Source organism: Mauremys mutica, chromosome 4, assembly GCF_020497125.1.
Source record: "Mauremys mutica isolate MM-2020 ecotype Southern chromosome 4, ASM2049712v1, whole genome shotgun sequence".
NCBI lineage: Eukaryota > Metazoa > Chordata > Testudines > Geoemydidae > Mauremys > Mauremys mutica.
Genome location: NC_059075.1, coordinates 157131531 through 157264815, shown reverse-complemented (window position 1 = coordinate 157264815; position 133285 = coordinate 157131531). Strand labels below are relative to the sequence as shown.

The following is a 133285-nucleotide window of genomic DNA, read 5'->3' as shown; positions in this document are numbered from 1 at the left end:
TCACCTGCCCCTGCTCCCCAGGCTGGACCTGCTGCAGGAGATCATCGAGGAGCTGAAGGGCACGGGAGACGCCGGGGCCAGGTGGCCGGCGGGCAGGGAGCAGAGCAGGTAGGGACGCTGCCCCCCTCCCCCAGCCCCTGGGGCCTCCCCCAGCCCTGCCCCCCTCCCCCAGCCCCCGGGGCCTCCCCCCAGCCCTGCCCCCCTCCCCCAGCCCCCGGGGCTGCCCCCAGCCCTGCTACCCTCCACTAACCCCAGCTCCCTCCCCAGGGCAGCACCCCAGAAGAGGACAGCTCGGCCCCACACCGCAGCCGAGAGGGGCACCGGGCCCCTGCGCCAGGACAGCTGGGGTGCGGGAGGGAGGGGGGCTTGGGCCTCCCTCTGAGAGCCCCGTCCCAACAGCTGCCACCGGGCCGAGATCTGCTACCCCCTCGGTGACTAATAAATGGCCTGGCCAGAGCTGGGGGCTGTGTGCAGTGAGGGCCCCCCCCCCGTTATCTAACCGGAGCCCCCTGCTCCGGGCTCCCAGCCAGAGACATTTCCCCCCCCCCCCCGGCATCTAACCGGAGCCCCCTGCTCCGGGCTCCCAGGCAGAGACATTCCCCCCCCCCCGGCATCTAACCGGAGCCCCCTGCTCCGGGCTCCCAGGCAGAGACATTCCCCCCCCCGGCATCTAACCGGAGCCCCCTGCTCCGGGCTCCCAGGCAGTGACTTTCCCCCCCCCCGGAATCTAACCGGAGCCCCCTGCTCCGGGCTCCCAGGCAGAGCCATTCCCCCCCCCCCGGCATCTAACCGGAGCCCCCTGCTCCGGGCTCCCAGGCAGAGAGACAGACATTCTCCTCCCCCCCGCCCCAGGACCCCCAGGCAGAGACCCACACAGCTGGATGCTGGGTGCCAGCCCTAGCCCAGGGCTCCAGCTTCTTCCGTTTATTGTAAAACCCAGGAGGACGCAGGACACTGCAGCTGGGGTGCCCCCCCCCAGTCAGTGACAGGAGAGCTGCAGAGAGGGTCTCCTCCTCCCCGCCCCAGGACCCCCAGGCAGAGACCCACACAGCTGGATGCTGGGTGCCAGCCCTAGCCCAGGGCTCCAGCTTCTTCCGTTTATTGTAAAACCCAGGAGGACGCAGGACACTGCAGCTGGGGTGCCCCCCCCCCAGTCAGTGACAGGAGAGCTGCAGAGAGGGTCTCCTACCCCCCGCCCCCCACAGGTTCCAATCACCCCCCCACCTCCTCATCCCCACGGCTGGGAACCTCAGGCCGACTCCTCCCCTCCCCAGCCCCTGGGGCTGCCGGGAGACTCAGGCCAGCCCCTGCTTTCACCCCTCAGCGCCAGCCCCCTCCCCCTGACAGAGCCCCCCGGCCCCCCGGCGCCCGCCCCACCAGCTGCAGCAGGCGCTGGGTGAGATAGAGGCTGGCAGGGCGGCGCGACAGCAGCTGCAGGAGGGGGTCCGGGCCCAGCGAGACCGACAGCACCTGCAGAGGGGGCGGGGAAGGAGAGAGGGGCCGTCAGGGGTGCAGGGCTGGAGCTGCCAGGGCTCTCACCCCCCCCCCGGACCCCCATCCCAGCCCCCCCCGGGCAGGCCGCCCCCCGGCTGACCTTGCCGCTGCGGCACACCCCCACGAGGCCGTGGCGGGGCGGGTCGGGCACCGTGGCGAAGACGATGTCCCAGGCCAGCTGGACGCGGTGCAGGGGCTGGGCGGTCTCCACGTCGGCCAGGAAGAGCAGGGCGTGCTTGGTGAGCACCAGGGCCAGGCCCAGCCGGGGGGCGAACTGCGGGGAGGGGAGGAGAGGGGCTGGGGTCACGAGCCCCCCGCTGCTGCCGGGCGCCCCCCCACCCCCTGCTCCCGGCTCACCTGCACGGCGCTGGGGAAGTCCCCGGGCTGGGGTCACGAGCCCCCCGCTGCTGCCAGGTGCCCCCCACCCCCTGCTCCCGGCTCACCTGCACAGCGCTGGGGAAGTCCCCGGGCGGGGTCACGAGCCCCCCGCTGCTGCCAGGCGCCCCCCGCCCACCCCCTGCTCCCGGCTCACCTGCACGGCGCTGGGGAGGTCACGAGCCCCCCGCTGCTGCCAGGCGCCCCCCCCCCCGCTCCCGGCTCACCTGCACGGCGCTGGGGAAGTCCCCGGGCGGGGTCATCGCCCCCCGCTGCTGCCAGGCTCCCCCCCCCCACCCCCTGCTCCCGGCTCACCTGCACGGCGCTGGGGAAGTCCCCGGGCTGGGGTCACGAGCCCCCCGCTGCTGCCAGGCGCCCCCCCCACCCCCTGCTCCCGGCTCACCTGCACGGCGCTGGGGAAGTCCCCGGGCGGGGTCACGAGCCCCCCGCTGCTGCCAGGCGCCCCCCCACCCCTGCTCCCGGCTCACCTGCACGGCGCTGGGGAAGTCCCCGGGCGGGGTCACGAGCCCCCCGCTGCTGCCAGGCGCCCCCCCACCCCCTGCTCCCGGCTCACCTGCACGGCGCTGGGGAAGTCCCCGGGCTGGGGTCACGAGCCCCCCGCTGCTGCCAGGCGCCCCCCCTCCCCTGCTCCCGGCTCACCTGCACAGCGCTGGGGAAGTCCCCGGGCGGGGTCACGAGCCCCCCGCTGCTGCCAGGCGCCCCCCCACCCCCTGCTCCCGGCTCACCTGCACGGCGCTGGGGAAGTCCCCGGGCGGGGTCATCGCCCCCCGCTGCTGCCCGGCGCCCCCCCCCCCCCTGCTCCCGGCTCACCTGCACGGCGCTGGGGAAGTCCCCGGGCGGGGTCACGAGCCCCCCGCTGCTGCCAGGCGCCCCCCCACCCCCTGCTCCCGGCTCACCTGCACGGCGCTGGGGAAGTCCCCGGGCTGGGGTCACGAGCCCCCCGCTGCTGCCAGGCGCCCCCCCTCCCCTGCTCCCGGCTCACCTGCACAGCGCTGGGGAAGTCCCCGGGCGGGGTCACGAGCCCCCCGCTGCTGCCAGGCGCCCCCCCCACCCCCTGCTCCCGGCACGGCGCTGGGGAAGTCCCCGGGCGGGGTCATCGCCCCCCGCTGCTGCCAGGCGCCCCCCCACCCCCTGCTCCCGGCTCACCTGCACGGCGCTGGGGAAGTCCCCGGGCGGGGTCACGAGCCCCCCGCTGCTGCCAGGCGCCCCCCTGCTCCCGGCTCACCTGCACGGCGCTGGGTAAGTCCCCGGACGGGGTCACGAGCCCCCCGCTGCTGCCGGGCGCCCCCCCCCACCCCCTGCTCCCGGCTCACCTGCACGGCGCTGGAGAAGTCCCCGGGCGGGGTCACGAGCCCCCCGCTGCTGCCAGGCGCCCCCCCACCCCCTGCTCCCGGCTCACCTGCACGGCGCTGGGGAAGTCCCCGGGCTGGGGTCACGAGCCCCCCGCTGCTGCCAGGCGCCCCCCCTCCCCTGCTCCCGGCTCACCTGCACAGCGCTGGGGAAGTCCCCGGGCGGGGTCACGAGCCCCCCGCTGCTGCCAGGCGCCCCCCCCACCCCCTGCTCCCGGCTCACCTGCACGGCGCTGGGGAAGTCCCCGGGCGGGGTCACGAGCCCCCCGCTGCTGCCAGGTGCCCCCCCCACCCCCTGCTCCCGGCTCACCTGCACGGCGCTGGGGAAGTCCCCGGGCCGGGCCCCCCTGAAGGCCAGGCTGGCGCGGGCACTGAGCAGGGCAGCGTTGCCTGGCTGGTGCGGGCCCAGCTCCACCACGTGGAACTGAGAGAGAGAGGGGGGGTCAGATGGGTGCAGCCCCCGTCTCCTCCCTGCCTGCCCCCCGCCCTGGCACTGCCCCCTCCCACCTCCACTCCCGCCCACCCCGGCACTACCCACAACCCTCCGGGAGCCACCTGCCCCGCCCTTCCACTCCCGCCCACCCCGGCACTACCCACAACCCTCCGGGAGCCACCTGCCCCGCCCTTCCACTCCCGCCCACCCCGGCACTACCCACAACCCTCCGGGAGCCACCTGCCCGGCCCTTCCACTCCCGCCCACCCGGCACTACCCTCACCCCTCCGTGAGCCACCGGCCGCGCCCTTCCACTCCCGCCCACCCCGGCACTACCCACACCCCTCCGGGAGCCCCCTGCCCCGCCCTTCCACTCCCGCCCACCCCGGCACTACCCACAACCCTCCGGGAGCCACCTGCCCCGCCCTTCCCCGCCCCCCCACCCCGGCACTACCCACAACCCTCCGGGAGCCAGCCCCCCTCCACTCCCGCCCACCCCGGCACTACCCACAACCCTCGGGGAGCCAGCCCCCCTCCACTCCCGCCCACCCCGGCACCACCCACAACCCTCCGGGAGCCACCTGCCCTGCCCTTCCACTCCCGCCCACCCCGGCACTACTCACAACCCTCTGGGAGCCACCTGCCCCGCCCTTCCACTCCCGCCCACCCCGGCACTACTCACAACCCTCTGGGAGCCACCTGCCCGGCCCTTCCACTCCCGCCCACCCCGGCACTACCCACAACCCTCCGGGAGCCACCTGCCCCGCCCTTCCACTCCCGCCCACCCGGCACTACCCACAACCCTCCGGGAGCCCCCTGCCCGGCCCTTCCACTCCCGCCCTCCCCGGCACTACCCACAACCCTCCGGGAGCCACCTGCCCCGCCCTTCCACTCCCGCCCACCCCGGCACTACCCACAACCCTCCGGGAGCCCCCTGCCCCGCCCTTCCACTCCCGCCCACCCCGGCACTACCCACAACCCTCCGGGAGCCACCTGCCCCGCCCTTCCACTCCCGCCCCCGGCACTACCCACAACCCTCCGGGAGCCACCTGCCCCGCCCTTCCACTCCCGCCCACCCCGGCACTACCCACAACCCTCCGGGAGCCACCTGCCCCGCCCTTCCACTCCCGCCCACCCCGGCACTACCCACAACCCTCCGGGAGCCACCTGCCCCGCCCTTCCACTCCCGCCCACCCCGGCACTACGAACTACCCTCAGGGTGCCACCTGCCCCGCCCTTCCACTCCCGCCCACCCCGGCACTACCCACAACCCTCCGGGAGCCACCTGCCCCGCCCTTCCACTCCCGCCCACCCCGGCACTACTCACAACCCTCCGGGAGCCACCTGCCCCACCCTTCCACTCCCGCCCACCCCGGCACTACCCACAACATTCCGGGAGCCCCCTGCCCCGCCCTTCCACTCCCGCCCACCCCGGCACTACCCACAACCCTCCGGGAGCCACCTGCCCCGCCCTTCCACTCCCGCCCACCCCGGCACTACACACAACCCTCCGGGAGCCAGCCCCCCTTCACTCCCGCCCACCCCGGCACTACCCACAACCCTCCGGGAGCCACCTGCCCCGCCCTTCCACTCCCGCCCACCCCGGCACTACCCACAACCCTCCGGGAGCCACCTGCCCCGCCCTTCCACTCCCGCCCACCCCGGCACTACCCACAACCCTCCGGGAGCCACCTGCCCCGCCCTTCCACTCCCGCCCACCCCGGCACTACCCACAACCCTCCGGGAGCCACCTGCCCCACCCTTCCACTCCCGCCCACCCGGCACTACCCACAACATTCCGGGAGCCCCCTGCCCCGCCCTCCCCCGCCCGCCCACCCCGGCACTACCCACAACCCTCCGGGAGCCACCTGCCCCGCCCTTCCACTCCCGCCCACCCCGGCACTACCCACCACCCTCCGGGAGCCAGCCCCCGTCCACTCCCGCCCACCCCGGCACTACCCACAGCCCTCCGGGAGCCACCTGCCCCACCCTTCCACTCCCGCCCACCCCGGCACTACCCACAACCCTCCGGGAGCCAGCCCCCGTCCACTCCCGCCCACCCCGGCACTACCCACAACCCACCCGGAGCCAGCCCCCCTCCACTCCCGCCCACCCCGGCACTACCCACAACCCTCCGGGAGCCACCTGCCCCACCCTTCCACTCCCGCCCACCCCGGCACTACCCACAACCCTCCGGGAGCCACCTGCCCCGCCCTTCCGCTCCCGCCCACCCCGGCACTACCCACAACCCTCCGGGAGCCCCCTGCCCCGCCACGCACCTGCCCGTTGCGCTCTGCCCCGTGCCGGACGGCGGCCAGCAGGGCGGAGGAGGGGTGAGGGTTCCTGGAGAAGCTGTGCTGGGGCAGCGCCACCGCCTGGGCCTCTATGACCTGGGAGAGCCGCCCCCCCCGCCAGTGCAGCTGGGTCAGCCCCACCACCTGGCCCTTCTGGGGAGAGACACGGGGTCAGCCGGGCACAGGGGCCACTGGGATCCTGGGGGCAGCTGGCGGGGCGGGGGGCTTACCTGGTCCAGGCCCAGCGTGGACAGCGCCAGCCAGAGCCCGCTGGCGTCCCGCTGGTATCCCACCACCTCCGTGCGCCACAGCCGCTCATGGCGCCAGAACTGACGCCGCGGCTTCGGGCCTGCCGGGGGGAGGTGAGAACTAGAGTTAGGGGCTTAGAGAGCCCTCTGCCCCCCCCCACGGCACCCCTGCCCGTCCCCCCACGCCGACCAGCCCCCTCCCCATGGCACCCCTGCCCATCCCCGCACGCCGACCAGCCCGCCTCCCCACAGCATCCCCTGCCTGACCCCCCCCACGCCGACCAGTCCTGCTCCCCTGCCTGGCCCCCCATTGACCAGCCCACCCTCCTCCCCGGCGGGGTGCCCTGCGGCTGCTCACGGCTGAGGGCCCAGTGGAACACCTCCTCCTCCGTCACCAGCGCCAGCGTGTTGGGCTCCAGCCAGGCCCAGAACTCCAGGGGGTGGGCAAAGGTCCACTGCCAGCGCAGGCAGCGCTGCGCCACGTCGAACACCTGTGCCACACAGCCCGCTGCGGGCAGAGACGGGTCAGCGCCCCGGGGCCCGGCCCCCCGGCCCGCCGCGGGCAGAGACGGGTCAGCGCCCCGGGGCCCGGCCCCCCGGCCCGCCGCGGGCAGAGACGGGTCAGCGCCCCGGGGCCCGGCCCCCCGGCCCGCCGCGGGCAGAGACGGGTCAGGGGCCCGGGGCCCGGCCCCACGGGGGCACAGGCGGGTCAGGGGGCCCGGGGCCCGGCCCCACGGGGGCACAGGCGGGTCAGGGGGCCCGGGGGCCCGGCCCCACGGGGGCACAGGCGGGTCAGGGGGCCCGGCCCCACGGGGGCACAGGCGGGTCAGGGGGCCCGGCCCCACGGGGGCACAGGCGGGTCAGGGGGCACAGGCGGGTCAGGGGGCCCGGGGGCCCGGCCCCACGGCCCGCCACGGGCACAGGCAGGTCACCTGATCCATGGAGGAGGTGAGGCGAGGCCCCCATTGGGGTGCAGTGAGGCCATGGGGCTGAGGGTCAGGCCAGGGCCTCCATGGGGAGTCGATGCCATTACCAGTCAGCCCGGGACACCCCCACCCTGTTCCCTGGCCTGGGGGTCTGGCCCGTGCTGCCCCGGCCCCCCGTACCTCGTAGGGCCAGCAGGGGCTGGCTGGGGTGGGCCAGCGCGCCCTGGGCCTGGTGCAGGGGCCAGCTGGGGGTGGCTGCGCCGTGGGGCTCCCGCAGGTCGAGCAGGGTGACCCGGGCCCCGGCGGGGGGGCCGTGCCGCACGCAGAGCCGCCAGGGCGCGGAGAGGGTGACGCGAGGGTAGGTGATCTGCTCCGGGGGGATGCCGTGGTGCTGCAGCTGGGGGGAGAGAGGGGTTACAGGGGCACCCCCCACCGTCCAGAGCCTTGCTGCCCCCGCCCCAGCTGTGCGACCCCGGGGGTCCCCCACCTTCCCCAACACAGCCCTCCTCCCCTCCCCCTTACCTGGGTCAGCACCTCCCCCCCCCCACCATGACACCCCCAGAGCCCCTCCCCCTTACCTGGGTCAGCACCTCCCCCCCACCATCCAGAGCCTTGCTGCCCCCGCCCCAGCTGTGCAACCCCAGGGGTCCCCCACCTTCCCTAACACAGCCCTCCTCCCCCCCCTTACCTGGGTCAGCACCTCCCCCCCCCACCGTTACACGCCCTTAGCGCCTCCCCCTTACCTGGGTCAGCACCTCCCCCCCACCATCCAGAGCCTTGCTGCCCCCGCCCCAGCTGTGCAACCCCGGGGGTCCCCCACCTTCCCCAACACAGCCCTCCACCCCCACCCTCTCCCCCTTACCTGGGTCAGCACCTCACCCCCACCATCCAGAGCCTTGCTGCCCCCGCCCCAGCTGTGCGACCCCGGGGGTCCCCCACCTTCCCCAACACAGCCCTCCACCCCTCCCCCTTACCTGGGTCAGCACCTCCCCCCCCCACCGTGTCACCCCAGAGCCCCTCCCCCTTACCTGGGTCAGCACCTCCCCCCCCACTGTGACACCCCCAGAGCCCCCTCCCCCTTTCCTGGGTCAGCACCTCCCCCCCCACCATCCAGAGCCCCTCCCCCTTACCTGGGTCAGCACCTCCCCCCCCCCTGTGACACCCCCAGAGCCCCACCCCCTTACCTGGGTCAGCACATCCCCCCCCCCCCGTGTCACCCCAGAGCCCCTCCCCCTTACCTGGGTCAGCACCTCCCCCCCCACCGTGACACCCCCAGAGCCCCTCCCCCTTACCTGGGTCAGCACCTCCCCCCTCACTGTGACACCCCAGAGCCCCCTCCCCCTTTCCTGGGTCAGCACCTCCCCCCCCACCATCCAGAGCCCCTCCCCCTTACCTGGGTCAGCACCTCCACCCGCACGGGGGACTCGCCCATGGCTGGGGGGGCAGGGAGCTCACCCCTGGGGGGCCCCAGGCACCCAGCCCAGCCGTGCAAGACCCACTGCCCCCCAAGGCGCTGCCCCAGGGAAACCCCCTCCCCCTGCTCACTAGCTCCCTGCTGGGCTCCACAGGGGTCTGATATAGCCCCTCCCCCGGCACTGCCCAGCCACACCCTGCTGCAATCAGCGCTAACGAAGGGGTGGAGCCCACTCTGACAACATCACAGAGAGCAGCTTGGGACCCAGGAGTCCTGGCTCTAACCCACCAGCCCCTGCTCCCCACCCACAGCCGGGGAGAGAACCCAGGAGTCCTAGCTCCCAGCCCCCCCCCCGCTCTAACCCACCAGCCCCACTCCCCTCCCCGAGCCAGGAGAGAACCCAGGAGTCCTGGCTCCCAGCCCCCCCGCTCTAACCCACCAGCCCCCACTCCCCTCCCAGAGCCAGGGAGAACCCAGGAGTCCTGGCTCCCAGCCCCCCCGCTCTAACCACCAGCCCCACTCCCCTCTCAGAGGTGGTGAGAGAACCCAGGAGTCCTGGCTCCCAGCCCCCCCCGCTCTAACCTACCGGCCCCACTCCCCTCCCAGCGCCGGGAGAGAACCCAGGAGTCCTGGGTCACAGACTATGACTCCCCTTCCCCTGCACTGGGGTTCCCAGCCCTTCTCTCCAGGACTCTCAGTGGGGCACACACAGTGTATGGGGCCAGCCTCCGCGGCCTGCGCCAGGGAACAGGGCCAGCAGGTGTGAGAGCTCCAGGGATCGGGGCCTGAATGGGAGCCGGCAGCCCGGCCGGGGCCCAGCTGTGAACTGACCCCTCAGCCCAAGGGCCTTAACTCCACTGCAGGGCACTGGATCCCACCGCTCACACCAGCAGGGCTGGAGCGAGACTGGGGGGCTGGGTGTGGCGCAGAGCCGCGGGGAGCGAGATCGGGGGCCGGGCACGGGGCGGAGCCGGGGGGGAGCGAGATCGGGGGCCGGGCGCGGGGCGGAGCCGGGGGGGAGCGAGATGGGGGGCCGGGCGTGGGGCGGAGCCGGGGGGAGCGAGATCGGGGCCCCTGTTGTGTGGGGCGCAGGGCGGCCCAGATGGAGGGGCAAGTGGGGCAGTTGGCCCCGGGCCCCCCGGGGGCCCCCACGAGAATACAGGATTCTATAGTATTGCAATTTTTTTTATGGAAGGGGCCCCCGAAATTGCTTTGCCCCAAGCCCCCTGAATCCTCTGGGCGGCCCTGGTGGGGCGCAGGGTCTCAGCCCCTCCCGCGAGAGCAGGATGTGTCTGTTCCCCCGAGCGCGGGGTGTGGCGCCAGGGAGCAGGAACTGAATGGAAGGGGAGTGAGTGCTAGAGAGCTGGGCACGGGCCCAGGGCTGGCAGGGGCTGCGGGTCGGGAGTGAGGGGCACCGGCAGGGCTGCGCTGGCAGGGGGCTGCGGGTCGGGAGTGAGGGGCACCGGCAGAGCGGGGGGGGCAGGGGCTGCGGGTCGGGAGTGAGGGGCACCGGCAGAGCGGGGGGGGGGCAGGGGCTGCGGGTCGGGAGTGAGGGGCACCGGCAGGGCTGAGCTGGCAGGGGCTGCGGGTCGGGAGTGAGGGGCACCGGCAGGGCTGGGCTGGCAGGGGGCTGCGGGTACGTCCATCTCCCTGCAGTGCCACAGACGTACGGACCCCCCCACGTCCCCGATCTCAGCCTTCCAGCCCCCTCAGCCCCAGGACACCCAGGTGCTGGAGCAATCCCAGGGTGCCGGGGGGATTATCCGGCTCGGCTGCTCGTTTCATTTAACGATATTTCCGGATTAAAAACTCTCAGGATTGGAGCTGAAGCCGCAATTTAATCTGAGCCCCTAATGACAGACAGCTGTGCCTGGGGAGGACTGGGGGACGGGCTGCCAGAACCCCCATGTTGGTGCCCCTCACTCCCGAGCCGCAGCCCCTGCCAGCCCTGGGCCCCCCCCAGCTCTGCCGGTGCCCCTCACTTCCGACCCACAGCCCTTGCCAGCCCAGCCCAGCCCCCCCCCCAGCCCCCCATGCTAAGCCGGTTATTCCCATCCATATGTTGTCCCCGCGGGCTGTGATTATCGTCTCTAAGCCCCGTGCTCTGCATTCGGCTCTGCCTCCCAAGGCCCCGCTGCCGGGTTGTAACCATGATCCCCTGGCCAAGAAAGCCTCCCTCGGACGTCTGGGTTCAGCACACGGCTTTTATTGCACACAAGGGCTGCGTGTCTGCAGCGGAGGGGCCTGGGGAGGAGAGCTGGGGGGACAGCGGGATCCAGAGAGCCATGGGGAAGGGAAGGGCTGTGGGGAGTGGAGGGGGAGGTGTGTGAGCGCTGGGGGGCTGGAGGTCTGGGGGACAGGGTGTGGGGGAGGCCGGGGAAGGCTCTGGGGGCTCTGGGGGTAGCAGGCCGGGAGGTGGTGGGGGCTGGAGGTCTGGGGGACAGGGTGTGGGGGAGGCCGGGGAAGGATCTGGAGGGGCTCTGGGGGTAGCAGGCAGGGAGGTGAGGGGAGCTGGAGGCCTGGGGGACAGGGTGTGGGGGAGGCTGTGGGAGGGGCCTGGGGGCTCTGGGGGTAGCTGGCAGGGAGGTGGTGGGGGCTGGAGGTCTGGGGGACAGGGTGTGGGGGAGTCTGTGGGAGGGGCCTGGGGGCTCTGGGGGTAGCTGTCAGGGAGGTGGTGGGGGCTGGAGGTCTGGGGGACAGGCTGTGGGGGAGGCTGTGGGAGGGGTCTGGGGGCTCTGGGGGTAGCAGGCAGGGAGGTGAGGGGAGCTGGAGGTCTGGGGGACAGGGTGTGGGGGAGGCTGTGGGAGGGGTCTGGGGGCGAGGAGGCCGGGGAAGGCTCTGGGGGCTCGGGGGGGAGCTGGCAGGGAGGTGGTGAGGGCTGGAGGTCTGGGGGACAGGGTGTGGGGGAGGCTGTGGGAGGGGTCTGGGGGCTCTGGGGGTAGCAGGCCGGGAGGTGGTGGGGGCTGGAGGTCTGGGGACAGGCTGTGGGAGGGGTCTGGGGGCCGGGGAAGGCTCTGGGGGTAGTTGGCAGGGAGGTGGTGGGGGCTGGAGGTCTGGGGACAGGCTGTGGGAGGGGTCTGGGGGCCAGGGAAGGCTCTGGGGGTAGCTGGCAGGGAGGTGGTGGGGGCTGGAGGTCTGGGGGACAGGGTGTGGGAGGGGTCTGGGGGCCGGGGAAGGCTCTGGGGGTAGTTGGCAGGGAGGTGGTGGGGGCTGGAGGTCTGGGGGCCAGGGAAGGCTCTGGGGGTAGCTGGCAGGGAGGTGGTGGGGGCTGGAGGTCTGGGGGACAGGGTGTGGGGGAGGCCGGGGAAGGCTCTGGGGGCTCTGGGGGTAGCAGGCAGGGAGGTGGTGGGGGCTGGAGGTCTGGGGGACAGGCTGTGGGGGAGGCCGGGGAAGGATCTCGTGGGGCTCTGGGGGTAGCTGGGAGGGAGGTGGTGGGGGCTGGAGGTCTGGGGGACAGGGTGTGGGGGAGGCCGGGGACGGCTCTGGGGGCTCTGGGGGTAGCAGGCAGGGAGGAGGTGGGGGCTGGAGGTCTGGGGGACAGGCTGTGGGGGAGGCCGGGGAAGGATCTGGAGGGGCTCTGGGGGTAGCAGGCAGGGAGGTGGTGGGGGCTGGAGGTCTGGGGGACAGGCTGTGGGGGAGGCCGGGGAAGGCTCTGGGGGTAGCTGGCAGGGAGGTGGTGGGGGCTGGAGGTCTGGGGGACAGGCTGTGGGGGAGGCCGGGGAAGGCTCTGGGGGCTCTGGGGGTAGCTGGCAGGGAGGTGGTGGGGGCTGGAGGTCTGGGGGACAGGCTGTGGGGGAGGCCGGGGAAGGCTCTGGGGGCTCTGGGGGTAGCAGGCAGGGAGGTGAGGGGAGCTGGAGGCTGCGATTTGGGGGTTAATCTTGGTGGTGTCTTGACAGCGTCGGGCTCAACCCCCTGTCCAAGGTCAGTCTTTGATCTCGGGGGGGCTCAGCCCCCCTCAGCGTGACATCATCTTCACAAACTCTGCAGGGCAAAGGCCCCCATTAGAACCGATGCCTGGGGGCGGGGGAATCCCAGCCCCATGGAGCCGCCCCACCAGGGGATCCCTTGGCCACTCACGCCAAGCCTGCCTTACCCACAATCCTCTCTGAGAGCTGGCAGGCCATGGCCCTGCCACACCAGCCCACAACCCCTTGCCAGGGCCAGGGGGCCTGACCCGTGTGGGCGCTGGCCGAGCGGCGCGTTACCCACAATCCCTTGCCAGGGCCAGGGGGCCTGACCCGTGTGGGCGCTGGCCGAGCGGCGCGTTACCCACAATCCCCCAGGGCCAGGGGGCCCGACCCGTGTGGGCGCTGGCCGAGCGGCGCGTTACCCACAATCCCTTGCCAGGGCCAGGGGGCCTGACCCGTGTGGGCGCTGGCCGAGCGGCGCGTTACCCACAATCCCCCAGGGCCAGGGGGCCCGACCCGTGTGGGCGCTGGCCGAGCGGCGCGTTACCCACAATCCCCCAGGGCCGGGGGCCCGACCCGTGTGGGCGCTGGCCGAGCGGCGCGTTACCCACAATCCCCCAGGGCCAGGGGGCCTGACCCGTGTGGGCGCTGGCCGAGCGGCGCGTTACCCACAATCCCCCAGGGCCAGGGGGCCTGACCCGTGTGGGCGCTGGCCGAGCGGCGCGTTACCCACAATCCCCCAGGGCCGGGGGCCCGACCCGTGTGGGCGCTGGCCGAGCGGCGCGTTACCCACAATCCCCCAGGGCCGGGGGCCCGACCCGTGTGGGCGCTGGCCGAGCGGCGCGTTACCCACAACCCCTGGCCAGGGCCGGGGGCCCGACCCGTGTGGGCGCTGGCCGAGCGGCGCGTTACCCACAATCCCCCAGGGCCGGGGGCCCGACCCGTGTGGGCGCTGGCCGAGCGGCGCGTTACCCACAATCCCCCAGGGCCAGGGGGCCTGACCCGTGTGGGCGCTGGCTGAGCGGCGCGTTACCCACAATCCCCCAGGGCCGGGGGGTCCGACCCGTGTGGGCGCTGGCCGAGCGGCGCGTTACCCACAATCCCCCAGGGCCGGGGGGTCCGACCCGTGTGGGCGCTGGCCGAGCGGCGCGTTACCCACAATCCCCCAGGGCCGGGGGGCCCGACCCGTGTGGGCGCTGGCCGAGCGGCGCGTTACCCACAATCCCCCAGGGCCGGGGGGCCCGACCCGTGTGGGCGCTGGCCGAGCGGCGCGTTACCCACAATCCCTTGCCAGGGCCAGGGGGCCTGACCCGTGTGGGCTCTGGCCGAGCGGCGCGTTACCCACAATCCCTTGCCAGGGCCGGGGGGCCCGACCCGTGTGGGCGCTGGCCGAGCGGCGCGTTACCCACAATCCCCCAGGGCCAGGGGGCCTGACCCGTGTGGGCGCTGGCCGAGCGGCGCGTTACCCACAATCCCTTGCCAGGGCCATGGGGCCTGACCTGTGTGGGCGCTGGCCGAGCGGCGCGTTACCCACAATCCCTTGCCAGGGCCAGGGGGCCTGACCCGTGTGGGCGCTGGCCGAGCGGCGCGTTACCCACAATCCCGAGCCAGGGCCGGGGGGTCCGACCCGTGTGGGCGCTGGCCGAGCGGCGCGTTACCCACAATCCCCCAGGGCCGGGGGGCCCGACCCGTGTGGGCGCTGGCCGAGCGGCGCGTTACCCACAATCCCCCAGGGCCGGGGGGCCCGACCCGTGTGGGCGCTGGCCGAGCGGCGCGATACCCCCACTCCCTTGCCAGGGCCAGGGGGCCTGACCCGTGTGGGCTCTGGCCGAGCGGCGCGTTACCCACAATCCCTTGCCAGGGCCGGGGGGCCCGACCCGTGTGGGCGCTGGCCGAGCGGCGCGTTACCCACAATCCCCCAGGGCCAGGGGGCCTGACCCGTGTGGGCGCTGGGCCGAGCGGCGCGTGACCCACAATCCCTTGCCAGGGCCATGGGGCCTGACCTGTGTGGGCGCTGGCCGAGCGGCGCGTTACCCACAATCCCTTGCCAGGGCCAGGGGGCCTGACCCGTGTGGGCGCTGGCTGAGCGGCGCGTTACCCACAATCCCCCAGGGCCGGGGGGTCCGACCCGTGTGGGCGCTGGCCGAGCGGCGCGTTACCCACAATCCCCCAGGGCCGGGGGGTCCGACCCGTGTGGGCGCTGGCCGAGCGGCGCGTTACCCACAATCCCCCAGGGCCAGGGGGCCCGACCCGTGTGGGCGCTGGCCGAGCGGCGCGTTACCCACAATCCCTTGCCAGGGCCGGGGGGCCTGACCCGTGCGGGCTGTGGCCGAGCGGCGCGTTACCCACAATCCCCCAGGGCCAGGGGGCCCGACCCGTGTGGGCGCTGGCCGAGCGGCGCGTTACCCACAATGCGCCAGGGCCGGGGGGCCCGACCCGTGTGGGCACTGGCCGAGCGGCGCGTTACCCACAATCCCCCAGGGCCGGGGGGCCCGACCCGTGTGGGCACTGGCCGAGCGGCGCGTTACCCACAATCCCTTGCCAGGGCCGGGGGGCCTGACCCGTGTGGGCGCTGGCCGAGCGGCGCGTTACCCACAATCCCCCAGGGCCAGGGGGCCCGACCCGTGTGGGCGCTGGCCGAGCGGCGCGTTACCCACAATCCCTTGCCAGGGCCGGGGGGCCTGACCCGTGTGGGCGCTGGCCGAGCGGCGCGTTACCCACAATCCCCCAGGGCCAGGGGGCCCGACCCGTGTGGGCGCTGGCCGAGCGGCGCGTTACCCACAATCCCTTGCCAGGGCCAGGGGGCCCGACCCGTGTGGGCGCTGGCCGAGCGGCGCGTTACCCACAATCCCTTGCCAGGGCCGGGGGGCCCGACCCGTGTGGGCGCTGGCCGAGCGGCGCGTTACCCACAATCCCCCAGGGCCAGGGGGCCTGACCCGTGTGGGCGCTGGCCGAGCGGCGCGTTACCCACAATCCCCCAGGGCGCCCCACGCACCCTCGAAGTCGACGGTCCCGTCCCCGTTGATGTCGGCCTCCTTGACCACGTCGCTGATCTCGCGGGGGGTGAGTCGCTCGCCCATGAGGCGCTGCATGGCCAGCTGCAGCTCCTCCAGCGTGATCTCCCCGTCCCCGTTGGTGTCAAACTGCGGGGGGAGGGGGGCGGGGGGGCGTCAGGACTCCTGGGTTCGCTCCCAGCCCTGGGAGGGGGGTTAGAGCCAGGGGCTGGGAGCCTGGACGCCTGGGTTCTCGCCTGGTTCTGGGAGGGGGGTTAGAGCCAGGGGCTGGGAGCCTGGACGCCTGGGTTCTCTCCCTGGCGAGGGGAGGGGAGTGGGTGCTGGTGGGTGAGAGCAGGGGGTGCTGGGAGCCTGGACGCCTGGGTTCTCTCCCTGGTGAGGGGAGGGGAGTGGGGGCTGGTGGGTGAGAGCAGGGGGTGCTGGGAGCCAGGACTCCTGGGTTCTCTCCCTGGTGAGGGGAGGGGAGTGGGGGCTGGTGGGTGAGAGCAGGGGGTGCTGGAAGCCAGGACTCCTGGGTTCTCTCTCCCTCACCTCCTTGAAGGCGTCCCTCATCTCCTGCAGCCCGATCATCCCGGCCGTCTCGGCCAGCAGCTTGGGTGTCATCAGCTCCACGAAGTCTTCAAAATCCACCCGGCCCCCCACTGCAACAGGGGGTGGGTGTCAGCCGGGGGGTCCCTGCCAGGAGCCCCGCCCCCTCCCGGGCACCCCCACTGCCAGGGGCCCTGACTCCTCCCAGGCACCCCCCTGCTAGGAGCCCCACCCCCTCCCAGGCACCCCCCTTGCTAGGAGCCCCGCCCACTCCCGGGCACACCCCTGCCAGGAGCCCCACCCACTCCCGGGCACCCTCACTGCCAGGGGCCCTGACCCCTTCCGGGCACTGCCCTGCTGGGAGCCCCACCCACTCCCGGGCACCCCCCTGCCAGGAGCCCCGCCCACTCCCGGGCACCCCCCTGCCAGGGGCCCTGACCCCTCCCGGGCACCCCCCTGCCGGGAGCCCCGCCCCCTCCCGGGCACCCCCTTGGCAGCCCCGCCCCCCGGCTCACGGTTCATGTGGATCTGCTGCGAGAGCTCGAGCAGCTCCATCTCGGTCGGCATGTAGCCCATGGTGCGCATCAGCTGGCCCAGCTCCTTGCAGCCGATCAGCCCGTCCCCGTCCCTGTCGAACTCCGCGAAGGCCTCACGCAGCTCTGCCGGGGGGGCCGGCCGGGCTGAGCCCCCTGTGCTGGGCCGAGCCCCGCCCCGCTGGGCTGAGCCCCCCTCCCCCGCTGGGCTGAGCCCCCCCCCGCTGGGCCGAGCCCCCCCCTCTGGGCTGAGCCCCCCCCCGCTGGGCCGAGCCCCCCCCCGACCCAGCTGAGCCCCCCCCCCGCTGGGCTGAGCCCCCCCGACCCGGCTGAGCCCCCCCCCGCTGGGCCGAGCCCCCCCCGACCCTGCTGAGCCCCCCCGCTGGGCTGAGCCCCCCGTGCTGAGCCGAGCCCCCCCCCCGACCGGCTGAGCCCCCCCCCGCTGGGCCGAGCCCTTACCACAGCCCAGGACCCGGGAGCGCTGGGACCCCTCCCCGAGCCGGGGGCAGAACCCAGGAGTCCTGGGGTGCCAGCAACACCCGTGTTCCCCCACAGCCCTCCTGGGGGTGGGGCTAGTACTGGGGGCTCCTGCGCACCAACCTGCGAGGCCCCTCTCCCCTTTGGGCTGCAGCGAGAACCCAGGCGTCCGGGCTCCCAGCCCCACCCCCCCTTCCCTGCTTCAATCCCCAGATCCCACTCCCCTCCCACGGGCTTCTCACCTTCGATTTCATCCGCTCCCAGCTCCCGGTGCTGGAATAAAGAGACACACTCATGGACCCAGTGCGGTCCTGCAGGGGAGAGAACCCAGGTGTCCGGCCCCTCAGCCCCCTGCCCTGCTCTAACCCACCAGCCCCCATCCCCTCCCAGAGCTGGGGAGAGAACCCAGGAGTCCTGGCTCCCAGCCCCCCCTGTTCTAACCCACCAGGCCCCACTCCCCTCCCAGAGCCGGGGAGAGAACCCAGGGGTCCTGGATCCCAGCCCCTCCTCGCTCTAACCACCAGCCCCCCTCCCGTACCACAGCCGGGGAGAGAACCCAGGCGTCCTGGCGCCCAGCCCCCGCTCCCCTGGCAGAACTGGGCGTCTCACCCCATGCTTCTCGGCGATGCCCTTGCGCAGGAAGATGCAGGCGGGCCCCAGGGCGTTCTGCATGGTGCCAGCTGCTGCCCCGGAGCCAGAGCTGTGGCTGGAGGAGGAGGCGGCTGTGCCAGGCTGGGTGGGGGGTTTATAGTCGCTCCCACGCCAGGGGATTATCCTCACCCCCGTGACCTATCGCCATCCCAAACAGGGCAGCTGCTGCATAAATCCGCCCGGCCAACATCTGCTGGCTGGCACAGGGGCTGGGAGCCCGGACGCCTGGGTTCGCTCCTGGCTCGGGGAGGGGAGTGGGGGCTGGTGGTTAGAGCAGCGGGGGGCTGGGAGCCTGGACTCCTGGGTTCTATCCCCGGCTCTGGGAGGGGAGTGGGGGCTGGTGGTTAGAGCAGCGGGGGCTGGGAGCCAGGACTCCTGGGTTCTATCCCCGGCTCTGGGAGGGGAGTGGGGGCTGGTGGTTAGAGCAGCGGGGGGCTGGGAGCCCGGATGCCTGGGTTCAGATGCAGAGGGCTCAGTGCCAAGTCTCTGATTAGGGTCCTGGGTTCACATCCCACTGGTGACCCCCAGGGGGTGCTCCCTGCAACTCAGCCCCTCCGCAGAGGTGGGGCAGGGGGTTTCTTGGGGTGTCCCTGTGACGAAGTGGGACTGTTTGCACTGGGGGCTGGGTACAGAAACTAAGTTCCAGCAGCCAAATGCCTGACACTCTGTCTCCTAGCAACGGATGGCCGGGCCCCTCCCTGCAAAGGTGCGGGCTAGAGGTGCTGGAGACAAAGGGGTCCGGTGACCTCCTGTCCCGGGAAAGAGGCAGAGCAGGGAGGAGGGGCCAGAGGGGGGCTGGGGAGATTGGAGTTGGCTGGAGAACAGAGGGGAGGCAGGGAGACTGGGCTCTGATCCCCGAGGGGGGCTGGGAGGCCCCCAAGATGGACCTAACTGGGGGGATCCTGTTGTCTGTGCCTGCAAGACCTGTGTTGGACTGTGTTCCTGTCGGCTAAATAAACCTTCTGCTTTCCTGGCTGGCTGAGAGTCCTGGTGAATCGCAGGGCGCCCGGGGGTGCAGGGCTCTGACTCCCCCACACTCTGTGACAACTGGTGGTAGCGGTGGGATGACTGCACCCCGTGGACGGTGCTTCCTGCAGTAAGTGACTGGGGAGCAGTAAAACAAAGGGGCGATTAACCCCTGGGGCAGTGTGGCCAGAGAGAAGGACTTTGCAGTAACAGGGTCCCCCGGGGGATCACAGCGAACGGTCCCCGGGGCGGAGGAGTCTGCAGCTCGACCCTGGCAGAGAGGTGGTGACCTCAAGGACTGGCACACTAGGGGTCCCCCTGGAACCCGTGGGGAGCGGCGAGCACCCCGGCCTGCGAGCGGCCAGCAGGAAGATGTATGCCAAGCAGCGCAAGTGTGAGCTGGTGGAGCTGTGCAAGCAGAGGGGGCTGCGCAGTGGGAAGCTCACCAAGGCCCAGCTGATTGCCCGGCTGGAGGAGAGAGACCGCGTCAATGAACCGGTCCCTGTCTCTGCGGGAAGCAGCTGGGCAGATGCAGCGCAGGCACCAGTGTCTGTCCCTGCTGGGAGTGGTCAGCCGGCCGCTGAGGGCTCCCTGAGACCCCCCACCCCTAGGCCTAGGGGGAGGGGGAGGAGGAGCCCAGCTACGGGGGGCACCGTGACCCCCCCGGCCAGCAGGGGATCGGCCCGGCGACGCTCGGCCTCCGTGGAACTCAGGCGGCTGGACTTGGAGAGAGAGATCAAACTGATGGAGATGGAGATGGAGGACCGGCAGAAGCAGCGTGAATTCGAGGAGAGGGAGAAGGAGCAACAACGTAAACAGGGAGGACCCCCACCAAAGGGAAACATCTGGCGTCAGGTCCAGCCGTCCCACTCGAGGGGACCCACGAGACATGGGCTGCTATCAATGTGGCCAACCGGGCCACATACGGGCCCAGTGCCCCAAGCTCCGGGACAAACTGAGCAGACCAACCCCCCACCGGGTTAACTGGGTAGAGACCCAGCCAGATGAGGGGCAGTGTTCGCAGGAAAGGGGGGCTGGCCGCGTACCCCCTGCGAAGGAGGGAGGGGGGCCCCGGGTCGGCCCCTCCGAGGGGCTGGATGCTCCCAGCCCTGAGTTTTGGGTTTACAGGGTGGGCACGGGACTACCCCTCCGGAGTGAGTGCCTTGTTCCCCTGGAGGTAGACGGGAAGGAGGCCACTGGGTACTGGGACACGGGCGCAGAGGTGACGCTGGCCCGGCCGGAGGTGGTGGGCTCAGATCGGATGGTGCCCAACACCTACCTGACCCTGAGGGGTGTGATCGGGACCCCATTCAGGGTGCCTGTGGCGAGGGTACACCTAAAGTGGGGGGACAAGGAGGGCCCCAAGGACGTGGGGGTGCACCCGCATTTGCCCACAGAGGTATTAATGGGGGGGGATCTCGAGGACTGGCCCAGGAACACACGGGGTGCCCCGGCCGTGAACCGTAGTCAGAGTCAACGCAGGGCTCTGCACCCTGACACCGGGGAAGGTACTCTGCCCGGGGCACCGGACCCTGACCTGGTGGGGAGGGAACGCCCAGGGACAGGGCTCAGAGAGGCTGTGGCCCCAGACCCAGCCGGTGAGAGAGAGCAGATCCCCGTCCCTGCCCCAGCGGCTGAGTACCAGGCCGCGGTGCGGGAAGACCCCTCCTTGCGGAGGATAGGGGACCTGGCCAACCTCGGGGGGGGACAGACCATGGGACGAGGTGGCCGGAAAAGGTTCCTGTGGGAGAAGGGGCTCCTGTACCGAGAATGGGCTCCCCCAGGGAAGATGGAGTCAGGGGGGATCAGGAGGCAGCTGGTGGTACCCCAGGAGTATCGCCACCAGCTGCTGTGCCGGGCCCATGACATTCCCCCCTCAGGGCACCAGGGAGCCTGGCGTACCCAGCAGCGGCTGCTGCAGAACTATTACTGGCCTGGGGTCTTTGCCCATGTCCGGCAGCACTGCCGCTCCTGTGACCCCCGCCAGAGGGGGAGGAAGGCCCGGGACAGGGGGAAGATGGGTGTAAGACCCTCGCCCCGCCCCGAGGAGCCTGTCCAGAGGGGGGCCAGGGTCAGAAGGGGGGCTCTGAACCGAGACAGCCCGAATCCCAGCCCCCCAGACTGGAACGTGGGGAGAAGGCCCCAGCCCCGCGTGCACCCCAGGGGTATTGGGATGGGGAAAGGGCGCGGGCGGCATAAGGCTTCCCAGCTGCAACCTGCCAGTGCCCTCGAGCCCCACCGAGCTACAGGGGGGCAGGAAACTGGAATGACCTGGGGTAACTCTCCCCCCAGAACGGGGGGGACCCTGGGGCCTCTGTGGGAATGTAGGTGGGTTCGAACTTCCCCAGGTCACTGGCTGGAGTGACCCCGCTCAGTTCGGGCTCGAAGGGGGGAGGGGTGTGACGAAGTGGGACTGGTCGCACTGGGGGCTGGGGACAGATCCTAAGTTTCTAGCAGCAAAAATGCCTGACACTCTGTCTCCTAGCAACTGATGGCCGGGCCTCCTGCAAAGGTGCCTCTAAAGGTGTTGGAGACAAAGGGGTCAGGTGACCTCCTAGCCCGGGAAAGAAGCTGAGCAGAGAGGAGGGGCCGGAGGGGTTGGGCAGACTGGAGTTGGCTGGGGAACAGAGGGGAGGCAGAGAGAGAGGGCTCTGACCCCCCAAGGGGGGTTATGGGGCCCCAAGATGGACCTAACCGGGGGGGATCCTGTTATCTGTGCCGGCATGGCCTGTCCTGGACTGTGCTCCTGTCGTCTAAATAAACCTTCTGCTTTACTGGCTGGCTGAGAGTCCTGGTGAATCGGCAGGGAGGCCGGGGGTGCAGGGCCTGACTCCCCCACACTCCATGACAGTCCCCTCCAAAGCTTTTAAGGTGGAAATTTGGGGCGCAGGAACCTTGGTTCCCAGAACCCCATTGTGGGGGGAGGACTAACCCCCCCTCTCTGGGGCACCGAGCATATGGGGCTGGGGGTATTATGGGATGGCAAACTTTGCAGGGGGAATTGTGGGGTGTAGGCCCCCATTCTGGGGTTCAATCCCAACATGGGGGCTGGGCCTGGGGTCTCATGGGCTATCACTGGCGTCCATTACAGGCGATTCCCCCCATGTAGGGCAGGGCCCCTCTCTGCTGGGTGATATGGGACGGCCCCCCCCCCTTTTACAGTGAGACCCCCGAGACCCCAGACAACCCAGCTCAGCTCCTCCTCCATTGGGGGCTTCAGTCGGGGTTGGGGGCAGAATCCCTCTGCTTGCCCAGAGTTCCCCGAGATAGGGGGGCCTCCCTTACCCCCCCCACTATTCTACCCTGTGGGACCCTGCTTTGGCAATTCCACGTTAAGAAAACTCCCCCCCCCCCCCGCAAGGCTCCCACCGCCTGATCCCGTCCCTCCAGTACAGCGAAGTGCTGCTAGTGTGAATGCAGCTCACCCAGTGCAGCTTTTAATGCTGTTAGTCAGTCCAGCTTCCACCCCCCCACACTCACAGAGCTGAGCTGGCTGCAGGGTGCAGTGGAGGTGGGGCCTTTTGGGGGCAGTTTGTCAGCGTGGAGAGTCAGTGGGGTAGCCAGCCTAGAGCAAGGGGGTGAGGGAAGCCCTTTGCCGCAGGGAGCAGCCTGCTTTGTCTCTCCCTGCCGCAGGGAGCAGCCTGCTTTGTCTCTCTCTGCCGCAGGGAGCAGCCTGCTTTGTCTCTCCCGGCTGCAGAGAGCAGCCTGCTTTGTCTCTCTCTGCCGCAGGGAGCAGCCTGCTTTGTCTCTCTCTGCCGCAGGGAGCAGCCTGCTTTGTCTCTCCCTGCCGCAGGGAGCAGCCTGCTTTGTCTCTCCCTGCCGCAAGGAGCAGCCTGCTTTGTCTCTCCCTGCCACGGGGAGCAGCCTGCTTTGTCTCTCCCTGCCGTGGGGAGCAGCCTGCTTTGTGTCTCCCTGCCGCAGGGAGCAGCCTGCTTTGTCTCTCTCTGCCGCGGGGAGCAGCCTGCTTTGTCTCTCCCTGCCGCAGGGAGCAGCCTGCTTTGTCTCTCCCTGCCGCAGGGAGCAGCCTGCTTCTTCTCTCCTTGATTTGGGTTCTTGTGTGGTATCATTCTGGATTCTCACTGCGCCTCTCAGCAGGAGTCTTGCTCTGGTTATCACACAGGGTGGGGGGTACGAACGGGACAGGCTCAGCCCCGTGGCCCCAGTTTGTCCTTTGGGGTGGTGCCCAGGCTCTCTTCACACCACCCTGGTGGGACGGCCCGGTGCAGAGGTGGCTGGTCCCGAGGGAGAGCCCACTCCTCAGCTCTTAGGCTAATGGGTTTTCTGCCCATCTCCACGGCAGGTGGCTTCCCCCAGGTTGCAAGTGGGCAATGGGGCAGGAGGACAAGGCGAGGAACCCAGGTGTCCGGTCCAGCTGACTGCCCAGACGGGGGCTCAGAGTGGGGGAGGTTGGAGGGGCACGCTGGGGATTTTGGGATGTGTGACTAGTGAGTGTGAGATCTGATCTCGCTGGAAGGGGCCAGGGCCAGGGCGAGTTAATGCCCCCAGCTGAGAGCACTGCACTCTCCAGAGGTGGGGGGCAGGACTCCCCTTGGGGGCGCACGCTGGAAGGGGCCAGGGCCAGGACGAGTTAATGTCCCCAGCCTGCCCTGCCCTGCCCCGGGGGGAACCTTCAGGGCTGGCTAGGAAGGTCTGGGGATGAGCCGAGCTGGGCCATGCAGCCGCGCTGGCAGCGGGAGCAGGGCAGGGGGTGGCTCAGGGCTTGGGATGGCAGCAAACAAGGCCTGTCTAGCGCTAGAGCTTTGAGTCAAGGAGCAAACCAGGAGGGTGAACATTTCGCAGGACACTGGAGCGCAGGAGTGTGACTGTCGGGGTGGCCCTTTGCCGGCTGTGCTGCCCTGGAGCTGAGCTGCTCCTGGATCAACCCCCTGGGCGAATGGCCAGGCCGGCTGGGAGCAGGAGAGTGAGGCCGATTGTTTCCTCAGGCCCAAAGGCGGCTGGAAATGTATCAAACCCTGGGCCACGATCCTGCTTCAGCTCCGAGCTGCTCTGGGTTCCGCGAGGGGGAAACCTTCAGCCACAAGGACTGAGACCCCCAGGCACTGGCTGGAGCCCCCTGAACACGGACACGGGGCTGGAGCCTCGGGAGTGTTTCTAAAAGGACTTGGGGTAACTACAAGCTCCGCTCTGCTGTGCCAGAGCCTCAGGAACCGAATTCACGTCTGTCTGTAGATTGAGCTTTGAACCAGCTCGCGCCCTTTTCTCTGCTGATACATTGTAGCTGAGTTAATAGGAACTGGCTGTAGCGGGTATTTGGGGTCAGTTATCACTGGAGCTGGGGGGGCGGCTGATCCTCGGGGGCTGGAAGAACCTTCTCTTTCTATGGTGAGAAGATTTCAGGACCCAGCAGCATCTCTGCCGTGTGCGTCTGGCCGGAGGCCTGGGCCGGGCACGGGACGGAGCTGCGGGGTTTGGATTCGGAGGAACCAGGGAGGTAACAGAGGCTGTTTGGGGCTGGCTGGTAAATCTCCGTGTTGGAAGATCCACCAGCGTCTGGGGTTTGTCTGGCCTGGTCTGTGTGCAGCTCACCCTGACTGCGTGACCCCAGCTGGCTCGCAGAGGCCAGTGACCAGGGCTGGGAGCAGCTGGGGGCAGAACGAGCGGGTGCGACAGGAGCCGGTTAATGGCTGACGGGGCCCAGCCGGGTGGGCTGAGCAGAAAGCTGGGGGCCAGTAATAGGTTTGGGGGCACAGCCCTTGCAGCAGGGGGGCTGATCCCCCCCCAGGGGATTGTGGGGCAGGGCCAGGAGGGGACAGCGCAGCAGGCAGCCGGCGTGGGGGGTCCCGGGGGGCCCTTCCCTGGCAGTCAGTGCTGGGATCAGTGGGGTGCTGGGGTGCAGCACTGCAGGGAGCAGGATACCTGGGTTCTGGCCACTCCTCCCCTGCAGCCCGGCCTCGCCCATCCCCCGGGGATGCCTGCTTCTTGGCATGGGCCCTGGGCCCCCCCGAAATGACCCCCGCTGGCACGGGAAGGCAGGAGACGGGTTTATTGAGCAGCCCGACGCTGACCCGGGAGACCCCTGGAGACAGGAGCCTGGTGTCCTGGGTGCAGCAGTAGGAGGTGCTAGTGGGTGGGGGCCTGTGGCTCATGGGGGGGCAGGAGGGTGCACTGGGGGGGGCTGGGAATTTTCTGCCCTCCCCCATGTGTCTGGGGAATGGGGGACCCCCCAAATCCAGCCCTGGCCTGCAGTGGGGTTGGCTGTTGAGTGCAGGGTGGGAGGCCAGGGGGGCGGGGTTAAGAAGGAACCCAGGTGTCCGGGCAGTGCCGGGGCAGTGGGGTGCTCATGGGGCGCTCTCCCCCCAGGCCAGGGCGTGGATCCGGTCGGCGGCTGCCTCCATGCGGTGCCGGTACTCCAGGTGTCGGTGATTCCCCGCGGGGACCCCGGCCAGCCCGTGGGCCAGCCCCCAGCAGCACCCCGCAATGACGCCCGTCGAGTCGCTGTCTCCTGCGGGGAGATGGGCACAGGTGAGACGTGGCCCCTCTGCGGCGGGGGCGGGGCACCCGGGGATCCTGCCATGGGGTGTTTGCCCCACACAAGCCCTGAGTGGGTCATTGTGGGTCAGACGGGACCAATTAACCTGCCCCACTGCAGCTGGGGAGGTTGGGGGGCTGGGCAGGGCTTGTGGCAGCTGGAGCCAAGCTGGGGGGGGGGGTCTTGGGGCCGCAGCCCCTGGAGGGGACAGGGAGGTTGGCCGGGGGGGGGGGGGTGAGATTGGGGGGTGCCCTGGGCCCAGCCCTGGCTGGGAGAGTCAAGGGGAGCGGAGGAGTCTCTGGGGCCACGAGCTGTGTGTACTGGCACCGGGATGCGGCTGGCTCTGGGGTGAGACGCCGGGGGCTGTGTATACTGCAGCTGGGATGCGGCTGGCTCTGGGGTGAGACGCCGGGGGCTGTGTATACTGCAGCTGGGATGCGGCTGGCTCTGGGGTGAGACGCCGGGGGCTGTGTATACTGCGGCTGGGATGCGGCTGGCTCTGGGTTGAGATGCCGGGGGCTGTGTATACTGCAGTTGGGATGCAGCTGGCTCTGGGGTGAGACGCCGGGGGCTGTGTATACTGCAGCCGGGATGCAGCTGGCTCTGGGGCGGGGCGCCGGGGGCTGTGTATCCTGGCATGAGGGCTGGGATGCAGCTGGCTCTGGGACGGGGCGCCGGGGGCTGTGTATCCTGGCGTGAGGGCCGGGATGCAGCTGGCTCTGGGGCGGGGCGCCGGGGGCTGTGTATCCTGGCATGAGGGCTGGGATGCGGCTGGCTCTGGGGCGGGGCACTGGGGGCTGTGTATCCTGGCATGAGGGCTGGGATGCGGCTGGCTCTGGGGCGGGGCGCCGGGGGCTGTGTATCCTGGCATGAGGGCTGGGATGCAGCTGGCTCTGGGGCAGGGAGCCGGGGGCTGTGTATCCTGGCGTGAGGGCTGGGATGCGGCTGGCTCTGGGGCGGGGCGCCGGGGGCTGTGTATCCTGGCATGAGGGCTGGGATGCAGCTGGCTCTGGGACGGGGCGCCGGGAGCTGTGTATCCTGGCATGAGGGCTGGGATGCGGCTGGCTCTGGGGCGGGGCACTGGGGGCTGTGTATCCTGGCATGAGGGCTGGGATGCAGCTGGCTCTGGGACGGGGCGCCGGGGGCTGTGTATCCTGGCATGAGGGCTGGGATGCGGCTGGCTCTGGGGCGGGGCACTGGGGCCTGTGTATCCTGGCGTGAGGGCTGGGATGCGGCTGGCTCTGGGGCGGGGCACTGGGGGCTGTGTATCCTGGCGTGAGGGCTGGGATGCGGCTGGCTCTGGGGCGGGGCACTGGGGCCTGTGTATCCTGGCGTGAGGGCTGGGATGCGGCTGGCTCTGGGGCGGGGCACTGGGGGCTGTGTATCCTGGCGTGAGGGCTGGGATGCGGCTGGCTCTGGGGCGGGGCACTGGGGGCTGTGTATCCTGGCATGAGGGCTGGGATGCGGCTGGCTCTGGGGCGGGGCACTGGGGCCTGTGTATCCTGGCGTGAGGGCTGGGATGCGGCTGGCTCTGGGGCAGCCGGACTCACCCCCATGGAACATGGCCCGGCTGCAGAGCTCGTCCCAGCGGTCGCCAGCGCCCAGCAGCGCGTCGTAGGCGATCATGGGGGCGTCGTGCCCGCTGCGCCCCGCCCAGCCCTCCAGGCTGAAGGTCTGGTAGATCCCGTCCCGCTCCGCCGGGCCGTAGGGGGAGGGGAACCGTGGGGGGCCGTGTCCTTCCGCCAGGCCCCGCTCAGCCAGGTACCTGCGGGGTCAGGGATGAGACCAGGCCGCTGACCCCCCCGGCATCACCCGCCTTTCCCATCCCCCGCCCTGCGTCTGGCACCCCTGATCTGCCCCCCGGGGGGTCTGCGCCCCCTTTCCCATCCCCCGCCCTGCCCCTGGCACCCCTGATCTGCCCCCCGGGGGTCTGAGCCCCCTTTCCCATCCCCCGCCCTGCCCCTGGCACCCCTGATCTGCCCCCCGGGGGTCTGCGCCCCCTTTCCCATCCCCCGCCCTGCCCCTGGCACCCCTTCTCTGCCCCCCGGGGGGTCTGCGCCCCCTTTCCCATCCCCCGCCCTGCCCCGTCATCCCTGCCCTGCCCCCCGGGGGGTCTGAGCCCCCCTCCTTTCCCACATACCACCCTGTGCCTGGCACCCCCAGCCTCGCCTGGGGCTCTGTCCCCCCTTCTGCCCCCCACACTCACCAGGCCCATTTCTGGGGGAAGTAGCCCCAGGCGTCCAGGTTGGGCTGGGTGTCGACACCCGCGTCCTGCACATAGGTTTGGGCCAGGGGCAGCGTCTGCAGCAGGCCGGCCCCCCACTGCGCCAGGGGGAGCCCCCGCACCGCGTAGGCCGTGAACAGGGCCGAGGCCAGGGCCCCCAGGTACCCTGCAGCGGGGCAAGGGTCCGTCAGGGGCCCCGCACGGAGACCCCCTCCCCCCCCCAGGCCTGGGGCAGAGCCACCGCTCAGACCGGGGCCTCCCCGGGTACCCTGCAGCAGGCCCAGCGTGGGGGGCTGGGTCCTCCCATAAAGCCCTGTGACTAGTGAGCGTGAGATACGATCTCGCTGGAAGGGGCCAGGGCCAGGGCGAGTTAATGCCCCCAGCTGAGAGCACGGCACTCTCCAGAGGTGGGGGGCAGGACTCCCCTTGGGGGCGCACGCTGGAAGGGGCCAGGGCCAGGGCGAGTTAATGCCCCCAGCTGAGAGCACGGCACTCTCCAGAGGTGGGGGGCAGGACTCCCCTTGGGGGCGCACGCTGGAAGGGGCCAGGGCCAGGACGAGTTAATGCCTCCAGCTGAGAGCACTCACTCTCCAGAGGTGGGGGGCAGGACTCCCCTTGGGGGCGCACGCTGGAAGGGGCCAGGGCCAGGGCGAGTTAATGCCCCCAGCCTGCCCTGCCCTGCCCCGGGGGGAACCTTCAGGGCTGGCTAGGAAGGTCTGTGAATGGGCCGAGCTGGGCCATGCAGCCGCGCTGGCAGCGGGAGCAGGGCAGGGGGTGGCTCAGGGCTTGGGATGGCAGCAAACAAGGCCTGTCTAGCGCTAGAGCTTTGAGTCAAGGAGCAAACCAGGAGGCTGAACATTTCGCAGGACACTGGAGCGCAGGAGTGTGACTGTCGGGGTGGCCCTTTGCCGGCTGTGCTGCCCTGGGGCTGAGCTGCTCCTGGATCAATCCCCTGGGCGAATGGCCAGGCCGGCTGGGAGCAGGAGAGTGAGGCCGATTGTTTCCTCAGCCCCAAAGGCGGCTGGAAATGTATCAAACCCTGGGCCACGATCCGGCTTCAGCTCCGAGCTGCTCTGGGTTCCGCGAGGGGGAAACCTTCAGCCACAAGGACTGAGACCCCCAGGCACTGGCTGGAGCCCCCTGAACACGGACACGGGGCTGGAGCCTCGGGAGTGTTTCTAAAAGGACTTGGGGTAACTACAAGCTCCGCTCTGCTGTGCCAGAGCCTCAGGAACCGAATTCACGTCTGTCTGTAGATTGAGCTTTGAACCAGCTCGCGCCCTTTTCTCTGCTGATACATTGTAGCTGAGTTAACAGGAACTGGCTGTAGCGGGTATTTGGGGTCAGTTATCACTGGAGCTGGGGGGGCGGCTGATCCTCGGGGGCTGGACGAACCTTCTCTTTCTATGGTGAGAAGATTTCAGGACCCAGCAGCATCTCTGCCGTGTGCGTCTGGCCGGAGGCCTGGGGCCGGGCACGGGACGGAGCTGCGGGGTTTGGGTTCGGAGGAACCAGGGAGGTAACAGAGGCTGTTTGGGGCTGGCTGGTAAATCTCCGTGTTGGAAGATCCACCAGCGTCTGGGGTTTGTCTGGCCTGGTCTGTGTGCAGCTCACCCTGACTGCGTGACCCCAGCTGGCTCCCCCGGGCAGCACCGTCACAGCCCCCAATGGGAGATCGGGGGGCTGGACCCCCACACGGCCCCCCAGTCCCCTGCAAGGGGGGGGATGCCGGGGTGGGAGTGTGGGACCGTTTTCCCCTCCAGCCCCCGGTGCCCCCTACCTGTGGGGTGATGGTGCGTCATGCGCCCGCTCTCCACGCTGAGCCGGATCAGGGTTGGCAGCTCCGTGGGGCGCGGGTACCTGCGGGGGGAGGGGGCGGGCACACGGGCAGTGCAGGGTCATGCCCCCCAGCCAGGTGCCCCCCAACACCAGAAACCCCCAGTACCCCCCTGGGATGCACCCGCCAGCCCCCCGTGACCCAGAGCTGCCGTCCTCCTGATGCCCTCCACCTCTGCCCCCCTTCCCCGGGGTGCCCCATAGCCCCTGGGGTCCCACCCCCCCACCTCTGCCCCCCTTCCCCAGGGTGCCCCATAGCCCCTGGGGTCCCACCCCCACCTCTGCCCCCCTTCCCCAGGGTGCCCCATAGCCCCTGGGGTCCCACTCCCCCACCTCTGCCCCCCTTCTCCGGGGTGCCCCATAGCCCTGGGGTCCCTGCCCCCACCTCTGACCCCCTTCCCCAGGGTGCCCCATAGCCCCTGGGGTCCCACCCCCACCTCTGCCCCCCTTCCCTGAGGTGCCCCATAGCCCCTGGGGTCCTGCCCCCACCTCTGCCCCCCTTCCCTGAGGTGCCCCATAGCCCTGGGGTCCCACCCCCACCTCTGCCCCCCTTCCCCAGGGTGCCCCATAGCCCCTGGGGTCCTGCCCCCACCTCTGCCCCCCTTCCCTGAGGTGCCCCATAGCCCCTGGGGTCCCGCCCCCACCTCTGTCCCCCTTCCCTGAGGTGCCCCAGAGCGCCCGGGGTCCCACCCCCCCACCTCTGCCCCCCTTCCCCAGGGTGCCCCATAGCCCCTGGGGTCCCGCCCCCACCTCTGCCCCCCTTCCCCAGGGTGCCCCATAGCCCCTGGGGTCCCACCCCCACCTCTGCCCCCTTTCCCCAGGGTGCCCCATAGCCCCTGGGGAGCCCCATAGTCCCTGCCCCCACCTGAGCCCGATGGCCATGGAGCGCATGGCGGCCCCGCAGCCGGTGGCGCTGGGGTTGAAGGGGATCCGGTACCCGGCCGGCTCGCCCGGGCGCAGCTGGGACGTCCCTGGGGGGGGCAGGGTGGGGGTCACATGGGCGCCCTGCAGGGTCCCCAAAATAGCACCCCCGTCCCGGCCCTGCCCCCCCACGCCTGGCCCAGGTATGCACAGCCCACCCCCCCCACGTGTCCGGGGACCCCCCATACTCCTCCCCATGTCACAGGTGTGGGGGCTGCGGGGGGCGTGTGGGGCAGCCAGGCGGGGCAGTGGAGGGGGCCCCAGAAGCCAGCTGGGGGTTGGTGGGCATGGGGGGTCCCCAGTGGCCAGGGGGTGCCAGGCATGGGGGGGCCCAGTGGCCAGGGGGTGCCGGGCATGGGGGGGCCCAGTGGCCAGGGGGTGCCGGGCATGGGGGTCCCCAGTGCCCAGGGGGTGCCGGGCATGGGAGGGCCCAGTGGCCAGGGGGTGCCGGGCATGGGGGGGGCAGTGGCCGGGGGTGCCGGGCATGGGGGGGGGCAGTGGCCGGGGGGGGCCGGGCATGGGGGGGCCCAGTGGTCAGGGGGTGCCGGGCATGGGGGGGCCCAGTGGCCAGGGGATGCTAGGCATGTGGGGTGTGCCAGTGCCCAGGGGGTGCTGGGCATGGGGGGGTCCCAGTGGCCAGGGGGTGCCGGGCATGGGGGGGTCCCAGTGGCCAGGGGGTGCCGGGCATGGGGGTCCCAGTGCCCGGGGGGGGTGGGCATGGGGGGGGGTGCACTCCTACCGTACCCAGGATGCTGGTGGGGCCGGGTTTCCTGCCCTCCATGTCGCCCATCGCTGCCACGTAGCCTCGTGCCAGCTCCTGCAGCAACGGCTCCCCCTCCAGTCCTGGGGGGCAGAGAGAGGGGTCAGTCTGGGGCCCCCCAGCCACCACAGGGACCCCCAGCCAGTCCCCGTCCTCCCCCGACACCCCAACTGCCTCAGCTGGCTCCCACGGGTAGCATCGTGACGGCCCCTTTTCTCTCCCCCCGCCAGGGTCTGTGCCCCCCATTCCCACCCCAGATCTGTGCCCCCTTTTCCTCTCCAGATCTGTGCCCCCCGGATCTGTGCCCCCCCATTCCCTCTCCCAGATCTGTGCCCCCCATTCCCACCCCCTAGATCTCAGCTCCCCATTCCCACCCCGGATCTGTGCCCCCCCGGATCTGTGCCCCCCATTCCCTCCCCGAGATCTGTGTCACCCGGATCTGTGCCCCCCATTCCCTCTCCCGGATCTGTGCCCCCCATTTCTCCCCCCCGATCTGTGCCCCCCTCACCGGTGGCCAGGGCCTCGGCCGTTGCCAGGTGCAGGACGGTGTCGTCGCTGACGGGCCAGTCGGGGGGCGCGGCCTGGATGCCCCCCAGCCCCCCCAGCTGGGCCAGCTCGGCGTGGATCTGGGGGCCCGAGGGGCAGTACTCCCAGCGCTGGTTCCGGTAGCCCAGCGCGTCGCCCGCCCCGCTCAGCACCATGGCCGCCCGGTACGCCGCCCGGGGGGGGGCCCTGGGGGAGATGGGGGTCAGGGCTCCGGCCCCCCGAGTACCAACCCTCCCCGCTGCTCCCCCCCATCTCAGCACCATGGCCGCCCGGTACGCCGCCCGTGGGGGGGCCCTGGGGGAGATGGGGGTCAGGGCTCCGGCCCCCTGAGTACCAACCCCCCCGCTGCTCCCCCCCACATCTCAGCACCATGGCCGCCCGGTACGCTGCCCGGGGGGGGGCCCTGGGGGAGATGGGGGTCAGGGCTCCAGCCCCCTGAGTACCAACCCCCCCGCTGCTCCCCCCCACATCTCAGTGCCATGGCCGCCCGATACGCTGCCCGAGGGGGAGATGGGGGTCAGGGCTCCGGCCCCCTGAGTACCAACCCCCCGCTGCTCTCCCCCCATCTCAGCACCATGGCTGCCCGGTACGCCGCCCAGGGGGGGCCCTGGGGGAGATGGGGGGGGTCAGGGCTCCGGCCCCCCGAGTACCAACCCCCCCGCTGCTCCCCCCCACATCTCAGTGCCATGGCCGCCCGGTACGCCGCCCAGGGGGGGCCCTGGGGGAGATGGGGGTCAGGGCTCCAGCCCCCTGAGTACCAACCCCCCCGCCGCTCCCCCCCCCATCTCAGCGCCATGGCTGCCCGGTACGCTGCCCGGGGGGGGCCCTGGGGGAGATGGGGGGGGGTCAGAGCTCCGGCCCCCCGAGTACCAACCCCCCCGCTGCTCCCCCCCACATCTCAGCACCATGGCCGCCCGGTACGCTGCCCGGGGGGGGCCCTGGGGGAGATGGGGGGGGTCAGGGCTCCGGCCCCCCGAGTACCAACCCCCCCGCTGCTCCCCCCCACATCTCAGCACCATGGCCGCCCGGTACGCTGCCCGGGGGGGGCCCTGGGGGAGATGGGGGGGGTCAGGGCTCCGGCCCCCCGAGTACCAACCCCCCCGCTGCTCCCCCCCACATCTCAGCACCATGGCCGCCCGGTACGCCGCCCAGGGCGGGCCCTGGGGGAGATGGGGGTCAGGGCTCCAGCCCCCTGAGTACCAACCCCCCCGCCGCTCCCCCCCCATCTCAGCGCCATGGCTGCCCGGTACGCCGCCCGGGGGGGGGCCCTGGGGGAGATGGGGGTCAGGGGTCTGCCCCCCCCAAGTACCAGCCCCCCCCACCGCTCAGTGCCCTGCTGGCTGGGTAAAGGCATGTGTGTGTGTGTGGGGGTCAGGGGTCCGGCCTCCCAAGTATCAGCCCCCCTACTCCTGCCCCCCCTCTTCCCGCCCCCCCCAGCTCCATGGCCGGGGCTGGGGAGAGCCTGGGGTGGGGGAGGGGGGCACTTACGTCCCCTCCATGGAGCTTGCAGCTGCCTGGGGGGGTTGGGCCCAGCTGTGTCCGTCTGTCCCTGCCGGGCCCTGCCCGTCCCCCCGTCTGTCCCTGTGTCCGGTCCCTGTGTCCGGCCGGCCCCGTGTCCTCCCCGCGCCGCACTGGCTCAGCGATTCCCGGCTCTAAACCCGGCCTTGGCCCCGGGCCAGTTCCAGCCCCGCGCCCTTAAAGGGGCCAGAGAAACCGGAGCCTGGACTGGGGCTGGGGGTGGGGGGGCTGGCTACATGGAACTTTGGGGGGTGGGGGCCTGGGTGGAGATGTCAGGGTGTGGGGCTGGCTGGCTGGGGGCGAGGGGGCCGGGTAGATGGGGGGAGTGTGGGGCTGGCTGGCTGGGGGCAGGGGGGCTGGGTAGATGGGGTGTGGGGCTGGCTACATGGAGCTGTGTGGGGGTGGCAGGCTGGGGGCAGGGGGGCTGGGTAGATGGGGATGTGGGTGTGGGGGATGGGAGAACCAGGGGTGACTTTAGGTGAGGGACAGGACCTGAGCCTGTAACCTGAGCCAGGCGGTGGGATGGGTGTCAGCACCTTGGCCCGGGAAGCTGGACGAAGGAGGGGCCGGCTGGAGGGGGTTAGTTCAGTTTCGATTTGGGGCTGGGTGAGGGGAGTTCAGGGGATCCTAGGCTGGGATCTAAGCACCCTGAACCCCAGAAGGACTCGATTGAGGGGTCCTGGTTGTGCCCACGAGCTCTGCTGTATCCTGTGCTCCTGTGTCCAATAAACCTGCTGTGTTACTGGCTGGCTGAGAGTCACTGTGGGTCCCAGGCAGAGGGGGGCAGGGCCGGACTCCCCCCCACTCCGTGACACTCTCCCGTGCAGATCACCAGTCCGGTGTGGGGCCCTGGGGCTGAGCTCGGTGTGGCCAAAGGAGCCGGAGGAGGTGCCGGGTGAGGAGCTGTCGTGTGAACAGCTGGAGGAGAAGATCCAGGAGGTCTCCAGCAGCAATGCAGAGTTTTTCTACATTGGCTACACTGAAAGGGTGTCCCCCATCTCTGACGGACGGGGCCAAGTCGGAGGAGTGGGCTGAGCTCAAGCTGCTCTTCCTCAAAGAAACCGTCCACCACTCCCGGGTGACAGGCAGACACCTGGCGAGGTTCAGCGAGCGGCGCCTGATCGACCGGTACAGGGACCGACGCAAGTGCCTGAACGAGAGCCCCCGGGGGCAGCACCGGCCGGGGCTGGTGTACGTGGGGCTGTACACGGAGAACAGGGCGGCGCAGCGGAGAGGCCCGATGTGGGGCGCTGGGGCAGCGCGAGTGGTCCAGGATCCAGGGACGAACGATCTGCTGCTGCTGATCCAGGAGATAAAGGAAAAGTACCAGGACGGGGCCCTCTGAGCAGCAGGATCTGCCAGGAGCAGACACTAGGGAAAGTCCCCGGGGCCGGGGGACCAGACCCCCCTCCCCTCCCCTAACCACGGGTCCCCATTTCTCCTCCGGGTGCTCAGCGCCTCTGGCCTTCCCTTCCCCGCTCCCAATTTGACCCCAAACCATGTGATTGGCTGAGACATCGTGAGGTTTTGAGCAATAATAAATGTCGGTTCTGAACGTTTACGGGGCGCTCGGGTCAGGGTCTCAGACCTTTCTCCACGATCTGGAGAGTGTGACGCCATTGACACAAACTGGGAGCGTATAGATCATTGTTGCAACCAAGGCCCTGTAGTGGCACCACGTCTTGTACAAAGGTTGTCATGTAACGTGTCTATGGGAAGGTTCTGAGTTGCTGGTTACGACGATGCTGTCTGGGTGCATGGATCATATTTGTATTTAAAGTTATAAGTTCTGGCTCTGTCCTGTCTGTAATTCAAACTTGTGCTGTGCTGCTGGGTGACACCCCAGACAAGTTGGTGTTAGCTCTGCCCAGCCTGCTGGACGGCCCATTAAGGACCATCAGCTACACAACTGACCCAGGAGAGAAGGCAGATGCGCCTTGTGCCTCAGCAAGGCAGGGCCCTGCCTATGGACAGAGCTCTGAGGTTTTTCTTTGCCATGTGCCGGGCGGCTTGTCCTTGGGACAAAGAAAGCGGAGACCACATGGCAAGAGTCTATAAAAGGCAGCTGCAGCGCCTCCATCTGGTCTGCAGTCCTGCTTCTTGCCTCCGGAGGGACTTTGCTACAAACTGAAGCTCTGTACAAAGACGTGGGGGAGCAGAAATCAATGAACCCAAATTGGTGCCTCGGAAATGAGGCCAGATGGGGGAACAAACTCAGGACAGGCTGAGCTGTTCCAGGCACCGTTCCCTCTGGGGGTCCTTGCGGAGCGATTCGGGGGGAGCCAAGGAAGGACAGGCAGAGGCTGCCAGAGGTAGTTTCACCATCATGGCTGCCGCCCCCGCCCTCTCCTGGGACCCCAGGCCTCCGTCACCCTAACGCTACGGGATGTTCTGGGCCCCAGGTGACATGGCCGCCTGCCCGGCCTCGCCTCCCTCCAGATCCACAGCCAGCAGCCGGGAAGCAGGAAGTCACAGCCTCACGTGCCATCCAAACGACACCAAAACCCTGTGATACGGGGCCGATCACAGGGCGCGTCTGTCCTAACCGCTCCCACCACCACCAGGGAAAGAAACAGACGTTAAACTCTTGAAAGAGACTCTTCTGTCTGGCCGGGAACCGCTGACCGACAGTGGTGCCTGAACTCCCCACCTCTCCAGGGTTTGGCCTTTACGGTTCCCACGTCTCTGTTGTTTATTGTAGGGTTTCTGTCCACGGCAACCCATTCGGGTGGGTGTGATTGTTCTACGTTATGCTGGAGACAGCGCAGGGTGGCTGCCTTCTGTGCCCGTGGTGGGCCCAGGTGCCAGGCCTGCCTGGCCCACGGAGCGTGTGCACCTGACCGGGTGCAAGCGGTTACCTGCCACGCGGAGGGCGATGTCCATGAGGCTGTCAGTACCCTGGCCGTCCATGATGGAGCACCGGCACGTGCCGCTGTCCGAGGGCCGCACGCCGGCCAGGCTCAGGGCCGCCACCCCCTGGCAGATCCCCTGCAGGAGGAGCCGCGTCCGGCCCCTGAACTCCTTGGCCTGGTCTCCCCGCGCGGTAGCTGTGCACCCCGGAGCCCCCCGCCGGCCCACGCAGGAGGAGCTGCGTCCGGCCCCTGAACTCCTCGGCCTGGTCTCCCCGCGCGGTAGCTGTGCACCCCGGAGCCCCCCACCGGCCCACGCAGGAGGAGCCGCGTCCGGCCCCTGAACTCCTCGGCCTGGTCTCCCCGCTGGGGAGCTGTGCACCCCGGAGCCCCCCACCGGCTCACGCAGGAGGAGCCGCGTCCGGCCCCTGAACTCCTCGGCCTGGTCTCCCCGCGCGGTAGCTGTGCACCCCGGAGCCCCCCACCGGCCCACGCAGGAGGAGCCGCGTCCGGCCCCTGAACTCCTCGGCCTGGTCTCCCCGCGCGGTAGCTGTGCACCCCGGAGCCCCCCACCGGCCCACGCAGGAGGAGCCGCGTCCGGCCCCTGAACTCCTCAGCCTGGTCTCCCCGCGCGGTAGCTGTGCACCCCGGAGCCCCCCGCCGGCCCACGCAGGAGGAGCCGCGTCCGGCCCCTGAACTCCTCGGCCTGGTCTCCCCGCGCGGTAGCTGTGCACCCCGGAGCCCCCCACCGGCCCACGCAGGAGGAGCTGCGTCCGGCCCCTGAACTCGGCCTGGTCTCCCCGCGCGGTAGCTGTGCACCCCGGAGCCCCCCACCGGCCCACGCAGGAGGTGCCAGTGCACGCGCAGGTGGTGTGGGTCGGGTTCGGGGGCGCTCAGGCCCTGCACTCCAGCGTGACGTCCTGGCCGGCCCGGGGCTAGAGCTGGGGGCCGTCGCTGTCTGAGAGAAGGGAGGCACACGAGAGCCCGTGGGAATGAGCCCACCACACTCAGATTGGGTTCAGGGGCTCCCGACGTCGGACGGCCCCACTGCTGCCACCAGGGCCCGGTCTGCAGAAGGGCCTGCGCTGACCAGGGCTCCGGTGCGGCGAGGGCCAGTGCTACCCCTAGGCGAACTAGGCAGTGGCCTAGGGCAGCAAGGGGTTGGGGGCGCCCAGGGCCCTCCTCTGGCGTAGGCAGCTGCGTAGGGCACCTGAAAATTTGGGGCACCACTGGGCCTTAGTGTCCACCCCACTGGCCCTTCCTATCCCTGTTCTGACCCTTCCTGCAGGCGCCTCCCGGGAAGGGATCTAGTAGTTAAAAGAGAGACAGGCTCAGCCTGCCCGAGCTATTAGCACCTCACGCAGACTGTTACAGAGCCATTCGAGGGGGAATGAAGCCACTTAACAGCATCTGCCAACCCCCAGGGGGTATCCCCTGTCCGGTTCCGAATGTCCTGACAAAGCCAGTCAGGCATCGCTGTAACACTTCTCGGCTCTGTGAGCTCAGATCAAGTCTCTTGGTCTAGCCAAGGCCGTGATCAAGTGTCTTGATGTTTTTGGTCTTTTGGCCTCGAGATGAAAACCTGCTCTGTGTCTCTGGGCTCTTGAGGTGAAAATATTCTCTGAGTTACTCGGAACACGTTACTCTACAGGGCCTCAGTTTAAAATTTGCTTTAAAACTATTTCATCAGTGAGTTGGTGAATATGATAAAATCACCTCTCTAAAAAATCCTTGCGTAGATTTGTAGCTGCACAATCATCTGTAGCCTTAAATGCTGGATCTTCAGACATACGGTTTTAAAATAAATTCTTCAAAAGACCTTCTCTAAAATACACATTTTAATGACTATAGTAAAAAAACTCACTTCCAAAGTCTTTCCGTCCATCCGTTTCTCCCTTCACCCCCCACTCGGACCCCCGCATTGAAGGAGGCCACAGCCCTTTGCTTCCAGATAGCTGGACAAAGTTTCCCTTCTTTACTTCTATCTGATAAACTATTTTAAAGCAAAGTCCGTACCTCAGTAAGATATAGAATCCTTTGTGATGCCTAAAATCTTTGGAAACATTTTTTAAAGTTGGTGAAATTTCATTAACGTGTATTATGGAGACCACACACAGTAAATTAGTGTCCCTTTCTCTGAAAGCAATGAACGTTGTTATGAACACACTAAACCTCTGTGACTGATTAATTTCAAACCCTGTCGGTTTCAGTGAGTTAAATATGTAGCAATCCGGACTGATTACTTTATGAAGGCGTAAGAGTCCATTTCAAATATAAAATCAGCTTAGAAATACTGATGAAGAAAATGTAACTCAGAGAAGAGCTGCATCGTGTATTGCAGAATATTGAATGCTGGGTTCAGCAGGACGCCTGCCTCGCCCTGACTACCAAGTGTTTGCAAACAGATGTCTGACAAACTTCAGGGCAGATCAAAAATCCTGTGACTGACATTTTTTATTCCCAGGTTTAGTGCTTTCAATTCGGTACCTTCTGCGTGTCCATTCTGCGGGAGGGGAGGGTGCAGGGGTCTCTGCGGGGACCTGTGACTCTCCGCCCCCATGAGGCGGGCCGGGCGCCGTGTTCTTTCTGCCCTGTCCCTCCGCCCCCACCGGGCTGCCGTGGGGCACAGGGGCACCCGTGTAATAATACTGCACAGGGCCCCAGAAATCCTAAGGACGGTCCTGGAAGCGCCAGCAAGCGGTGCCCTGGCTCGGCAGGGAGGAGCCGCCTTCCGGAGGCACCGGAGAGCCAGAGCCTCGGCTTGGGGGGGCGGCGAGCCCCAGCCATGGAGGAGCCGGCGCAGCGCAGGGGGGCAGGAGCCCTGCCACAAGCAGGGAGCAGCTGCGCCTCCCACGCCTCCTGCCCAGGCTGCGGCCTGGCACCCCCCTGGGGGGCCCCTGCAGGTTGCAGCAGATGCATGTGGGCAGAGGCCCCCGTGCACCCCCCGGCCCCCCCCTTGTCACGCTCGAGCTCTGCGGCTCCCGGGCATGTGAGCCACCGCCAGGGCGCGGGGCCCTGAGCCTGCTCCGGGAGGGGCAGCGATGGTGGCGCTCACACTCCCGGCACCCGCAGAGCCCGAGTGTGGCGAGGGGGGAGCTGGGGGGCGCACGGGGGCCTCTGCCCACATGCGTCTGCTGCAGGAGCCCCCAGAAGGCGGCTCCTCCCTGCCGAGCTGCTGCAGCCGCCCACGCCCGGCAAAGCCAGTGAGTGGACTCGGGGCGGGGTGGGCTCATGGGGGGGGGGGGGGGGCTGTGCATCCTCAGGGGGCGGGGGGGGAACCTGGTCTGGGGAGCGGCCCCTGGGGGTCTATAAAGGCTTGTTGGGATTTGTCCCTCAATGAACCGATGTTACGGGGCAGAGGGGGGCAAGGGGGAAGTGTCGCCAAGGGCACAAAATATCCTCGCACCGGCCCTGGGGGAGGGGGGGGGGACTCACTGGAAAATCGGGGCCTTGCCGTGGGCTCTGCCCCTCTGTGCCTCTGTTTCCCCCCCTGCCTTTGTCTGCTCAGCCTGTGAGCGCCGTGGGGGCTGCGTGTCTCTGCGTCTGGGCAGCGCCCGGCCCGGGGGCCTGAGCTCGGGCGGGGTCGGGGCAGCACCCAGTGCGACAGGGCCCTGATCTTTGGGGTCTGGGCAGCGCCCGGCACAAGCGGGCCCCGGTCTCGGTTTGGCCCCTGGCCCCAGCAGCCCCTCCCCAGCCGGGCTCTTGGCCTGCAGGCAGCTGCTGCGCTGCACAGAGCCGGGACCCGGAGCGGCCAGTGGCTCCCTCCCGTCCCCCCAGGGCCCGGTGGCCAGGGTCCCCGGCCGAATGTGTGTGGGGGGGGAGGCGCAGCGGGAGGCCGGAGCCCCCCGCAGGTCACATGGGGCGGGGAGAACGCGGCAGCCCCGTGCTGGGCACAAGGCAGGGAGGTCGCCGGGCAAAGGAGACGTGGGGCGGTCCCATGTCCTCCCCTCTAGCTGGAGCCCCCCGTGTGGGGAGGCAGAGTCACCTCTGGCTGTAAGATCAATAACGTTGCTCTCGGGCCATCCCCCTGCACGCCTCGGTGCAGGTTGCTTCATTTCCTGCCAGGGCAACTGCAGCCCGGCTGGGCCCAGAGCCTGCGTGAGTCAGTGGGGCCCTCCGCACCCCTCCGCTCTCGGCTTCTAACTCACCTGGTCCTGCAGCACGGGACACCACAGCCCCACATCCCCTCTGGACGCTGGAGGGAGAACAGCTGGGGCCGGCCCTGCCGAACGCGGAGAGCGTTGGGGGAAGCAGCGCTGAGCGGGACGGGGCAGGAGGCAGAGGGGGAGATGGGACAAGGGAAATTGCCAGGGCGGGGCGCTGGAGAGGGGATACTTGGGATTGTCCTCCACTCACCCCGGGGGGCGGGGGGAGGGGGAACCCAGCCTTCCCAGGGCAGGGGACGTTGTCCTGCTTTCACTGGTACAGCTGGTTGGAAAGTTTTTCCTGCTGAAAATGTAAACTTGTTATTGAAAAGTCCGGAATCCTGGAGCCATCATGTGTTTCAGGTTTTGTGGCTGAAAAGTTCCAGTTTTCTGGCAGAGGAGCTGCTCTTTCTGTGCGGGAATGAACCTGGGAGATTTCCCGCAGAGCTTCCGGGGGCAGCTGGCCTGGTTACTGAGCCTGGCGGTGGCAAGGGCCCAGCTCCGGCCTGTCTCGGGTTTAAAGGAACTTCGCAGATCAGGAATCGGAACAGCTCCGGGGCAGGGGGCAGGACTTGTCTGGAGGCTGCCAATGGCAGGAGACAGTGGACCCGAATCACAGGAGCCCATGTCAGCCCCTGCTTTAAAGCTAGAAGTCAGCAAGGAAATGTCACGTCCTTGTGGGGCAGAACTCAGCCGCTGCTTTCCAGCCAAGCTGCTTGCTAGCAGAGCGGCTTCCCCCTGCAGCGGGAGCCTGGGGGTGTTCCCGGCTGAGTCACCCCACAGCCTCTGCCCAGCACAAGAGTGTGTGATAGCTGGGAGGAGAGCAGCTCGGCCTGTGGCTATTTCAGTTCCATTAGCTCTGTCTCTGCTGAGCCTGGATGTCAGGGCATGTGGCCGATGGATTGAGGGCCACACCGCTCTGTCCAGCCCAGTATCCTGTCGGCCAGCAGTGGCTGGTGCCTGATGCCCCAGAGGGAATGAACAGAACAGGGAATCATCAAGTGACCCACCCCCTGTCGCCCATTCCCAGCTTCTGGCAAACAGAGGCCAGGGGCACCATCCCTGTCCTTCCTGGCTAATAGCCATTGATGGACCTATCCTCCAGGAACCTATCTAGTTCTTTTCTGAACCCTGTTATGGTCTTGGCTTTCACAACATCCCCTGGCGAGGAGTTCCACAGGTTGACTGTGCGAAAAAATACGTCCTTGTGTTTGTTTGAAACCTGCTGCCGACTAACGTCATCGGGTGACCCCCAGTTCTTGTGTTAGGAGAAGGAGTAAATAACACTCCCTGTCTACTTTCTCCACCCGTCATGATTTTATAGCCCTCTACCATATCCCCCCTTAGCCGTCTCTTTCCCAAGCTGACCAGCCCCCGTCTGACCAATCTCCTCCCACAGCCGCCGTTCCAGACCCCTCATCCTTTCTGTGCCCTTTGCTGAACCTTTTCCAGTGCCCGTCGGTCTGCTTCGAGGTGGGGCGACCAGATCTACACAGTGGTCAAGCTGTGGGCGTCCCATGGATTTATATAGCGCCTTTCTGCTATTTTCCACCTTCTCTCTCCCGTTCCTAACGAGTCCCAACGTTCTCTTCACTTTTCTGACTGCCAAGTCTGACAAGGCAAAGGGAACTAACTCTTCCCAGTCCGTTTTGGACTTAATTATCTTGCGGGATTTTGTATCATCTGCAAACTTTGCCAACTCCCTGGTTACCCCTTTTGCAGATCATTTCTGAACAGCCCCGGTCCTTCCCAGAGCAGCACAAGCCCTCGGGGGACACCACTATGTACCTCTCTCCATTCTGAAAAGGGACCAGTTATTCCTATCTTTGTTCCCTGTCTTTTAACTGGCAGAGTTTTCAGGAACATCTAACGATCCTTAATTTAATTTAATGACAAGCCTTTTGTTATCTTAATCACCCTGCCTCTGTTTACAAACAAACTCCCTGCCCCAGGGGTGGAAGTTGTTAGCAGCAGAGAACTCATCCCATTCCACGCTCCAGCTCTGGCTCCTGGTGTCTGTGGGTCCCTGAGCTCCCCAGAGCGCCCACGCCGGGAGACCAGAATTGCCCAGATACAGTGCTCCAGCTGAGACCCTCCCCACCAGCCCCACCAGTGTATCCTCACTTCCTGGGCCTGTCTCTGCTGGAAACCCCTCGCCTGATCCGCCCCAGGACTGTGTTGGCCTTTTTCATCCCCGCATCACATTGACGGCTCATCCTCATCCTGCTGTGATCAACAAACACGCCCAGGTCTTTCTCCTCCTCCTGTCACGTCCAGTCCAACTGATCCGTCCCCAGTTTATAGTACAAAGTCTTGTTGTTAGTCCCTAAATGCACAACCTTGCACTTTGCACTCTTACATTTCATTCCATTGCTATTACTCCAGTTGACAAGGTCGTCCACGAAAGCTTCTGCCCAAATAAATCTGTTAGTCTTTAAGGTGCCACTGGATTCCTTGTTGTTTTTGTGGATACAGACTGACACAGCCACCCCCTGATACTTAAGGTGGTCCAGATTTTCTTGTAGGATATTCCGCTCGTTCTCTGTATTGGCAACACCTCCCAGCTTTGTGTCACCTGCAGATTTTATTAGCACACGCCCATGTTTTGTGCCAAGGTCAGTAATGAATACATTAAATAAGGTTGGTCCCAAAACCGATCCCCGAGGAACTCCTCTAGTGACCCCCTTCCAGCCTGACAGGTCACCTTCCAGCAGGACCGGTCGTAGTCTCCCCTTCAACCAGTTCTTACCCACCTTCCAGTTCTCATATCAATCCCCCTCTTCTCCAATGTAACGAATAGTTTCCCATGTGGAACTGGAGCCAAAGCCTTCCGGACATCCGGGTAGCTTGGATCCACTGCACATCCTTTGTGAGATCAGGAACTCTGTTACCACCTCTTGAACCCAACAACTGAAACAATTGTAGAAAAATCTTCAGTTACTTTCTATCATTTCAGTGACACACTTTTTGCAGTTCACCCAGCTTGGAACAGATCCTTTAACTTTAGGAAACATCCTACCAGCCCTTTCTTCTCTTAATCACCCTGTTTATAAACACAATTCGGACCTACCTCAGGGGGGCCAACCCTGGAAGGTTTTTTAAAGGCTTGTAAAGCTCCCCCTAGATCTGTGTGCGCACAGCAGAGACGGAGTGAGGATGAAAAGCAGAGGAACCCCCCAAACCCAGAACCTGTCACCCGCTACTTATAACATGTGATGAGCAAATAAAAAACTACAAACCAAAATCTGCTTTTCGTAAGTGGAGTTGCGGATGAAAAGCTGCACAAAGCACATGCCAGCAGGCGGCGTAACACCGCTCGGAAACTCAGATCCAGCCCCAAAGCCAGCCGTGCCTGGGCCCGGAACTGAGCCAGGAACGGCCTGGCGGGCGGCTTCCCGGCTCCGGCTGTCACACGCTGATCGGTAGCTCTGCCGCTTTCGCTCACCAACACACTCTGTTCCCACCATCACCTCCTCCAGGTTAGTCACTCCACTAAAAACGTCAGCGATTAAGGGGTTTCTCTGTTATTAAGAACAGGAATTGATTTTTCTAATTATTTTGGCATTTCTGTTTACTGATCACAATCACACATGTGACTCACTCGCACCTGACTCCATCACTGCTATTGGTATGAGACGTGGCACTGCCGTCACTTTAGCACTAATTTTAAGTTATTTTACAGATATAAGTAAAACTACAATTTGAAAATAAGGGCCTGTCATCTGCCCAGTGTCTAGCGTTACGTGTTTAGCTACTGTCAGCCACTGGTCGGTATTACAGAGTAGCTTCATTTATTTTTTCATGGAACTGGCACTGCTAAGGGGAGGCAGTACCAAGAAGTAACAACAACAACAACAACAACAACACTAACACAATCCCCTGAACTAGTTACAAACTGTAATAATAAATTTTAAAAAAAATCCCTGGCCTATTCTTGTGCATGTGCCCCGTTAGTCCTGGTTTGCAGGGGCTGGATAAACACCAGCTTGCTTTGCAAAGGCCGCCCGGAGCCCTGTGCCGCTGACAATCCGGGCTGGTGCATTGTTCCCAAAGGCATGAAGTCTCTGCCGGGGTCTAAATCCATCTGGACTCGCTGGGGATCCATGGAGGGAACAAGGGGGTGCTGTCACCTCACTGCTTACCCCTCTCCATTCTGAAAAGTGGCCATTCATTCCTACTCTCTGTTTCCTGGGTTTTAACCAGTTACTGATCCATGAAAGGACCTCCCTCTTACCCCAGGGCAGTTCACTTTGCTTAAGCGCCTTTGGTGAGGGGCCTTGTCAGAGGCTTTCTGGAAATCTAAGTCACTATATCCACTGGATCCCCCTTGTCCACATGCTCATTGACCCCCTCAAAGAATTCTAGTCGATTGGTGAGACGTGATTTCCCTTTACTAAAACCACGTTGGCTCGTTCCCGACAAATTACATTCATCTGTGTCTGACAATTAGTTTCTACCAGTTTGCCCGGTACTGAAGTCAGGCTTCCCGGCCTGGGATTGCCGGGGTCTCCTCTGGAGGCTTTTTAAAAAATCGGATTCACATGAGCTATCCTGCAGTCGCCTGGGACAGAAGCTGATCTAAGCGATAAGTAACAAACCACTGTTAGTAGTTCTGCAATTTCGTATTTCACTTCCTTCAGGTCCCTGGGGCGAACCGATCTGGTGACTCACTGTGTGAGCCTGGTAAATCCCCCCCCATCCGGGTCGCTTGAGGCACGAGCTTTGCCGGGAACCATCCCCCAGGGCAGGTGCTGAGATAGCAGCCACAGTGTCTTTGCGAGTGGGGAGCAGCTCTCCCTACTGCACACAGGCCCAGAGCCCCTCAGGCCAGCCGGGCCCTGGGGCCCACCCACCGCCCCACAACCAGACCATCTCCCCAGTGATCTCTGCAGCCACCTCTGGCTGAGCTGGGCTCCAGGGCGACTCGCTCTGTGGCTGCACGCCCCCAAGCTGGGCCCTCTGGCGGCTTCCCCACACCTCCGTCCCCCCAGGGCTCCCCAGCAAGTCTGGATGGATTTAGACCCCGCCAGAGATTTTACCCCTTTGGGAACGATGCAGCCAGCAGGAACTGTCAGCAACGCAAGGTGGCATTTATTCGTCATCACCTGCAACCCAGGGCTAATGGGGTCTTCCCCCATGGGGGCCCCATCCCTGCCTCTCTGGCCCCAGGCGTGCGGGAGCCCCTCGCTCATGGCCCTGGGCTGCAGCCTGCTCACCCCCGCCACCCCTGCTTCCCGTGTTCGTGGCCGGTCGCTGGACCCCGAGGTCTCCCCAGGCAGCCCCATGCACACGCTGATCATCTGTTCAAACCAGCCCAGCCAGCACTGCTGCCGATGCGATGCCTGCGGGTCCCACACCAGCCCTCACTCCCCGGCTGTCTGGGGCGTGCGCGTGCAGGCTCCCCAGGTGCGATAAGCTTCACCGCAGGCCTATTGCTTTTCCTAATGGCCCATTGCCCTGGACAGGCCTGTCCCAGCCCGCTGCCTGGGCTGGAAGCCGTCTGCCCCGTGGGCGGTTCCCAGGCAGAACCACGTCTGAGATACAGACTGTCCGTGTTCAGAGCTTCAGACACAAACCTGATTTGCTGAATAGAATTATCCTAGAGACGACGAACGGCCCAGCAGCAGAGACAATGGACCGTGGCAGAGCTTCACCTTCCTGGGAACGGTTCAGCCGCGGCCGGTGGATAATGGCGGCTATGACTCTGCAGGGCGTGGGACAGACCACGTGACACCGAACTCCATTTTGGTTCCTGTCGTTTTCCACACACTGGGCTGAGAACTTAGCTTAAAACAAGGTCGTTCCTGCTATACGGAAAAGCTCTAAAGGATGGAGGTGATGTCACTTCTGGGCCTCACGCCCCACACAGGAGCACACCTGGAAACCCCGGAGGAACAGATCTGTCATCCAGCAAACGCACCTGACAGAGACCCGCCCGTGTGCAAACAAAGCGTCGCCGATTCCCTGCGGGGCGGGGCCGGCGTGTTTAAAAGCCGGGCGCTGGGAGCAGCGATGCGGAGCAGGGAACGGGTCACGGCGCTAACACGGCTCCTCCCGCGGCTGGGTGAGTCCGGGCAGGGGGCGGGGGTCAGAGCTGGGGCTGCCAGGGGTCTCTGGGGGAGAGCTGGGTGTCGGGGGGGGGGGGGGGGAATCGGGGCCTGGGCAGAGACTGGAGTTTCAGAGGCACCAAGGCCAGCAGGGCCCGTGGTGCCCATCCCGTCTGAGCTCCTCCGTGTCCCAGGCCGGAGACTCCCCAGCGATTCCTGCCCCGGGCCCATCGCTCCCGGCTGGGCTCGAGTGCTGAGTTTTGATCCTGTGAAGGAGGGAGACTCTGCCCCAGCCCCAGTGAGCTGGTCCCTGGCTAGTCCCTTCCCCACTGAATCTTTGTGCCTTATTTCTCAGGTGACTGCGTCAGGCACTGGTCCCAGCCGGCGTGACCCCCTCAGAGCTCGCTGGCCTGGGCAAAAAGCCTCCTTGGCTTCGGCCTTCATGGGTCTGACCTCGGAGCAGCCAGTGTCCCTGTTCCCACCCACACTTCCCCTCGGGGGGGCAGCCAGGCGGCCTGCACCCCAACTCCGCACTCAGACGTGCCTCCCAGCCAGCCGGGGAAAGCAGAGGTTTGTTGGGTAGCACAGAAATCAGTGACTTTCAGCCAAGTCCATCTTGGGGAAACCCTGGGCCAGACGGCCTGGGCTCCCCACTCCGAGTCCCCCCCAGCAGACTGCCCTGGACCCCCCTGCCTGGCCTCTGACCCACCCGTTGTTCCGGCAAAGCGTCACCGGGTCGCATCCCCCTCCTGGGTCTCAGGTTACAAAAGGCATCGGCCATCGCCTAAGTGCAGACAGCTGAGCTGCCTCATTTCCAGCAAAACTCACACACCCAATTCCCACCAGTGGGAAACCGAGGCACACACAGTATTAGTACGGGACAGTAAGACTCGCCTGTAACATAACAAGGTGAATAAAACCCTGCTTGGTCACACCTAGCAGACAAAACACACGATCGAAGGTGACTATACTGACGGAATTGGATGTGTAGCAAGCTGTCGCCTGAGCGTTGTTTCAGGCAGGCTGCCGAGACTCCTGAAGCTTAGAATCCCAGCTCCCAGGTTAGGAATCTCTCTAGCCTGGGTTCAACCCTTGTCCCCACTTCAGTCCGCGTTTCTCGGGCGTTTCCAAGCCCCAGCCTTGGGCAGGGAGTCAGAGAAAGAGAAGAACCCCGATGAGGTCTCTCCCCGCCTTACATAGCTTGTGCCCAGGGTTAGTTTGCAAGGGGGGTTCGCACGTCTGTCAGTGGGAGAGCCCTGGTCTCTTCGATGGGTTCCAGTGCCAGGCGACACCTCTCGTGGGGTATCTGGTACCAAACACAGCAGAGGTTTGCCAGAATTATCTCAGCAGAATGTTTCTATGAGGAATATGGGGTTTAATGTCACCTCGGTCGCGTCATTTCTCACCCTCCTTCCTGGCCTAACATCCGAGCTCCTTCGGCCTCGGGCTGCCAGGCGGGTTTTCCAGCCCTCGCCTCCTTCCCGTGGCCCTTCCCTGAGCCCCGTCCAGTCTGTCGCCGTCCTTTGAGCCGGGCGGACACCGGAGCCGGAGGCAGGCTCCAGCGCTGGGCTCCCTGATGCCGTATGTAGGGGTGACATCACATCCCCTCCCTGGCCCTGCTGTTTATGTCCCCAGGATCCTGTCCCCCTTTTAGCCACCCCATGGCAGGGGGAGCTCATGGCAAGGTGGGTTGGTCTGTCTGTCTGAGCCCTGGCTGAGAGGGGACGTGTCTCTCCCGTGCAGATCACCGGTCCGGACGCAGGCTGTGGGGCCCTGGGGCTGAGCTTGGCGTGGCCAAAGGAGCCGGAGGAGGTGCCGGGTGAGGAGCTGTCGTGTGAACAGCTGGAGGAGAAGATCCAGGAGGTCTCCAGCAGCAATGCAGAGTTTTTCTACATTGGCTACACTGAAAGGGTGTCCCCCATCTCTGAAGGACGGGGCCCAAGTCGAAGGAGTGGGCTGAGCTCAAGCTGCTCTTCCTCAAAGAAACCGTCCACCACTCCCGGGTGACAGGCAGACACCAGGCAGGCGCCTGATCGACCGGTACAGGGACCGACGCAAGTGCCTGAACGAGAGCCCCCGGGGGCAGCACCGGCCGGGGCTGGTGTACGTGGGGCTGTACACGGAGAACAGGGCAGCGCAGCGGAGAGGCCTGATGCGGGGCGCTGGGGCAGCGCGAGTGGTCCAGGATCCAGGGACGAACGATCTGCTGCTGCTGATGCAGGAGATAAAGGAAAAGTACCAGGACGGGGCCCTCTGAGCAGCAGGATCTGCCAGGAGCAGACACTAGGGAAAGTCCCCGGGGCCGGGGGACCAGACCCCCCTCCCCTCCCCCAACCACGGGTCCCCATTTCTCCTCTGGGTGCTCAGCGTCTCTGGCCTTCCCTTCCCCGCTCCCAATTTGACCCCCAAACCATGTGATTGGCTGAGAAATCGTGAGGTTTTGAGCAATAATAAATGTCGGTTCTGAACGTTCACGGGGCGCTCGGGTCAGGGTCTCAGACCTTTCGTCACGCTCAGGAGGGCTCGAAACCTCTTTGTGTTTAGAAGGGAAGTGCCGAGGTTCCCCGGTGTCCCCAGGACTCTCGCTGGGACCCAGTGGCGGATTTAGAGCCAGTGGGGGCCTGTGCTCAGCGTCATTTCTGGGGCTCCTCCTTGGGACCCAGCCAAGAAAAAGAACTTTCTCTCTTATCTCCCCCACCCCCATTTTTCATTCTTTTTTTTCTTCATCCCCCTCCTATAAGTAATAGCAAGGCCATGAAAATAAAGTGAGGGACCTCGACTGTTCTTGTCCTCTGACTTATTTTTCCACAGACCACTTGAAAATTGCTGGGAGTCTCGACGGACCATGTAATGATCTTTCCAAATATTGTTTGTACCATTAGCTAACGACTGTAAAGAGCTTTGGATCAGAGCCCTCTGTAAAAACAATGTAAATAACGTTGGGGTGCAGGGTCTGGCCAGGATTTAGGGTGCGGGAGGGGGCTCAGGGTTGGGGTATGGACCGCTTACCTGGGGCAGCTCCCATTTGGTGCAAGGGGGTGCAGGAGTCAGGGCAGGGGGCTGGGGTGTGGGTGGGGGGGTGCAGGAGTCAGGGCAGGGGGCTGGGGCTGTGTGTGGGGGGGTGCAGGATACAGGGCAGGGGGCGGGGGGTGGGTGGGGGGGTGCAGGAGTCAGGGCAGGGGGCTGGGGCTGTGTGGGGGGGGGTGCGGGAGTCAGGGCAGGGGGCTGTGTGTGTGTGAGGGGGGTGCAGGAGTCAGGGCAGGGGGCTGGGGCTGTGTGGGGGGTGTAGGAGTCACGGCAGGGGGCTGGGGTGTGTGTGGGGGGGTGCAGGAGTTAGGGCAGGGGGCTGAGGGTGTGTGAGGGGGGGTGCAGGAGACAGGGCAGGGGGCTGGGGTGTGTGGGGGGGTGCAGGAGTCAGGGCAGGGGGTTGGGGGTGTGTGAGGGGGGTGCAGGAGTCAGGGCAGGGGGCTGGGGTGTGTGTGAGGGTGCAGGAGCCAGGGCAGGGGGCTGGGGCTGTGTGGGGGGGTGCAGGAGTCAGGGCAGGGGGCTGGGGCTGTGTGTGTGGGGGTGCAGGAGACAGGGCAGGGGGCTGGGGCTCTGGGAGGGGCGTGCAGGAGTCAGGGCAGGGGGCTGGGGGTGTGTGTGGGGGGGTGCAGGAGTCAGGGCAGGGGGCTGGGGGTGTGTGTGGGGGTGCAGGAGTCAGGGCAGGGGGCTGGGTCTGTGTGGGGGGGTGCAGGAGTCAGCGCAGGGGGCTGGGGCTGTGTGTGGGGGGGTGCAGGAGTCAGGGCAGGGGGCTGAGGGTGTGTGAGGGGGGTGCAGGAGTCAGGGCAGGGGGCTGGGTGTCTGTGTGGGGGTGCAGGAGTCAGGGCAGGGGGCTGGGGGTGTGTGTGGGGGTGCAGGAGTCAGGGCAGGGGGCTGGGGGTGTGTGGGTGGGGTGCAGGAGTCAGGGCAGGGGGCTGGGGGTGTGTGAGGGGGGTGCAGGAGTCAGGGCACGGGGCTGGGGACTGTGACGGGGGGTGCAGGAGTAAGGCAAGGGGGATGAGTCAGTTGGAGGGGGGTGCAGGAGTCAGGGCTGGGGGCGGGGGCTGGGGGAGGGGGGTGCAGGAGTCAGGGCAGGGGGCTGGGGGTGTGTGAGGGGGGTGCAGGAGTCAGGGCAGGGGGCTGGGGTGTGTGTGGGGGGTGCAGGAGTCAGGGCAGGGGGCTGGGGTGTGTTTGTGGGGGTGAATGAGTAACGGCAGGCGGCTGGGGCTGTGTGAGGGGGGGTGCAGGAGTCAGGGCAGGGGGCTGGGGGTGTGTGAGGGGTGCAGGAGTCAGGGCAGGGGGCTGGGGCTGTGTGAGGGGGGGTGCAGGAGTCAGGGCAGGGGGCTGGGGTGTGTGTGGGGGGGTGCAGGAGTCAGGCCAGGGGGCTGGGGCTGTGTGAGGGGGGGTGCAGGAGTCAGGGCAGGGGGCTGGGGGTGTGTGAGGGGTGCAGGAGTCAGGGCAGGGGGCTGGGGCTGTGTGAGGGGGGGTGCAGGAGTCAGGGCAGGGGGCTGGGGGTGTGTGAGGGGTGCAGGAGTCAGGGCAGGGGGCTGGGGGTGTGTGGGGGGGTGCAGGAGTCAGGCCAGGGGGCTGGGGCTGTGTGAGGGGGGGTGCAGGAGTCAGGGCAGGGGGCTGGGGCTGTGTGAGGGGTGTAGGAGTCTGGGCAGGGGGCTGGGGGTGTGTGTGGGGGGTGCAGTAGTCAGGGCAGGGGGCTGGGGGTGTGTGGGGGGGTGCAGGAGTCAGGCCAGGGGGCTGGGGCTGTGTGAGGGGGGTGCAGGAGTCAGGGCAGGGGGCTGGGGCTGTGTGTGGGGGGTGCAGGAGTCAGGGCAGGGGGCTGGGGTGTGGCTGGGGGGGGGCGGGAGGCGGCGGAGGGGGCTGGGGCTGTGTGAGGGGTGTAGGAGTCAGGGCAGGGGGCTGGGGGTGTGTGTGGGGGGTGCAGGAGTCAGGGCAGGGGGCTGGGGGTGTGTGGGGGGGTGCAGGAGTCAGGCCAGGGGGCTGGGGCTGTGTGAGGGGGGTGCAGGAGTCAGGGCAGGGGGCTGGGGCTGTGTGTGGGGGGTGCAGGAGTCAGGGCAGGGGGCTGGGGTGTGTGTGGGGGGGTGCAGGAGTCAGGGCAGGGGGCGGGGGGCATCGGGGTGCTCCCAGCCCCCAGCCCAGCATGGCTCACGGCGGGGGGGGGGGGGTGTGTAGGGGAGTGCGGGGGCCCTGCCTTTGCTCCGCCCTGCCCCGATTCCACCCCCTTCCCCAAGGCCCTGCCCCCACCTCATCTCCGCCTCCCCCCCCGAGTGCGCTGCGGCCCGCTCCTCCCCCTCTCTTCCGGAGTGCCCGGAGCGCCGGCAAACAGCTGTTCGGCGGCAGGGGAGGGGAGGGAATGCGGCTTGCTCTGGGGAGGAGACTGGGAAGATGTGCGGGGGGGGGGGTTGGCTGCTGGTGGGGGTGGAGCCTGCAGCAGGAGCCCCAGGAGCCAGCAGGACCAAGTGTCTGCAGCTGCTCAGCCCTGGGGCTCCCTGTCGTTGGGGGGCCCATGCCAGGGCACCCCGTGTTTCACTGTAAATCTGCCCCTGCTGGGAACCGAACCGTCAGAGCCGACCCCGTCCCTGCTGTGTCGGAGCGCGCAGGGGCTGCCCGACGATAAAGTCCTACTGACCTGCCCCTCTCTGGCCCGTGTGTCTAGGGCCTGCAGTGGGGTGGGGGGTGGGGTGAAAGGGGGCTGTAGTTGGGTGGGGGGGTGAGTTGTTTTAGTAATTCAGGCCACAGCCAAAATTTGAAGAACAGCCCCTGGGATTCAATGAGGGTGAGGGTATCCAAGGCCCTGAAAACCCCCCTCCATTTTGTCTTCAATCCTGCTTCTGACCTCTGGAGGGACTTTGCTACAAGCTGAAGCTCTGAACAAAGGACTGAATGACCCATCCCAGCGGGGGATGTTCCAGAGACTTGATTTAAACCTGCAGTTTACTCCATCACTGCTGCAAGCCTGAACTAAGAACTTTGCCATCACTGGATGTAATTGATTCCATTTAACCAGTTCTACCTCTCATCTCTTCTTCTTTTATTGGGGTGTTGGTTTTCAGAACCATTCATCCCCAGGACGAGTGCACTGGTGGTGATACTGGGAGACTGGAGTGTCTAAGGAAATTGCTTGTGTGACTTGTGGTTAGCCAGTGGGGTGAAACCGAAGTCCTTTTTGTCTGGCTGGTTTGGTTTGCCTTAGAGGTGGAGAAACCCCAGCCTAGGGCTGTGACTGCCCTGCTCTGAGCAACTGGTCCTGAATTGACACACTCAGTTGGGTCCCACCAGAACCGCATCGTCACAGGTGCAGCCTCCAGTGGGGCATGCGGGCTCTGGGGTGGGGCTAGGGATGAGGGGTTTGGGGTGTGGGAGGGGGTACAAGATGCAGGCTCCAGGAAGGCATATGGGTGTGGGAGGGGTCCAGGGTTCAGGCAGGGGGTTGGGGTGCAGGCTCTGGCTGGGGGCTCTGGGGTGGGGGCAGGGATGAAGGTTTGGAGTGCAGGAGGGGGCTCAGGGCTGGGGTAGGGGTTTGGGGTGCAGGGGGAGGGGGTTTGGGGTGCAGGCTCTGGGAAAGAGTTTGGGTGCAGGAGGGGGCTCGGGGCTGGGGTAGAGGGTTGGGGTGTGGGCAGAAGGGGGTTTGGGGTGCAGGCTCCGGGAAGGAGTTTGGGTGCGGGAGGGGGCTCGGGGCTGGGGCAGGGGGTTAGGGTGCAGGAGGGGGTGTGGGGAGCGGGTTCAGGGTGGCACTGAACTCAGGCAGCTCCTGGAAGCAGCCTGCAAGTCCAGCTCCTAGGCAGAGGGGCCAGAGGACTCTGTGTGCTGCCCCCCAGCCAATGGGAGCTGCGGAGCCGGTGCTCGGGGTGGGGACAGCAAGTGGAGTCCCTGTGGGCCCCCCTGTGCCCAGGAGCCTGAGGGAAATGCCGGGCGCTTCCGGGAGCCGCGCAGAGCCGGGCAGGCAGGGAGCTGACACCCTTCAGAGACAACCTCTGTCCCCAGGGCTAGAAATCCACCCTCTGGCAAGTGACGCCCGGTGGCTAGAGCTGGGTGAAACTTGTCAAGCAAACCCTTCTTGGGGCAAAACGCAGGTTTGGTGACTCCTGGACATTTCAGCTCCCAATTTCCTTTTTCTTTTTAAAAACTTAAGCAACGGCTTAAAATGCCTGAAATCTAAACAAACCGTTCCCTTGTAAATGAGTTTTGTTCCCAGACTTGACAGATCCCGCGGCCAGAGGGGACCCTGGCGCTCAGCTGTTCTGACCCCCTGCACCACCCGGGCCAGAGACCTGCCCTGAACTAGCTTTCGGCTGCGTCCATCAGCCTGAGTCCCCCTGGGTTCGGCCGTCTCTGTAGGCTGGCAATTCTGGCACCTTTTGGGAGCCTGGGGGAACACGCCCTGCGCCCCTGGGGAGGTGAGAGTCTGAATTCAAAGCCCCACGCTGTGACCCCCAGGCCGCGAACACGTCCCGCCGCCGATCCCCACGCCCTGCCTGGGTCATGCAGTCACTGGCCCTGCTCTGCTGCTGCTGCCCGGGACGCGTCGCCCCGAGCGCGGCCTGCGTGGTTTGCGCCTGGCAGCAGCTCTCTGATGTCAGCAGCGAGGCTCTGGTATCCGGCCCTGACCACGCACAGTGGAAAATAGTAACTTCGCGCTCTGTCTGCGTCGCCCCTTCCTGTCGCCTGGCCCCTCGCCCCCGACCCCCTCGCCTGGGTCTGCACCAGGCCTGCACCCAGCTCTGGCTCGGCCAGCGCGACTCCAGCCGCTGTGAATACCCGGACACGGGTCCCCGGTAGATGGGAGCCCAGACTGAGCAGGTGTCGCTGCCGGTTACTACAGGGAGCACCGAGGGGGGCTCAGCGGGGGCCCACCCCTCTGAGGACTGACCCCAAAGCCCCAGCGTGGGGGCAGAGCAGGGGCAGGTGCCAGCCAGAGAGGAGACCGTCCGGCCCTGACCCCTGCGAGTCATTACCGATCTCCACTCCGCTGCCCTGAGGGTTGGGCTGCTAACCCAGCGTCCCGGCAACGTCTCCCTCGATGTCCTGCCTTGCACAGACTCATGCAAGGCCCCCTGTGGTCATCTGGTCTGACCTCCTGTACTGCGCAGGCCAGAGACCCGCCCCGAAGCACCCCAGAGCAGAGCGTTTAGCAAAGCAGCCGGCCCTGATTTACACATGGGCAGGGCTGGAGAATCCACCACGGCCCTGGGGAATTGTTCCAGTGGTTAGTTACTGTCACCGTTAAACACGTGCCTGACTGCCAGCTTCTGCTTCAGCCACTGGCTCATGTCAGACCTTCCTCTGCTAGTGTGAAGGGCCCGTTAGTAAATCCCTGTTCCCCACGTAGGTACCTGCCGGCTGGGACCAAGTCACCCCTTCACCGTCTCTTTGTGAAGCCGACCGGCTGGAGCTCCTGGAGCCTGTCACTACAAGGCAGGGGGTCTAACCCTGGAATCCTTCTCCGGCTCTGCTCTGACCCCTCTCCAATCGATCAACATCCTGCTTCAACCAGGGCTGGACACGGGGTTCCAGCCACGGCTGCACCAGAGATAGAAGAACCTCTCGGCTCCTACTCGAGATTCCTAGAGTCACATCTGTCACGGCCAGAAGGGCACAGTCTATCCGTCTAGCTCAGCCTCCGGAATAACCCAGGCCAGAGACCCTCCCCCAGCGACACCGACCTCCAGCCCAGAACAGCTGGCTGAGCTGCTGGTATCTGTTAACTGAGATGTCAGATGGGCCAGCGGCTTGTCTCAGAGCAATCGGCTCAGGCTCTCGGCAGACTCAGGTGTCCCCCTTAGTAGCTGACACCAAAGAGAGGGGTGGGGACCAGGAGCCCCCAGACAGGGGGAGTAACTAACACGGCAGAATGGAGACAACTGATGCAGGTTGCAGTTGTGTCGATTCCTACTTCCGCACCGCCGTATAACCAGTTAGAAAATAAAAATGTGCAGAAGCAAACACCGAAACCTTTTGCTGCGTGCCCGTTGTTCATCGGGTTGCCTCTCTCCATCCCAGAGCGACTGCACTTATGTGCAGGGATCCTAGAAATCCATTTGCCATGGAAATACGCAGAGTTTGCGCTTTTACAGAGAATCTTTAGTTGTTACATTGTGTGAAAAAATACAAATATACCCAGTAGAACCCCATTGATCTGAGCCGCCATTATCCGGCTCACCGGACTCACCGAACCACCAGCTGCCCAGGCCTGACGGCGGCTGGGGCTCGGGGCAGGAGGGGTCAGGCCCTGCCCCAGGCCAGTGGTTCAGGTAATACGACGAGCCGGACAATGGAGCTCAGATCAATGGGGTTCTGCTGTATACCAATAAAACATTGTGTTCAACTGGTACCTATGGCTATATAGTGGCTGGGGAACTCAAGTTCAGTGTTTCACTTTAATTGCAGAAAAATGTGGATTTTTTTTTATCAGAAAATTTGGGGGGGTTTATCCTGGAAAACTAGGATCCCTGCTTGAGTGCATATCCTCCTGTGAAAAATGCCTCTGAAACCGCAAACGCTTGTGCAGTTCTGCCGTTCAGAGCAGCTGGGTTCCAGCCCAGAAGTGGCTGCCTGTCAGAGCTGAGTGAAGTGACTACAGCAGACACAGTCGGGTCTGTGTAAAGCACTTTGTGGTGGGCCAGGCTTAGGAGGGGATGGAAATGGAGAGGGTTACTACCGAGCCGCCCCTCCCCTGGGTCTGGGCTGTGGATGGTGTCGTCTCTTCATTTGGGGTGTTGCTCTCAAGGCTCCTCCCAGTACAAAACAGCCCCAAAGCTGCAGCCCCTGGAGCGGCTGAGGGGGACGCACAGAAGCTGCCCTGCAGCAGCCCTGGCTGAGATGCGGCTCCTCGTGTGTGTGTCCCTCCTGCAGCTCCCGCTGCTGGGCAGCTCCCCGGACAGGGGTAAGTCAGTGGGGAGTTCGTTCACAGTCACCGGTCAGTTCACACGGGTACTGCTAACGGGGACCTTGTGCATTCTCAACGCACGGCGTGTGTGCAGCAGCCAAGGCTTCATGAATGTTGGGGCAGCGTGTGTGCGAGAGTGTGTGTGTGAGTGTGGAATTGTGCACGTGTGTGCGTGTGAGACCCTGCCGCTGCCCTGGCTGCCGGGAGGCACCAGGTGCTCGCCAGGCTGATGGGCCAGAGTGCACAAGTATTTCACTAGAGGTTCCCTTCTCCTCCCTGCAGACGGGTGTCTGAAGCGGATGGGTGAGTTCTCCGTGCTGCAGCAGCCCCCGCGGGCGGTGAAGGAAGCTGGAGACTCTGTAGAGATGAACTGCACCCTGGCGCTGCCCCCGGGACACCCCAGACCCAGCAGCGTCCTCGTCACCTGGCACAGGGGGCACAGAGGGGATGGCCTGACGGGCACCGGGAAGCTCTCCGAGGTGGCGGAGCTGCGAGGGCGGGTGGAGACGGCGTGGCTGGAGAACGTCTCTGCCAGCACCCTGCACATCCACACCCTGCAGCACAACGACTCGGCCCTGTACCTGTGCCTCTTCGTCGTCTTCCCCTCGGCCCAGCCCTGCCTCCTAGAGGGGAACGGGACCCGCCTGACGGTGACAGGTACGGCGGGGTCAGCACCTCTGGGCGCAGCGCACAGCAGGATCTGCCGGGAAGAGGGGAATGAGAGCCTGGGGTTAGATACTCATGCTGCAGCCCGACTCGCTTGGGGTGTCCTGCCTGTGCACAGGTCCATGTTCAGGCCAGCGGGGCCCAACCAGCCGCCTGCGCACAGAATGGCTCGACACCAGGGACGCGGACGGGGGCCGTGCTTGGTTCCGTGTGGCAGGAGAGGAGAGCTGGGCACAAGACAATTGCCAGAGAGAGAAATGCCGCTGTCCCAAAACCTCCTGCTTATTTATGCCAGAACTTTCAAAATTAAATTCACTCCCAGCTGAAAGGGAAAAGTCAGAGACAGGGATAGACCACTGGAAAGGCACAGCCAAGCCAACCTTGCCCTAGCGGTCTGTCTATCGCAGGGCATCCCTCAGCACCTGGGTATCTGCCATGTCAAATCAATAGCAGTAGCTACGGCCCAGATCCGCAAAGGTCCTTGGCACCTCACTTCCTTTGATTTCACTGGAAGTTAGGAGCCTAAACACCCTGGTGGCTCTGGGCCCACGTCAGCAGTGGACGGCATGAAGTCTCTGGCACGTCTGCCTGTCCGGGGAAAGCTCTGCTGGAGGGAACGTTTGGGGCTTTTCTTTACCGTTTATTCATTTTCTCGTCTTGGTTTGTTTTGTGATTGAGCTGTCTCGGGGCTGGCAGCTGGGTAGCGCTGGAGGGTAGATGGGGGTGGGTGTGTTGTGTGTGTCACTGGAGAGACCCTTTCAAAGGGGAAGGTTTCACAGCAGCTCCTCAAGGCGTCTGGCTCCGGCTGGTCTCCTCTGGCAGTGTGTCCCCTCGATCGAGACCACTTTGTCCTCAGCTTACCCACGCTTTGTTCCACCCTTTGTGAGGCGCGGCTGTGGGGGTCGCCCCTCGCGGTGCTCCCCGGCTATAAGGAGACAGACAAAGCAGGGGATGTGAGTTTAAAATCGGCAGGAGTGATTGCACACATTTCAAGGGTCGTTCGTCTCTCTTCCGGGAGGTTAACACTGAGTGGGCACTGCCCGTTTCTCTCTCAGGTTTCTCCACTCCGGGAAACACGACCCGGCCCGGCCCACATCACGGCGCGCTGGCCAGCTGGCAGGTTCTCTCCCTGGGTCTGGGAGCCCTGGGGATTGTAGCAGGCGCCTTCCTGCTGTGGCTGCACAGAAAGAGAACAGGTGAGGAGCTGACATGAGTCTCTAGCTCTGCCACCTGGGAGCTGTCTAGGCTGGATGAGGAATCCAGGTTGCTGATGTGACTTGAACCAGCACTCTGCACCGGCTGCAGACGTGGTAATCCCATCGCTGGCGGTGCCGAAACCCGGCCGCTGTCTCCATCAGGTCGTGGTTAGTAACGCGGGTGAGCTGGGAAATTACTGAATCATGTCGATTGCAGTCGCACCTAAGGAGCGGGTGGGCGCCAGAGCCCGAGATCCAGCCCGAGCCGCGAGTGCTTGGAGTGCGTCTGTCGCCCCGGGCTGGGGGCTCGCTCTCCAGACCTCTGTCGACAGACCCGCAGCCAGGCCCTGCCCCAGGGAGTGTGCAGGCTGAAAGCCAGGCTGAGGCAGACGCTCGCTAACCCCGACCAAACCAGAACCTCTGCTCGGGATCGATGCCCGTCAACACCTTTTACCTCGATTTAGCGGCTCAGGGCTGACGGGAGGTGTGTGCGTGGGGGGTTCTAACTGAGTGTGGAAAATAGAGTTTTTCCCTAGAAAAGTGTCCGAGCCTTTAAACAGCTCAGCTAACCCCAAATGGCTTTAAGGCACAAGACCTTCAAACTCGCCTGAATCTTGCTCAGCCCAGTAAGCATCAGCTTTGAATCGCTGGGTGACCTTTCAGAACAGCTGCTGCTATTAGCATGTCAGGCAAGTTACCGTGACATTTACCTGTGTTTGGCTGACAGAGCGGCCTGGCTTTGGATCTTCTTTCCTCATCGCCCAAGGTCACTTTCTGTTTGTCCACGCACAGGGCTTGCTTCCAGAGAGCTGCAGGCATCACCTCTTGCTGGGGCAGGCCACTCGGCTGCTCACAGCCTTCGGCTGATGAAGGTGAGTTGAATCCACACATTCAGGTACGTTTGCTGCTGTCCTTGTGAGCAATAAACCGGCTGTACTGTTACGCGTCTGCAGTGCTGTAGTGCCCAGCACATGGGGATTGCTGTTGCCGGTTACAAGCCTGTTCTACCTACGTGGCTGCACAACCGTATCCCACGGTGGCGTAGCTTCGGCCTTTCCAAGCCTAACTTCCTTGCGCTGCAGGAGTCTCCGAGTGAGGGAGAAGAGATCACATATGCAGAGCTGAGTATCCAGCCACGGACGCCGAGGAGAGCGACGAGGGTAAATTCCCGAATGACGGCAGAAGAGATCACATACACCGATCGCCGCATCCAGCCGCCGACACAGAGCAGCGCGACAAGGGCAAGTTCCCCAGCAAGGTCTCCCTCCGACACGGTATACGCTGCGGTTAGCAAGGGCAGAGCAGACAGCTTTCTGTATTGAGCCAAGGGGATATTTCCTTAGGGCAGCTCCAGCCGAGCTCTGTCTTTCTGGCTTTTAGCCAATGGAGGACCGGAGAGCTGTGTGGTCACTGTCATCTTAGTGCCGAATTCCTACGCTGGTGCTTGTCTGTATCTTTGGCATCTGCTCCGTGTACGTTTGATGACAAGCACCTGGGCAGGAAAACTCGGGGTAAGTAAGTTGCAAAATCCCGTTTGTGCCCAGGCAGTCTGACCTCCTGCCTAGACCAGGCCAGAGACTCTCACCCCGTGAGTCCGGCATCGGGGGGAATTACTCTTCCCCACTACACAAGCGGGGGCTGCACCTAAGTGGTTTAGGTGCACAGGTCCATGCGCGTAAGTCACTTACTGCTTTGAAAAGAGAACGTCCAACCGTGCTTTAGACTCCAGGTGGTGAAGGATCCGCCACATCCCGTGGTGACCCTTCCAAACACGAATCACCTGAAAGGGCCAAAATTTTACACAAGGAAAATTGTCCTGCCAAAAAATACAGTTTTGTCTAAACTGAAAATTTTCTTGGGAAAATCTTGATTCTGCTGAAAAAATGTCAATTTTCCAGCAAGAAATGTCAAAATGCAAATTGTCATTTATGAATCAACATTTGAGAACAAAGTGACACTTTTTGTTTTGGCATAAAATCTCATTTATTTTTGGTTTTAAAAAAGCAAAATGAAAAGTTATGTAAAAAAAGTAAACAAAAATTGTTGCTTAGCTTTGAAATATCGCTTTGAGGTGACAATTGATGATTAGTTTCTGTCAAAAGCGCTGATATTTTTCATGTCAACATTTCTGATTTGAAATTCTGGGGGGCTTTTCATTTCACCCAGTGTTTTGACATTTACATTTTCTGTTCCAACCAAGTGTCCCATGGGCTGAAAAAGTTTCCTGAGCTGCTCTAGCAGTTCCCCTGGCCTGTAAAAACCTTCCCTTTGCTCCTAGTTTGAGCTACTTCTGGTTTTCTTCCTGTTCTGATGGAACCTTGTCATTCGTGTGTAATTGTGAATAAACCCGACATTACCCAGCACAAGGCCTGGCTGATGAGTCTATTCACAGCGTGGCTGGTTCGAGAGACCCTGCTTATCAAGTCCATATTTGCTCTGCCTTCCTGCTGGAAGGTACAGTACCTGACTCAGCGCCTCCTGAAACTCATCAGCTTTGTCTGCCCCAGAGAGCCGACAGCTCGTCCCTCCCTGTGTTGGAGCCCAGACGAATCTCTGCTGAAATGAACCACGATTCCCTAGGGGGAGAGGGGTGAGACCCTAGAGCCGAGCCGATCTGATTAGAGTCCTGTAATTCATTATCCCCGTCCCATTGCCACAGCAGCTTAGCACCGTGGCTGAGTTACCGGAGCAGGTAACTGGTTAGCGGCCCCTCTCCGCTCGGTTACCTTCTTTAATGCCAATCTGCTGACAGGTTTGATGGACAGGCCTGGGTTCTTCTGGATCCCGCCACCCACTCAGCAGGGTGAATCTTCCTTAGTTTCCCCTATGAATTTATTAGGCGCCTCCACCCCCCTCGCTCCTTCCTGGCAGGGTCCGCAGGGCAGCTTGGGAGGAAAACTCTAACCCAGGGTAACCCCCACTGACTTGTCAGATTGTTGGAGACTCCCAACAAATAACACAAACAAACACACTAATTACATTAAACAGGAGACAAATAGAACATACCAGGGTAACACTATTCTTAGGGTCACCGGTGCCCGCGCTGCTAATACCTGTCACGTGATGGAGGTAGGAGATGTAAGATCAGTGTCCCGTCGGTACGTGTACTTTGTTGGGGGGCCCTTGATGACCGATGACCACGAGATCTTCTCTGCCGCGGTTTAGCCGTGTGGCTGACGGGGTTCAGCACAGGCCAAAGGACCCACAAGTGGGAGGAGGTGGTGAATCCCTCCACAGGTGTAATAAGCAGCAGGGTATAAAATCCTCAGACCCTCACTCCCTGGCTTGAGGATACCGTTCAGGGGGCAGGGGGTCGGGGTCCCCAAAACAAATTCCCCGACTGACTAACTAAAGGATGGTGCCCTCACAAACTCCAGGAACGATCCTCAGGTTCAGAGCTGACTCTGGACCCCTCGGTCACTGCAGAGGGGCTGGTCTCTGCTGGCCGGGATCCTCCTCAGGCAGGAGTCAGGCTGCGTCGGTCCCAGGATTTCCCCTCCCCACAAAGGGGTGCAGGGCTCAAGGTGCAGGTTACACAACTACCCTCACATCCAAACTGCCCCCGCGTCCAGACACACCCCCAGCAGGCAGCAGCCCTGGACTAGCAGCCACAGCAGAGCTGACCACGCGGTGACTGGTCTCTCCTAGGGAGCTGAGAGCAAACCCAGCCTGGCTGGGGAGTTTCCCAGCAAAACTCTACAAACGGGGAGTCACCAGTGGAGAGGGAAAGGCCCAGCTGAGGGATCTTTCTGTCCGGTCCCTAGAGGCCAGTTCTCAGGGGGAACCTGCCTGCAGGCCTGGGACTCCCCAGCTCCCCACACAGCCAGTCCTGCCCTGGCCCTGGCTTCTCCCCTCTCCTGAACTCCCCTGTTGGCTCCCCCCCCCACCAGGGACAGTGCCTCTCCCTGAGCTGCCAGCAGACAGAGCCCCAGGGAATCTCCTTGGGGGTTACTCCGGCTTTCTGCTCTTTGGCTGAAATCTACACACAGACCCCGTTCCTGAGTGGTGATCTGCGTTTAAGGCTTGGTTAGGGTCTATCTGCATGAACGCCATACGCCCGGCTATCGAGCTAGCTCTGCTCAGTAGGGACGTCACCGGGGCGGGCATATGGAACATAAATGAAATATATTTAAAAATCAGCTCACTCTAGCCTGGGGCCCCGAACACTAACACGGAGAGCCAGAAGACAATGTTCCACTGAACATTTTTCCTACTGGAAAATCTGGTTTTGTCAGCATTGAATTTTTTCATGGGAAACGTTAATTTCAACAAACCATTTCGATTTTCCCAAGTGCCATTTCACTAAGAAACTGCCCCTGTAATGTTGGATTGAGAAGGTTTTATTTCACACAGACATTTCAGCTTCAGACGTCCCAGTCACTCGAAACGTCCGTTCCAAACAAAAGGGCCTAGTTTGAATCACCAGTTCACAACCAAACGTTTCATTTCAACATTTCCAAATCGCAATTGTTCAGAGATGTTTGTTTCATGACACTGTCTGAGAGTGTGACTTTTATCCCGATTTGGGGTGAAAACAAATGTTGAAATAGCCACAGGATGGAAATTCCCTTTTCTGACCATCTCTACTGCAAATACTTTACTAATAATCGTGTAGTGATTGTGTGTCACTGCTGGGCCCGGTTACGGATCTTTGGGTGCCTTAGCTGGGCACTGACATACCTGAACAGATTTTGATTTCCTTTGTGTATGACTTTAAACTCTGAATTTCCTGAGTTTATATTGCTTGGTTTGGGACAATTACAACAACCCGGCAAGATTTGTTTATACTTCAGTTACTAAGCCAGGCTAGTACAGAGTCTCAGCCTTAGCTCCAGATTAACAGGACTTTTTATCTTGGGAACGATGCAGTACTTTCCTTACTTTGCATGTTTTTCTTGGTGGCTTTTATAAGAACCAGGCATGGCACTGAATTGACCAGCCAGGCATGGCACTGAATTGCTAGTTGAAATCAAATGTATTCGTTTGATGCCCTGTTAAAAATACAGACTTTATTATAGAATTTACAAAAAATAAAATCTGGACAAAGCGCATGTAAAATTCAGAGTCACCGAAGAGCCGTTCACTGCTGTGGCTGCGATATCTCCCCACGACGCAGAAGCAGAAGCAGTGCGACATGGCAGGAGAGTGGCAGGAAGTCGCTGGCCCTGATGTGAATGCGAACGTTGCAGAGGGCACAGAGGAGATCAATGACGTGAGTGCCGCACTGACTGTCGGCAGAGGAGCAAGAACGAAGAGGTGAGGCTTCCCCCCCTCCCTAGCCGAAGGCAGCCGAGCCACAAGGGGCAGCAGGATAGTCACACAGCCTCTCCCTGCCCCCGGTAAAGGATTCTGGAGCAGTGAGAAGCTCGTGACAAGAGGGGTGTGCAAAGGAGAGCTCTTTGCTGCTGGCACGAAGGGGGTGGGGGGGCAGGAGCTGAGCTGGAAGATGCTCTGATTTCCGCACACGATCTGCTGCCACCCAGGCATGTTCCCAGCTGGCCGCCGTGCAGGAGTTTGCTCTGGTTGCTCTCCTCAGTCTGGTCTGTGTAATTGTTTCTCCAGCTTCATTCGGGGGTCCCTGTAACGCAGTGAGAATTCACGCTCAAAAATATGGCAGCGTATCGCTCTCAAGAGCACGCCCCAGGCCGCACTGCTGCCTGTCTGGAGTTACGCGGATCATATCACCTGCCGGAGGTGTGACTGGACTGGAAGCGCAGGGAGATGCCCCGAACTGGAACACTTTGGGTGGCTGCTTCACAACGGCAGCTGCATTATGGGTTTAGTTCCTGCCTCTCACCTCCCCTCCTCCTGTGCAGGCAAAGCACAACAGCAGCCGTGAGAACAATCCCTGCTCCCAGCACCAGTAGCCGGATGGTCCAGTGATGCTCCGGCAGCTCCCTGTGCTCGGAGCTGATCTGGGTCCTGTTCCCCCAAGCAGAGAAACCTGCAGGAGGAAAGGGGAAACCCACGCTCAGCGTTTGGTGGTGTCACCGTCTCTGGGGGGAAGAGCAGCTGACGGCCAGACATCGCTCACGTGACCCGAGGTATAGAAGGTGGTTTTACAGCGAGCTCAGATGCAGAGACAGCACGTCCCCGATCACACACAGCGCTTACCGATACGCAGCATTCTCCATCTCCAAGTGCTACTCAGCTAACTACGCTCGTTCTGGGCCGAGTGACCTCCAAGTCGCAGCCAGCGCCTCCTGCGACCCCCGTCACGGCCCTTCTTGCTAAAGGCTTCAAAGCAGAGCTAGTTGGCAAATGGGGGTGCTGCTTTCCACAGAGCATTTCCATGAGAATAGAAAACAATTCAACTTTGCACTTTTGTCCAGAAATCCAACGTTTTGGACAATATTTGGATATTTTCTGTGGAAAACGCTTTTAAAACAATGTCATTCAGTTGGGAATCCAATTTCCCCTCACAACACAGCTCTGAAGGTTTTTCCAACCAACCCTTGTTTAAAACATGCCCCCTTCCCCTGTGTTTCTGGCTTCTTTGCTGTTTGTTGCTCTGCATGTTTGACCTGGGCTTTCGGTCCCTCCCGTCTCTGAGCGCATCTCGTGACATCGGAAATGTCTATGGCAACAGGACAGACTGTCACAAGCACAGGACAACCACCTCCTAGTGCCATGAGTGACAATCCCACCGAGCTGCGGTTGCTGCTTGCTCTCAGCTGTCTCCTCACTCCGTGGAGCCTGCCCCTCCCCCTACATCTGAGCACCCCACAACTTTCCTGTGTTTATCCGCAGGGCCCCCTGCAAAGCAGGCTGGTGCTATTATCCCCTTGGGCAGCTGGAGACCTCAGGCGTGGGGAGGTGAAGTGACTTGACCCCAGTCACATGGGCAGTCTGTGGCACAGCTGGGGATTGAACTGGAGTCTCCAGTGTGCTTGGCTAGTGCCCTACCCACCTCCCTGGACAACGCCTGCCAATCGAGGCCTGATGTGCGCTAGGATCACAGGCCTGGAAAAGGCAGCTGGGGTCAGGTAGGCGCCGATTCAGCAAAGCACTTAGACGTGCTTAACTTTCGCACCTGCTTGACCTGAGCGGGACGTAGGCACAGGCCTGGGGGCCAGCCTGGGATGAAATGTGTTACTGACGCGCCCCTGGGCACAATCGATTTAACCAATTAACGTCCTGACATGGATGTGACCCTTTGGTGCGATGCCCTTACCCCCGTCTGAGAGCACCTGAGATGGGTTTGGCTTAAGTTTGTTCTTTACCGACGTTCGCTGACCCGATTTCCGAGTGTCCACGGAAGGGGCTCCCCGACTTACCTACATGTCAGTAATAAAGTTGGGGTTTGATCTGAAAGAGCAGTTCCTAGTTCACCCAGCTCCTCCGGGCCCCGCCGATGGTCGCTTAAACCCCCACCAGCTGGCTGCATTAGCTCTCATTCCCCTCTTCCCGGCAGATCCTGCTGTGCGCTGCGCCCAGAGGTGCTGACCCCGCCGTACCTGTCACCGTCAGGCGGGTCCCGTTCCCCTCTAGGAGGCAGGGCTGGGCCGAGGGGAAGACGACGAAGAGGCACAGGTACAGGGCCGAGTCGTTGTGCTGCAGGGTGTGGATGTGCAGGGTGCTGGCAGAGACGTTCTCCAGCCACGCCGTCTCCACCCGCCCTCGCAGCTCCGCCACCTCGGAGAGCTTCCCGGTGCCCGTCAGGCCATCCCCTCTGTGCCCCCTGTGCCAGGTGATGAGGACGCTGCTGGGTCTGGGGTGTCCCGGGGGCAGCGCCAGGGTGCAGTTCATCTCTACAGAGTCTCCAGCTTCCTTCACCGCCCGCGGGGGCTGCTGCAGCACGGAGAACTCACCCATCCGCTTCAGGCACCCGTCTGCAGGGAGGAGAGAAAGAGAGAATTCACCCCCTCCTGCCCTGCAATGTATGCGACCACAGAGCCGTAACTAGGTATTTTTGTGCCCGAGGCAAGAATATAAAATTGCACCTCCCCCAGGGCCGGCTCTTTGGCAGCGATTCGGTGGCGGGTCCCTCAGTCCCCCTCGGAGGGACGGGCCTGCCGCCGAATTGACGCTGAAGAATGAATGAAGGGGCGGTGGTGAGGCCTGTGATTTTGGGGAGTCAACTCATGATTTTTGACTGCTTGGGCTGGTAATGCTGCTTCCAAGATGATCTTTGGTTCCAGTCCAGTTCCAATCCAGAGAAGGACTCACAGGTTAAGAGAGGAGGAAGGTGCTGGAAATCAGCAGTGGCCACTAGGGATCAGCCTGTGTCCTGAGAATGCTGGGAGTTCAGGTCTGCAGGGCAGGATCAGGGGTGGCAGGTTTGTAGACATTTTGGTGATGCCCAGAACCCGCCTCCTCCCAAACTCCACCCACCCACCCGCTCAAGGCTCTGGGAGGGAGTTTGGGTGGGGGAGGGAGGAGGTCTGGGGTGCAGGCCCTGGACTGGGGCAGGGGATTGGGGTGCAGGGTGCAGGCTCTGGGAGGGAGTTTGGAGATAGGAGGGGGTGCGGAGGGAGGGGGTGCAGGGGTGAGGGCTGTGGCTGCAGATGAGGGGTTTGGAGTGTGGGAGGGGCGTAGGGCGAGAGTAGGGGTGAGGGCTCTGGGGCTGGGATGAGGTGTTTGGGGTGCTGGAGGGGCTCAGGGCTCGGGCAGAGGGTTGAGGATGCGGTGGGGGGTGAAAGCTCTGGCTGGGGGTGTGAGCTCTGGGGTGGGGAGGGCTGGGGATGAGTTTGGGGTGCAGGCAGGCTGCTCCAGGACAGGGGCCAGAGAGGAGGACTCCCCCCAGCCCTTTCCCTGCCAGCAGCAGCAAGCTCTGGGAGAGGAGCCCCCCTTCCTGCCCCCCCCAGCAGCACACTCACCCCCACCACTGTCACTGCATGTGCTCCTTGGGCCCCCTCTCAGGCCCAGGAATCTCCCTCCCCTCCCCCGTGGTGGGTGCCGGGGGGTGCTGCATGCACCTCCTCCCCTGCTGCTGCCCCTGACTGTAGCCTCACTGGGGGTGGGTGATGGGGCTGCCTCCTTGCCCAGCCTGGGGCAGGAGCGGTGACTGCGGGGGGTGGGGAGGCGGGGCCCCCCTGTGCTGCTGGAGGGTCCCATTGGAAAAGGGAAGGGTCTGAGGGGGAAGGGCAGCAGAGCCAGTCTGCCCTGGCAGTGAGTGGGGCACCACTAGGACCCTCCGGCAGCAGTTGCTGCAGGGAGGCAGCATGGAGGGGGGAGAAGCAAGTTGGGGCCGGGGGGGGGGACACTCGGGGGAGGCACGGGGGGGCGGCAGGGGGGGCGGCGGCGGGGGGGGGTGTCACCCCTGGGTTATAGATATCTCTGTGCCTGCCAGCGGCTTTTCTTTTTTTTTCCTTTTTCTCCGCCACTTTCTGTGCCCTCGGCTTTGTGTGCCCGAGGCAAGTGCCTCCCTCGCCTCGCCCTTGTGACGGCGCTGCCCGAGCATCCTCACCGCACGGATCCATTGGGACGCAGCAGTTCAAGCCGGAAGCCACTGGATGGTCTAATGGGACACTGCTCCCTCCCATCCTAAAATCCTGTATTTCTCACCACTGCGGCAGCTTCCAGCTGGGAAAGGACCTCAGCTCTCGTCTCTACAGCTGAGCCCAGGGTTCTGAGAGGCCTGACAGCCATGACGTCCCCTGGGTTGCATTGCATCAGCCCAGTAGCTAGCTGAAGAATAGAGCGTGTCTTGTAGGATAATCTTGCCTGCAGCACACAGTGAACCTGTGGAACTCCTTACCTGAAGAGGTTGTGAAGGCTAGGACTATAACAATGTTTAAAAGGGGACTGGATAAATTCATGGTGGCTAAGTCCATAAATGGCTATTAGCCAGGATGGGTAAGAATGGTGTCCCTAGCCTCTGTTCGTCAGAGGATGGAGATGGATGGCAGGAGAGAGATCACTTGATCATTGCCTGTTAGGTTCACTCCCTCAGGGGCACCTGGCATTGGCCACTGTCGGTAGACAGATACTGGGCTAGATGGACCTTTGGTCTGACCCGGTACAGCCGTTCTTATGTTCTTATTTATTAGCAATCATCGTAGCAGGACAGTTCTTGGCCCCTGTGATGCCCTTGCTCTGCTGGAGAAGTGTGTGACACTACTCCCCGTATTCGTCATGATATGGCTTTAATATAATTATGATGCATCTTGTGCAAAATACGCCACGTGAGGTGTGAGTGGGAAAGTGATGGTTGGCTGACTGTGATTATCCTATTTGTGTGCGTGTATCATTTTTGAATCTGGAGTTATGAGTATTGACTATGGATCTGTACTTCAAATGTGCTTGCTCCTGGGTCACACCTGCAAGGCAGTTTCCATCCCGTCTAGCCAGCACGGTGTGAAGGGGCCACCCAAGCTGAATGGCCCATCAGCAAAGACAGTGGGCCATGGGAGAAGCTTATCCTCACCTGCTAAGTTTTCCTGTGGACACTTCAGCCAAAATATGGGTAATGGCTGCCATGACTCATCGAAGCAGGCAAGGGCATGTGACTAGATCATGTGACATTGGACTCCATTTTGGTGCTTGTATTTGGTGCTGGTGGCTTTGTTTGGGACAAGGAAGTTCTTTCCCTCCACACGGAAGAAGCTATAAAAAGGGGAAGTGACATCATCACTGGGCCTCACCTGAGAACACCTGAGGAACACAGACTGAACCGGGGAAGGGGGTCCCAGGCAGGACAGAATTCCCGCCTGTGTATGTGAAAGCCGTATCCTGCTTGTGCTAGCTCACCGGGTGAGTCGCTGCTTGATTCAAATCCTGTCTGGTTTATAAGGCTTAGATTGCATGTTGTTTTATTTCGTAGGTAATCTGCTTTGATCTGTACGCTCACTACTTATAACCGCTCCAGATCTCTCTGGCTGTAGTTAATAAAGCTGCTTGATATCTTTTACCTAAACCAGTGTGTTTTGCTAGAAGTGGAAAGGGGAATCTGCTTGGGGAATCTGCTCAGGGACAAAAACTGGTGCATGGTCCTCTCCACTTGGAGTGGGGGCGGACTGAGTAACAAACCTAGACTGGTCAGGCTTTCGACCAGGGCAAGGCGGGACAGCTCTGGGGCCGTAGGCTGTGGAGCTGGGGGAAGCTGGCTGGAATCTCTCTAGTGTTTTAGTTCATGAGTGGCTGAGGAGAAACCTTCATGTAACTGCAGCTGGGTGTGTCCCTACCTGTGGAAAGGTTTGTGTGAGTGCAGGACCAGGGGCCGTCTGCAGCTTGTCACAGCCGTACAGTGTGAGAGGGCCCAGACCGGTGTGCCAGAGGCACCCCAGTTCCAGGGTGCACCCCAGGGAAGTCCATCTCAAAGTGCACTTTAAACAGTATTTACATTGCAGTAAAGGGCAGAATCATGAGAAATACAAACCAAGCAAGGGAATATTCTTAAGCGTTTGGCGCCAGCGCCGTGGCCGGTCTCATAGTAGTGAAATAAACAGAGTCTGCACTGGCTGGATCAGCGGGACTCGGAACTTCCAGTGTACAGAACATACATGCATCTAGCATAAAGACCCAGCCTCCCCCGCCCCACCACGAATGTCCAATCCAAGGTCCAGTGGCTAGAAGACAAGATGCAATGACTGGAAGTTGACACTAGGCGAACTCAGAGCGGAAATACGACGTGCATTTTTAACAGTGATGGTAATTAACCACTGGCACTATATTCTCCAGCACTGGCAATTTTTAAATCAAGACTGGACGTCTCCCTAAGAGATCTGCTCTAGGAGTGACTGGCCTGGGTTATGCAGAGGGGTCAGACTAGGTGATCACACTGTTCCCGTCTGGCCGTGGAGTCTATGAATACTCCATAGCAAAGGAAGTGCCACATTTAATAAGAGATGTTGGAGCAGGCTGCATGCACGCTGTGCCCTGACCTGCAAGAAGGCTTTTTCCGAAAGTCACCCGCTGTCACTCCAGCACAGCCACAGTCTAACGCCTCAGTCAGGGGCCGTCGTTTTGTTCTGGGCTTGTGCAGCACCTGGCACAGCGGGGTCTTGACCCAGGCACTGCGGCAATACAGAGAATGTGTAATAAGAGCATAGCCTGGCTCTCGGCACTTTTACCAGCCTGTTGCCTAGACCCTCGTGGTAAGTTTCCTAAAACTTGCCGGTGTAGGCGTGGTCCCAAGGCATCGCATAGACGGCTGTTTGCACAGATGTCAAGGCCAGCAGGGCCCTTGTGCCCGTCCAGCCCCATGGACTCTCACCCCACAATTCCTGCATCCAGAACAGAGCGACCAGAGAGTGGAGCTTTCAGAGCGAGACGCCCCATTGAGATTTACAGCCTCCAAGGGATGGAGAACCAGGGCGTTCCACTTGCCTTCATGTGCCAACAATTCTGGGGTCGTGGCTATTTAACACCAAAGAGCCTTTTCCAAAGGTTTCTTTTCTTATTTCTAGAGCTGGGGGAGCCTTTCCAAAGACCGTAGGGCATGCAGGCGGACGAGTCCCACTGAAAGCATACGTGGTACAAAGAGTGGGCGTATCCACAGCTCAGGGCAGGAAGGCAACCCTGACTTAACGCTGAGCTGGAAATTCTTGCTAGGGCAACGAGACCTACTAAAACCTGCCTTGTTATTAACAAGAATCTGAACAAAGAGCCAGAAAAATGCCGTGAAGAAACAAATGTGACACTAGGAAGCTGTTCTGGAAATGTCAGACGTTCTCCAATGTGCCGATACGTCGCTACTACCCCTTCTCCATTTGTCCACGGGGCCGGAATGAGTTCAGAGCTATGTACGGTTTTACCATCGCATTATAAATGCTCAGACGCAGAGAATAGCGAGTGCTCTAGCTGATCCCTAAGCACTGTGGCAGGACCGATTTCAGTCGTGGCTTATCCACAGCCTGCAGTCTCTTTACGGATGAGACTTTATTGTCTTACCCAACTGCTGCTCCTGTCACTCAAAACTCTTCTCACAGAAAGTTTCTCTTAAGATTTAAGAGGAGGTTTCCCAGCTGCTGCTGCTTGGTCTGTCCTTACTGACCAAGGAGAGTGATTGCTCCCTGAGTCCTCCTTGTAACACACCAAACCTAATGGAAACTCGTTCCTCCATCTTTTCAACGGGGGGAAGGATGAACTGAGTGCAGCTCACAACATGACGGACAGAAGAAACATCTAAGGAGCACAAGTTTGGAGCGGGTGGGAGACGAGAAATCAGCAGCATCTTCCAGGGGGACACAGAGTGTGGCGCTGTCATTCCCTAGTTCATTCTCAGGTCTGTTTATTGGCTACATCAATGGAGAGACAGTAAAACATGCACAAGCCCTCTACGCTGTCACCCATAGGTAAGAAAAGGCACATCAGGGAGCAACCTGCCTGCGCAAAGAGATGAAGTGGATAGTCTGAGTTTTTTAAAGTTAACTTATAAACTTTAAATTAATGCTTCTTGTTCAGTGATTAAATACTTTCCATCTTTCCATCTCTGTGCGGGAAAGAAATGATCAGTTTATATGGTTCTTTTCACAGCCACTGAAAGCAGCAGCGAACAAATCCTGTGTCTTGTATTGGCGCCCTTACTGCAGTGCCTGGCATAAATATACATATTAGGCATAAAAATGCTGACCAAGTCCTGGCGTACGAATAAACGGCTCTTACTTACCGCTCTCCTGGGAGCTGACTGACACTGCGAGCAGGAGGATGGAGAAACACCGCAGGGGTTGCATCTCAGCACGCCTGGCTGCGGGAGTGTGCTGTGAGATCTCTCTCAGGATGTGCTGGTTGTAGGAGGATGGGGCTGTCTGTTTTGATCGAAGGGAGGAGCCATAGAAACCAGCCCAGCCCAGCCCTGGGCTCCGCACATTAGGTCCATCTAACCTGCAGCTTCACCGTGGTGAGGCCGATGCTGGAATGCTGCGTCCAGTTCTGGGGTCCTGCTGAACAACTGGAGAGAGTGCAGAGAGAGCCACACGCGTTATGTGAGGGCTGGAGAAAATGCCTGCGGGCAGAGACTGAAAGAGCTCCAGCTGTTTACTTTATCAAAGAGCCTAGGAGGTGACTTGATTGCAATGTGTAAGCGCTGCCAAGGGGAGAAAATACCAGGTACTAAAGGGCTCTTCGCTCTAGCAGAGAGAGCCAGAACACGAGCCAATGCTGGAGCAGGGCAGACAAACTCACAGGAGAAAACCGGTGCCAATGGTGATTAACCACTGAACAAACTCCCCAGGGCAGCGCTGGACTCGCCATCTCTTGGATGACTCTGTGAAAGATGCTTCCGTCGAACACACGTTATTTGGCTCAGTACAGGGGGAACGAGGTGGGATTCTCCAGGCCTGTGTTAGACACAACAGAGAGTTCGAATAAACCCCCTGACAGAGCGCAGCAGCTTCTCCATGTGCTCAAAAGCCAGATTTAAGGAGCTCACCACTGACATCAGAGACAAACCACTGAGCAAAGGGGCTTTCCCAGACAGAGGCCCTGCAGGGAGGGTGAGATCAGACAGCAGGGTAACAGCTGGGTGGAAAGAGGGGCAGCGTGGCAGGCAGAACAGTGCTGATCTTTTGTGCCTGTGGTTTTGAGCGTTTCTTTTATTATTCTAATTAGTGTCTCGAATGTAATGATGGACAAGCAGCCGATCAGCAAGGATTCACGAGGAAATCAACAGGCAGAGCCTGGCCACAGGATTCTTTGCTGATTATAAATGAGAACCAAATCTGGCTGGTTACGTTTGCTGGTGGATTCTGTGGAAGGTGTCACGGGGTCCCCGGACGCTGCTCTGGAACTGCTCCCCACAAAGCCAGGCAGGACTCTGGGAGCCTCCTCTCCCTCGGAGCAGCCTGTCTGCAGGGCAAGACGCTCCCACGGCTTCACCTCCTGGGTCTCTCCTTGGAGCATTCAGCCTCCTCTGCCCCTCCGTGCGCTTCCCCCAGCGAGTCTGCCCAGGCGGGGTCCTGGGGAAGCCAGAGGGTCCTGCCCCCCCACTGCGCAGTCAGACGTGACTCTCAGCCAGCCAGTGACACAGAGGTTTATTCGATGACAGGAACAGGGTCTAACACAGAGCTTGTAGGTACAGACAACAAGACCCCCCTTAGTTAGGTGCATCTGGGGCCCCAGGGAGGCCACCGCCCTGCTGGGAGGCCCGAGCCTCCTCAGGGCTCCCCTCCATCTTCCAGCCACCTTCCAAAAACTACCAAACCCCCTCCAGCCCCTCCTCTCTGGGCTGTGTCTCTTGCCCGGGCCAGGAGGTCACCTGAGCTCTCTGTCTCCAACACCTTTAGCATCCCCTGGCAGGGGGGGAAGGGCCTGGCCATTAGTTGCCAGGCGACAGAGGGTCGGCCAGGAACTGAGCCCCCCCGCCCCCCACAGTATTCAGAGGGAACGTTAAGAACAGCCCCACTTCCTCACAGGAGGTTCACCCCATTTACTTCTCCTCCACAAGATCAGTCTAGCCACGCGAGGTGGGTGTGAGTCCCTCCGGAGTCCTGCCATCGCTCACCCTCCCAGACAGCCCCAGGAAGCCGCTCCAGCGCGATGTTCTGGTTTGAGGGCACTAACGCCGGCTCCCAGGCCCGCCCGCTCAGAAGTGAAGGGCTGAGTTTGTTACTGAACTGCCGGCTCAGCACCAGCAGCTGAACTTCATTCGAAAAAATGTAGCACTTGGATTATCCCCCTGGACACGATGAGTCTGAACAATGAACTAAAATGATGCTGTCACGGACTCACAGATGGTGCCCACGCGTGGCCCCGTGTGGTTCCTGGGGGAACCCCCTTCAGAGCGACAGCCCTTCTCGGGGGGGTCCCCTCTCTCCCGGGGTCAGGCCCCTCCACCTCCTGGAGCCGCACCTCCCTGAGCCTCAGCACGTCTGTCTCTGCCATGGGCCCCTCAGGGAGTCCCCTCGCTCTGTAGCCCCCAGGACTCCTCACCCCCGAAGGGGACGATCCCCCTCGCCCCCGTTCTCTAGCCCCCAGCGACTCTCCCCCAGCGTAACACAGGAGGTTTATTGAGAGTTGAACCCAGCACAGGAAACTCTCCGGCCTCAGGCCTGGCCTCCCTCAGCCCAGCACATCCCAGTCCCCCTGCAGCCATGGGGGCTCTGCCTGCTCCCCCTCTCCAGCCCTGAGCCCCCCTGCTCCCAGCTGGGCCTCCGATACCCCCGGCCCCAAGCCCCCTCTGTCCATTGGCTTCTCTCCAGGGACACAGGGTCGTAAACAGGCAGGCCTGGGTCTCCTCTGCTCTCAGCCTCCCTCTGGCTGGAGCCGGCTGGTCAGGTCACCGGGGTCCTCTCCCCGCAGCCCATTGTCCCCACTGGCCAGAACCGGCTGCGACTCCTGAGCTGGGTCCTTGGGTTGCCAGTCGCTGGGGTCTCCATTCTCAATGTACGCCACGTACATCAATGTCATTGTAGAGAGGGTTCGTCGAGCTTCGTCCCTCTCCGGGGCGGCGGGGAACCACATCGCCTCCTTTAGTCCTTGCACGGCCCCTTGGTTGGGAGTTGGTTGGGCCGCAGGAATCCTGGCTCAAGCTACCAGCAGGGGGGAGCACGCTCAGGTAACAATTAGCAGACCCTGGGTCTGGGCGAGGCAGCAATGAGTTCAGGGCCCAGGTCCTTAGGCCGCGGCTGAGCAAACACCGGTATATAGCACACCCAGGCTCTCGGCTCAGAGGGGCCTGGAGAGGGGGAGACTGACACCCGCGGGGTGGGTGGCAGGGGGGACACAGGCCCACCCGCTCCACAGCGTCCCAGCCCAGGGCCCTAGCACGGCAGAAGACCCGCTGCTGCGTCAGTGGGATCCTGACCGCACCGCGCTGACATGGGCTCTGGCAGCGTCACAGCCAGACTCGGGTCGGCTGCCCCCAGACCACTTCCTACCTCCCCCTCTGGAGGTACCTGGGCCAGACGGTGTCCTCCGGGGGGCTGATCACCATTGGAACCTCGGGGTAGCTGGCCAGGGTCCCACTCGCTGATCCGTGTGGCGTACGGGCCAGTCTCCAGGCCCGCCGCTGGTTGCTGCAGTCTCTCCAGTGGGAGCTGGGCCGGAGGCGTCTGGCCTCTCCAGCAGCTGCCTCTCAACTGAGCTCTGAGGTTGGGCTCTTATACTTCCTGTCCGGCCTCTGACCCGCTGGGGGGCGGGCTTGGAGTGCTCTGGCTCCGCCCACTCTGGTGTCCAGCAGAGCTCGTCCCTCTCCAGGACACCGGGGAACCACACCGCCTCCCTACAGTCACCAATATCATCAATATACGCCACGGCAAAACTCTCCATCCCCCGCAGTAGCTGATCCACCAGGCGCTGGAAGGTGGCCGGCGCTCCCTTGAGGCCGAAGGGCAGGGTCAGAAACTCGTAGAGCCCCAGAGGGGTGATGAAGGCCGATTTCAGCCGGGCATCTGCATCCAGCGGCACTTGCCAGTAGCCCTTGGTAAGATCCATGGTGGTGAGGTACCGAGCGCCTCCCAGCTTGTCCAGGAGCTCGTCAGGCCTGGGAATGGGGTAGGCATCAGATACGGTGATGGCATTGAGCTTTCGATAGTCCACACAGAACCGGATCGACCCATCCTTCTTGGGGACCAGCACCACTGGTGAGGCCCAGGGGCTGGCGGACGGCTGGATCACCCCCAAAGCCAGCATGTCCCTGACCTCTTTCTAGGTCCTGGGCAGTATTTCCGGTGACCCGAAAAGGGGAGCATCTTATAGGGGGGTGTGACCCGGTCTCCACCTGGTGGGCAGTCAGATTAGTTTTAGAGTAGCAAACGTATTAGTCTGTATCCACAAAAAGAACAGGAGTACTTGTGGCACCTTAGAGACTAACAAATTTATTTCAGCATGAGCTTTCGTGGGCTATAGCTCACTTCTTCGGATGCATAGACTGGAACACACAGACAGGAGATACTTATACATACAGAGAACATGAAAAGGTGGAAGTATGCATACCAACAGGAAAAGTCTAATCAATTGAGATGAGCTATCATCAACGGGAGAAAAAAAACTTTTGAAGTGATAATTGAGATGACCCGTAGAAGGTGTGAGGAGAACTTAACATAGGGAAATAGATTCAATAGTGTAATGACCCAACCATTCCCAGTCTCTGTTTAAACCTAAATTAATTGCATAACAAGTTGGTGTTAGCTCTGCCTAGCCTGCTTGATGGCCCATTAAGGACCATCAGCTACACAATTGACCCATGGAGAGACGGCAGACACGCCTTGTGACTCAGCAAAGTGCAGGGACTTGGCCATGTGACTGCAGACGCCATTTTGCTGTAATTTTCCACAGTGAGGACAAAGAGGTTCTTACACCTGGAAAAGACTATAAAAGGCTGATGCCTCATCTCCATCTTATCTTCAATCCTGCTTCTTACCTCTGGAGGGACTTTGCTACAAACTGAAGCTCTGCACAAAGGAGTGAATGACCCATCCCAGCGGGGGATGTACTCCAGAGACTTGGTTTGAACCTGCAGTTTATTCTATCACTGCTACAAGCCTGAACTAAGAACTGTCTGTGTGTTCCATTCTATGCATCCGAAGAAGTGAGCTTTAGCTCACGAAAGCTCATGCTACAATAAATTTGTTAGTCTTTAAGGTGCCACAAGTACTCCTGTTTTTTTTTGTGCCATTACTGTATGTAATTGATTCCATTTAACCAATTCCAGCTCTCGTCTCTCTCTTTTTCCTTTTATGAATAAACCTTTAGATTTTAGATTCTAAAGGATTGGCAACAGCGTGATTTGTGGGTAAGATCTGATGTGTATATTGACCTGGGTCTGGGGCTTGATTCTTTGGGATCAAGAGAACCTTTTTTCTTTTATTGGGGTGTTGGTTTTCATAACCATTCCTCCCCAGGACGAGTGGGACTGGTGGTGATGCTGGGAGACTGGAGTGTCTAAGGAAATTGCTTGTGTGACTTGTGGTTAGCCAGTGGGGTGAGACCAAAGTCCTCTTTGTCTGGCTGGTTTGGTGTCTTAGTAATAAAGGACCCCAGCCTTGGGCTGTAACTACCCTGCTTCAAGAAATTTGTCCTGAATTGGCACTCTCAGTTGGGTCCCACCAAGACCAGCATCATTACACCCACCCGGCTGAAAATGGTCAGCAGTGCATCTGCCACGGTGTCTGCTTCAATGGACGATAAGGGCACTGCCTCGGGGTAGCGAGTGGCGAAATCTACCACCACCAGAATGTATTTATTCCCTGACCGGGTCGCCTTGCTGAGAGGTCCCACCATGTCCATGGCCACCTTCTGGAAAGGTTCTTCTATGATGGGCAAAGGCCTCAACGCTGCTTTCCCCTTGTCCTGGGCCTTCCCCACCTGCTGGCAGGGGTCACAGGATTGGCAGTACTGCCGGACATGGGTAAAGACCCCAGGCCAGTAAAAGTTCTGTGGCAGCCTCTGCCTGGTGTGCTGGAGTTGTTACCTGAAATTGGGCCAGCTAGTGAGCTTAGGGAGGACTAATGACCCACTAGAGTTTGGCAGAAAGCAGCAGGTTTATTATATTGATAGCTAAGCTCAAAAGTGTGTGTGTGTGGGGTGTATCACACTCGCATACTCACACTCCCAGGGCAGGCACGGCCCTGGAGATGTCAGGATCCTTTCAGGTAAGTGTCCCACAGCACAGCTATGGACGGTGCGATGACGGTAAGTCTTCCCGAGGCACGATGGAATGCAACACAGCGAACCACTGGCCAGGCGGTCCGGGCAAAGGGCTTCCACGGGAGGTACAAGCTGGTGAGTGCACTGCCGAGCACATGGACCCTTCCCCTTTTACAGACCTGCTCCTCATGGCCTGCAACTAGCGATGACTTGGCCACGTCTGGTTGGTGACACTCCACCTCCGGCAGTGTCCAGGCAGTATCCATGCACTGGGTGGAGAGTCCCAGACACCTTGTCTATCTACTGAGCTATCCCTCCTGCCCCCCCGCCCCGCCCGCTCTTCTGATCTTCCAGCTGTTCAACCAGCCCCTTCATCCCACAAACATTCCGGGGTGGGGGGGGGGGGAAGCCACTTCACAGGCATTCAGAGAGGGAGAGGAGACAAGCGCGGGGGTGGGGGGGAGGCGGAGTGTAATAGACCTTTTGAGCATACAGATTATACAGACCATACAGATCACTGCTGCTCCTACAACAGGATTCCCTGGTGCCCTGCGAGGGGGGTGTCATGGGCCCGGCACAGCAGCTGGTGGCGATACTCCTGGGGTACCACCAGCTGCCTCCTGATCCCCCCTGACTCCATCTTCCCTGGGGGAGTCCATTCTCGGTACAGGAGCCCCTTCTCCCACAGGAACCTTTTCCGGCCACCTCGTCCCATGGTCTGTCCCCCCCTGAGGTTGGCCAGGTCCCCTATCCTCCGCAGGGAGGGGTCTTCCCGCACCGCGGCCTGGAACTCAGCAGGGATGGGGACCTGCTCTCTCTCACCAGCTGGGTCTGAAGCTGCAGCCTCTCTGGGCCATGTCTCTGGGCATTCCCTCCTCACCAGGGTAGGGTTCTGCTCCTCAGGCAAGGTACCCTCCCGAGGTCAGGGCGCAGTGTCCCGTGCAGGCTTGGGCTACGGGTCACGACTAGGGCACCCTGGGGGTTGCTTGTCCAGTTCTCCATGTCCCCCCCATTAACACCTCAGTGGGCAAATGGTGGTGCACCCCCACATCCTTGGGGCCCTCCTTGTCCCCCCACTTCAGGTGCACCCTCGCCACAGGCACCTTGAATGGGGTCCCGCCCACGCCCCTCAGGGTCAGGTAGGTGTTGGGCATCACCTGATCTGGAGCTACCACCTCGGGCCGGGCCAGCGTCACCTCTGCACCCGTGTCCCAGTACCCAGTGACCTTCCTCCCATCCACCTCCAGTATTCATCACCAGCTGCTGGGAAATGGGCATGTTTCTGTGAGTGCATACATGAAAAAGTGATCAGCAGGCAAAGGGTGTATACAAAATACCTATAGTCTAAAGGTTACAAGGTAGTATCACTTTCACATTTTGTCAGTGATTAACTATAAGGGCCTAAGGAAATACAGTGTTTAAATACAAAGCAGTTCTCCGTGTGTGGAACTAGATCTGCTGCTCTATCCCCCCAGGACCCCGCAGTCTGTAGGTAAGTCACTCGTTTCACCTTTTGGACCATGGAAGAGATGTGGAGATGGAAATTCAAGATGAGTAGGGGGCCCAAATGAAAACGGGAGACCGTCTGGGGCTGGCCCGAGCCCTCTCCTCACCCCCAGCATGGGGCTGGCCCGAACCACTCACCAGAGCCCCCACCCTGCCTGTGGGGCTGCCCAAACCCCCTTCCCTGTGCAGGGCTGGCCTGAGCCACTCCCCCGAGCCCTGCCTGCTCCCCGCGTGAGGCTGTCGCTGGTCACTTGGGCTCTGCCTGAGCCCTGCTTCCCCCCGTGTGGGGCTGGCATCGCTGCTCGTCCCCCTCACGTTCCTCCACTCCGCACCCCACTTTTCTGACAAGAGTGGGCATTTGTCCCATTTGCTCTTCCCAACTGATCGCATCGGCCGGAGCAAACGGGACAAATGCTCAGAACGGCCGGGACAGGGCTTAGAAAAGGGACTGTCCCTGCCAAAGCGGGACGTACGGTCACCCTAAAGGTGAGAACAGTTTCAGGGTTACTTTGAGCTACTTTGCTGGCTGAGTCTCAGAGATGGTTTGTTTGTTTCTCTCTGTTCAGTAACTTCTGGTATTTTACTGACATAAACCCGCTCTCCTCTGTTCCGAAACCCCGTGTACAAGCAGTACGGTGGGTGGTTGAGAATTCAGGGTTCAGAAATGCCAGTGTTAATGTTACCTGCTCTGCCTTACGTCTGTCCCCTTGTGTATGTGCACTGCCACAATACAGGGCCTGGCTCCTCTGACTTGCCCTGCTGTAGCCATATTTCCTCTCCAGTCCTTCCTGATCCAGGATTGAAAGTGTCTGGACCTGAGAGTTAAGCATGTGACCCTAATGGGGAGCACGGGGCTCCCCACAGTGGGATACAAGGTCCGTGGAACTGAGCAGGCTGCAAACAGTATTATAGAAAAGGGAGCTGAGCCAGAGGTTCTCAGCCAGGGGGACGTGTACCCTGGGGTACGCAGAGGTCTTCCAGGGGGCACAGCAACTCATCTAGATATTTACCTAGTTTTACTACAAGAGACATAAAAAGCACTAGTGAAGTCGGTACAAACTCAAATTTCATACAGACAATGATTTGTTTAGACGGCTCTGTGTACGATACAATATTTCTATTCCAATGGATTTATTTTAGAATGATATGGTAAAAATGAGAACGTCAGCAACTGTTTGGTAACCGTGTCTGTGACACTTTTGTATTTTCATGTCTGATTTTGTAAGCAAGTAATTAAGTGAAGTGAAACTTGGGGTACACGACCAAACAGCCTCCTGAAAGGGGGACAGTCGTCTGGAAAGGCTGAGAGCCACTGAGCTGAGCAACCTGAACAGTAACAGGTGTGGTTACAAATATCAACTGTGAATTGTATTTAAGGGTTGTTTGTCCCCTTCTTCCAGGTCAGGAATGAAGATGTTAAATAAGAAGAGATCCTGAACCCTGCAGCTCCGGCTAGACAGTCCCCCTCCGTGTTTAGTCATTGATCCTTATCCTGTTTTGAAGGCTGGTGAGTTTTCTAGGCAATATTTGCCACAGCTGCTGACTAGCTGTTCTCGTAAGTAATGACCTCTCCTCTGCACCAGTGGGTGAACATACACCGTAACTGCAGGACATAAAACGTCTTATCTAAACCAGGCGAGTAATTATCCTTTGCACTTTGCTCTGTACTTACCAGACAGCTACAGCTTCGTGTGGTTTTAAAACGATTTAATAACAGTAAAATAGAAGTTGGATTGTAATGATATACTGTATCCGTGCTCCATAAAAAATAATGCGAATAAAATCTATTATATTACAAACTGTGGATGTAGCTTACTGCTGTATGGTGTTGAGACCTCTGGAGACAGATAATGCAGCCCAAGCTAGCAAGCGTGGCCGCTCTTTCTCTGATAGGGAGATAGTCCCATCTGCTTTAGACTTTGGCCCTGGCACCTAAAATAGGCTAATTTCCCCATAACTAGAAGAAGAACAAAACGGGTTTCTTTAAGCTCATTGGCCGCTGAGTGTGCGGAAATTGGTGCTGCATCCAGAGACAAGACAGCCCAAGGCAGCCCGGAGGCAGCGGGACAGAAGTGCACCAGCAGGCGGGAATGGTGGTGCTGGGAGATGAGCCGGAGGCTGAAGAGGGGAGGTGGGTGGGAAGCAAAGGGGAATTGATGGGGGAAGCAGCATCTCACTGGCGTGGAGCAATTGGGGGCCAGGTGCTTGTCTGGGGGAGAAGGGGAATGGAAGGACCTGGGCATGAAGTATTGTAGATAACACTTAGCCCTGCCTCAGTGCAGGGGGCTGGACCATACGTCCAGTCGAGGTCCCTTCTGGGCCTACGTTGCTACAACCCTATGGATTTCCTCCTCTTCAGTTGCCCAGTGTAACTGGCTGAGGGCAGCAGACCAGTTCTTGTCCCCAGTGCTGTAAGGGTTAACGTGTCTATAAGCCGACTTGCTCTCTTTTAGGAATACAGCAAGGGCTCCCGGCACCCTGTGCCCTCCTCCAGCGATGCTACGAGTGCTCTGGTTTCCTGTGCTCCTGGGGTGTGTCACTGCAGGATCGGGTGAGTCGCAAACCAGGAGCCCAGGGGGCCGTGCTATGTGACAGAGCGATACTGGCAGGGACATAAAACCAAACCCACGCCTGTGTGTGGAGTCGATAACACCACATTCTCCTTCTCCCAGAGCCGAGTGACAAATCAAACATCCACTCCAGAGCGGGGCAGGACGTCACGCTCAGCTGCAGGTTCAAGCTGTCCTCAGACTTTGTGCTGAACAGACTCCGCATCCACTGGCACGTCTTCCGAGACGAGGAGGGCTCTGTGGTGCACAGCTACTACGATGGGGCCGACAGGCTGCAGGACCAGGAGGTGGAGTTCAAGGGTCGGACGAAGCTCTTTCTCCAAGAGCTCAGCAAGGGGGTGGCCTCCCTGAACCTCACCCAGGTGCGGCCGTCGGACAGCGGGGAATACAGGTGCATCATCGTGAACAGCCAGGATGTGGTCATTGGGAGCATCATCCTCCATGTGTCAGGTAAACGGACCGTGCGCTGCCCAGCGAGTGCAGCAAAACTAGAGGTGGGTTAGCTAGGTCTGCAGGGAGCTCCGGGCTCCATTTGTGAGAGGAGCGTGACTCTGCAGAAAGAGCTACCGTCGCCCGTTCTCCAAGGCAGCGAGACTCCTGAGAACAAGCACGGCACCACTGACTGCTCCTCAGCAGCTGGTGGGGTGAGCTGCTCCGCTGTGCTGTCTGGGTGCAATGCAAGCAGCAGGCCAGGCTTGGAGGTTTGAGGAGGCCCTGTGCTCTCTTGGCTGCGCAAGGGTCCGTGCCCACAAAGGCTAACCAGAGACCTTGCTTTTCAGCGCCATACGAACCCCCCCAGATCACACTCCTTTCCTGGGAGGAGGGCGAGATGACCCTGCAGTGCAAGTCCCGGGGGGGCTATCCTGAGGCTGAAATAACATGGCACGATGGGAACGGAAACCAGCTGAACCAGTCGGAGCCGACAGAACTTCGTCGGAGCAGTGAGGGCGTGTTCGAGGTGCAGAGCCGCCTGGCAGTGACCGGCCCTGAGGACAGCGCCTTCTGCTGCTCTCTGATCCACGCCCCCTTTAATCAGAACCTGAGCGTCTGTGAGAGAGTTACAGGTAACAGTGACAAGCCTCGGCCAGCGCTGGGTGCACCCTCCCTGATACACGGGGTAGACAGAGCACCGCAGACATGCAGCCACCTCTGGGGTGGAAGGCGGTAGCTGTTCTGCAGCACACAGCAAGGCAGGGAAGGGTTTCATTTGGGCACAGGATCAAACTTTGGCTTGTCTGAAAGTTGCCAGACAATTTAACCTCGGCCCACAGCAAACGGCACCTTGGGGGTTGCAGGCTGCGTCTGGAAGGAAAAACCAGGATGCAGTGAGCTCCTGGGACTCCGTTTTCCTCTGTGATGGGCTGAGCTGATGCTGCCAGGAATCAAGGCTGGTTTGCTGTGAGAAGAGGCATTTTTACACTTTGACACCGTACGGAGCCATTCCCTTTCCCATGGGTGTCAGGGAATCCAGGCTAATTCTGGTGAGTGACAGAGTCCTCTCTGCCCCGGTAGTCTCCCCACCTGTCGCTGTCTGAGGCCACGTCTGTGCTACGGGGACCGGAGGCATCGCCAGGGCTCTGGAGCTGTGTCAGAATAACCCTGTTGAGCAGATGCAGCCTGTGCTGATGGCAGGGAGTTTTCTGTCGCTGGAGGAGCTCCACCTCCCCGGGCGACGGTAGCCAGGTTGAGGGATGCATTCTTCCATCAGCCTCGCGGCATCTACACTGGGGCCTAGGCCGGCATAACGGCAGCGCTCAGGGCTGTGCATTTTCACACCCCTGAGTGCCGAAGCTGCATTGACTAAATCTGAAGTGTAGGCCAGGCCTGAATGACTATCCAGTGGCAGGAGATCCAGCCCTCAAAGTCTTTCCAGTACCATTGTGAAATGATCCCATATGCCCAGTATTTGATCACAGCCCTCCACAGCTTACCTTTAACCTCTCCAAATGCAGCCTTGATGAGGGAGAACGAGACTGAGGCGGAGAGCTCTGGCCGCAGCATCGCTTGGATTTTTGCCATCGCAGGCGCGGTAGTAACGGTTGTGGTAGGTGTTGGAGTCTATATGTACCGGAGGAGAAGACGGAGCGCTCAGAAAGGTAACAGCATTGGAGAACTAATCCATGCTACGTGTTTCTTCTTCTTCCCAGGGGATCCATTTGTCTGGATAATGAACCATTGAGTAGGCAGCCCAGTGATGAGCAGCTGGGGCACCCAAATGCTGCCTTCCACGTAAACTTAGGAGCAACATCACCCACCCAGGAGATATTTGTGAGGGTTGGAATTAATAAAGTGTCTACAAAGGGGGGAGGGCGAGAGGATTCAGACTAATGGATCTGCTATTAGACAAATTTACCAATAAGGACAAAGTCTGAGCCATCCATCAGTCTGGAAAGGGAACACTAGGAATTAGCGAGCAGGGAAGCCACCTGCTCTTTTCCAGAAGTTACTCAGGCCTTGGCTACACTTACAAATTTGCAGCGCTGCAGCAGGGTGTGAAAACACACCCTCTCCAGCGCTGCAAATTGCGGCGCTGCAAAGCGCCAGTGTGGTCAAAGCCCCAGCGCTGGGAGTGCGGCTCCCAGCGCTGTACCTTATTCCCCACAGGGAGGTGGAGTACGGACAGCGCTGGGAGAGCTCTCCCCCAGTGCTGGGGCTTTGACTACACTTAGCGCTTCAAAGTGCTGCCGCGGCAGCGCTACCATGGCAGCGCTTTGAAATGCTAAGTGTAGCCACAGTCTCAGAGGCTTCCCACTGCAGCCAGATGAACCCACTGGGGAACAAATCCCTTAATGAGTCCATCCAAGAGGAGGTGCAGGCAGGTTTCGATACCTCATACTTCTAGGATAGTCAGTCAGATAATTTCCCTGAAACAGTCACTTCATGGTCTGCTATCAGATGCTACCTGTAGGAAATATTGTAACCGACAGTCTGCAGTTAGAACAGGCAAACACAAGTGATGAGCTATGAAGCATTCTTTGTATGAAGGATGTAACACAGTCTGACTGTACCATGCAGTAATGGGTTACCATGTTCTGGCTCAGGGTTATGCTTTTAATTTCAGATACTCCTGTAAGCTACAGTGCAGAAAACAAAGTTCACCTACAGACAGACTGCAATGGTAAATACCCCACAGCTGAATTCTCTGACTCCTTCTTCACATGAAGGATGCAATAGTGCATGTAACACGCTGTGCGGCAATGGGTCACCACACTCTGGCTCAGATTTGTGTTCTTGGTTTCAGCTGCACGTGAACAGCACGGTGAAGAGAAGGATGCCCTTCTGGAGTGTGAGCATGGAGGTAAATATTTGACACTGAATTCTGAGACTCGTTCTTTACACGAAAGATGCAACAGAGCAGGTAACGCGTGGTACGGTAACAGGTCACCACACTCTGGCTCAGGGTTATGTTCTTGGTTTCAGCTCCACGGGAACACTACAGTGAAGAGGACGAGGTTTCTCTGGAGCATGAGGCTGAAGGTAAGCGCCCCAGAGCTGGATTCTACACAGGTCTGTGACTGGGACAAGCCTCAAGCTGCCCAGTGAGCTGCCTGCTGTCCCTGTTTGAACCTTTATCTGATCGTATCCTGTGAGCGGAAACGTTCAGTACCCACGTGTGCAATGAACGATAGAGGGGAGACTGGGCAATCTCTCTCAACAACAGGACAGAGGAAAAGGGTACCAGAGTACCTTCCTCTGAAATGACGAGGAGTCTTGTGGCACCTTACAGACTAACAAATTTATTTGGGCATAAGCTTTCGTGGGCTAAACCCACTTCATCAGATGCATGGAGTAGAAAATACAGTAGGCAGGCATAAATACACAGCACAAGAAAAGATGGGAGTTGCCTTACCAAGTAGGGGGTCAATGATTCAGTCAGGACACAGGCAGATGAACACCATTGTGTACCCCTTCAAATTCAACCAACTGTGCTTTTGTTAAGCCAGGGGTATCCCATTCCCAACAGTTGACAAGAAGGTGTGAATGTTAACAGAGTAAAAATTACTTTTTGTAGTGCTAATGAGGCCAATTGCATCAGGGTGGATGGCCCATACTCAACAGTTGATGGGAGATTACTTCTTGTAGTGACCCAGCCACTCCCAGTCTTTATTCAGGCCTAATTTGATGGTGTCTAGTTTGCAAATTAATTCCAGTTCTGCATTTTCTGATTGGAGTCTGTTTTTGAAGTTTTTTGTTGAAGAATGGCCACTTTTAAGCCTGTACATTGGTAAATTAGGCTCATTCTCAGGCTCAGGTTGGCCTCCCCCGTGTTAACACTAGTCACAAAGGTGATTTTTTTTCACTCCTCAATAAAGCTTTTTAACTTGAAATTATTTACACTGACATGTATCCACCATCCTGCTCCCCGTTGTTTTCTCTGGGCTTGACAACCCCCCCCCCCAACACACACGTTCGTTTGAAATGAGGGGAATAAAGCATTAAGTGTTATCTGTTCATATCTGATCCGTTCAGATAAAGAGGTTGCTTCTCTGTCCAGTCACATACCGGTGCTGAGCTACACAACCCTTGTGGAAGATGTGTGTGTAGGAGGGTGTCAGATGCCCTCTTGTGGCATGTCCTCACATTCATCCCAAACCACGGTGTTACGGTTTGGTTTATGCAACCCCCAGCCAGGGGCGGCTCTAGACATTTTGCCACCCCAAGCACGGAGAGTCCGCTGGTCCTGCAGCTTTGGCGGACCTCCTGCAGGCACGCCTGTGGGAGGTCCACCAAAGCCGCGGGACCAGCGGACCCTCCACAGGCAAGCTGCTGAAGGGAGCCTGCCTGCCGCCCTCGCGGCTACTGGCAGAGCGCCCCCCGCAGCTTGCCGCCCCAAACACGTGCTTGGTGCGCTGGGGCCTGGAGCTGCCCCTGCCCCCAGCACCACATGGGCACTGGTGCCAAGGTCTAAAGCAAGGCCGTCCTTAGGCATATGCAGCATACACGGTTGCGTAGGGCACCCCCAAATTTGGGGCATCCCTGGGTCTTACTGTTCACCCAACCCGCCTCCTCCTATCCCTGTTCTGATCCTTCCCGCAGGCTCCCACTGCTGGCTGCTGCAGCCTGGTGAGTCTTCCTCTAGAGGGGATCTAATACTTAAAAGTGAAAAAGTCTCCAGCCTGCCAGACCTATTAGCTCAACACTGAAACTGTTCAAGAGCCAGTCAAGGGGTAATGAAGCCATTTAACAGCATCTGCCAACCCCCAGGTATATAAAATCATAGCATATCAGGGCTGGATGCACAATCTGAGTATTCACATTTAGCCTTAAATGCTGGGATCTTCAGACATATAGTTTCTAAAATAAATCCTCCAAAGGACCACCCGTATCTAAAATACACGTTTTAGTTTTAATGACTGTCGTACAAAAAACTTGCTTCCAAAGTCTCCCTGTCCTTTTGATCCATCTTTTTTTCTCCCTCCTCCCCTGGAAGAGAGCCCTTAAAGGGACAACACCCCTTTCCTTCCAGATAGCTGGACAAAGAACTTCCCTTTCTTTACTTCTATTTGATGAACTAGTTTTAAGAGAACCCACTAGCAAAATCGGTACCTTAGTAAGATATAAAATCCTTTGTGATGCCTAAAATCTTTGGAAACATATTTTTTAAAGTTGGTGAAACTTCATAGACGTGTATTGTTATGGAGATCACACAGTAAATTAGTGTCCCTTTCTCTGAAAGCAATGAAGGTTGTTATGAACACACTAAACCTCTGTGACTGATTAATTTAAAATGTCTCTGTTTCAGTGAGTTAAATATGTAGCAATTTGGACTGGTTACTTTACGAAGGCTTAAGAGTATATTTACAATATAAAATCAGCTTAGAAATACGGATGATGAAAATGTAAACCAGAGAAGAGCTGCATCATGTATTTCATAATATTGAATGCTGTATTCAGCAGGATTGCCGACTCGCCCTTACTACAAAGTTTTGCAAATAAATCTCCGCCAAACTTCAGGGCATATAAAAAAACCTGTGACTGACATTTTTTACTCCCAAGTTTAGTGCTTTTAATTAGGTACCTTCTGCATGTCCAGTTTTCACCTTCTGGCATGCAATGGAAAACATGTTCCATTTTCTTTAGAAAGAAATTGCAGAATGTTTTTTTCAAATGTCATTTGCTTCATCTGGGTTCAGGGATTTGGCTGAAAGGGGGTGATCAGGGAGGGAGAGGGAGGGAGACAGTGGGGGGGCTGGGCAGAGTGTGGGCGGGGCCTGGGGCAGAGCAGGGGTGGAGTATGGGAAAGGCCACAGGTGAGCTGGGGAGCTGGCCTCCCCAAGTGGCAACTTCACCCACTGCCCATGACAGCAGGTATGAGCGGGTCGGCTCCTGCACACCCACCACGCGCTGCAGTGTCCTTAGGCAGGGCTGTATTCACAGAGCCGAATGTGCTGGCGCTGTGCATTCTGCGTGAGGGAGAGGGTACGGGGGTCTCTGCGGGGAAATGTGACTCTCTGCCGCTGTGAGATAGGCTGGGTGGCTCGGTATCCTTGCTGCCTTGTCCCTCTCCCCCACCAGGCTGTGAGCCTGGGCTGCCATCGGGCATATGGGCACCAGTTTAATAATATTGCGTAGGACCCCAATAAATCCTAAGGACAGCCCTGGTCCAAAGACAGGGTCAGTGAGCTCAGGGGTCCTCGCTTGGTGCTGGTGGTGTGGCAGCAAGGCACGGTGCCAGCTGGGGGGTTGGGGCCAGAAGAGCAGCTGGGGGTGGTGATATTGGCAGGTGATGCAGGAAATGCAGCAGCAGGAGGTGGTGCTGGTTTAGGGAGGGAGACAAACCAAGGTCTCCGTCCACCCCGAGCTGGTGCTGATGGCACCAGCTCTTTGCCCAGCACTAGATGGGATCTGAGGCTTAGCCGGTGAGGTGAGCCTGGAGCCAGCGCTGACAGGCCTGCTGAGTCCGGGGTGTGGAAGCTTTGCACACTGCAGAGTGAGCGGGGGAAGGAGTCTCCCCTGAGCAGAGGATGCAGTGGCTCTGCACGTCCAGCTCTGGGTGGCTGGCTGGTCACAATGCACAGCTCTGTGGGGTTCCTGGCCCAGCCTGGCTCTGGTGCCAGGGCAAACCCAGAAGGCTCAGAAATTGATAATGTGTGTGTGTGTGTGGCTGAGTCCTAGGTGCATCCTAACATATAACCATTAACAACTGTAACACTACCAGCATGCAAAGATTTTTGGGGATAACATGGACAGAGTAGTGGGTCTCTTCAGTTCTGGGGTGATGGAGCTGGAACTGATTTGGTTGGGGGATGCACTCGCTTAGACAACCTTGGGCCCTGAGCGTCTGACTGGCCCCCCTCAATGGACATGGCTTTGAAGAGGACCCCACAGTGAAGAAGTGCTATCAAATCTTATTGTCTGAACTCCTCCCAGTTCCGTTACCCTTCCTGTAGCCAGGCCAGGTCACCCTTTTGCTCTGCCTGGCGTGAGGCAGGTTACACAGTGGAGCACTCAAAATTAGGGAATACCAAACTGTCAGTTGCCTGAGCAACCTGCATTCTGCTCTGGGCTTCCACTCTGTGCATGATGGAATGAGGCAGGGGGCCTGTGGAAAACAGTCTGTGGCCCTGTAATTAAAGGCTGTATCACAATACATACACGGGGCTGGGTGAAAGTTACATGGGCTCGACTTTGCAACCCAAGTAGCATTTTTAATGAGGTTTGTAAATTAATTGTGCAGACTGTATGTGCCGTACGGGCTACATGACACTGTTATATTTGGATCAAGTTGTATAAAATAATGAATGCTACAAAGGTCAGTCAGGGGCTCCTACTTGCCCTTTGTAATAATACAAGGGGATTGCCTCACAGTGTCAGGGACGAGGTGTCTGGAAAGATCAGGTGGAGGTTGGAGAAATATTTTACAGAGAGGCAGAAATGGAACAAGGCCAAGGGGAGGACATGAGAGTTTTGGATTAAACGAGAACTGGGGACAGGAGCGGGATCATTCTCAGGCACAAGTTGCTGTAAAGGGAAGAAATGAATTTCCATAGAGGAGATTAGCAGATTCCTTTGATTCAGTGGGAGCTAGAAATGAGAGGAGGAGGAAGCATGGGCGTTACATTGTCACACTGAGAGCCAGGATCATCAGTAGCTTTGGCAGAAGCCGGAACAGAGCTGAGTGTACCGCGAAAAATACCCGGGTGGAGAGAGGGGCAAACATCACCACAAACGTGTCTGTTTGTTTTTTGCAGGAAAAGGGAAATCGCTCCAGGACTTCCTAGTGCACCTGGGACTGGAGAGACACCAAAGCACAAAGCTCGAGCTGAACGACATCCTGGCAATTAACCCGGAGACATTAGAAGAGAGCAACCCTCGGACGTTAGGGGAGATCCCGTGGCATTTCCTCAGGAAGGTCATGGCTCTGAACGGGATGGCCAGACGCACAAGGCTGGTACCCTCTGCACCAGGTGACCATGGGATCAGCAAGCATGAGGAGGAACCCTTTGCCGTTCTTCCTCCTAGAAGCCCAGCCCCCAGCATGTGTGTGAACCCCCTGGATGTGCTCTGCGCCGTTCTGTGCTGCTCAGACACATTCCTGCGGCAGGAGATCCTGCTGAAGATGTCCATGTGCCAATTCGCCCTCCCGCTGCTGCTGCCTGCCCTGGACACCACAACGTGCACGCTCCTGCTGTGGGCCATGCGGGACATCGTGAGGAACTGGAGGCCGCTCTACCTGCGAGAGAGCCGGGGGTTCAGGGAGGAGAACCTGGTGCTCACGTCAGTGCCAACCGTTTCCTTCGTGCGGCTGGGGAGATGCAGCTTGTCCAAGTCCAAAATCCTTAACAAGGTCCTCAGCCCCCCCCAGCAGCAGCACAATTTCTTCATCCATCGGGACATGGAGTCTGGGAACGTCCCTCGGGACATCGCAGAGGGGTTGGTAGAGATCTCCTGGTATTTCCCTGGGGGGAGGGAGAGTTCGGATCCTTTCCAGGAGCCCATTGCGGTTATTAACCTGCGAGGAGACATTGAGTCCCACTGGCTGCAGTTCAGCTTCCTGGCAGAGGTCTCCTCAGCTGTGTTCATATTCTCTGAACACATCAGTGAGAGAAAATACAAACTCCTATCATCACTGCAGGACTCAAGGACAAAATTCTACCTCATACTCAGCCCCAGAAGTACTATAACCAGTAAAACACAGGGATTCCTCAATGAACTGGCCCCGCTGCTCAAGCTGACCCAGTCCCATGTGCTTGTGAAGGATAACACTGCGAACGATTCAGACTTTGTGACAAGGCTGCAGGACACCTTAGCACACCTGACGAAGCAGCCCCTGAGAGCAGCGAGTGTAGAGGACATGGCTGTGACAGCGCGTGAACGAGGATTCCAGGTAGACGAGGACTGCGAGGAATGTGTGGAAGCGAGAAAGAGAGCAGACGAAATCACTGGGGAAATAGGGGACGTTGTCGAGTACAAGGGCAGAGCACTGACACTCCAAGGGGTGCCATGTAAACGCCTGGCTGAAGTCGAAAGAGAACTCTGTCAAATGAAGCACCAAGGGGAAACCCCCACAGAGATCTATAAATCTCAGCTGAAGCAGCAATTGCTGGGGTTACGGACCCAGCAGCACGGGCGTGATCTCACGGGCGGGATGGGGACATTTAAGGCATCACTAGAGAAGCTCACTCCAGTGGTAACACACTACTTCCTGAAATGGATGAAATTCAGACTGGATCACATTGCTAGGGAGAATCTTTCCAAACTGCGGGCTGAATATAAGGAGACATACAGGACTCCAGGCTACAGTCCTGAGCAGCTAGCAAAGCTAGATGAATTAATCGCAGCCAGTTCCTTAGGGGTGGAGCATTTCATGCGGGAGTTGGGGCAGTTTTATGAGGCAGAACAGTCAGTGTGTAAGGACAGCGAAATAGCCCAAAGCCAAAGGCGATTCGCCCATCTGCCAGGCATAGCCGCTGACCTGATGCTGAGCGGATTTGCTCTAGAGATCATCGACGGAGACGCATCCCACGTCCCACTGCAGTGGGTGACAGGTGTTCTCACCGAGCTCCATGCCAAGCTGGGGGGAAGGTCCAGGTTGCTGGTTCTGTCAGTGCTGGGCGTGCAGAGCACCGGCAAATCCACCCTGCTGAACTCCATGTTCGGCCTGCAGCTGGCAGTGAGCAGTGGCCGATGTACGCGAGGAGCCTTCATGACGCTCATTAAAGTTGCAGAGAAGTTTCAGCAGGAGCTTGGCTGCGACTTTATCCTGGTGATAGATGCAGAAGGCTTGAGAGCCCCTCAGCTGGCCAAACTGGAGGACAGCTATGAACATGACAATGAGTTGGCCACACTGGTGATTGGGTTAAGCGACATAACGATCGTTAACATGGCCATGGAGAACACCAGTGAAATGAAGGACATTCTGCAAATCGTGGTCCATGCCTTTCTCAGGATGAAGGAAATAGGACACAAACCCAATTGCCAGTTTGTGTATCAGAACGTCAGTGACGTGTCTGCCCACGAACAAAACATGAGGGACAGGAATCATTTCCTGGAACATCTCAATGAAATGACCAAAGCTGCAGCGAGGATGGAAAAATTAAACAGGGATCTGACTTTTTCTGATATTATGAAGTATGATCCAGAAAAACACAACTGGTACATCCCTGGGCTGTGGCAGGGAGTCCCGCCCATGGCTCCAGTGAGCCTGGGGTACAGTGAGAGTGTTTCTGAGCTGAAGAAATACTTGCTTGACTTTATGAGAAGCCGGACACCTAACAGAAACCCCAGGGATATCCCCCAGTTTACCAAGTGGGTGAAGAATCTGTGGAATGCTGTGAAACACGAGAACTTCATCTTCAGCTTCAGAAACAGCCTGGTAGTTGAAGCCTATAACCAGCTGTCTCTGAGGTATTCGGAGTGGGAGTGGGAGCTCCGCAAGGAGATGCATCTCTGGGTATGTGACCAAGAAACGGCGATTCAGAACCAGCCACCCCATGAACTACCTGATGCTGGGAATTTAAAACAGGAGGCACGGGAAAAAGTGCAGCAAGGGGAAGAGAAGATTTTGTTTTGTTTACAGAGATACTTTGAAAGTGGAGCTAGAAACCGACACCTGATAGAAAAGTACAGAGAAGATTTTATCAGAAGCACAAAGAGCCTGACGACAGAACTTGAACGTTACTCAGCCATCAAGTGTGAAAAAGCGATTCTTATTAAAAAAAGCTGGCATAAAATAGACAATATCCAGGTTGAGTACAAGAGAATGACGGAAAAGAAAGTCGTCAGCCTTCTGGAAGATTGCAAGAGGAGAAAACTCAAACTGGACAAGAAGGAACTGGAAGTAGAATTTGAAACAATGTGGAAGGAAGCAGTGTCTGAGTTAAAGCTCATTAGTTTAAAGAAACGCAACGTTTCCCAAGATCTAGAGTTCCAGCTCAGAAAGGACCTAGAGAATCGAGGGAGCACAGTCAGGTGGAAACTTCAGGAAGCAGGAAATTTGTGCAGTTACAGGATTAAATCTTTCAGTTTTGACAATGAGTATTTGGATTTAATGTGTTTCAGGGACATGAGAGAATCGTTCACACAGGAATACCGGCACAAAGCAGAGGAACTTGCTGATTCTTTAATGGACAAGTGCCACCGTTATATCGAAGAGAAGGTGAGTTCCAAAGTGAACTATGATAAGACCTACGGCAGAGAACTGCTGCGGATGATCAACGAGAGGCTTCAGCAGAAGGATGTGCCAAACCTTCACACTAATGCTTGCTTTGAAGTTGACTTGAAACTTCATATTTTGGGGGAGGCGGCCTGCGCATTCCAGGAGATGCATGAAAACTTTATCAAAGAAAATGATCCTCAGGAACGGCTGGAGAAACTGAAACCTCAGTATTTGTCCACGTTTATAAACCATTACCTGGAAAAGGATCCCTGCCAGCAGAGAGCCAGGGATTTCTGTGAGCTCTGTCTCAAACCTGCCCTGGCAGAACATGTTAACAAAAGACTGGGAATCAGGATAGTAGATGACCTTTCCGAAAGGGAGAAGGCTAACGGTTACCACAGCAGGGCCTCCTTCCAGTTCTCTGTGCTGCAGAAGCTGCTGGACAAGATGGACTTTGACAACTACAAGAAATACATTAATGACTATGAAAGTTTTGTCCAAGCAGCGATATGGAGAGACATTTCAGATCACTATGGAAACAGAGAAAGTACTGACGCTCTCGAAGCAGAGATCCTTTCCGCCATCATTGATAAAGTGAGAGGAGCTCTAGAGATGGCAACCGATGGGGGAACTAGCAGAGTCTCTGACTTTGTAGCAAATGTTTGCAGCCTGTTACAGAAAGACCTAGTCCTCCCCAGAGACAGTTTGGAAACGATCCTCTTCCAATTTACAGCCACTGCTGATACCAGCCAGTTTTCTGCTGACATTCAGGACTCTCTCTCTGAGCTGGAGCTGAACCTGGCATCACAATTTAAAGCTGTGAACATAGAGGAGAAACTCTCCAAGCTCCAGGTGAAGCCCCAGGATGAGCTGTTCAAGAGAGTGTTTGGCTGCGGGAAGCAGTGTCCATTCTGCGGAGTCCCCTGTGAAGAAGAAAGCCCAGCTCATACGGAGCACTTTGCACCAGTACATCGGCCCCGGGGACTGAGGCGACGCAGGGATCACCTCACAGAAATACTTGACTATTCGTTATGCTCCTCTGACGTGGTCTCTAATGCTTCATTTAGCAATTCAGATACAAAAGGGAAAAAGGTTCCCTTCAGAGATTACCGCCAGCATTACTCAGACTGGCGCATTCAGCCAGACCCCAGCCCAGAGGCTTCTGATTACTGGAAGTTTGTGTTTAAAGAGTTCAGGGACCAGTTTGCCAGACAGTATGATACTGAACCAGCCCATCTCCCTGAAGACTGGGGCAAAATAACCAAGGAGCAGGCCCTGGAGAGCATAAAGGCAGTGTATAACATGCAATAATGCAGTACAGACACTTCTTCCAGAGCCATCCGCCACTTAGCATTATCCGTGGAAATATGGTGGAGAACATTCAGCCAATCTCATCAGCCTGCCTAAGCTATCCCACAGCTCCTTACCTTTAACACCCGGGGAATCCTCCTTCTTGGACCACGGTATGGAGAGGCGAGCCTGGGCCATTAACCCTTTGGGTGGGTATTTTGCAATTCAAAGGAACCTCGAAACGGTCTGCAGACAAAGAGGGGAGGGTTAATTCACACCAGCTAGGTACATGCTACAGCTTAGGTAGGTATAAGGTATGTCACTAAGGGGTATGAATAAAACCCCCCAAGTGACATAAGTTACACTGACCTAAATGCCAGTGTGGACAGCGCTATGTCCGTGGAGAGCTCATCCCTTCCCCCAATATAGCTACCACCACTCGCGGGGGCGGCTCTCTCCCGTCGGGTTAGAGCATCTGCACTAGCAGTGTTACCGCAGTGCAGCTGCATTGATGCTGCTGTAAGCTCTGTAGTGTAGCTATAACCACAGTCCTCCTCTCTGAGTGCAGTTCCTGCGTGGCCTCTTCTTTCTCTAGGGAGTTTCTCCCTGCGTGTTCCACACCAATGACCCCTCATGGTGAGCCTAAGCACTCGTCAGACAACAATTGATTACAACATGACGGTGCAAAACTCATTGGCCCCAGTGAAGGAAAATCACTATATAAACAGAGGGCCTTGCCATGAAATTTTGGGTTCGTGCCAAGACTTCCCTGGAGCATCATGTGACGACTGATGGAACCCGGCTCCTCTCTACCCGTGATCAACCCAGCTGGCCACTAGATTGATCCAGACTCTGGACTGGTAACTATAATGTCTACTGGTGGAACAGTGTGTGTGTGTGGTGTGACTGAATGCATATACTAATTGTTATATCTTCAATAAAGACGGTGTATTGCCTTTTCCCCTGAGAAAGATCCCATGCGCTTCTTATAAGCATAACACAGTGTCCTGTCTTCCAACAGTGGCCAGTGCCAGGTGCCCCAGAGGGAATGAACAGAACAGGGAATCATCCAGTGATCCACCCCCCGTCGCCCACTCCCAGCTTCTGGCAGAGGCTAGGGACTAAGTGAGACATATTTTTATGATTCCTATGCATCCCTCAGTTTCCCTCAGTACTTTGGATTGTCACCCAGTGTGACCTAGTGACCCTGGGATGCCACCTGCCAGAGGAATTTACAGGGATCCTCTGGGTCTGATATCTACATAATAGTGCACCAAAAACATGACATGTGAGATCTCTACCAACAGGAAGTAACATACTAACATGCTAACAGTAACATGTAATCATTGCGAGATGTACGTAAGGATATTATTTAAAAAGTTATGTATCTCTACTGAAAATGAGGTTCTTAAGGTATGCACGGTGACAGGTCACCAGAAGGTGAAAAACGAGTTCTGTTCCGGCAGAGGGTAGGAGACACCTTTCTCCCTGGCTGACCATTGTGGGTTGTGTGTCTTACAATGTGAGGCTATTTGCCTACGGGGCCACCAGGTAACCAACCCTGCAAAGTCGACAAGAGATCACAAGCTCCACAGGAAGGAACGCACAGCAGGGGGTGAGCTGTTTATGACAAGAGCAAGGAATAAGCTGGTATATCAGGAGAATACAAGGAGACACGTGGTGTCCTTCACCTAGGGACAAGCAATCAGTGTGCTTGTCTGATGAACAGAAGGTCACGGCTGTTAAAAGCTGGGAGAAAGACTTTGGATGAGCTGACCTCTATGGAGCAGGAGGGTGTCCTGTTAGTTAAGTCTAGACTCCAGGAGACGTATCATGATTTTGTTTTACATGTAACCAATTGTAAACACTACTTCTGCCTACTTGCTGTTATGTGAATCTCTGCTTTGTGTTAAATACACTTAGATACGTTTATAGTGAAATCAAGTCCAAGTGTGTGTGTTAAGCTGAGCGGAGGTCTGAGGTGTAACTGGTAAGTTGAGTGTGCTGTTCCTTCTGTCGCCTGAGGCTGGTGGAGTCGGAGAGCCGACCCCTGGCAGGCACAGACGAGTCTCCCTCATGCTAAGAGCAGATGAGATTGAGGTGCCTCCCAACCCTGGGTAGCCCTGGAAGCATCACCCCCATTGGTTGCAGGCAGGTTAAATACTCTCTTGGGATAGAGCAGAGGACATGAGATGTTGTGTCACGTAACTCTCTGGGGTGGAATGAATGGGTCGTTAAAGGACTGGCTGAAACCGACCCAGATGAATGGTGTGTCCCCAAAGACAATGGAATCCCCAAGGACAGAACAGCTGACACCTGTCCATGGGAATCTCCTGTGGGTGGAACATGTGATCTCAGCGTGGGTCAGGAGGAGACTATGGTAAGAGGTGGCTTTTGGGGCAGGCTCAGCTGGCACCTTGGACTGACAAAGGAGAAAGGCAGGCCCAGCCATGGATTCCACGGCAGCGTGGCTGGGTGGAGAGCTGGCTTGGCCAGAATGGACTATGCCTTAACCTTCATTTCTCGGTGCTAGCCTAGGGACTTCCTACGCTGGGCTCCAGCTGACTAATAAACCCGATTCTGCTTGAAAAGGCTGCCGGGTGTCCCTGCAAATAGCTGCTGAGGTGCATTGGTCCCTGGAGACCGTAAGAGCGTCTCAGCTGGACTCACAGGGCAGAGCTGACAGTCTGAAACAGGAGTGCTGGAGCCCAGAGGCTCAGGCTATGTCTGTACCTAAAACGCTCCTGTTTCAGACTCTCAGCTAGCACTGTCTACACTGGGACTTGGTTTGGCTTAACTATGTCGCTCAGGGGTGTGGATTTTTCATGCCCTGGAATGACGTAGCTGGATCAATCTAACTTTCTAGTGTAGACCAGCCCTCAGTCTCAGAGGTGCTGAGGCTGCCTGGCCACTTACGGAAGAGTGGGACCTCTTTTTGCAGTGATGACATATCCACTGGTTTTCAAAGGTGTGAGCTAACGTGTGCCACGTTGCCGTGTCTACACTAGGCTGTTAACACGTGTTATGTAAGGGCTTGTCTACACAGGGAAATGTACCAGTATAATTATACCACTATAACTCCTGGGGTGGGCACTCTAATTTGTGGTTTACATTGCCTTTTGTCAGTTTAGCTTCATATTTTTGGAAGCAGGGCCGGCTCCAAGTCTTTTTGCTGCCCCAAGCAAAAAAATTTTCCTGTGCCCCCTGGCCCTGCCCCATTCCAACCCCTTCCCCAAATCCCTGGCCCCGCCGCCTCCCCGGGCGCGCCGCATTTCCCCTCCTACCCCTGGGAGAAGCGGAGTGGGGGCGCGCTCAGGGGAGCAGGTGGAGCGGAGGTGAGCTGGGAGGGGAGCGGTTCCTCTGCCCCCACCCCCGGGTTACTTCCTGCGGCCCTCCCCTGTCATAAACAGATAGTTAAGGGTTAAGGTCTGTTTTACCTGTAAAGGGTTAACATGCAGTACCTGGTGACCACCTGACCAAAGGACCAATCACAGACGAGATAATTTCAAATCTCTGTGGAGGGAAGCCTTTGTCTGTGTGAGAACTGTTTTTGGATCTAACAGAGGACAGTCATGTCTCCAAGTTCTCCTGGAGTAGTTTCTACTAATTAATAGTGAGTATTAATTAGAAAGGCGAATTAGTCTTATGATTTGATTTCTATATTTGCAATTGGGTGTTTGCTAAAGGCAAGTTACCAAACCAGATTTTCTAGTTTCTTGTAAGCCAGCAACAAGCAAACACCATTTGCAAATCAAAAGCTTTTGTTTCTTTCTATTCAATCGCGAGTAGACAGGGTAGGAATTGGGAAGCAAGCAACCCAATTCCCTGACTGCAGAGGGGTATGGCCAACACCAGAAGGCACTGTTCCCCATCCCAAGAAATTTCCCACCTACATGGCAGGTGAGGACACTCAGGCCTTCTTGAAAAATTTTAAAAGGACCTGCCATGCATACAGCATCCCTAAAGACCAGTACAAGGACTGGTCAGGAAAGTGGACTTTTGCTGTCTATGACAATTATTCCATCCCCATGCTACTGGGGGAAGACTTGGCCAACCATGTGCAGCTGGCCAAGAGGGGGGGAGTGGTCACCCGCGGCCAGGCCGAACAAGCAGGCACTTCCATCCCTGTTCCTGAGCCATCCACCAGAACCCGGTCTGTGTTACCAGAGACCCAGACAGAGGTGGTGGAACCGGATCTCATGCCAACAACTACAGCAGCCATAGTACATCCAGTCCCAGGACCGGAACTGGAAAAGCAACCAGCGGCAGAACCAGCGCCAGCACTGACGCCAGCGCTTGCAACTCCACCGCCAGGGGGCGCCAACGGGCCTAAACTGGCAGAAGCAGCAGACAACTCTACCCAAGAGGCTCAGCCAGAGCCTGAAATATCACCTTGTGCACCAGCGGAGAGCGGTCCACAGTCAATGGAAACAACCTCATCACCTACATCGCTCCCAGAGGAACTGGTGTCTCCCGCCTCAAGGGAACAGTTCCAGACTGAGCAGGAAGCCGATGACAGCCTTAAGAAAGCTTGGGCGGCGGCACGAAGCAACCCACCGCCTCTCAGCTCTTCTACCCAATTCCAGTTTGTTGTAAAACAAGGACTTTTATATAAGGACATTCTTTCTGGTGAACACCAGGAAGGCCAGCATCCTCAAAGACAGTTGGTAGTTCCAACTAAGTACTGGGACAAGCTCTTAAGCTTGGGCCCTGACATCCCAGTGGGCATTCTGGGGTCAACAAAGCAAAAACAGGTTAAAAACATTCCTTCCACTGGGAGGGGATGGGCAAGGACGTTGCCAAGTATGTCCGCTCAAATGCATACAAAGTGTTCTTCAGTGTCAAATATCTTGTTGTTTACATACTTAGTAGTATAGGTAATAGTGCATGTGTTTTGTTTATCTGTTTATGTTACAGTGCTAGGAGGAAATCACCACCAGTAGTTCCCACTGTTGGCGATTTGGGGGGCGTGTCATAAACAGATAGTTAAGGGTTAAGGTCTGTTTTACCTGTAAAGGGTTAACATGCAGTACCTGGTGACCACCTGACCAAAGGACCAATCACAGACGAGATAATTTCAAATCTCTGTGGAGGGAAGCCTTTGTCTGTGTGAGAACTGTTTTTGGATCTAACAGAGGACAGTCATGTCTCCAAGTTCTCCTGGAGTAGTTTCTACTAATTAATAGTGAGTATTAATTAGAAAGGCGAATTAGTCTTATGATTTGATTTCTATATTTGCAATTGGGTGTTTGCTAAAGGAAATGCTTTATTCCTGTTTGCTGATATTGCTTTTACTGAGAAAAGGGGGAGAGGGGATTCTCTCCAGAGATTGATAAGGTTATACCCTATGAGTGTCCAGCTTGGGCTCATAGAGATTCTGTATTTTCTTTTTGTTCTCTTAATAAATTCTTTTCTATTAAGGACTTGTTGGTCTTTCCTTGGGTGGATTCTCAGGGAAAGGGGAGGGGGAGGTATCCCTCTGTAGTTGGATCCCGGTATCTCTCCTAGGAAAAGGGAGGGGGGAGGAAGCAGGGGGAATGGTTTGTTTCTCCTGGGTGTAAGAACTCCATGGATTTGGGGCTCTTGGAATCCCCTAGGATTTTGGGGAAGGACTGTGTCTCAATTCACATTTCCTAATTGAGTGGTGGCAGCGAGAAGGAACCCCACCCTAAGGGTTAGGGTGGTGGCAGAATACATGCGGGTCCCCATCTTTGAACCCACAAGCTCAAAGTGGGGGTGAGATCCCAGGACATGGTGGCAGCTTACTAGATCTAAACTAGGATTTTAGTTTAGAGGGAAACCAAGTCAGGTCCCCACATTGGAGCCCAACAGTTCCAAGTGGGGGTGAGACCTTTGACATGGTGGCATGCGGGTCCTCACCTTGAAACCCCCCAGTTTCAAGTGAGGGTAGACCCATGACACCCTCCTACCCCTGGGAGAAGCGGAGTGGCGGCGCGCTCAGGGGAGCAGGTGGAGCGGAGGTGAGCTGGGAGGGGAGCGGTTCCTCTGCCCCCACCCCCGGGTTACTTCCTGCGGCCCTCCCCGTGCCCCCCACAGCCGCAGCTCACCTCCGCTCAGGGCTGGCTCCAGGCCTTTTTGCAACCCAAGCCAAAAAAAAAAAAGAAGCCCAAGTGCCGCCCCTTGGAAAGTGCCGCCCCAAGCACGTGCTTGGAGCGCTGGTGCCTAGAGCCACCCTGACTGGAAGTGATTTATGCTCAACCACAAAAAAGGCTCTAGATCCCGAATCGGAGTATAGCGATTGCAGTCTAGTTCTGCTAGTACATTTCCCCATGTGCACAAACCCTGGGTCACGGAGTCCCTGGGCGCTGCTCTGGAACTGCTCCCCACCAAGCCAGGCAGGACTCTAGGAGCCTCCTCCCCCTCGGAGCAGCCTGTCTGCAGGGCAAGAAGCTCCCACGGCTTCACCTCCTGGGTCTCTCCTTGGAGCATTCAGCATCCTCTGCCCCTCCGTGCGCTTCCCACAGCGAGTCCGCCCAGCGGGGTCCTGGGGGGGCCACAGGGTCCTGCCCCCCCCCACTGCGCAGTCAGACGGGACTCTCAGCCAGCCGGGACACAGAGGTTTATTCGATGACAGGAACAGGGTCTAAACCAGAGCTTTAGCTGTCTCCTTCCAGGGGGGAAGGGCCTCGGCCATTAGTTGCCAGGAGACAGAGTGTCGGCCATTTATGTGCACTGGCCTTTTGCTCTGCAACAATCTCACCCCCTAGAGACTTAGGAAATGTAAAGGGGAAACTGAGGCACCCACACAGTATTCAGAGGAAACATTAAGAACATTCCCAGTTCATCACAGTCTTCCATCGAATTAGCTCCTGCCTCAGAGAGGTGGATTAACTACGCTGATGGGAAAACTCCTACCATCACTGCAGGAAGTGACGGTGCTACGGAGGCACAGCCCAGTGGCAGAGGTGCACCACTTCAGCGCTCGGAGTGTAGACATGGCCCTAGACTAGACAAGGCCTTAAACCAAAGTAAGACTCTTCACACCAGGGTTTGACCCATTCAGTTAAATCAGTTTGTTTAACTACCCCATTTAATTAAAGTGGCGCAAGTCTGCGGGTAGACATGGTCTGCAGCCATATGCTATAGCAGCCATGAGACCCTCATGGGGTTGATGGGTAGCAGCTTTTCCAGCTGACCTGAAAAAGGGGGTGTCTCCCACTGGCCGAGCTGGTACAGTAGGAGCCGTACTAATGTTGTTTGTTTATTTGTATGGTCTGCACAGCACCTAGCACACTTTGGGGCATTAATTCATAATAAACATGGTCCCAGCTGGGAAAAGCCCTTTGCATACTGCCGCGCCAGGGAGCGCACTGGTTTTGATATGAAGTTTCATTTGATTTCATTCGCTCAACTGCCTGATGTTTAGAGATGTGGGTTAATACAATGGTGGTTTGCCAGTCTACCTCCCTCCCCTCATTCAATCCTCCTCAAATTCACTTTGCAGCCAGCCAATCCCAGGGGGAGGAAGGGATAATTTAAAACAAATACTGAGTTACTTGACCTGCCAAGCTTTGCTGAGCAACCACCTCATCTTCTTCTTTTCACCCTCCTCCTTCCTCTCCCCTCACTTGTCGTGTCCTGCTGGGCACAGGACGCAGGCTCTGTCTGACAGAGGCTGTCTATTTACCTGCTTTCTGAGCACCCAACGTAGTTCTGGGCACACAAAAATAATAGATAAGAGAATATTCGGATAATGTTGTTTTCCAGCTTATACTTTTTCCTTACAGGGATTTTCCTTTACACCCAAAACCAACAGAAGCCCTGGCAGGTAAAAGCATCAATGCCCCTCTGTTGCAGTTATTTTCTGCACTAATACGACCATTCACAGGGTACCACAACCCGCATGAGTCGCACACTCAGACACTGATGGTGACGTGAAACTGCTGCCGTTTGGGGAAGCTGTCTGAGCGCTGGCAGGTGCCGTGAGCTCCCCAGACATTTCTTGCACTGGGGTAGCACCGCAGAGTTCCCTGGGCCTATAAAAGGCCAGGGAAGCCAGGAGCCCAAACACTCTCCCTCTGCCTGTAGCGGGAGATGGGCCTGGCTGCAGGGAGCTAGAAACAAGGTACCTGAGTGGAGCAGGGCTGGGGAAAGGCTGAGGAGCTGGGGAGCTCCAGCCTGGAAAGCCCCAGGCTGCGGCCTAGCATTAAGCCAAGGGGTACTGGGGGTTGCAGGGGGCACCCCAGGGGTAGGCCGAGGCAGCAGGTCCAAACCCCTTTGCCGGTGATGAGTGGCTGATGCTGCAGTCTGCCCCAGGGAACGGGGGCGAGATGGAGACTGGGCAGTAGCCAACACTGAGGCAAAGTGGGGATAGTGGGGTGGGGGTTCCCCTGGGAGGGGGAGACCCAGTTAAAGGGGCACCGAGGTCCTGGGAGGGACACGGGGGCCAGTAGCTGGAAGGCGGATCACCGGCCTGCAGAGGGCGCTCTGGACTCTGGACTGAGCTAATTCCCGAGGACGACCAGCAGGAGGCGCCGCAGGGGTGAGTCTGACCCGTTACACAGAGACACTTCAAAACGGGCGCTGTTTCCATCGACCTGACAGCAGCGTACGATACAGTATGGCACACGGGCCTGCTCGTGAAAGCATCGTGTGTCCTGCTACTTTGGGTCACAGGCGTTGAACTGTTCCTCTGCGATAGGCAGTTCAGAGTCCATATGGGGAGAAGACGAGTGCTTGGAGACGACAGAGCCATGGGTTACCCCCGGGCTCTGTGCTTTCTCCAACCCTGCTCAACCTTTACATCAATGACCTGCCAACAACGGAGTCACGAACGTTCAGTTACGCAGACGACATCTGTTGCGGTTCCCAGGCCCGGACATGCCACAAGCTCGATGCCACCTTAAACCGGGACATGGTAAAGTTAGCTGGCTACTGTAAGACTTGGCGCCTCCAGCCAAGAGTCATAAAAAAAGTTAAGACAGACACAACAATCTTCTCAGCAAACTGGCAGGTTCGTTTGGGGTGCTCGTGCTCCAACTCTGCGGATGTCAGCTCTTGCCACCTCGTATTCGGTGGCGGAGCACGGCGCTCCAGTCTGGAGTCGATCGTCACACACCCTTCTGGTGGCTACACAATTACATGCTGCCATGCGTATTATCTCCGGCACCCTGCGTCTGACTCCACTCCCACGGCTCCCAGTGCTGAGCAATATCGCTCCTCCTCCTAGCAGACGCGCCAACTCCAGCCTGCTGCTGCACAAAGACCTTTTTAAACCACCGACTGCACGTTTGCCGTCCCGTCCCCCATTATGGTCTCATCCGCCACGCCAGGAGGTTGGGGCGGAAGCACTCTGGCGAGAGGAACGGATCTGTTATAATCCCCAGCCAGTCCCTCATCGCCGACCCCACAATCTGCCCGCCTGGTTTTGACCTGCCCGGTCGCCGATGGTCCCCGTTGAACTGGTTCCAGACCAGGCAAGGTCTCTGTGCAGCCAACCAGTAGCGCAAGACGAGTACGCAGAAGTCACCTAGGACAGGCTCAACAAGGAAAATAACAGAACGCCACTGGCCATCACCTACAGCCCCCAGCTAAAGCCTCTCCAGCACATCATCAGCGATCTACAACCCATCCTGGAAAACGATCCCTCACTCTGACAGACCTTGGGAGGCAGGCCAGTCCTCGCTTACAGACAGTCCCCCAACCTGAAGCAAATACTCACCGGCAACTACACACCACACCACAAAAACACTAATCCAGGAACCAATCCCTGTAACAAGCCCCATTGCCTTCTTGGTCCCCGTATCTACTCTAGCGACACCATCATAGGACACAACCACGTGAGCCACACCATCAGGGGCTCATTCAGCAGCACATCTACCAACGTGATATATGCCATCATGTGCCAGCAATGCCCCTCTGCCATGCACATTGGCCAAACCGGACAGTCTCTATGCCAAAGAATAGATGGACACAAATTGGACACCAGGAACGGTAACATACAACAGCCAGTAGGAGAACACGTCAGTCTCCCTGGACATTCAACAACAGATTTAAAAGTATTCATCCTGCAACAAAAAAACTGCAGAAACAGACTTCAAAGAGAAACTACAGAGCTACAATTCATTTGCAACTTTAAAACCATTAATCTGGGCTTGAACAGGGACTGGGAGTGGCTGGCTCACTACACAAGCAGCTTTGCCTCCCCTGGAATTGGCACCTCCCCATCAGTTATTGGGAGTCGACCACATCCACCCTGATCGAATTAGCCCTGCAACACTGGTTCTCCACTTGTGAGGTAACTCCCTTCTCTTCACGTGCAGGTACATCTAGCCCTGTAGCTGTAATTTTCACTCTGTGTGTCTGAAGAAGTGGGGTTTTTACCCATGAAATAAATCTGTTAGTCTCTAAGGTGCCACCAGATCCCTCACTGTTTTTGTGTATACAGACTAACACAGCCACCTCCTGGATACTAGACAGATTATATGTTCTTTAACCTATAGCTGGAAAGATACGATAATTTTGTAAAAAACTCACCAGTCAAGGAGGTGAGTGGATGCTGCTGGGGTCTGCATTGGATCTAAATATATTTAATGCTTTCGTCCCAATCCTACAGGAAGGCAAGACACAATTAAGGGAGCAGTGTGGTAAAAGTTAGGTTACTAGAAACCTGTGGTTTGTTCGGACACACGTGCCCAGGCCCACAGGAACATGCCTTGCCGTGGTCTGGTGAAAATCCATTTACATTTGGCTGAGTTATAGAGGTTTTAAAAATCCCAGAATTTGCACACGCAGAGTAATATTTTCTTACTAACAATGCTACTAATGATCTTCCAGCATTTCATTTGCTCTGCACAGGCACGTGGGACCAAGCTGAGTGGGATTTGCTGTCTCCTCAGTTCTGCTTCTATCAGTGCCAGCAGTCCTGGGACGTTCCCAGCAGTCCGTCCTCGCTGCTGGGCAATTGTGTGGTTTAGAGGTGAGCCTTCAGCCTCCAGCACGTCAGAGCTGACAATGAGCAGGACCATGAGCTCGGCTTCTTGGAGGAGACTTGGCGGCTTCTCTCTCCAGATCGAAGGGACTGGACTCTACGCCTCAAACTTTGACTCTGGTTCCTAGGCAGAGATTCAAGCCATCCACTCGGGAACCCCAGCTGGAGTGCCAGGAGCTCTTGCTTCTGTTGTCAGATACTTCTAGTTAAAAGAAAAACAAAACCAATCAGCATTCACAGCTGCAGGTTTCTGGCCTGCTGGATGAGATGCACTGGAAAGTCTTAGATCAGGTGATCCAAAGAGTAGATCCAAGGAGTATCCCAGGACTGGGGTTTGCACTGTGGAAGAGTTTGAGAACTGATGCATTAGAAAGTCTTATACTGTTCAATGGATTGATTCCCCTCACACACACACCTCGGTTGACGAAAAGAGATGCACTTTGCAGTTCTTCCCCTATGTCAGTCTGCCATTATCTATGTTAGCTTCTGCTCTTGACACACACGCGCACGCAACTAGGGTGACCAGATGTCCTGATATTATCGAGACTATCCCGCTCTTAGGGGGTTTGTCTTATATATGCGACTATTCCCCACCCCCCACCCCCCTGCCCCTTAAAAAAAAGTCCTGATTTTTCACATCTGCTACCTGATCTCACTCACACACTCACAATATGAATTTTTATCAATTTGTATTAAAAGTTTTAATTAACTTGCTTATTTAAATGTTTAACCCTTTCGTTTATCTGTCTGGTTTGGGTTTTTTTAAATGCATTGTTTTAATAATTAAGTTCTTAATGCCTTATTTTGTATAGTTATAAATAGAATTCTGGTGCCGCTTCTTTTGACTTGTAAGATTGTCCTGTGTTGTATGTGTCATGTGACTACTTTTTATTATTTTTATTTTGTTGCGACAAAAGTCAATTTTATACTTTTTAAAATATAAGTGGTACCACATTATGTTAATATTATGATTGGGGTATCGCCATCATAATATTATTAATACCAAATTGTTTAGCAAAGTTCAAAAAGGTCTCAGTTATAAATATATGTATCTATATTTCTGCCTCAACAAATAATGCAATTGCAAACAATAACAATTCTCTTATTAATCATGGGGGGGGGGTTGTGTTTTATTAATAGAAAATACCCCCAACACTAAGGAAAAGGTTTGTATTAACAAAATGTCAAGTTCTTGTTTTGGTGTTATCAACTTGTTTGCACCTTTATTAAGTATTAAATGTACAGTTATAAGAATGTCATAGCAAAAATGTTTAAAAACAACGATTTATGCTTGAAGCTAACCAAACAATTTCAACAGGTTTCCACCTTTGTCTCCCAAACACAACCAAGTGTCATGAAAGTTTCCCTCCAAGTATCTGCATAGACCTGGGGCTGATAGTTACTAGCATAATACAGCCCATAATGTCCATTTATTGTGTGCACAGCATTTTGAGCACTAAAATTTATAGATACTAGTAATGGAATATCCTGATGACAGTCTCTGTTTTTATGCTTTTTCCTTGTAGCATGTTAGTCTTTACAACACCATAAATAACCTGCCCCCATTCTCACTGCAGAAAACAAACTTTTCCTGCACCCGCTGCCGTTAGCGAAATGGATTGCTGTCCAGTTCTCTGGGTCACTTTCAAAGGTGTCCTATGGACAGGTTTTCAGGATGGGTGACATTATCGAAGTGACCACTGCGTCTTTGTGCCTACAGAGCACCGTGCACTCTGCAGGCACCACTGCGAACAGCTCATTGGAAGTAGGATTGTTCAGACAGGAAAGTCTGTGTGTGTGCAGGACTCCTGTGCCCCCAAACACCCCTCTGACCGGCTTTCCAAACAGACCTTGCCTGTCCCTCACCTGTCCTGGGCTCCAGCTCGACGTGTCCTTTCTCCCTCTCCGTGTCTGTGACGTATTCCCCATCCCCAGCACTAGTGCAGTGGGGGAATTTGGGTCGGGTGGGGGGGTGTCTCCCTTGAACTCCCGGCCCAAGCAGTGGGTGGGGGGCAGTGGTGGTGCCCCTGGCAGCCATGGGCAGGGAGTGTCAGTCACAGGCAGGGTCCCATGGGGGTGGGGGGACCCTAGTGGCAGGGTGCAGGGGATGTGGCCCGTGGGGTGGTTTCTGTGAGCGCAGGGCTGGGGGTGTCAGTCCCGGGGGGGGGGGGGGGGAGCCATTGTCTGCACACACACACCCGAGGCCTGTAGCGGCGGAGGGTCGAAGGAGGGAACAGCTGCCCCCCTCCTCTGGGGCAGGCTGGCTCGGGGGAGGTGCTGGGGGCAGTGCCCTGGACCCCCCCTTGAGAGGGAGCGTTCCAGCCGGCAGAGCCCCCGTGTCCCAGGGGCTCCGGCTGGGCCTGTGCTTATATCCCTTGTGGCAGAGCTCTGACCTTGCCCCCGTGGGTCCTGCGCTCCCAGGCGGTTTCACTAGCCCCAGGGGCTCACTGTGACCCTCCCCGTAGCCCTTCTCTCTCTAGGGCCAGGGTCACAGTCTGCTGAGCCCTTTTCATCACAGGCTGCAAGGAGGCTGGGGGGAGAAACTCCCCCGGTCTCTGTTCAGCCTCCTGTCCTGACAGGGGCCTGACTTCCCCTCCCAGGAGCTGTTCCTGCAGTGGTGGGTTGGGGGGAACCCGGGCCCCCCCTCTACTCCGGGTTTCAGCCCAGGGACCCTAATGGGAGCAGCTGTTGGCAGCCAACCTTTCACTGCCAGAGTTGCTGCATTTCCCTGGGCTACTTCCCCTCAGCTCTCCTGCTTCTCCCTTCTTCACCCTGACCTTAGGGCTCCTTTCACGATGGTTTGGGGGTGTCTTCAGTAACCGGCCCTTCAGCCGCACTTCCTCTCCTCTGGCTCCTCTGCCTGACTGGAGTGAGCCCTTTGTATAGTATCAGCAGGGCCTGAATTAGAGTCAGGTGGTCACATTAACTGAATGGCCTCACCTGACTCGTTACAGGTTAATTGGAGTCAGGTGTTCTCATTAGCCTGGAGCAGCCCCTGCCCTGGTCAGTCAGGGAACAGAAAACTGTTAATCCAGTGGCCAGTATATCTGCCTTCTGCTATTCTGCTGTACCCAGCTGGCCTGGGTCTATCACCCCCCCGCCATCCTCCAGCAATCCCTGGGGCTCACGGGGGTCACGCCAACCCCCTCCTGGCACCCTGACCCCTGATGCCCTCAGCAGCCAAACCCCGGCTGCCAGCCGCCCCTCCCCCTTTCCCCGTCTTCCAGGCCCCCTGGTCCCTCTGGCCCATCGGGGGGGGAGCCCCGAGTTACCCCAGGGAGAGGCCGGCCCGGCCCCATGAGACGCTCCTGGGGCACAGTGGGGGGCGGGGGTCAGGACGGGATGGTCGGGGAGGGGCCACCACTATGCCAGGTTTACAGCGGCTCCATGGAGCCGGGCCAAGCTCTGAAGGGGCCCTGGTCTGCTCTGCTTGCACTGCGCCCCGAGACCCCGCTGGCCACCCCCCGCCCTCCCGGCCTGCCCCCCGCCTGGCCCAGGGCTCCTTCTACCCCCTGGCCTCACCCGCCGGCTCAGACCCCAGTGCACCTCCGGCTCCGGGCGGTCTCTGCTTCCCACCACCTGGCCAGCGGTGGGGGTCAGCACAGACCCAGGCTGCGGGGGGCAGGGCTGGCACAGACTCAGGCGGGGGGGCAGGGCTGGCACAGACCCAGGCGGGGGGGGGGGGGCAGGGCTGGCACAGACCTGGGAGGGGGTCAGCACAGACCCAGGCCAGGGGGAGGGGGTCAGCGCAGACCCGGGCCAGGGGGGACAGGGGTGGCACAGACCCAGGTGGGGGTCAGCACAGACCCAGGCGGGGGGGAGGGGGTCAGCGCAGACCCAGGCCGGGGGGGGTCAGGGCTGGCACAGACCCAGGTGGGGGGGAGGGGGGTCAGCACAGACCCAGGCCGGGAGGGGAGGGGGGGTCAGCACAGACCCCAGGCGGGGGGGGCAGGGCTGGCACAGACCCAGGCGGGGAGGGAGGGGGTCAGCACAGACCCAGGTCGGGGGGGCAGGGCTGGCACAGACCCAGGTGGGGGGGAGGGGGGTCAGCACAGACCCCGCTAGGGGGGGCAGGGCTGGCACAGACCCAGGTGGGGGGGAGGGGGGTCAGCACAGACCCAGGTCGGGGGGGCAGGGCTGGCACAGACCCAGGCGGGGAGGGAGGGGGTCAGCACAGACCCAGGTGGGGGGGGCAGGGCTGGCACAGACCTGGGAGGGGGTCAGCGCAGACCCAGGCTGGGGGGGGCAGGGCTGGCACAGACCCAGGCCGGGGGGGGGGGTCAGCACAGACCCAGGCCAGGGGGGGTCAGCGCAGACCCGGGCCGGGCGCCGTGGGGCACGTGTCAGCGAATGATCACTACAAGCCTTATCTCCGGGGTCCAGCCGTGGCTGGGCCGCGCCCTCCCGCCCGTTACGGAGCCGTTTGCTGCTGCCCCCGATATCGCTGCCCCCGGCCGAGCTGGGGCCGGGTGCTGCCAGTCTGAGCGTGACGGAGCAGACACAGACAGCGCCAGCGTCACGATGAGCCGCTCCCCGCTGACCCTGCTCGTCCTCGGCCTGCTCGGGGGCTGCGGTGAGTGCCGGGACCCCGCCATGGACACGGGGCGCCCGGAGGGGCTAACACGTCCCCCGCTGCTGGGCAGACCCCCCGGGCAGGGTGGGGAGGGCTCAGCTGGGGGGCCTGGAAGACCCCCATCGCCAGCCCCCGCTGGCTGGGCCGGGAGCTGGAGGGAGCAGGGCAGAGACAATCCCCCTCTGTCCCCCCTTCCGTCCCCAGTGCTGGTGCGGGGACCCCACGGTTTTACCGGGGCCGCTGCTCCCTGGCCGAGCGGCTGCCAGCGTCACCCAGACCAAGCCGGTCTCCGCGTCACCCCCCCCCCCGCCCCGGCCGCTGACCCTCCCCTGCGGTCTGTGCCCGTGCAGCCGGCAAGCTGGCGGTGGAGACGGACGCCTCCCCGGTGCGAGCCCAGGTGGGGGACGACGTGGTGCTGAAGTGCCAGTTCTCCGTGGCGCAGCCGCCCGTGGACCTGAGCCAGCTGGTGGTGCAGTGGTTCCACCGGGGCGGGCAGCTGGTGGAGTTCGACAACGTGCTGAGCGGGAGCCGGCCGGGCGCCACCCTGAGCGTGGAGGGGCTGCGGAGCGGCAACGCCGCGCTCCACCTCAGCAAGGTGACCCCGGAGAGCGCCGGCAACTACCGCTGCTACGTCACCTACGCGCCCGACGTGCGCATCAAGCAGGTCGTCCTCCACGTCGAGGGTAAGGCGGCCGGCCCGCCAGGGGGCCCACCAGGGGTCCTGCCATGGGTTGTGCTATGGGGCCCGCCAGGGGTCCTGCCAGGGGGACTGCTATGGGGTCGTGCTATGGGGCCCGCCAGGGGGTCTGCCAGGGGTCGTGCTATGGGGTTGTGCTATGGGGCCTGCCATGGGGCCCTGCAGGGGGACTGCCATGGGGCCTGCTATGGGGTTGTGCTATGGGGCCCGCCAGGGGGCCTGCTATGGGTCGTGCATGGAGCCTGCCATGGGGCCCTGCAGGGGCCCTGCCAGAGGCTGGCCAACATGCCCCTTGCTCTCCATAGAACTGGGAGCTCCCACCCACAGGCAGCGCACCCAGCCCTCTCCCCCCACAGCCAGTGCTCCTGCCCCATTTCCCCCCACCTCCCAGACAGAGCTCCCGCCCCACCCACTGCCCACAGCGCCCCCTGCTGGGCGAGGCTGGACTGGGAGTAGCCAGGAGCTCCCCCCACAGCGCCCCCCGCTGGGTGGGGCTGGGGCTGCCGTAGCTGGGAGCTCCCCCCACAGCACCCCCTGCTGGGCGAGGCTGGAGTGGGAGTAGCTGGGAGCTCCCCCACACAGCGCCCCCTGCTGGGCGGGGCTGGGGCTGCAGTAGCTGGGAGCTCCCCCCCACAGTGCCCCCTGCTGGGCGGGGCCGGGGCTGCAGTAGCTGGGAGCTCCCCCCACAGTGCCCCCCGCTGGGCGGGGCTGGGGCTGCAGTAGCTGGGAGCTCCCCCCACAGCGCCCCCTGCTGGGCGAGGCTGGAGTGGGAGTAGCTGGGAGCTCCCCCCACAGCGCCCCCTGCTGGGCGGGGCTGGGGCTGCAGTAGCTGGGAGCTCCCCCCACAGCGCCCCCCGCTGGGTGGGGCCGGGGCTGCAGCCGCCGCAGTTGCTGTCCCGCTGATGGAGGCGGCTGGGGTGCAGGGGCCGACGTGCGCCGGTCGTGGTAACAGGTGTCCCCGGTTTGTGCCCTGCAGACCCCTCGAAGCCGCCCGTGGAGGAGCCGGAGGCCAAGGCCCCTCACGCCTGCACCCCCGACCCCGACCCCCTGGTGCTGAAGAAGCTGGACCAGGTGCTGAGCATCCTGCAGCAGATCAGCCGCAAGCTGGAGGCGCCGGGCGCTGGGGCTGGGGGGGAGGCCTGAGCCCGGCCCCAGCTCCAGGGGGCACCCAGGCTGCGCCGGGGGGGGGGCTGATCTTGGCGCTGCGGGGGCATCTATGCGGCCAGCTGGGGAGTATGGAGAGAGCAGCAGGGGAGGCATCGCGGAGGGAAAGAGCCAGGGAGCTGCTGGAACAGGATCGGGGCCAGCGGGGCGGGTGGGGGCTGCACATTGGGGGTGGGCAGGGGGCTTTGCTTGGTGCTGCATGTGGGGGGGATGTAGCAGGAGGTTGTGCACTGGGAGGGTGCTGCGAGGGGGGGGGCTGTGCACTGGGGGACATGCTGCGGGGGGGCTGTGCATTGGGGGAGGGGCAGGGGGCTTTGCTTCATGCTGCCCATGGGGGGGCATGGGAGGGGGCTGTGCATTGGTGGGGTTCTGCGGGGGGGGCTGTGCATTGGAGGGAGGGGGCTCAGCTTTAGGGTGGTCCCACGGGGCGGCTCTGGGACGCAGGTTGTGAGCTGTTGTCTGAATAAAGCCGCGGGTGATGCTCGGTCTGTGTCCTCGTCTGCGATGTGTGTGGGGGGGGTGAACCCCGCAGCTGGGCCCCCATCCCGGCCCCACACTCTCTGCGCCTGGGCCGGTGGGACAGGCCCCCCGGAAGGGGAACGGGGGCTGCCCCATCCCAGGGGGTGCAGGGTCCGGCCCCTCTCCCTGCTGGGACGCTGCCGGGAGGGAGGAGAGGGTGTCCCGTGTCCGGGGCATTGGCCGAGGCCTGGCTGGGCTCGGGCAGCGCTGCCCCCGGGAAGGGGCGACTGTGACCCCAGGGGGGCGGAGCCCAGAGCCGGGTGGGGGGTGAAACACCCCCAGGCTGGGATCCCCACGGCGACCCAGAGCCGGGCTGGGGCAGGGACCCGCCCCCCAGGCCCGGCTGGGACAGCCCTACACGGGGGTCCTGGGGGTCCCTGGGTCCCGGCCCCACGAGGTCACCGGCTGCCCCAGGATAAAAACAACCCGGGCAGACGGTGCCGAAGTGCCTGGGGGGGGATGGGACGGGACGTCCCAGCCAATCAGGGGGCTCCTGGCCACGTTCGGGGCTTATCGGGGCCCTGCCACACGGCTGGCCCTTTATCAGCGCAGCCCTGGCACTGCCGGTGCAGAGACGGTGCCTCCTGCCCCCCTGCGCGCACCCCCGGAGATGTGTCTGCGTGGGGCCGTGCTGGCCCTGTGCTGCGCGGCAGCTGGTGAGTACGGGGCCTGGCCCGCCGCAGGCCCCCGGGTCTCCCCGAGATGGGCCCCTCGCTGCCCCGGGGTCTCCCTGAAACTGGCCCCTCGCTGCCCCTGGGGGTTCCCCTGTGACCTCCCTGAGACTGGCCCCTCGCTGCCCGGGGTCTCCCCAAAACTGGCCCCTCGCTGCCTCGGGGTCTCCCCGAAACTGGCCCCTCGCTGCCCCTGGGGGTTCCCCTGTGACCTCCCCGAGACGGGCCCCTCGCTGCCCGGGGTCTCCCCAAAACTGGCCCCTCGCTGCCCCGGGGTCTCCCTGAAACTGGCCCCCCGCTGCCCCTGGGGGTTCCCCTGTGACCTCCCCGAGACAGGGCCCCTGGCTGATCTGGGATCTCCCTGAGACATGGCCCCTGGGTTCCCCCTGGAACTGCCCAAGACTGGCAGGAGGGCGACGGGGGCCGGGAGCCAGCTCGGGGGGGGGGGGGGGATGAGAGCTGCCCCTGCTTCCCCACAGCAGGAGGGCCAGGCAGTTCCCCCCATCACCCCAGGGCAGGGTGTGGGGACCCCAACAGAGCTGGGGGGCAGGGCCAGGGGGCTGGAGAATGGCCCGGCCTGGGGAGATTCAAGGCCCAGCCAAAGCTTTGGGGGTGGTGGAAACTGTCCTGCAGGGAGCAGGGGCAACCCCACCCCAGGAGAGGCCCCCCCGCCCCAGAGGATGCTGGGAGTGAACCGGGCCCTACCCCCCAGAGGATGCTTGGAGTGAATGGGGCGCCCCCCCGCCCCAGAGGATGCTGGGGGAGAATGGGGCACCCCCCTGTCACGGAGTGTGGGGGAGTCAGGGCCCTGCACCCCCGGCTCCCTGCGATTCACCAGGACTCTCAGCCAGCCAGGAAAGCAGAAGGTTTATTTAGACGACAGGAACACAGTCCAGGACAGGGTCTTGCAGGCACAGACAACAGGATCCCCCCACTTAGGTCCATCTTGGGGCCACAGGAGCCCCACAGCCCCCTTGGGGGGTCAGAGCCCTGTCTGGGCTTCCCTCCATTCCCCAGCCAGCTCCAGACTGAACCCCCCCAGCCCCTCCTCCTCTGCTCAGCCCCTTTCCCGGGCCAGGAGGTCACCTGACCTCTTTGTCTCCAACACCTTCAGTTGGCACCTTTGCAGAGGGGGGCCCAGGCCATCAGTTGCTAGGAGACAGAGTGTCAGGCATTTAGGTGCACTGGCCCCTTCCTCTGCAGCAATCACCCCCTGATCCCACCAGCTAGATACTTAAGAACTGCAGAGGGGAAACTGAGGCACCAACACAGTATTCAGAGAAAACATTCAGAACATTCCCAGTTCGGCACAACCCCTGCCCCAGAGGATGCTGGGTGGGAACGGGGCACCCCCCCTGCCCCAGAGGATGCTGGGGGAGAACGGGGCACCCCCACACACACCAGAAGATGCTGGACATGAATGGGACGCCCCCTCCACCCAGAGGATGCTGGGGGAGAATGGCCCACTCCCTGCCCTAGAGGATGCTGGATGGGAACGGGGCACCCGCCCTGCCCCAGAGGATGTTAAGGGAGAATGGGGCATGCCCCAGAGGATGCTGGGAGTGAATGGGGCACCCCCCCGCCCCAGAGGATGCTGGGGGAGAACGGCCCACCCCCTGCCCCAGAGGATGCTGGGAGTGAACGGGGCACCCGGCTGGCGGGGCAGCAGGCGGGCCCATGGCAGACCAGCCCCGGCGGGGGTGACCCTGCCCCTCTCCCCGCAGCGGCCTGGCTGCAGGTGTCGGTGGGCCCCTCGCCGGTGCGGGCGCGCCCCGGGCAGCGCGTGGTGCTGGAGTGCCTCGTCGGGGCCGACTACCCGCCCCTGGAGCTGGAGCTGGAGCAGCTGCAGGTGCGCTGGCGGCACGAGGGGCGCACGGTGCTGGAGTTCGCCGGGGCGGTGCGGGCGGCGCGGGCGGGGCTCAGCCTGGCCCAGGACGAGGTGAGGAACGGGAACGTCTCGCTGGTGCTGCAGCGCGTCACCGCCAGCGACAGCGGGGAGTGGACCTGCTACATCCTCTACCCGCCCGACCAGGCCCAGGGCAGCCTCACCCTGCGCGTGGCAGGTGAGCACGGGGCGGGGGGCAGAGCAGCACCAGCGCCCCCTGCTGGGGGGCAGCGACCTGCCGCACGGCCAGTTCTCCTGCCCCTGCAGCGCCCCCTGCTGGGGGGCAGCGACCTGCCGCATGGCCAGTTCTCCTGCCCCTGCAGCGCCCCCTGCTGGGGGGCAGTGACCCGCCGCACGTCCAGTTCTGCCCCCATAGCGCCCCCTGCTGGGGGGCAGCGACCTACCCGCACGGCCAGTTCTCCTGCCCCCTGCAGCGCCCCCTGCTGGGGGGCAGTGACCCGCCCGCACGGCCAGTTCTCCTGCCCCCGCAGCGCCCCCTGCTGGGGGGCAGCGACCCGCCCGCATGGCCAGTTCTCCTGCCCCATAGCGCCCCCTGCTGGGGGGCAGCGACCCGCCCGCACGGCCAGTTCTCCTGCCCCACAGCGCCCCCTGCTGGGGAGCACTGACCTGCCCCACGCCTCATACTGCCTGCACCCACCTGCCTTGCCAGTGCCCCACCCCACTCCCCCATCACCGCCCTGTGGGGTAAGGCCATGGCTGGAGTGGGGCAGGATGCCATGGGGCTGGGATCCCGCAGCGACCCTGACGCGGTGCCGTGCTGTTGTTGCAGACCCGACGGTGCCCCCCGACGCCTGCCCCCTGGGCGGGGGCGCCCCACGGCTGCGGCAGCTGGAGGAGGTGATCGGGGGCTGCATGCGCTCGGCCAGTGAGCTGCAGCGGCACCTGGCCCGGCTGGCTGCCGAAGTGAAGGCGTGTCTGGGCAGCCCGGAGGCCGAGGAGAGCCCAGCCCGGGCACAGGCTGAGAGCGCCAACCAGACGGCACAGGCGTGAGCCCTCGGTCGTCCGCCCAGTGCCCGCTGGGCTCGCAGTGCCCCCGACACAGCTCCCGCAGCAATGGGGCTGAGATCCCCAGGGACTGACGGGGACACCCACGTCACAGCAACGGGACTGGGATCCCCAGGGACGGACGGGGACACCCACGTCACAGCAACGGCTTCGCTTCTGCAGGGTGTGACCGCAAATCTGGGGGGCCGGGATCCTGCGCGGAAATGGGGACACAGGCCCTGTCTCCCCTAAGGGGCTAAGGGATGTGTCGAACCGCTGGGGCCGCCAGGGGCCGGGTGTCAGATGGGGGAGGCCGGCTGGGTACAGGGGCTGACGGCTGGGCGCCCACAGGGGGGTCTATTTGCCGGCTCTGCTGGCTGTGCCGCTGGGAGACCCCGGGTAGCGAGCTCGGCGGGGACAGCGGGGGTGGGGGGCGTCCATGGGGGGCTGTTGTTCGGCATGTCAAGAGGGGGCTGGGCGGCGTGGGATCAGCTCCCAGCGTGGTGCCAGCGGCAGCGCATGGATAAGGAATAAAACGCTTGTCACACGCCCTGTGTCCTGCTGCCAATCGGCATCCGCGTGTCCTTATCCCCGGTGGCTCCAGCGCCTGTGGGGGGTGCAGGGACGGGTCCGATTCTTCTCCCCACACTCATTTGTCCTGGGCTTCACCCCCACCCATGCTCCCCGATTCCCCACTGGGCCCCTGCCAGGGTGCACCGAAGCCCGCACTGGGTCTGCCTGGCCCAGAGCCCCCTGGCGGCACCGGGCCCCCCACCTGCTAGGGAAGGAGGTGCCGGGCAGAGGAGAGGCGGGTACACCAGGTGCCAGGGCCGGCTCTAGACCCCAGCGCGCCAAGCAGGCGCGTGGGGCGGCCCTTTCCCTGGGGGGCGGCATTTGGCTCCGGTTGAGCTCCCGCAGGCGTGCCTGCGGCAGGTCAACCGGAGCCCGGGAGGAGCGGACCTGCCGCAGGCATGACTGCGGCGGGTCCCCTCTTCTCGCGGCTCCGGTTGAGCTCCCGCAGGCATGCCTGCGGGAGCTCAACCGGAGCCGCGGGAAGAGGGGACCCGCCGCGGGACCGGGTAAGGGGCGGCGCTGCGCACGGCTGCTTGGGGCAGCCTATTTTCTAGAGCCGCCCCTGCCAGGTGCAGGCCGGGCATGGCCAAGCAGTTGCTGAGAGCTGTAGCCAACGCGTACGGGGGGTGGTGCCCGGGCAGCCAGCGTGTGCTTACCCGCAGCGCCGGAGGGAGGAAATGCCCCACGCCCCACGGAGACAGGGGTGTCTCTGGTTACCCACGTTTCCCCTGGACTGTGGGGGTCCCAGGCCAGGCTGATTGCACCAGGCCTCAGGGGACACCCCGTCTGCTCCACGGGGACTGGGGGGAGCTCCCCGAATGCTCCTCTTCGCACCCCCCTTTGCACCCTGCCCTGGGCAGTGCCGCCTGCGGGAGCCCTCAGTGAGGAACAAACCCCGTGCCCACCGGTGGGGGGGGGGAGCTGCTGCCCCTTACCTGGCTGGGAGGGGGGCTGTCACGGGGTCCCCGGGCGCTGCTCTGGAACTGCTCCCCACCAAGCCAGGCAGGACTCGGGAGCCTCCTCTCCCTCGGAGCAGCCTGTCTGCAGGGCAAGAAGCTCCCACGGCTTCACCTCCTGGGTCTCTCCTTGGAGCATTCAGCCTCCTCTGCCCCTCCGTGCGCTTCCCCCAGCGAGTCCACCCAGCGGGGTCCTGGGGGGCCACAGGGTCCTGCCCCCCCACTGCGCAGTCAGACGGGACTCTCAGCCAGCCAGTAACACAGAGGTTTATTCGATGACAGGAACAGGGTCTAACACAGAGCTTGTAGGTACCGCGAGCCGGACCCCTCGGCCGGGTCCATTCTGGGGGGCAGTGAGCCAGACCCCCACGTCTGCCCTCACTCCTCGTCCCCAGCCAGCCCCAGACTGACACCCCCTCCAGCCCCTCCTCTCTGCTCAGCTCCTTCCCTGGGCCAGGAGGTCACCTGACCTCTTTGTCTCCAACACCTTCAGCTGGCACCTTTGCAGGGGGGGCCCAGGCCATCAGTTGCTAGGAGACAGAGTGCCAGGCATTTAGGTGCACTGGCCCCTTCCTCTGCAGCAATCCCACCCCCTGACCCCACCACCTGGATACTAAGAACTGCAGAGGGGACACTGAGGCACCAGCACCGTGTTCAGAGGGAACATTAGGAACATTCCCAGTTGGTCGCAGGGGCCGACAGACAGGGGCTGTGGACAGAGCAGGCCGGGGGGGGGGGGGTCTCAGTGGGGTCGCCCTGGAGGTTGCGCCCCAGGGGTTGCGTGGACATGGAGCCAGCTGAGGGCAGCACTGCAGCGGGTGCAGGGTCTTCCTGGGGTCAGATCCAGCCAGTCGGCCTGACCCCTCCTCCCAGCGCCGGGCGAGGGGTCCCCGTGTGCCCAGCCCCCCCAGAGGGGCCGCATCCAGTGCCGGGCGAGGGGTCCCCGTGTGTCCAGCCCCCCCCAGAGGGGCCGCGTCCAGCGCCGGGCGAGGGGTCCCCGTGTGCCCAGCCCCCCCAGAGGGTCCGCGTCCAGCGCCGGGCGAGGGGTCCCCGTCTGCCCAGCCCCCCCCACCCCAGAGGGGCCGCGTCCAGCGCCGGGCGAGGGGTCCCCATGTGCCCAGCCCCCCCCACCCCAGAGGGGCCGCATCCAGTGCCGGGGAAGGGGTCCCCATGTGCCCAGCCCCCCCCCCGCCCGAGAGGGGCCGCGTCCCAGCGCCGGGCGATGTGTCCCCATGTGCCCAGCCCCCCCCCGCCCGAGCGGGGCCGCATCCAGCACCGGGCGAGGGGTCCCCATGTGCCCAGCCCCCCCCACCCCAGAGGGGCCGCATCCAGTGCCGGGCAAGGGGTCCCCATGTGCCCAGCCCCCCCCCCGCCCGAGAGGGGCCGCGTCCCAGCGCCGGGCGAGGAGTCCCCATGTGCCCAGCCCCCCCCCGCCCGAGAGGGGCCGCATCCAGCACCGGGCGAGGGGTCCCCATGTGCCCAGCCCCCCCCACCCCAGAGGGGCCGCATCCAGCGCCGGGCGAGGGGTCCCCATGTGCCCAGCCCCCCCCAGGTGCCCCCCCTCACAGGGAGCGGACACAGCCCTGCCCGGAGGCGCAGCTGCCGGTCACACACCGGGGGGGGGGGGCAGCTGGGGGGGAGCAGCCATGGCTGCTGCTGGGCGTGGGGGCTGCGCAGGGCCGGGGGGGGTCACTGCCGATGGCTCCGAGGTGCCCCCCCCCGGGGCCGGGCGGGGCTGGAGCTGCCAGCAGCGAGGCGAGGCGCAAACATTGCGCAATTCTCCAGCTTTCGCTTTCGCTGCGCCCTGTGCGGGGGGGGGGGGGGGAGCTCTGCCCTGCAGCTCCCCCGGCTCACAGCCCCCCCCAGGTCAGTGACGGGCGAGCAGCGGGACGGGGGGGGGGGGGGGGCTCAGTACTGGGGGCGGGCGGGTCCCAGGGGCTGAGGCGCTTCTGGCTGCGCAGAAACTAGAGTCTGGGGCTAAAGCTGAGAAAGGAGCCCGGACTCCTGGGTTCTCTCCCCGGCTCTGGGAGGGGAGTGGGGGCTGGTGGGTTAGAGCAGGGGGGCTGGGAGCCAGGACTCCTGGGTTCTCTCCCCGGCTCTGGGAGGGGAGGGGGATCTGGTGTTTAGAGCAGGGGTGGGGCTGGGAGCCAGGACTCCTGGGTTCTATCCTCAGTCTTCCAGTGATTTGCTGCATCACCTTGGGCTGATTTCCCTGCCTCAGTTTCCCCAGCAGGGATAGCAGCACTCCCCCTGCCCCGCAGTGCATTAGGGAGGCTTGTCTATCCCCTGCGGCCTGACACGAGGTGGGATGTGGGGCAGGCCGGAGCAAACGCAGGGGGCGATCGCTGGGGACCTCCCCCAGAAGCCGTCTCTGTTAGCCTCGGCCCGCTCTGTGTCTGGCTGGGTGCAGGGGATTGGATCAGGCTGCGGGCACTGACCCTGCTCTCTGCGTCCCCCTCAGGGCACCGTCCCAGGGAGGCAGTGGCAGCCGTGCACGGCAATGGCAGAGGAGCTCCGGACCCTGAACGCGGATCTGCTGGCCATCAGGGGGGCGCTGGAGGCGGATGGCCCCGTGGGGACCCCTGCCGCGGCCCTGCGGGGGAAGCTGGCCCAGGAGTTCCTGGCCGCGGTTCACGGTTTCCACGCCCGGTTCGCTCAGTGCCGGCGGATGCAGGCGGTGGCCCCCGGTGAGCTGGAGACCCGGCTCCAGGAGGTTTCCGGGGACCCCGGCTGCTGGTTCTACATCGGCTGCACCCGGGCGCTGACGCACTATCTCTGGGAGGCTGGGCCGTGGTGCCGGGCCTGGCAGCACAGGGCAGCTGGCTACGAGAAAACCTGCACCTACTACTGCCGGCCGGGGCCGGGGGCCGGGCTCTGCACCGTGAGGCACCTGCTGGGCCGGTTCTGTGGCACCCACCCCCGCTGCCTCAACGCCTCGCGCGTCAGGAACGGCCCAGTTGGCATCGTCTTCCTGGTGACCTACGCCCGGCGGGGCAGCCGGCTGGGGGAGCCCGCCGAGGACATGGAGGCGGTGCTGCGCGGCATCGCTGCCCACTTCCGCCACCGGGGGGCGCCGGTGGACGAGCTGGTGCAGTTCCTCAAGGACGACTTCCGCCAGCTGATGGGGCGGTACCCGGGCTCCCTGGCGCAGTGCCAGGCCATGAGCCAGATCCCCCCGGCGCACTTCCCGGGGCAGGCCCGGGAGATCCTGGCGGGGCTGGGGCCGGCGGAGGGGGTCCTGGCGGGCACGGTGCCGGCCGGGGTGGTCTCCATGCGGCCCTGCCTGTGGGAGGTGGGGGCGGGCGAGGCGCAGGCCGGTGAGAAGCTGCACACCTACTTCACCAGGCTGGACGGTGCCCTCGACGCCAAGCAGCTGCTGGAGGAGATCTGGGGCCACCCCCGCTGCCTCAACAGCCGCCGGCGTTGGGGGGGCAGGTCGGGGACTCAGCCGGGGGCCTTCCTGTTCCTGGCGATATTCCGGGGGGCCTGTGTCCCGGGCGGGCCCTGAGCGAAGGGGCCGACCTGGTGCCACTGCCCAGCCCCGAGCGCGTGTGGCTGGGGCGTCCGGACCCCCGGCCATCGCCCGTGCCAGCAGCTAACCGCGAGCGGGGCCCCTGGAGGAGTCGTGCGGCCCTGTGCCACGTGAGGGATGAGAGGGAAACTGAGGCAGCCTGCTGCTTCCCACTGCTGACAGCGGGGACCTCAGCCACAGAGGCAGCGACACCGTGTTCCCACTGAGGGCTCTGCAGGCGCCTGGACGATCTGCCCCCCCCGGCTGGCACCTTGGTGGCTGTCCCGGTGCCCGGGGCCTGGGCGAGCCTTGGAAACCGAGCCGGGCGGCTGAGATCTGCCGCGCTCTGCACCCAGCCGGGCAGGAGCAGCTGCTGGGGCTGGGGAGGGGTGTTACAGGCCTGTCCGAGGCAGCCCTGGCCTGCTATTTAAGGCCGCCCAGATGGACGTGCACAGCGCATGGAGGAGACGCAGCACATCCGAGTAAGGGCTCCCACGGCTCCTGCGTCCCCACGGCGTGGTGCTGGCACGGGCTGGGCTCTGAGAGCCCCACACAGCCGGCTCAGCAACCCCCGGGGCCCATCGCGCACGGCGCTGCGCAGCCCCTGCCCCGACACACCCAGGGCCGGGCGACAGGCGCAGAGGGAGGAAGGGATTTGGCCCAGGTCACACAGACCGTAGGTGGCAGAGGTGGGAACTGGACCCAGGAGTCCTGGCTCCTCGTCCACTGCCCAACCCCCTGTGGGGCTGCAAAGGGGAGGGGAGAGTGTGTGGGGCCAGGGCTGATCCCATCACTCGTTGGGGGGCTGTAACCCAGAGCAGCCTCGGGGCCCCGTTCAGCCTGACGCCTGCTGGCTGCGAGCGGGGCTCTGTGGTTCACACACCGGGGTGTGTGTGTGTTATTCTTAGCCACACACACCTCTGCCGGGTGTATTTTAAGCAGGCGGGGAGTGACCCAGCCCCCGCCCCACGGCCCCAGCAAGCAGGGGAGGCTCAGTCCAGCCTCACCGCCATGGCTGTGGGGATCGCGCTGCTCCTGGGGCTGGGGAGCGCCGGTGAGTGTGGGGGGAATCGAGGGGGGGGCTGCCTCTCTGGACCCCCATCTGCCCCGGCCAATGCCTGGGTGTGAGGGGTCCGGAGCCCCAAACCACAGGGGCTCATGTGAAAAAACAGCTGGGGGTGGCCGACTGGCTGGCTCGGGGGGTGAGAGGGGGCAGGGACTGGGACAGGGACCTTTCCCCTCTGGGGGGCACCAGCTGCAATCCTGCCCCACGGCAGGGGGCTGGCGGGCTCAGGGTGGGGGATGGGGCAGGGGCCTGTCCCCTCTGGGGGGTGCCGGCTCCAATCCCGTCCCACGGCAGGGGACTGGCGGGCTCAGGGTGGGGGATGGGGCAGGGGCCTGTCCCCTCTGGGGGGTGCCGGCTCCAATCCCGCCCCACGGCAGGGGACTGGCGGGCTCAGGGTGGGGGATGGGGCAGGGACCTGTCCCCTCTGGGGGGTGCTGGCTCCAATCCGGCCCCATGGCAGGGGACTGGCGGGCTCAGGGTGGGGGATGGGGCAGGGACCTGTCCCCTCTGGGGGGTGCTGGCTCCAATCCCGCCCCACGGCAGGGGACTGGCGGGCTCAGGGGGGTGGGGGGATGGGGCAGGGGCCTGTCCCCTCTGGGGGGTGCTGGCTCCAATCCCACCCCAGGGCAGGGGACTGGCGGGCTCAGGGTGGGGGATGGGGCAGGGGCCTGTCCCCTCTGGGGGGTGCTGGCTCCAATCCCGCCCCAGGGCAGGGGGCTGGCAGGCTGTGGGGGGGATGGGGCAGGGGCCTGTCCCCTCTGGGGGGTGCTGGCTCCAATCCCGCCCCACGGCAGGGGACTGGCGGGCTCAGGGGGGTGGGGGGATGGGGCAGGGGCCTGTCCCCTCTGGGGGGTGCTGGCTCCAATCCCACCCCAGGGCAGGGGACTGGCGGGCTCAGGGGGGGGGATGGGGCAGGGGCCTGTCCCCTCTGGGGGGTGCTGGCTCCAATCCCGCCCCAGGGCAGGGGGCTGGCAGGCTGTGGGGGGGATGGGGCAGGGACCTGTCCCCTCTGGCGGGCACCGGGCTCCAATCCCGCCCCAGGGCAGGGGGCTGGCAGGCTGTGGGGGGGATGGGGCAGGGGCCTGTCCCCTCTGGCGGGTACCGGGCTCCAATCCCGCCCCACGGCAGGGGACTGGCGGGCTCAGGGGGGTGGGGGGATGGGGCAGGGGCCTGTCCCCTCTGGGGGGTGCTGGCTCCAATCCCGCCCCACGGCAGGGGACTGGCGGGCTCAGGGTGGGGGATGGGGCAGGGGCCTGTCCCCTCTGGGGGGCACCGGGCTCCAATCCCACCCCAGGGCAGGGGGCTGGCGGGTTCAGGGGGGGATGGGGCAGGGACCTGTCCCCTCTGGCGGGCACCGGGCTCCAATCCCGCCCCAGGGCAGGGGGCTGGCAGGCTGTGGGGGGGATGGGGCAGGGGCCTGTCCCCTCTGGCGGGTACCGGGCTCCAATCCCGCCCCAGGGCAGGGGACTGGCGGGCTCAGGGTGGGGGATGGGGCAGGGGCCTGTCCCCTCTGGCGGGTACCGGGCTCCAATCCCGCCCCAGGGCAGGGGACTGGGGGGCTCTGGGTGGGGGGATGGGGTAGGGGCCTGTCCCCTCTGGGGGGTGCTGGCTCCAATCCCGCCCCACGGCAGGGGACTGGCGGGCTCAGGGTGGGGGATGGGGCAGGGGCCTGTCCCCTCTGGGGGGCACCGGGCTCCAATCCCACCCCAGGGCAGGGGGCTGGCGGGGTCAGGGGGGGATGGGGCAGGGACCTGTCCCCTCTGGCGGGCACCGGGCTCCAATCCCGCCCCAGGGCAGGGGGCTGGCAGGCTGTGGGGGGGATGGGGCAGGGGCCTGTCCCCTCTGGCGGGTACCGGGCTCCAATCCCGCCCCAGGGCAGGGGACTGGCGGGCTCAGGGTGGGGGATGGGGCAGGGGCCTGTCCCCTCTGGCGGGTACCGGGCTCCAATCCCGCCCCAGGGCAGGGGGCTGGCGGGCTCAGGGTGGGGGATGGGGCAGGGGCCTGTCCCCTCTGGGGGGTGCTGGCTCCAATCTGGCCCCAGGGCAGGGGACTGGCGGGCTGTGGGGGGAATGGGACACGGGGCCTCCCTGCCCCCCCCAGGACCCCAGATCTGTATTGTGCTCCCCCCACAGCCGGCGCGTTCCTCGTCTCCACCGACCCCTCCCCGGTGACGGGGCTCCTGGGCTCCGACCTGCTCCTGACCTGCAGCTTCCCCGCGGCCCCGCGTGGGGCGGGCGAGGGGGACGGGCAGCTGCGGGTCACCTGGCACTTCCAGGGGAGCAGAGTGGCTGAGCTGGACGGGATCCCCATCAGCACCCGGGTGGGCGCCATCCTGTTCTCCCAGCAGCAGGGCCACGCCCAGGCCTCGCTGCTCCTGCCCCGCGTCACGCCGGCCGACCAGGGCCCCTACCGCTGCTCCGTCCGCTACGCCGGGCAGCACGGGGAGGGGACGGTCCGGGTGCAAGTGGCAGGTAGGGGCGCGAGCACAGGGGCCTCCCCAGGTCGTATTCCTGCTGCCCGGGGTGCTGGGGCCGGGTCTCTGGCAGAGCAGGGGGTCCAGGCGTGGCCCCGTCCCCAGAGCCTCGGCCAGGGTCAGTGGCTGCCGGGGCAGGGGGTCGGCAGGGGGTCAGCAGGGCACGGGCGGGGTGCGGGCGGGGGGTCGGCAGGGTGCGGGCAGGGTGCGGGCGGCGGGGTCGGCAGGGCGCGGGCAGGGTGCGGGCGGGAGTTCGGCAGGGCGTGGGCAGGGGGTCGTCAGGGTGCGGGCGGGGGGTCCTCAGGACTTGGGCAGGGGGTCAGCAGGGTACGGGCGGAGGTTCGGCAGGGCGTGGGCGGGGGGTCCGTCAGGGCACAGGCTGTGGGTCAGCAGGGCGTGGGCAGGACGCGGCTGGGGCGATGGTTAGCGGGCAGGGCGCAGGTGGAGGGTCGTCAGGACACGGGCGGGGGGTCGTCAGGGCGTGGGCAGGGGGTCCGTCGGCGCGGGCAGGGGGTCGTCGGGGGCACGGGCGGGGGGGTCGTCAGGGTGTGGGCAGGGCACAGGCAGGGGGGTCGTCAGGGCGTGGGCAGGGGGTCAGCAGGGCGCGGGCAGGACGCGGCTGGGGCGATGGTTAGCGGGCAGGGCGGGCGCGAGTCTGCCCTGGAAGCCCCCCCCCCGCCCGGCTCTCTGGACTCCCCGTCTCTGTCTCCCCCAGCGCTGCCGCGGGTCGAGGTGCCCAGCCCCGTGGTGCAGAGGGACGAGGACAGCGCCCTGGTGTGCTGCGTGCGGGGGTTTTACCCCCAGCACATCGCAGTGTCCTGGCTCCGGGACGGGCAGGAGCTAAACGCCTCCTTCGTCTCTGCCGCGCGCCGGGGGCACCGGGACGGGACCTTCAGCCTGGTGACCGTCTACAGATTGACCCCCACGGAGCGGGATCTGGGGGCGCTGTTCTCCTGCCGGGCACGGCACCCCCTGCTGAACCAGTCCCGCCAGGCCGACTTCCGGATCGCCTTCAGGGGTGAGGCTGCCAGGTCGCCCCGGCCTGGGTGCCCCTCGCTGCGGTATCAGCCCCCCCATGGCCCGCCCCGTCCAGCCAGCACCCCAGCTTTGTTCCCCTCCGTCATGCTCAGGGGGGCGGTTCTCCGGGCTCACACCCCCGGCGCTGCTGGGGGACGGGTCCTGGTCTGCAGCTGGGAATCCCCGGTCCCATTACCCCTCGTCCTCCCTGCTCCGTCCCCACCGAACGATCCTGGGCTGGGCCGGTACGTCCCCCGTCTAGAGCGACTCAGCCCCTGCCCTCTCCCCCGTAACTCGGCCATCGGTCGGGCCCAGTGCTGGTCCCGAACTCCAGCCTCCCTGGTTCCAGGGCCGGACACAGCCCGGGGGTCGCTCCCACCCTGGGGAATCTCCCACAGCCCTGGGAGCCGAGGGGGTGCCCGTGCGATAGCCCAGGAGCTGGGGTCGGGGGCAGGAGAACCCGGGAGTCGGTGGGCGCTGGGGTCCCCTGGGGGCTTGGCAGTCACTGGGCTTGGTGGGATCGCGGGGGGACCGGGACGTCTCTCTGATCTGCGTGTCCCCAACAGCTGGCGGCCTGGAGATGGGGCTCAGGGTCCTGCTCTGGATGCTGCGAGCATCACTGCTGCTGGCCATGGCCATGGGGGGCTGGCTCTGCTGCGACACCGGCAGCCGGCCGAGGAAGGTGAGGGCTGTTTGCCCAGTGAGTGCCCAGCACTGGCCCCAGCATCGGGCCCCCGGCTAACACAGACCCCTCTGGCCCTGTCTGCGCTGGGCCTGACACGTCCTCCCTCACCCCTCGTTCCCAGGGCCGGCCCAGAGCCCGTTTCGCTCCGTGCAGCCTTGTCCCGATTGGGCGCGTGTGGGGCCAGACGCTCCAGAGCGGGGCGAAGAGCCGGGACGATTCGGGTGTCCTGAGGGACATTCCCGGGCAGGCACAGGAAAAACGGGGCCTGCCCCAGTGACAGTGGGTGGGGGATGTCACCCTCACACACGGGGAGAAGCGACCCCCAGGGGGTTTGTTCATAGCACCTTGTCCAGGGAGACGCCCTGTGCTGGTGTCAGCACCTGTAACCAGCCCTGGACAGCCGTGGGGCCTGGCCCCTGTGGAGACGGGGCCCTGAGCTGTGACTCACGCCTCTCCCTCTGGGCACTAACTCTGCTCTTCCCCCATGGCCGGCGCACAGATGGTGGAGCAGGCGATGGAGCAGGCGACGGAGCGGATCTGGAACCCCCTGTGTCAGAGGTTCCAGCGGGCTCGGGAGGCGATCTCCTCATGGAGCAGATAGGAGGATCCCACCGCTGCCTGCAACACCTTCGCTCTCCGTCCCCGCAGCACTGTCTGTGCCTCCCGCACCCCCTCGGCCTGTGGCCTCCTGCGCTCCGGCCTCCCAGCCGCCATGTGCAGCACCCTGCCCTTACTGCTCCGGGGTGTGACTGAGCTGCCGGCTGCAGCAGGAGCTCTCTGCACAGACACAGCCTGTGTCCCCTCTGCTACCGTCACAGACTCCTGCGTGGTTGCCCCCGTGTCCCCGGCCCCTCACTGTGTCCGGTGTGTGGCTGGGGTGTGGTTTTCTCTCTGGTCAGCGCTCAGGCCAGCAGTGAAGCCGTCTCTCTGCACGCCCTCTGCAGCTGTTGTTACTGGGCTGTGACCCCTCCCTGATCCCCGCGGACCCTTCTGCTGGGAACCAGCGCTCGGGTCAGGTGTCGCCTGGGACCGGCTGGGCCCTGCTACTCCCTGCCTGGCATCCTCAGGGCACACACACGTCAACCTTTGACCCATGACCTGAGCTCAGGAGATCTGCGAATGATCATTTATATCTCAGAACGAGTTCAGCTGCTTGATAAATTCGTGCAAATAAAACTAACAGTGCAAATATTTCCCCAGCTTCAAGAGGCTCCTTCCTGCTGCCCTGCCCCAGCCCCTGCCTGTTAAATTCGTGCAAATAAAACTAAGGCTGCGCTGCAGGTAGGAGGAAGTGACGGGACGACAAGATCCCTTTGCAAGGGGCTTGGCAGGGACCTGCAGCCGGGGTGTCGCTGGAGGCCTGGTGGCGGCGTTAGCACAGGGCCGACCCACGTGAGCTCGAACAACCCTTAGCTTGAGTGAGTTGCCTGGGGCCAGAAGGTTTAGCCACAGGGCGCGGGATGGCCTGGCTCCCCCGCCACTGCTTTATGCAGCCAGACCCCTGACCTGCGCCGCAGAGACCCCTCCAGCTGTCCAAGCCCCAGGAACGGCAAACGTGGGCACGCGGCCGAGACGGAATCCCATGTGGTCTCAGAGAGGGGGTACCAGGAACAGGTGGGGAACCAAACCCGGCCCTCAGGGGGGTCTCGGGCCGGCAGGGCAGTGACGCCCTTCATGCTTATCTCCCCGGAAGGGGAACCCGCGGCCCTGTGAGTGTTCCCGGTGCAGATCCTGCTGCGATGCTTGTCGCTCTAGTCCTGTGAGTTTGCTTATAGTGATCGCGGCGTTAATAAAACTCAGACAGTCTCTGTGCGCGTCTCACACGCTCAGCTTCAGGATCACGCTCTGCATAGCCAGCAGAGAACGAGCCTGGCGTTAGTGACAAGTGTCTCTGGCATTGCCTGCGCCCAGCTGGGCCCTGCTACCCCCAGGCTGAGCCCCCCCGGCGCAGCCCCCTCTGGGCAGAGTCACAGGCCGGCAGGACAAGGTCCAGGCCGCCCGGGGGACTCTGCAGTTCCTGCCATTGGAGCAACACCCCTCCCCAAAACTCCTCATCGCACAAGAGCCGGGAAAGGGCCGAGTCAGCGAGCTGCCTGCAACCCACCCCCACCCCTGGGTGTCCGGGGTCAGGGCCAGTCTGGGCTGAGCCACCTAACGAGCGCAGCCGGCCCCTGATTGGTGGGAAGACTCAGCAGACAGCAGCTCACCCCAGCAGCAGCAGTAGGTTGGTGGCTGTGACAGTGCCTGGGTGTGCATGGTGACCCCACCCTGACCCCCCTTCCTATTGCCGGCACTGGGTTTATCCTGGGCTGTAATTCCTGATACCGGCTCCTGCTCTCACCACTGCACAAAATAGCCCCCGTCCCTGTCATGGGCACTCTGCTTGTCCATCAGACCCCTCCCCCATTACCTGTTTAGCTGGCGGGGCTGGAGTGCTCTGTCAGACCCCCCACATTCTCTGTTTAGCTGGGGGTGGGTGGGGGCTGGGGTTATGGCTGGGGTGCTCTGTCAGACCCCTCCCCCATTCCCTGTTTAGCTGGGCCGGGCTGGGGTTATGGCCGGGGTGCTGGGCTGGGGCATCGGGCGCCAGGCTCACTTCCCTGCTCTGACACAGCCTGGCTGGGCCCGGGTGACGAAGTTGTGGGGTTTTTTGTTGTGTTCACTGGTTTGCATGCGGGGGACACGACTCACTGTCCCTGGGTGTTACTGGTTTAACGGGGTGGCAGGAGAGGGAGTTTGTTGTTACAAAGGGCCAGCGACGGCCTGGAGGAGGGAGACCCCAGCGACCGGTGACCAGGTGACCCAGAGACCCAGCTCAGGAGTCGCAGCCGGTTCTGGCCAGTGGGGACAATGGGCTGCGGGGAGAGGACCTCGGTGACCTGACCAGCCGGCTCCAGCCAGAGGGGCCAGAGGGGGGCTGAGAGGAGAGGAGACCCAGGCCTGCCTGTTTACGACCCTGTTTCCCTGGAGAGAAGCCAATGGACAGGGGGGGCTTGGGGCCGGGGGTATCGGAGGCCCAGCTGGGAAGCAGGGGGGCTCGGGGCTGGAGAGGGGGAGCAGGCAGAGCCCCCCTGGCTGCAGGGGGACTGGGATGTGCTGGGCTGAGGGAGGCCAGGCCTGAGGCCGGAGAGTTTCCTGTGCTGGGTTCAGCTCTCAATAAACCTCCTGTGTTACGCTGGGGGAGAGTCGCTGGGGGCTAGAGAACGGGGGGGGGGGGAGGGGGCATTATCCCCTTCGGGGGGTGGAGGTGTCACCTCGCAGGGGAGCCCAGGTAACTCTGTGGCTAGTGGTGCAGGGATCGAGAGATCAGACCAGCCCCTTTTGCTCAGAAGAGCAGCCCCGTATCTCCCATGTCTGTCCCTGGCAGCCGGGTGCACAGACAGGCCCCTTCCCTCGCCCCCGTGTGTGGTGGGAGAAATAACGACTGACGACGGGTAAGTGTGTGGCGGGACTGAGGACAATGGTGGCAGGGGAGAAGCATGAATAAACCGTAACTGTAGAAATTAACACAAAACAGGGAAACAGCCACTTACAACGGGAGCACGAAGCTCAGGCCCAGAACCCCAAACACCCCGGCAATAGCCGTGTAAAACCCGACTACAGACGTCGCACGGATGAGCTGAGCCGCGCATGCGCAGTCACTAGGACGGACTGCACCACTTGTCGGTGAGCGCCGGCCTTTTCCGCCATCGGTGGCGGGAAAACATGGTACAGTCCCAGCAAAGGCGGGAAACGGGCTGAGGTAAAATTGCTCTTGAGCTTGCCCCGTGGCGGGAAAAACCAGTTTGATCCGGTTGTTGCCGGGCCGGGATGACAGGGCACAGGGGGGGACAAGATGGAGTTTACAAAATGGTGGTTCAGACTCCATTTTGAACTGCTGCTCTATCGTTACAAATGACATATTGGGTTTAACACACACGTATTTTAATAAGCTATAACAGTCTAACAAATCACACCCGGGGGCCCAGAGCGAGGGGACTCCCTGAGGGGCCCATGGCAGGGACAGACGTGCTGAGGCTCAGAGAGGTGCAGCTCCAGGAGGTGGAGGGGCCTGACCCTGAGAGAGAGGGGCCCCCCAGAGAAGGGCTGTCGCACTGAAAGGGGGCCCCCCCCCCTGGACCGCATGGGGCCACGAGTGGGCCCAACCTGGGAGTCAGTAACAGCCCGTCACTCGGCCTCTCGGGTGCCCTCTGGGCAATGGGGATCCTGGCGCTGCCTGCCCCACAGCGGGGCCAGGCTCGGACGGGGCGGGGTACTGTTAGGCCTGAATAAAGATGTAGCACAAAAACCAGTTATGTCAATCTGACTGAAGTCAGCATGTTTCATAAAGCCCTGGGAAAAAGTGAGATAAGAAAGGGAGGTGCAATCCTCAAGTTACCAGCTGCGTTAACTCCTGTCTTCCAGTGTCTGGTGCTTGGCAACTATGCTGATAAGAAAGTTGCTGGGGCATCACAACTTGCTTACATTATAAAGAAAGACAGATGTGCTTTGTTATTAGGGTTTGTTACTAACCAAAGGGGGGTGGGATATGGGTTGTGTGAAGTGAATAATTTATGACGTAATAAAACTGTCTATATAAGCTAATACTAAGCTGTAAAGGGGGGGCTGGTTCTCTTCGGATACGAGCAGTTCTTTACTGACACGTGCACTTGTCAATAAAGAGCTTTTGTTTTGGACCTTGCTGGTGTTGTCTGTCTCTCTGCGGTCAGACAACGAACTTTGCTGTTGGGGTTCGAGTCCCCGACATCTTTGGCGACTCCGCCGGGACTTTGTCTGACTCTCCGGCGGGGGATCAGACTCTGAGGCAACGCAGCGCGCATCCTCTGATTTAGAGGAGCCTTGCCTGGTAATCTGATCTCTGCGTCGGCGATAAGGCGAGTTCTGTGAACCAGCTGAAGCTCGTAGAAATCCAGCAACATCCACCTACCCGTTGAGTAGGGTTAAGGTTGCCTGGGTTAGAGTCCCAGTGCAGATTGTCGGGGTTAGAGTCCCTGACAACTTAGGTCTGGGTTAGAGTCCCAGTCCAGGTCTGGGTTAGAGTCCCAGTCCAAGTTTGCACAGGATCCAAGTAGTCTGGGTTAGAGTCCCAGCCTGGGTTTGAGACCCAGTCCAGGTGTTCGAGTCCCCTGGAGAGGTAAGTGAGCGCTCGACGCGGGAGGTGGGGGTTAGAGTCCCCTTACAAAATGGAACAATTTGGCAGTAAGTGTCTGGGGGACGCCCCATTGTCTCTAATACTTAAAGATTGAAAGAAGATTTCTGGAACCAGGTAGCTTTTGGAGCTGTATGTTTAAAGCTGTATGGAGAGCTCTTGTAAAAATCCCCCAGCATATGCCCCAGAGCCACACTGGGAGGAAGACTGTCCGTGGGGACGTCTGTCTCTCTTGGGCTCACGCCATCTGAATTTATTGACTGTGCAGCAAGATATGATGCATCATGGTAATAGGAAATAATGGCCTTGGTGTGTGTGTGTGTGTGTGTGTGTGTGTGGAAAATGGGGGAGGGACAGTCTGTGATGGAATAGGGACTGTCTGTGTGGTTGATAGGTGAGAGCAGGGACTGTCTGTGTGCTTGGTAGGCAGAGACAGGTATGCAGCTGTAACATGAGCCTGGCCTGGGGGAGGGGAGGTCTCACCTCTGGCTGTAGCTAGACAAAGGGAGGGGGGAGTGGAATCAGTCTTCGGTTGGGAGCTGGGAGGTGGGTTTCAGGGGATCCTAGGCTGGGATCCAAGCACCCTGAACCCCCCCCCAGAAAGGCCAGATTGAGGGGTCCTGGCTCTGAACCCAAGCTGGGCTGTATCCTGTGTTCCTGTTGTTCAATAAACCTTCTGTTTTACTCGCTGGCTGAGAGTCACTGTGAGCCCAGGAAGAGGGGTGCAGGGCCGGACTCCCCCACACTCCGTGACAACTGGTGGCAGCGGTGGGATCGACTGCACCCCGCGGACGGCGCTTCCTGCAGTAAGTGACTGGGGAGCAGTAAAACGAAGGGGCGATTCACCCCTGGGCGAGTGTGGCCAGAGAGAAGGACTTTGCAGTAACAGGGTCCCCCGGGGGATCACAGCGAGCGATCCCAGGGGCGGAGGAGTCTGCAGCTCGACCCTGGCAGAGAGGGGGTGACCTCAAGGACTGGCACACTAGGGGTCCCCCTGGAACCCGTGGGGAGCGGCGAGCACCCCGGCCTGTGAGCGGCCAGCAGGAAGATGTATGCCCAGCAGCGCAAGTGTGACCTGGTGGAGCAATGTAAGCAGAGGGGGCTGCACTATGGGAAGCTCACCAAGGCCCAGCTGATTGCCCGGCTGGAGGAGAGAGATCGAGTCAATGAACCGGACCCGGCCTCTGAGGGAAGCAGCCCGGCAGATGCAGCGCAGGCACCAGTGTCTGTCCCTGCTGGGAGTGGTCAGCCGGCTGCTGAGGGCTCCTCGAGACCCCCCACCCCTAGGCCTAGGGGGAGGGGGAGGAGGAGCCCAGCTACCGAGGGCACCGTGACCCCCCCGGCCGGCAGGGGATCGTCCCGGCGACGCTCGGCCTCCGTGGAACTCAGGCGGCTGGACTTGGAGAGAGAGATCAAACGGATGGAGATGGAGGAGCGTAAGGAGCTGAGGGCATATGAGGAAAGACAAAGCCAGCGTGAGCTGGAGGAGAAGGAGAAGCAACGCGGATACGAGGCGAGAGAGAAGGAGAAGCAACGTGAATTCGAAGCGAGAGAGAAGGAGGAGCAGCGCAGACATGAACTGGCCCTGGCCCAGCAGAACAATAGTAAGACCCCGGCTGCGGTGAGTGAGGGGGGGCCCAAGCCTACAAAGAGCTTCGATACGAACTTCCTGGCCCCGCGTAAGGAGGGGGAAGACATAGACACCTTCCTGACGGCCTTTGAGAATGCCTGCGAGCTGCACCAGGTTGACCCTGCAGACAGGATCCGGCGCCTCACCCCCTTACTGGACTCCACCGCCGTGGAGGTGTACAGCCGAATGAAAGGGGCGGAGGCGCGGGACTACAACCTGTTCAAAGAGGCCCTGCTCCGCGAGTTTGGGCTGACCCCGGAGATGTACCGGAAGAGGTTCCGGAGTCAACGTAAGACCCGGGAGGGCACCTACCTGCAACTGGTCAACCGGGCGCAGGGGTATGCCCGCAAGTGGACAGCCGGGGCCCAAACCAGAGAGGACCTGCTTGACCTATTCGTACTGGAGCACCTGTATACGCAGTGCCCATCCGACCTGAAGCGATGGTTGATGGACCAGAAGCCGGAGAACCCGCAGCATGCCGGCCAGCTGGCCGACCAATATGTGGACAGTCGGGCAGGGGATGGCAGGGAGGAGTCTCGAGGGGGCAGGTCTGCCTCAACGCAGAGAGAGAGTCACC

At 61.7% G+C, this 133285-nt stretch overlaps 11 protein-coding genes across 23 annotated transcripts in view; 7 read left to right on the top strand and 4 right to left on the bottom strand.

The window, feature by feature from the left end:
* Positions 1-475, top strand: part of LOC123368473 (inactive serine/threonine-protein kinase TEX14-like) — a 23230-nt gene extending 22755 nt beyond the window's left edge. For 6 of the 8 annotated variants that reach the window (XM_045013288.1, XM_045013292.1, XM_045013287.1 and 3 more), the window contains 2 exons: positions 22-108; positions 268-475. In XM_045013288.1, the coding sequence (XP_044869223.1) occupies positions 22-108; positions 268-382 (202 nt within the window). In that variant the 3' untranslated portion in view covers positions 383-475. The remainder of the gene's footprint in view (positions 1-21; positions 109-267) is intronic. The other 2 variants (XM_045013293.1, XR_006578805.1) reach the window with 2 other exon arrangements.
* An 845-nt stretch (positions 476-1320) lies between these two features.
* Positions 1321-8672, bottom strand: LOC123369165 (clathrin heavy chain 2-like). Its single transcript, XM_045014524.1, has 8 exons — positions 8534-8672; positions 7321-7537; positions 6573-6722; positions 6197-6315; positions 5952-6119; positions 3550-3663; positions 1595-1768; positions 1321-1470 (listed from the first exon to the last, which is right to left on the bottom strand). The coding sequence occupies exons 1-8, from the start codon at positions 8570-8572 to the stop codon at positions 1321-1323; spliced, it is 1131 nt and encodes a 376-aa protein (XP_044870459.1). The 5' UTR covers positions 8573-8672.
* Positions 8673-12298: 3626 nt separating this feature from the next.
* LOC123368541 (calcium-binding protein 5-like) lies at positions 12299-17916 on the bottom strand. Its single transcript, XM_045013404.1, has 6 exons — positions 17624-17916; positions 17257-17287; positions 16520-16663; positions 16008-16117; positions 15458-15605; positions 12299-12535 (listed from the first exon to the last, which is right to left on the bottom strand). Exons 1-6 carry the CDS (start codon positions 17684-17686, stop codon positions 12510-12512), a joined length of 522 nt encoding a protein of 173 aa, XP_044869339.1. The 5' UTR covers positions 17687-17916; the 3' UTR covers positions 12299-12509.
* A 6703-nt stretch (positions 17917-24619) lies between these two features.
* LOC123368499 (protein ADP-ribosylarginine hydrolase-like) lies at positions 24620-33032 on the bottom strand. Its single transcript, XM_045013341.1, has 8 exons — positions 32897-33032; positions 31371-31594; positions 30847-30945; positions 30047-30152; positions 29126-29205; positions 27328-27511; positions 26672-26886; positions 24620-25094 (listed from the first exon to the last, which is right to left on the bottom strand). The coding sequence occupies exons 1-8, from the start codon at positions 32905-32907 to the stop codon at positions 24931-24933; spliced, it is 1083 nt and encodes a 360-aa protein (XP_044869276.1). The 5' UTR covers positions 32908-33032; the 3' UTR covers positions 24620-24930.
* A 23153-nt stretch (positions 33033-56185) lies between these two features.
* On the top strand, positions 56186-60105 carry LOC123369164. The gene is made up of 4 exons (XM_045014523.1): positions 56186-56543; positions 57608-57748; positions 58541-58620; positions 58831-60105. The coding sequence occupies exons 1-4, from the start codon at positions 56186-56188 to the stop codon at positions 59068-59070; spliced, it is 819 nt and encodes a 272-aa protein (XP_044870458.1). The 3' UTR covers positions 59071-60105.
* Positions 60106-62745: 2640 nt separating this feature from the next.
* Positions 62746-74679, bottom strand: LOC123368530. Of its 5 annotated transcripts, none has more exons than XM_045013388.1 (5): positions 71816-71834; positions 71301-71582; positions 65206-65580; positions 63546-63692; positions 62746-63326 (listed from the first exon to the last, which is right to left on the bottom strand). In XM_045013388.1, exons 2-5 carry the CDS (start codon positions 71362-71364, stop codon positions 63313-63315), a joined length of 600 nt encoding a protein of 199 aa, XP_044869323.1. In that variant the 5' UTR covers positions 71365-71582; positions 71816-71834; the 3' UTR covers positions 62746-63312. The 5 variants fall into 5 exon arrangements, 4 of the variants coding, with proteins under 4 accessions (XP_044869323.1, XP_044869322.1, XP_044869324.1 ...); XR_006578811.1 differs by having other exon boundaries at positions 63434-63692; XM_045013387.1 differs by having other exon boundaries at positions 62746-63692.
* A 6511-nt stretch (positions 74680-81190) lies between these two features.
* On the top strand, positions 81191-82714 carry LOC123368519 (CD276 antigen-like). Its single transcript, XM_045013371.1, has 3 exons — positions 81191-81275; positions 81397-81744; positions 82074-82714. Exons 1-3 carry the CDS (start codon positions 81221-81223, stop codon positions 82460-82462), a joined length of 792 nt encoding a protein of 263 aa, XP_044869306.1. The 5' UTR covers positions 81191-81220; the 3' UTR covers positions 82463-82714.
* Positions 82715-83122: 408 nt separating this feature from the next.
* LOC123369162 (up-regulator of cell proliferation-like) lies at positions 83123-96114 on the top strand. The gene is made up of 5 exons (XM_045014522.1): positions 83123-83390; positions 84356-84412; positions 84536-84592; positions 84715-84771; positions 89487-96114. Exons 1-5 carry the CDS (start codon positions 83123-83125, stop codon positions 94202-94204), a joined length of 5157 nt encoding a protein of 1718 aa, XP_044870457.1. The 3' UTR covers positions 94205-96114.
* A 13516-nt stretch (positions 96115-109630) lies between these two features.
* Positions 109631-111694, top strand: LOC123368537 (natural cytotoxicity triggering receptor 3 ligand 1-like). The gene is made up of 3 exons (XM_045013401.1): positions 109631-109707; positions 110058-110390; positions 111381-111694. The coding sequence occupies exons 1-3, from the start codon at positions 109656-109658 to the stop codon at positions 111545-111547; spliced, it is 552 nt and encodes a 183-aa protein (XP_044869336.1). The 5' UTR covers positions 109631-109655; the 3' UTR covers positions 111548-111694.
* Positions 111695-112652: 958 nt separating this feature from the next.
* Positions 112653-116047, top strand: LOC123368534. Of its 2 annotated transcripts, XR_006578813.1 has the most exons (4): positions 112653-112743; positions 114483-114821; positions 115434-115736; positions 115785-116047. XR_006578813.1 is itself a non-coding variant. In XM_045013396.1 (3 exons), the coding sequence occupies exons 1-3, from the start codon at positions 112698-112700 to the stop codon at positions 115652-115654; spliced, it is 606 nt and encodes a 201-aa protein (XP_044869331.1). In that variant the 5' UTR covers positions 112653-112697; the 3' UTR covers positions 115655-116047. The 2 variants fall into 2 exon arrangements, 1 of the variants encoding a protein (XP_044869331.1); XM_045013396.1 differs by having other exon boundaries at positions 115434-116047.
* Positions 116048-119677: 3630 nt separating this feature from the next.
* LOC123369161 lies at positions 119678-127109 on the top strand. The gene is made up of 6 exons (XM_045014521.1): positions 119678-120612; positions 120872-121170; positions 123887-124225; positions 124943-125245; positions 125811-125926; positions 126429-127109. The coding sequence occupies exons 1-6, from the start codon at positions 119678-119680 to the stop codon at positions 126528-126530; spliced, it is 2094 nt and encodes a 697-aa protein (XP_044870456.1). The 3' UTR covers positions 126531-127109.
* Positions 127110-133285: the final 6176 nt, after the last annotated feature.

Bases quoted from the DNA above. Each gene is read 5' to 3' on its own strand.
- LOC123369165 (XM_045014524.1), bottom strand. From the start codon at position 8,572: ATGGGCGAGTCCCCCGTGCGGGTGGAGGTGCTGACCCAG. The intron at 6,723-7,320 runs GTACGGGGGGCC...CTCTGCCCGCAG, and splicing joins GCCCCTGCTGGCCCTACGAG to CGGGCTGTGTGGCACAGGTG. The intron at 6,316-6,572 runs GTGAGCAGCCGC...TCCCCCCGGCAG, and splicing joins GTTCCACTGGGCCCTCAGCC to GCCCGAAGCCGCGGCGTCAG.
- LOC123368541 (XM_045013404.1), bottom strand. From the start codon at position 17,686: ATGCAGAACGCCCTGGGGCCCGCCTGCATCTTCCTGCGCAAGGGCATC. The intron at 16,118-16,519 runs GTGAGCCGGGGG...CCCCTGTTGCAG, and splicing joins GCAGCAGATCCACATGAACC to TGGGGGGCCGGGTGGATTTT. The intron at 15,606-16,007 runs GTGAGGGAGAGA...CTCCCCCCGCAG, and splicing joins TGAGGGACGCCTTCAAGGAG to TTTGACACCAACGGGGACGG.
- LOC123368499 (XM_045013341.1), bottom strand. The intron at 29,206-30,046 runs GTGGGGGCAGGG...CTCCCCCCGCAG, and splicing joins TCCATGGCCATCGGGCTCAG to GTACCCGCGCCCCACGGAGC. The intron at 26,887-27,327 runs GTGAGTGTGGGG...CTGACCCCGCAG, and splicing joins TTCCCCCAGAAATGGGCCTG to GTACCTGGCTGAGCGGGGCC.
- LOC123369164 (XM_045014523.1), top strand. From the start codon at position 56,186: ATGGGTGAGTTCTCCGTGCTGCAGCAGCCCCCGCGGGCGGTGAAGGAA. The intron at 56,544-57,607 runs GTACGGCGGGGT...TTTCTCTCTCAG, and splicing joins GACCCGCCTGACGGTGACAG to GTTTCTCCACTCCGGGAAAC. The intron at 57,749-58,540 runs GTGAGGAGCTGA...GTCCACGCACAG, and splicing joins GCTGCACAGAAAGAGAACAG to GGCTTGCTTCCAGAGAGCTG.
- LOC123368530 (XM_045013387.1), bottom strand. From the start codon at position 71,364: ATGCAACCCCTGCGGTGTTTCTCCATCCTCCTGCTCGCAGTGTCAGTC. The intron at 65,581-71,300 runs GTAAGTAAGAGC...TCCTCCCTGCAG, and splicing joins AGTCAGCTCCCAGGAGAGCG to ACGGGTGCCTGAAGCGGATG. The intron at 63,693-65,205 runs GTACGGCGGGGT...TTCCTCCTGCAG, and splicing joins GACCCGCCTGACGGTGACAG to GTTTCTCTGCTTGGGGGAAC.
- LOC123368519 (XM_045013371.1), top strand. From the start codon at position 81,221: ATGCTACGAGTGCTCTGGTTTCCTGTGCTCCTGGGGTGTGTCACTGCA. The intron at 81,276-81,396 runs GTGAGTCGCAAA...TCCTTCTCCCAG, and splicing joins GTGTGTCACTGCAGGATCGG to AGCCGAGTGACAAATCAAAC. The intron at 81,745-82,073 runs GTAAACGGACCG...CTTGCTTTTCAG, and splicing joins CATCATCCTCCATGTGTCAG to CGCCATACGAACCCCCCCAG.
- LOC123369162 (XM_045014522.1), top strand. From the start codon at position 83,123: ATGACTATCCAGTGGCAGGAGATCCAGCCCTCAAAGTCTTTCCAGTAC. The intron at 83,391-84,355 runs GTAACAGCATTG...TTTTAATTTCAG, and splicing joins AAGACGGAGCGCTCAGAAAG to ATACTCCTGTAAGCTACAGT. The intron at 84,772-89,486 runs GTAAGCGCCCCA...TGTTTTTTGCAG, and splicing joins TCTGGAGCATGAGGCTGAAG to GAAAAGGGAAATCGCTCCAG.
- LOC123368537 (XM_045013401.1), top strand. From the start codon at position 109,656: ATGAGCCGCTCCCCGCTGACCCTGCTCGTCCTCGGCCTGCTCGGGGGC. The intron at 109,708-110,057 runs GTGAGTGCCGGG...GTGCCCGTGCAG, and splicing joins CGGCCTGCTCGGGGGCTGCG to CCGGCAAGCTGGCGGTGGAG. The intron at 110,391-111,380 runs GTAAGGCGGCCG...TGTGCCCTGCAG, and splicing joins GGTCGTCCTCCACGTCGAGG to ACCCCTCGAAGCCGCCCGTG.
- LOC123368534 (XM_045013396.1), top strand. From the start codon at position 112,698: ATGTGTCTGCGTGGGGCCGTGCTGGCCCTGTGCTGCGCGGCAGCTG. The intron at 112,744-114,482 runs GTGAGTACGGGG...CTCTCCCCGCAG, and splicing joins CCTGTGCTGCGCGGCAGCTG to CGGCCTGGCTGCAGGTGTCG. The intron at 114,822-115,433 runs GTGAGCACGGGG...CTGTTGTTGCAG, and splicing joins CCTCACCCTGCGCGTGGCAG to ACCCGACGGTGCCCCCCGAC.
- LOC123369161 (XM_045014521.1), top strand. From the start codon at position 119,678: ATGGCAGAGGAGCTCCGGACCCTGAACGCGGATCTGCTGGCCATCAGG. The intron at 120,613-120,871 runs GTCGGGGACTCA...CACTGCTGACAG, and splicing joins CGCCGGCGTTGGGGGGGCAG to CGGGGACCTCAGCCACAGAG. The intron at 125,246-125,810 runs GTGAGGCTGCCA...TGTCCCCAACAG, and splicing joins CTTCCGGATCGCCTTCAGGG to CTGGCGGCCTGGAGATGGGG.